Raw genomic sequence first — 142,377 nt, 5'->3', positions numbered from 1 at the left:
ATTGAAAATCATTATTTGTTATTATTTGAAAATTGAAATTACTATTCATGTACTTACCTATTTTCATCTTAATAATTTTTTTAAAAAACATTTAATTATTATGTAATTATGTAAAAAAAATCAATAGTATTACAATAAATTTAATTTATGATATTATTCAGTATGTAGTATTTTGTAATGAATTAAAATTAAAATATTTATTTTATAAATATTAAAGAAAGAGACAAAATATTATTTTATAATAAAATTTAATTTATAGCATAAAAATTTCAACTACGTAGTATAAATCTCATTCAAAAAACTAACTTATTCATAAAATCAATTTATACGATTTCCAAGTAAAAATAATTTTATAATATTTTAAATTAAAAAAAATATTGAGTTGTCACCCATAATGATTGGACTATAATAGTACTGAGCATGGTTTTCTTTCATTAATGATACTTTTAGTTTTTATCATAAAAAATAATTTAATTTATGATATTATTGAGTTAGTATTTTAAAGTATCTTAATACAAATATATTTAATAAATTTATTTTAATAGTTATTATGTATTTATGTAAAGATGATTTTTTGAAGTAAAAAAATATATTGTTTAATCTTTGATATGCAATTGTATTAAATACTTAGAAAAAAATTGTTGTTTATGGTCTTGATTAAGATTGTCTTTTGTGAATAATATTTGAGATCTGTCATAATTGATTTTTTTTTAGTGTATGATATGATTGAATATGAAGTATGCATTTGTGTGAAATACTTGTAGAAAAAACTTATTTAGTAAGTAATTTAAAACTATTTTGTAATAAAAATACATTTTATTGTTATTGCATCATAAAAATTAAAATTAATATAATTGATGATATTATTGAGTGAGTAATTTAAAATTATCTTGTGATAAAAACATATTTAATAAATTCATTTTAATGAAAATATTATATATTTTGTGTAAAAGTGATTTCTAATTAAAAATGATATTATAAGATTTCAAAAAAGTAATAATGTTAATATTTATTGAGTATTTGATGTTCAGTTGTATTAACTATTTGAATACAAAACTTTGTCATCTATAATGGTTTTGAAGATAATTTTATCATGTGGATGATATTTATCATCTCTACCATAGTTAAAATTATTGTAATTCATAGTATGATAAAGTCTTTATGGTTCTTAGTTGTACAAAATATTCAAAAAAAGAAGAGTTTTATCACACATAATATGATTTCTGGTAGAATTTTCTCTCATTAATTAAATTTGTGATTTCTATTTAAAATAATTAAACTAATTAAATTTATGGTATTATTAATAAAAACAATTAAATAAATTAATTTTAAACATAGAGTAAAAATATTATTTTATAATAAATATGTTAACCAATTAGATTTAAATTTATTTTTACTTTAACAATTTCAATCTTATAATATAAATACTAATCACCAAAATATTTATTTATGAGATTACCTAAATTGATTTTATACAATTTTTAAGTAAAACTAGTCTTATATGATTCCAAATTTAAAATAATTTCTAAAAAATTTATGTGAGAAATAATTTTTCTTATATATAAAATTAAATTTCTAGATCAAGACACACATAATTAGCTATTTATATTCTCTAAAATGAAAAGATAGCATTTATGCAATAGATAAAAAATATTTTTTTACAATAATATTGAAAATAAATTAGATTTATTTTCCAATAAATATATATTTAATAAAATGTATTTCAATATATTTATTATGTTATTTATGTAAAATAAATCAACACTATTATATGAATATTAACCAATACAATTATTTGATATTAAATTACTAAAGATAGAGTAAAAAATTAATTTCCAATAAATATATTAACATACAATTCATGCATTTTAAAAAATATTATATAATAAGCATTAGACATATGCTTAGATACTCATTTCTGTCCATTCATAAAGAATGAATTAGGTAGTATTTGTATCAATACTCAATTAAAGCGATTTTTTTTTATCAGAGTGAAGATAAGTTTGAAGTTATTTGTCATGCCTACTTCAAGATTATTTATGTAATAAATAAATAATTTTAAAAAAATAGTTATGTATTTATGTAAAAAATTCAACATGGTTTTATAAATATTAACCAATATAATTATTTTGTATGAAATTATTAAAGATATACTAAAAATATTATTTTTTAGTAAACATAATAGCTAACAATACATGCATTCAAATAAAATATTATACAATAAATACAAGACAAGTAGTTAAATTTTCATCCCATTGTAGTTAATGATACTTGTAGCTCCTAACATAAAAAATTAAATTAATTTAAATTATCATATTATCGTGCATGTAATATTTTGTAATAATAATATATTTGATGAATTAATTTTAATATATTTATTATATAATAATTAAAAAGATGATATTTATATATAAATAATAATTAAAAAAAGTTTAATATATAAAATTATTAAATATAGAGATAAAATATAATTTTGTAATAAATATATTAATTAAATTTATTTAAATTTATTTTTAGTACAACAATATAAATATTAAAATAGGAAAATTTGTTAACAAAATATTAATTTATGAAAATATTTAAATTTATTTTATATGATTTCAAATTAAAAATAAATATTGTTGATTTTTTATATGTAATTATGTTAAATACTTGCAAAAAAGAACATTTTTTTTCATAATGGTTTACCCATAATGGTGTAGAGAATAGTTCTCTCCATGGATGATAATTGTGGTCCCTATCATAAAAAAATAAAATTATAAAAAAATTAATTTATGATATAGTGAGCAAGTAATTTAATTTTTTTTTTAGTAAAAATCATTTTAATAAAATAATTTTAATATATTAACTACATATTTATATAAAAATAATTCATAAAGTAAAAACGATTTTATAGGATTTTAAAGTAATATATATATATATATATATATATATATTGTTGAGTTTTTTTATGCAATTGTGTTAAGAAATAACTTTTGTCATCTACATCTTGAACAAGTTTGACTCTAGAGAATCACATTTTTGGTCTCTAAAGTATTTTAATTCATGATACTATTGATAAAGTATTTTAAATTAATTAACTTTGTTCATCCTATAACAAAGAATCAAACTATTATTTTATAATAAATATATTAACAAAATGTTATTATTTTGGTAAACATATATTATTTAATTAAAAAATGTTAAAGAATAAAATAAAATGTAGAATAGAAAAAAATAACATAAAAAGAAAAAAAGGAAAGAAAAACATTTTAAGAAAATATTAAAATAATAAAATAAAAATAAAAATAGAAAAAGGAAAGAAAAATGCAAAATGAAAAAAATGTTAAAATAAAATAAAAAAACTGAAAAGGAATATAAAAAATAAAGAAAAATGAGTATGATAAATAATAAAGTGGTTATTTTTTATATAGAGTAAATAGATAATAGAATAAAAAATAAAAAAACAAAAAAAAGTGAAAGAAAGTAAAAAAGTAAGAGAGTTACAAAACCTGGATATCACACGGCTCACTAAGTATTGTTGACATTTATGATTAATGAGAAGAAAATAGTGACATTAAAACGTTTGCAAATGAACAATACGGTACAAAATAGAAGTAGCTATAAATGAAGTTAAAATATAATGTATTATAGAGAAAAATAAAAAGACAAATGGGATAAAATTTGAAATACATGATCTCATTTATCCTCTTCATCATAATTGACTTATGTATATAATTATTTACTTAAAAATAAATAAACGGTAGAACATATGAGACATTCCTCTAAAAAAATGAGGCATTACCGAACAATTGGAGACATTTACTTATATTTTTAATGATAAAATTTTTATATGAATTTATTCAACATTGAGTCAAAATTGTAGTTGGCAATAAAATTATTAATTAACTAAATTAAAAATATTTTTAATTAAAAATTTCAATATCACAATATAAATATTTATACTTATAATTTGATTATAAAGAAAAAATTATGTATAAGTAGGTTCTCTTTTACAGATAAATGAATAAAAAAAGCAATAAAACAAATTGACTAAGCTATCCTCATATTTGACAGGTGTAAAAAAAAATTAAAATTGGTAGTTCTGTGAAAAAAAAAACCGATACTAGTAGTTTTGTAATTTTGTTTGTACATTGTTTTATATATGTTTTACAATATAGATATAGATAATAGATTACATGTGGATGTCAAGCTAAAAAATATGTGCGTTTAATTTAAATGCAAACACGTTTAAAATGTAAATACTTATTTGTTGACTAAATCAGATAATATAAATCTAAGGGATTAAATTCGATTGATTGAACATGATTGTAAGTTATTGTAATCTTAATATTCATTTTTTATTTTTACAAATAAGAAAAAAAGCAAGAAATATAAGATACGAATCTTTTGAAATATTCTAAAAGCACAATGTTAGGTTAAAATAAGAAAATCATTATATAATTAAACAATAAAAAGAACAAGTAAATCATTTTATGTTATTCAAAATAAGAAGTCAACTTCTTAAAATAATTTTTAACTTTTGATAAAAAAAAAAGAATCCTGGATTAAAAAAATAGTTAACGAGTAAAAAATGAACAAAGGATGGAACAAACATAATGTTTTATCGTATGTCATATTTTAAACAATATAAAAAATAAAAACCAATATGATTTTATTTTATCATATTTGAATCCATTTCTACTCATTTCGTAAATTCATTTTTTTTATCAGCGTAAATTCATAAAGCTTAGATCATTAGGGTTGACTTATGAAGAGTTTGGATAATATGTATGTGATTATAAATTTAAATTTTAATGTGATTGTTATAAAAAAATATCAAATAAAGCCTAAAGTTTGTAACTTGTATCAATGCGAACATCTTGACCAAAGTCATTGCTCCCCGTTTAAAAAGAATGTATTTTCAACCAAAACAAGAACATCATGGTGAAAAAAGGCTGCAAGATGCGTTAAAAAAATACATTTACAGTGCAAAAGAAAAATATACAGAGAGGTGATATTTTCATAATAAATACTGTAATAAAGGAAATGAAAGAAGTTTATGTAAATTAATAACAAACCAATTAAGATGTCTAGTAGTAAAAATTTTATTTTCTTAGATCTGTTTTAATTTTAAAAAGATTAGAATTCTAAAATATTTGGTTTAACTAAATTAATTATTTTTGTTTTCTATTTTATTTCATAAAAATACTAAAAAGAAAATGTATTTTTAGATTTACTTGAAATTATATTCATCGTGATCGCATTTTCATTTTAGTCAAAATAAGATTCTGATTTTAATTTAAAACGAGATTTTATTATTTTCAATTTTTGATTTATTTAAGAAAATATTTTTACTTGAAATATTTTTAAAAATCTATCAAAAACATTTTTATTATCATTATTTATTTTCAATGAAAATAAAAACAAACAATCAAACTAAACACTCCTAATATATATAATGCATGCGGACTCAGGAATTCAAAATTACTCATTTTATTGTTGAGTTAGGACCACAAGTGAGTGTAGTCCCATGCCTAAAATCTCAGAATAGCCTGAGAAGTGTGTCAAGTACCAATGCACGTGACACATGGTAACTAACCATGGTTTTGGATGGATTTTTGACACAATACTCAATTCAAACTAAATCATCACTATCTGAATTTTCGGCACACCAGGACACGCTCATTTGAAACACATATCATATCATTCATTTCTTCCCCAGGGTAATTTCTTTCTTATCCGTTCAAAAAACAAAGGTAAATTCATTCTCTCTCACAATAATTATTTATTTTTCATTTTTTAACGCCCTATAAATATTAATCAAGCGTCCCCACTGGTACCCCTTGTGCCTACGCAGGGCCACTAAAATCTTATATGATCTTTTATTTTAATGTGCCACCTTACTTATAATTTTTTTTAACGTAATTTATAATTAAATGATAGCTAATTAATTTTAAATTATCGGCGTGTTACAATTAACTTTTTTTAAATACAAAATTCTCTTATCTAAAACTTTTTTTTATTTCTCTATATTAATATTTTATGTCAAATTTTAATTACTTATATTTTTGTCTATGAGTGGTTGTCTCAATCTTCAACATAATGTGGTGATTTTTTTTTATATATTTGCTTTCAATTGATTATTATTAATAAAATGCATAAATTTGACAGTTGAAAATTTTAAAACCTGAAAAATAAAACAATTGGTAAAGTTGATTTCTTTCAATCTTTTGAAAATCTAAACTTTATATTTAACTAATTTATTATTTTTCTACTTAAATTAAAAATTACTCATGCAATGCAACATTTGTTAACATTATTTGAGAAGTTATAACTAAAATCTAATAGGGATTTATTTGTGATTTAAGCATGTACCCAAAGAAATAATATAAAATATATATATTCTAACATCTCACACTTTAGAAGAGCCAACCAACCACCAATAAAAAATAAATTTCATTCACAAATTATATAAACATCATTTTTGGTACAAAATATTTATAATTGTTATTTTTCAAAACAACTCAAGAACATGTTTGAAAAATAGTTTATATAGACAACAAACTAAATATATTTTTAAAGACTCAATATTACAATTGTTAGTCATCAATTACACATGCTAAACCCTTCATAAAATTATAATTAAATTTGATATACGCCTTATCGTGACAAAAATGGCAAACACATTAACCATATATATATATATATATAAACTTTTTTTAAAAAAAAAGGAAGTGATGGCCCCTCACTTGTGAGTAGTGGCATAATCCATCAACATTGAGCACACTAGGTAATTCAATACAAATGTACAACACAATCACGAGAATGGGAAGAGGAACATTACTTTTTGTTTGGTGCCTGGTAATTATCACTGCATTCCATTATGTGGTTGACATAGCTCGCTTATTTATTACGGTTCTTCCGGATCTTGATTTTTGCCACTTCTTCTATGATTTTTTTAATATTGAACGGTGATGCAGTCTTACTTCTTTTTAATTTTTATGCATCCTACCCAACCACTCTTTTCAATTTCATCTTCCCTTCAACCTTTGTTCAATTCATAGAAAGGAAGACGTACTCTTGATATTATCATAATGGTATAGTACCTTAATACTTTGACATATAATGATATATATGCACGATTTTAGAAAAACAAATCTAATTATTTTAGAAATAAGTCTTGTTTTATTTACATTATTTAATAACTTTTTCTAAAATTAATTATTATAATTTAATTTCTGATTAGGTGATATTGATTGTATTATGCTGTCCATACATTTTCAAATAAAGTAATATTTATACACACGCACATATATATATATATATATATATATATATTATATTTAACATTTTTATATCTTAAAAATATATAATACACTAAAATAAATTTAAACAGAAAAAATGGATTTATAAAATTTACTATCTTTAAAATTATTAAGTATTGTAAATGTCACAAGACTATTAATTACTAAAAAAAATATCCTTAAATTTTTCATTCATATAGTAGTAGTAGTTAATAAGATTCTAGTTATATACCCTAAAAAATGATGATTAATATATTTAAGAAATTCAACTATTTATTAAATGTGTCGAACAATATTATTGCTCTTGTGTTGAATGTTAACGAAAGAAGGTGATGTTTGAATCACATATGTATCTCTTTCTTTGTCAACAATTGATAGGTAGGACCTATTTACTTTTTATTAAAGAAAAATACAAATATCTTTATATATGTTGTTTTTTAGAATTTATTCTGTATTATTTATCTACAATTTTAACATTATGAGACAAAATTAATTATTATTATCTTAATTATAAATTTATAAAGAAATTAAAAAAATATGGAATGCTAAAGTAATAAATGAGATAGATAGATAATATATTAAAAGATAATATATAATTCCAATGAAAATGAGAAAATTAATTAATATTAGTAAATTGTATAAATAAAAACATAGAAGAAATAGTTTATATACAAACATTGTAAAAAGTTTAATATTGTCATTTAATCACAAATTTACAATAAATTTGTTAATTTTTTCAATAATTATGTTAAAGGTTATTTATTATGATTCTTAATTAGTTAACAATGTAAATTTTTTTTTTCTTATTCACAAAGCATGAAAATTAAACTTTTATAAAAAAAATAAAAAAATACTCCATGCATTAGTATCCATCTCAGTTTAGTTTTATTTTAAAATTGTCAAATGATGGGACAAATTTTTCCAACACAAAACTTAGGGTAAATTTAGTAGAGTGGAAAAAAATAATAAATATTTAAATTAAAGTAAAATAATAAATATGTGACTCATTAGTTTTTTAAAATTTTATTTCCTTTTATCGTATTTTTTTTCTTTATCAAATCTATCCTTATGATTCATTTGATAGAAATGACAGATGATGAAACAAAAAATTGTGAATTTATAATTTCTCTTTACTTTAACTCAATTTTATTTTTTTAACTTTTATATCTTCTCTTTCTCACTACCAAACATATACTTAATGTTCCTAAGCCTAGATTGAAGTAAGCATTGTTGATCTTGATTGGTGACGTGGCTGAAGCGACGACGGAGAAGTGAATGGTGCCACGTGGAGCAAAATCCTTGATGGATTAAAGTCATGGTAGAGATGGGTTGTGACGTGGTAATGATATTTATTTTCCACCTCCATCTTTACTTTACATTACAACCACTTCTATTTTCTTTTCTTAAACATTACTCTACCTTAACTACCACTACTACTACACACTCTCTCTAACATTACAAATTAATTAATGTTATAACATCAAATCTGACTCTGCAACTATTTGTTTTTGCAGCATCGTTGATTATGATAATTATAAGTCATTAAAACCAAAAAAATCAATATAATATCTAAGAACACCGCATTATTTTAAAAAACTAGTCATGCAAATTTGATTTTTATTAATATCAAAGTTTTGTTACTCAATTTGTCCTTTTTACACGTTTTAATTTATATCTAATTTTCAATTTTTACTATATAACTTATAGTAGCATTTAACATAAAACATTTTTTAAGATAAACATTTAATTTGTTTGAAGAAATATCAGTGATTTCTATAAAGAAAATGCTACTTAATACAACTATTTTATTGTTCACCAATATTTTAATGTATTATTAATTATAACACACATTTAGTTATCTATAAGACGCAAACAGAAAAACATGTTATTAAATTGTACAAAAAAGTTAATGTTAACAAAATTTTAGTTACTGTATGAAATAAGATGCTAAGAATGTTTTTGTTGGTTTGGGGGTCTTTTGCCCCAACCATTCAGCAAAAATAAAGACTATTAGTGCAGGAAACGAAGATTGCTCGTACAATGGCTTTGTTATATTAGGCGTATAAACATTTTTTCCTCGTGTTTTTTCTTTTTTTAGCCACGGGTGTTAGGCATATAATGCTTTTCCTGTTTCAGAAAATTATAATAGCACGACTGATTCTTTAATAGATTATATTAATTAAGATTGGTATTATTATAGTCAGTTTCCATTAAGAGTAAAGTACATACTAAAGAAATAGAAAATGTAGAAATCAAGAAAATAAAAGTATCCATTTAGAGAATACAATAAGAAAAAAAAAGAATTACAGTTTTTTTTTTAACAAGTAAAGAAAGAGTCTAAATAAATAAATAATTTGTATGAAGTATATTTTATTGAAATTAAAATATTACTTAATTATTTTCTTAATATAAAATTAGAAATAGAAAATTATAAAAATATAATAATTATTGTTTCAATTATTTCTTTTTTTATAAAAAAGTTAATTTTTAAGAAATTAAAAAATGAAAAAAAAAACTTTTTCTTCCATTGCATGTCAAGTTCAAAGAGAATTTTTTGGATTGAGTCTCAGAAATATTTTTTTTCTTCCTATTTCGTTTCTTACATAAATAGTAAAAATATAATGATTCTATTTTATTTCCTTCTTTATCTATTTTGTTTCAGCTCATTTCTATTCCAACATGGAAAGTTTTTTTATTTTTTTTATTTTTTAGTGCGTAGAGTATTGTGAATTTGTGATATACAAATGTTTGTTATTTTATTGGAAGAAATGACATGTTGGGATGTACATAGTTGGATTTATACTAGATTTGACTAATTACGTAATTCAAGTTGATAAAAATATTTAAAATTTGGTCAATTTTTCTTATCAATCCCAAATTGAACCAACTTGATAAATAATGAGTTGATTAGTCAAGTTTATTGTTTATAGAAGGTTAAAAATATTTCAAGTTGATAAATGAATATCATACTAGTGTTAGATTTGTAAGGATTTTTTAGTAAAGTATGTCGCCTACACACAACGCCACACATAAATATTAGTATGTATAAACCAAGTATGATATATGGTGTTTAATTTTGCATCGCGGTTTTGAGATGAGCAGTTGAGGACCTCACATTCGTAGCCACAAATAAAACAAAAGGACACAAATAAGCATTGAAAAGCAAAAGGCATAGTATTGCTATTGCATTGCTTGCGTTACTTAGAATTTAAAATGGTTAATTAAATTTTTAGTTTTTTAATTTTTATATATTATAACTTTTAGTTTTAAATTTTTTTGTAACTCTTAATTTTTCATTAATTTTATATCAGGAAATTTAGCTTTTTTTAAATAGTTTTGATCTATTTTTAATTCTTCATTTATTTTATATTTGAGATTAATTTTAAATAATAAAAAAATGAAAAACTAAAAGTAGACAAAAACTTTAAAAATGATTAAAAATGTTGAAAGACACGAGTGGTAGTATGGTATCATATTAATATGAGAGAGTTGTAGAATATAAAAGTCATGTATGTAGTATTTGATCATCATCATCTCAAACTCATTATTAAGTCAAGGGAAGAATAAGGCAATACAACACAACACACTCACTCTACCTCTGATCCCAGACAGAAGAGGGTGGAGTTTTTGTCATACTCCCTCAATTTTTAGCAAGTCAAAACATCAGAAGAATCATTTTCTTTTTTTAATTTTTGAAATTAACGTTCAGGCGAAGATGAAGGGTAAGACTTGCGAGCTTTGTGATCAACAAGCTTCTCTCTATTGTCCCTCCGATTCCGCATTTCTCTGCTCCGACTGCGACGCCGCCGTGCACGCCGCCAACTTTCTCGTAGCTCGTCACCTCCGCCGCCTCCTCTGCTCCAAATGCAACCGTTTCGCCGGATTTCACATCTCCTCCGGCGCTATATCCCGCCACCTCTCGTCCACCTGCAGCTCTTGCTCCCCGGAGAATCCTTCCGCTGACTACTCCGATTCTCTCCCTTCCTCTTCTACCTGCGTCTCCAGTTCCGAGTCTTGCTCCACGAAGCAGATTAAGGCGGAGAAGAAGAGGAGTTGGTCGGGTTCCTACGTGACCGACGACGCATCTCCGGCGGCGAAGAAGCGGCAGAGGAGTGGAGGATCGGAGGAGGTGTTTGAGAAATGGAGCAGAGAGATAGGGTTAGGGTTAGGGTTAGGGGTAAACGGAAATCGCGTGGCGTCGAACGCTCTGAGTGTGTGCCTGGGAAAGTGGAGGTGGCTTCCGTTCAGGGTGGCTGCTGCGACGTCGTTTTGGTTGGGGCTGAGATTTTGTGGGGACAGAGGGCTGGCCTCGTGTCAGAATCTGGCGAGGTTGGAGGCAATATCCGGAGTGCCAGTTAAGCTGATTCTGGCCGCACATGGCGACCTGGCACGTGTCTTCACGCACCGCCGCGAATTGCAGGAAGGATGGGGCGAGTCCTAGCTAGCTCCAATGTGTAATCGTCTCATTAGCCAAACCAAATGCCTGGATTTCAAATTTTACTTTGTTTCCTTTGCTTTTCGCTTCTACCAATCCTTGTTCATTAATGTGTTTACCAATTGGATCAACAAATTCGAATATACATGAAAAGGCCAGCCAGCCATGCAACTCATTCTGCCATCAAGATATTTAAATAATACAAATAAATCTCTTCATATTTAATTAAAATTATTATGATTTTATAAAAATTTTAATAAAGTTCATTGATATTTAATTAATTTTTTTTATAGTATTCCAAAACATATAAATTTTGGTGGAACATACATTTTAATGAATTTTATGAGACCTTTTATTAGAAAATACATATTAAACAATCTCATTTAAATTTTTGAGATTTTCATCAGACTTTTTTTATTTTATTGTAAATTGACATGTTTTTTTTTCTTTTTATTATACATAATTTCTTATCTCTTTATTGAAAATCATAGATGTTGATGATTTTTTATTTTATTTTTATACCAATAATCAACATATCCTATAACATGTTTTTTGTTTGGTGGGATAATTATTATGGAAATAACTACAAATATTTATATTACTGACAAACATATGGTATATAACTATTATATAATTAACATGATTGATGATTGAAGGAGAATAAACCTATTGTATTTTTAAATGTGTTAGAAAAAATTGATTTATTATGTAACATGTTTATGATTTTTTTTTGTATAAGATAAATTTTATTTAAAGTGTTAGGTAGGTAAAATTTATAGATTTTTATCAATAACTTTGATATTTTAAAAAAATTCATGAAATCTTTTAAAATTTTAAAAATTCATGATGTTATTTCAAATCTTATCAATTTATATTTTGTAAATCCATTAAAATTTAAGCTACAAAATCCTAATCATAAATTATTTTAAAAAAAAATCTGAAAAAATCATTATATTCTTACAAAATTTTTATGATAACGAGTTTTACAATTTTAATTTTAGCTGTAATTCCCGTACAGTAGTAAACATAGCTAACAATAAAGGGTATGTTTTATTAATGTGTGGAAAGTTCTTTTGTGGATATAATTATTTCCAATAAACCAAATAAAGAAAAAATAATTATTAATTTGAGGGTGAAATTATTTTTTTGGCTCTTGGAAGTTTTAATTCAAACGTGCACAAACTCACCAAAATATGCGGCCTAAGAAAAATGAACCACAAAATGCGCGACACGAGGTCATGATGTTGCATCTAATCTAAATGTGCTATTCATCAATCATCACTGTCTTGTCTACCCGATTTTTGTTTCATCAGGCTTAAACAAAATTATTCCTTACAAATCATTCATGTTGCTGATGCCTGCACGTCTCTAGTCTCTGGCTAGTAAATAAAAAAGTGGCATTAATGGGTAGGTGCCACTTATTATCGAAAAACCAATATTTGAATTCTGCGAACAAATTTGATCTTTGGTTTTGTTGAGATTATTATTCATTTGGTTCTGAACAGGCACCAACCATAATTGATGTAGTATCACATAGATAGTTAGATACTAACTGGGAGTACCAAATTTTAAAGCCACACGTCTGGTACGTTACTGCTTTTGGTCCCAACTTGGAATTGGAACCCACAAATTCTGCCAAGTAATAATGCACGTCAACAACCTGTGTGAAAAAAAAAAAACAAGCGGTTAAATAAAGAGGTTGAGCTACCACAAAAAGGATGGATGGTGTTCTGTTTCACTCATAATCAAGTATAGATACTATAATAGAGATAGATGTGAGGTCTAAATGTGCTTCTCAAAAGTGTCACATGAGATGGGTCAGGGTCTATGAATAGCAAAGCACTTCCATTGTGGTTGCTGTTTAAAGTTATTGCAAGAATCCTACGAAGAGAAAGAAAGACAGAGAGCGTGATACTTGGGTTTTTGCGTTTTTAGATTCTTTCTGTCCCCAATGGGATTTCATTATGTTTAAACCACATGTTTCATTTACTTTTAATTTTTAAAAAATCATAACATTACTTTTGTTCTCATGGCTCATTCTTAACCATAATTTGATATCCTTCAAATATTCATTAACTAATGGCTATAATCTTTCCGTGTTATTTAAAGCAGTTTTTAGTGGCTCAATTCTTAATCGAGGAGTGGTTTTTAAGAAACTTGAAATATCCTACTATTCTGTAAGTAGTAACAAGGTCCCTTAGTTGTCCAAAATCATTACAAGAGTCAAGAGATATAATGTTAAAATATACAAGACTAACTTTAACTTAAACGCATCCATAATTACTTTATTGTAATTTCCATTAAACCAATCAATCTTTGAAATGGTGTACATCAAGCACGTCTTTACTTTTTTTTTTTGTTTTTGGCTTGAAAGGTCAAAATGTCGAACATAATATCTTTTAAGAAAAATATAAAAAAGTTGCATGTGATATCATATATGATGTGATGTTTTAAAACTATTACCAAGGCACTTAATCATTTTCCATGCAAGTGAATACATTCATAAGCTTATTAACAATAAAATTCACAGTCATTTTTTAAGGAAGAATTAGGCCTTAAATTACAAGTAATGTCATTAAGTATAACTACTACTTAAATTATTTAATTTTATAAATATTTTAAAAATAAAATTTAAATTTGATATCATTAATTACAATTAATTAAATTATTTTTATTGATATTGATAAATTAGTTATTTTTATAAAAAATATTAATCTTTTAGAGAGATAATTCATTTATGGGTGGGGAATTAAATGGACAATAAATGGGGTTGGGATGGGGGGTTGAAGAGGAGGCAGATTAGATTCCCTAAAGTAGGCAACTAGGCATAACTGAAAAAGAAGAAAAATTCTAAATCGTACAAGTTTTAAGTTTCAATTTCTGCTTTATTTTGAGCATGACGTGGACTGATTGAGATTATATGTTGAATTTTGTTAGTTAATTAAACAATTAAGGATATGTGGATATTTTAGCATATTTTTTTTCCTAATCATATCACCTATTATACTTACATTTATCTTTCTTTTACCTCTTTCCCTCTCTTGATATTAGGTTAAGTAGAGTTTGGTGTCCATGCAATTTTTTCCTATTTAAATAGAATAGAAAGATAGTTTGTGATTTATACAATTCACATACTACTCTAGGAGCTTGATTGCTTCAACTGTAAGTATGAAGAGATAAACTACAAATGACCCAGCTTAAATGTTACCTTTAGTAGTAAGTTTTTAGCCAAACCAATCCCAAACTTTTTCATGGGAAAAAGTACCAAAAGGAACAAAATTACATTTGAACAAAAAGACTTGTGCTGTGAGTGTAGAGAAATCGAAACAAACTCAGCTTTGAGCAAACACAATCTCGAATCTTCTGTTCCAAACTCCCAAGGCCTAAATAATATCAATGAGCAATCTCATAAAGCCACTTGGATTCAGTTAGCATGGATAAAAAAGGATCCATTTTCAAATGAAGTGGTTTTAGCCACATCCTATTCTGTCACCACCTTTCAAAGGATTTGCACTGGCTAGTTCTGAATTTCCTCGAGTTCACAATTTCTGCTAGTAGAGTTTTAAGCTTGATGCCAAATGGCCCAGGCTTTACAGCATCAACATTGCTAGATTGTGAGCAGAACTCTTCCTCAGCTTCTGAAGCCTTTGTAGTTTTATTTATTTCTGAGTTTGAACACCACTCTCCTTGGACCAACCCATTAGATGATCGGTTAAGAATCAAATCATCAATTTTCTCCAGAACCACATCACCTTCGCCAAATGGGCGCGCAAATGCGGCTCCAGTTTCCAGCATTGTATCATAGTGTGACATATCAAGCAATTGGGATTCAGATGGATCAGTGTCCCAGAGGATAAGCCACATTGCTGAAGAACATTAGTAGTTTTCTTGGTAAATTGTCCCATCCTCTAACACATTACTCCATAAAGGATCTTGTAAGAATCATCCAGGGTGAACCTAATAAATGAAAGACAAGAGAAACTAATAACTAAAAATGGTGAATTTTATTCTTAAAATTCAATGATCAATTTTGTTTTACTAGGAAACCAAGGCATGAAGTTTGAAATTAAACTGACCTCGAAATAGCTTAAAAGCATATGGGGTATTGATGAGAATCATGAAACTGGCCAAATACAGGCTAAAGGCCCAAGTAAAGAAGAACGAAAGCTATGTCAAGCAAGCCCACAAGAAAAGGAAGGAAGTGGTACTTGAACCTGGTGATAATCTTGGACATTTGAGGACAAATGTTTTCCAAGAAGGAGGGAATGATGAGAATCATGAAACTGGCCAAATACAGGCTAAAGGCCCAAGTAGAGAAGGACGAAAGCCTAAGTGGAGAAGGACAAAGCCCCCGAGTGGAGAAGGATGAAAGCCCAAGTGGAGAAGGATGAAGGCCCAGAGGCAGAGACACTATCAAGACAATTAATTGTTGCTAAAGGCCCAAACTAATTTGAAGGCCCAAGTTAAATATGTTTTTAATTATAATTTATTTTTATTGTAATTTTGGCCCAAACTGTTTAGAAGGCCCATGTTTATTTTTATCTTTTTGTTCAGCTACACTATAAGTATTGGTTTTTGTTTTGAATAAAAAAACTTTTGGCATTTGATAAAATTTGGTGAGAGTTTCTCTCCGGGTTCCTTGTTGAACCAATTATCAGACTTATCAAGGTAATCCTTGTGGCGTCTACCCTGACTTATCTTCCTTCACTGGAAGTGGCGTCTACCCAGACTTATCTTCCTTCACTGGAAGTGGCGTCTACCCTGACTTATCTTCCTTCACCGGAAGTGGCGTCATCCAAATCTTCGTAGCCTGTATCAAGTGATCCGTTCCTAGTCAGATTCACATCATCTGGTATCAGAGCTTCGGCTCTTGATACAGGTTCTATCCTATCCTATCCTATTTTTTTTTTTGTAATTTGTCTAGGTTCGTGTTTTTGTCCTTGTTCTGTTATTTGCGTTCTTGTTTACATCTTGTTTCGTTTTTGTTTGCGTCTTGTGTTCTGTTATTTGCGTTCTTGTTCTTGTCACGTCCTTGTTCTTGTTTCTTGTGTCTTTCACACTGTGTAAAAAAAAAAATTGCAAAAAAAATTTGAAAAAAAAAGTGGGTGTTTGATCTTTGAACACGAAATTGAGGCATTTAGAGGTGTTTTTTTTAAAGAAAATCGTGGAAAAAATCCCCTTATCTAGATTTTCCTCTGAATTCTGAGCGTTTTGATATATAGTGAGCCTCAAACAGACAACCGTAGCAAAAGTTATGAGCATTTGAAGTTTAGTTGTCATATCTGTTATCTTATCTGTTATCCTATCTGTTATCTTATTTGTTATCATATCTGTTATCCAAATTAAATCTAATTTGTTATCCCAAATCTGATCTATTATCCAAATCAAATCAAATCAAAAAAATTTATCCAAATCAGATTTGTTATCCAAATCTAATCTGTTATCCAAATCAAATCCAATCTGCTATCCAAATCAAGTCCAAGTTGTTATCCCAAATCAAATCTGTTACTATGATAATTCTATTGTCTTTCCTTTTATTTTATATTACCTTGTGTGTCTAATTCGGTCTATCCAGGAACTTAAGAGGGAGTGAGTGGTAAAAGGCAAGAGTGAAAACATCACACAAAAGCCTATATTGAGAGCATCAAACACGAGTGAACTACCATTAAAGAGAGAAACACGTGAGTAGAGTGTGGTGAGGTCCTGATTTTTTTTTTTAATTTACTGCAACATTCTTTGTTCCTTAATCATGGCAAGAGCTGGTGACAATGGTGGTGTATATCATCAACTGGACGAATCTCAACGCTTATTTCTGGACGCGTGGACTACACAAATGCAACGTTTGTTGAACCGTAACAAAGAAGAGCCCTACAAACGAATAGCCAAATCTTCCTCGTTTACTCTTAAACCTCTATCCCCTAGAGAAGTGTGTGATGACCAAATCAGAATGAGAGAAAAGAGAGAACAAGAGAAAGAAAATAGTGAGCCACCACAAAGGAATATGAAAAAGAAGAGTGATACACCCGAGGAAAAGAGTGATACACATAAGAGAGAGAGTGATACACATGAGAGAAAATTTAATTATTTTGCAGAGGCGAGTGAAGTGAGGAAAGTGTTACCTGCTCATGAACCACTCAATCTACAGTATTGCAAAGACAGTAAAATTTCTACTGATAATTCTAATGAGTTTACTATTTCTATTTCTCCTAGTGTTCAACCATTATTGCAGGAATTTAAAAATGTCTTTCCTAAGGAGATTCCTCATGGACTACCACCTTCAAGAGGCATAGAACATCAAGTTGATCTCCTCCCCGGAGCTTCATTGCCTAACAGACCAACTTACAAAAGCAATCCCCAAGAGACTCAACGTAAGGATGCACATGCCAAAGTTGAGTATGTGAAAAGATTGTATGACCAAGTGAAGGTGCAAATTGCAAAAAAGAATGAAAACTATGCCAAGCAAGCCAACAAGAAAAGGAAGGAAGTGGTACTTGAACCCGGTGATGATCCTGGACATTTGAGGACAAATGTTTTCCAAGAAGGAGAGAATGATGAGAATCATGAAACTGGCCAAATACAGGCTAAAGGCCCAAGTGGAGAAGGACAAAGGCCTAAGTGGAGAAGGACAAAGCCCCCGAGTGGAGAAGGATGAAGGTCCAAGTGGAGAAGGATGAAGGCTCAAGTGGAGATGGATGAAGGCCCAGAGGCAGAGACACTATCAAGACAATTAATTGTTGCTGAAGGCCCAAACTAATTTGAAGGCCCAAGTTAAATATGTTTTTAGTTATAATTTTTATTTATTGTAGTTTTGGCCCAACCTATTTAGAAGACCCATGTCTATTTTTATCTTTTTGTTCAGATACACTATAAGTATTGGTTTTTATTTTCAATAAAAAAACTTTTGGCATTTTCATAAAATTGGGTGAGAGTTTCTCTCTGGGTTCCTTGTTGACCCAATATCAGACTTATCAAGGTAATCCTTGTGGCGTCTACCCTGACTTATCTTCCTTCACCGGAAGTGGCGTCTACCCAGACTTATCTTCCTTCACCGGAAGTGGCGTCATCCAAATCTTCGTAGCCTGTATCCAAATTTCGGTTCTGTTTCAAGTAAAAAAAAAAGTTGCAGAAATTTTGAAAAAAAAAGAGAAGAAAAGAAAAAAAAAATAGGATAGGATAGGATAGAACCTGTATCAAGAGCCGAAACTCTGATACCAGATGATGTGAATCTGACTAGGAACGGATCACTTGATACAGGCTACGAAGATTTGGATGACGCCACTTCCGGTGAAGGAAGATAAGTCAGGGTAGACGCCACTTCCAGTGAAGGAAGATAAGTCTGGGTAGACGCCACTTCCAGTGAAGGAAGATAAGTCAGGGTAGACGCCACAAGGATTACCTTGATAAGTCTGATAATTGGTTCAACAAGGAACCCGGAGAGAAACTCTCACCAAATTTTATCAAATGCCAAAAGTTTTTTTATTCAAAACAAAAACCAATACTTATAGTGTAGCTGAACAAAAAGATAAAAATAAACATGAGCCTTCTAAATAGTTTGGGCCAAAATTACAATAAAAATAAATTATAATTAAAAACATATTTAACTTGGGCCTTCAAATTAGTTTGGGCCTTTAGCAACAATTAATTGTCTTGATAGTGTCTCTGCCTCTGGGCCTTCATCCTTCTCCACTTGGGCCTTCATCCTTCTCCACTCGGGGGCTTTGTCCTTCTCCACTTAGGCTTTCGTCCTTCTCTACTTGGGCCTTTAGCCTGTATTTGGCCAGTTTCATGATTCTCATCAGGTATCTCGGGACTCCACAGCAAAGAAAAGTGGACTATTCTTTTCGTAGTGTAAACCTTGGTCTACCACAATTTGATTAATGTCTCGTTGCCTGCATCAGGTCATGCACCATTTTATAAACCTCTTTAGACGAATACTGGAGACATTTGAAAAGGCTTGTTCCTTTATTGTATGCTACCAACACGAAGGGTTGGACACATTTTCATTAAGATCATAATGTACGCTTCTTTGGATGATTAACAGTAATAGTATTCTTTATTCGTCCTCCCCAACAAGTGAAAAGATGATGAATGAATTTGGAAAGAAAGAAACCCTGATATCATATATCTCTTTGACAGCCACAATTATTAGTTGGGATTAGATGATTTCTCTGTTGCAGATAGGTAATATAGGGCTCTCCACTCAAACATGACAAATAAAGGTAACTAGTTTATTATTTTAGCAGCTATAGTTATCACTATGATTATTTAATTAAAACTTTATAATATGCATATAGATAAGGAAATAAGCCAGACCTTAATTTGCGGATTACTTACTCGTTGCGAACTGTCTTGTTAGTGTAATGAATAAAGTTGGCATATCTTGGCAAGAATGTGAAAGCATGAAGGATATCTGCACAGAAATAAATAAAAACACGGTTGAATTGTTATCCCATTGAAGGCACATTGATATAGAACTCAGGCTCTAAAATTAGTGATTTAGGCGTTGGTTATCACAATTTCTGAAACACTAATATGTAGGTTTCGAGAAGAAGATCATGAGCAGTTGCATATGTTAAGCCATTGTAGCATCCTTGATATAGTTCAATTTTTCTAGATCTCAACATAACTACACAAACTTGGAAGAGGGCAATTCTAATATTTCTAGCAATCGGCTATTTTTACTTGGTTGGAGTTATTGAATTCAGAGTCATCTAATATATCAAATTGACCTCAATTTGGAACTCAAGTCATGATGCGTACCATTAATAGAAAGAAAACTTCAGAACGCAAGTTTATAGCACATAAAACATTTACATCAAAGACACTTACCATCCTGAGTCATGAGAGGATAATCTGAAGCAGTTAAGGTGATGAACCATTCCCAATCTGGGTTGAGTTTAAGAAGCAAAGCAGCAGCATGCAGAGGAGCAGAAAGAGCAGAAGATCCCATCCTATTGATGGCATAACTTTTCCCAATGACATTCACATTTCCATATTCCTCAAACACCTTAATGGATTTAACGGAGATAGCTAAATCCATCCTTTCAGACTCAGAGGAACGATCATCAAGCTGAAGTAGGTACTGATTTCTTGGATGGTATAAAGCCGTCAGCAGCCTCAACATCTTCTTACTCTTTGCCAAGTATCCAATATGCAAGCACAGGAGGGTACCCTTTTCCTTTTGATATAACATGCTTAGGATTGAGGTGCCGTAACTTAGACATTGTAACGTAAGAAACATTTGGAGTATTCAATCTTGAAACTGTTCCATACAACACCAAACATACAGCTAAAATCAGAAGGCATAGACGATAATCCAATCCCCTACATGGAAATTTGTATGTTCTCATTGAAGTGGATGTAAGAGAGGTTCTTGAAAGATTAAAATTCAGATCAACTTGGTTGCCATGAAGAAGTTCATCTCATATGAAAGCAGTTTCAGCAACAAAATTTGCCTTTGATCTGACTTCGATCTGGGGGACGCATAGATGAAGTCTTCAAATACTAATGAATCCCAACAAATATAAAGATGGCAGATACTAAGGCACATTTGAGAAAAAAAAATCTATAATGATAATATGAGGATCAATAATTCAACTTAAAGGCGATAGGAGTAAGGTAAAAAACCAGTGTAGAAGGTGTGAATGTGATCAAGAATGGAAAAAAGGTGAAGGATGTTGAAACCTGTACCTAACGTTTGAAAACTTGAAATGGAAGGCAACAAAAAGAAGGGTTGCAAGTTTGAAAGCTTTATTATGACCCTTTCTGAAAACAAGAAACATTTGTTCGTTGGAGATGAAAAAATTAGTGAAAATGGTATGTGATGAGAGGGAGTTTACATGTACAATTTTTCCACTAATAAAATGTTAGTCGATCACTCCATCTCATTCAAAGGTAAATGGCTATTTTTTTTTTGGCTGTTATCAATTTATCTATGCCGTTCTTTCGTTATTGTTCTTTGGTTTCACTGAATTAATGCTACTTGTTCGAGCATCATGTTAACCTTCCACAAAAGATTCAAGAAGAAAATGGTGAACTCTACGCTTTGATTGATTCTTAACATTTTATTTGATTTGAAATTATTTCAGACTCAATGCAAGTCCGTGCATTGCAGGGATGGCATGGAAATCACATATAGACAAAATCATATCAACATGACGTTCTTTAATTTGTTGCAATTAAATGATACCACTGTACATGGCCACCAAAACTTTAAGGAATTGGGGTTGTATTTAATTGGAGTTTTAAAGGATTTTAAAAGTTTTTTTTTTTTATATAAAAAATTTATTCAATCGGAATTTTTAAAAGATAAAAAGAATCTTTAATATTTAATCAAGATTATCAAAAAAAATTTAGAGGACAACGAAATCCAATAATATTCAATTGAATTTTTTTTAGCTTAAAAAAGTCATTTAATATTTAAAATGATATAAATTTTGATAAATTATTCTCCTGAGACTTTTGTATTTATCTTGATCCAGACTTTTCTTTTTACTCAATACACGTGAAATTTTTCCTCTCTTCTTTGAAGGTGGTAACGTTGGGAAGAAAAGGCAAGAAACGCAGAAACCTACACAAAGCCTGATTATGTCACCCTTTTACTTTCCATACGATTCCAAAATATAGGTCTCCAACTTTCAGGACCGTATTTCTATTTGATTTGCAAATGCCATATCTCTTTTGTTTTTGTGATAATGCAATAAGAATTGAATGCACTCACTGTTTTCACTCCAGTTAAATGCTTGCTTTCTGTTTGCCATAATTCCTAATACAACGTGTAGTTCCACCTTTTCAGCCTTAACCTTTGCTTGTGTATTGGTTTTTGTGATTATCACGAATATATATATATATATATATATATATATATATATATATATATATATATATATATATATATATATATATATATATTATCATCATCATCTAAATCTTATTATTTATTAGTTATCTTTGTTATTATTCGAGTAACTTTGAATGTTTTTTTTTTATCGGTGAAAATTTTAAGTGTTTTTTAAAAATTAAAATCCTTTAAAATCTTATAAATCCATAAAATTTTCTCAATTTAATGATTCTTATATTATAAATTATTAAAATTCAAACTATAAAATTTTAGATTGTAAAAGTCCTCTAAAAAATCTTATAAGTTGTTATATTCTTATAAAACCTTTTGAATTTCATGATTTTTTTCTTAGTATGTAAATATGATTAGTTAAAACAAAAAAGTTGATAAAGAAAAAGGTTAAAACGAAAAAGTAAATGATAGATAAAAAAAAACAGAAAAGTTTATTTCTATTACAAGATAATACGTTTATCTTTTTCCTAATATTTTTCCCTTATAAATCTTTCATGAGAATAATTAGTCCCTACCACTAATCTATTGTTGATAACCAATATTGGATTAAATTTCTAATCTCATAAAAAAGGTTAAATATTTCCTAAAAAGACTAAATCGTAATAAATATATTTCATACCAATATTGATTATAATTAAATAAAATATAATATTATTTAAGTAACTACTATTTAAATGATTTTTATTTATTATATTATTAGTTTTCGATGATAAGAATATTTCAGCAATATCAGTTTAACTATACATACTTAATCAATAAAATATTTCAACAAATACTGTATATATTATCCTATACTTTTGACTTTCTATCTTTAATTTTTTAATTATTTAAAAATTATAAAATAGAAAAATATCGAGTGATTTGTTACAAATTCAAAAAAAAAAAAAAAACAGTTTTATGGTTTTTTTAATAAAGAAATCTGATCTGGATCTTAAAATTAAGAAATAAACGAAGTTTAGGGATCCATTGGGGAGTGAGAGTTGGCAAAGCAAAAGCCATCGCAATCTCATTCTTCATTCTTCAGCCCACAGAGAGAGTCATCAATCTAAACAAAATTGGGTTCCAAAGGAACAGACGGACAATCAAAGGAATAGGATTTGCAACGATGCATGTACTCTAGTACAGAAATTGTATATATATATTGTTGTCAGTGTCACCAACACCAAACTCTCTCTCTCTCTCTCTCTACGCTAATTAAGGTTCATTGGGCATTGGCGGATTCTATTTCCTTTTCTCAATACCCAATTTGCTTCTTCTTCATGGAAGCACTCTCCTTCATCATCCCCAAAGACTCTTGTTCTCTTCTCCTTCTCACTCCTTCTTCATATTCCTCTTCGTCTGTCAGAACTCCGCCGCCGCCACTTGCTTTCTTCAAAACCACCCAACACTCTCACTCGCCTCACCTTCTCCGTCTTCGCGTTTTTGCCCTCCCTAACCCCGACGCCGATAAACCCACCAACGACTTCGCTTTAGCGTCTCATCCTCAGGTAACTATTTTCTTTTTCCTTCTAAAACCCTATCCACTATTCTATTCTGCTTGCCCATTTTAATCAACTTGTTCCAAAACGAGATCATTATTCAGTTTTTGTTCTTATCTTATGCATCATAATCAACATATTCTGAAGGAAAATTTAAGCCATTCTGAGACTGAGAGTTCCGAAGATGATCAAGATGCTCCACCACAAATGGACATGTCGTGGTCAACGATCACAGCCCCAGCTGGAAGTGGATCCGGTGGTGGCACCAGGGCTGGACTTTTCAGAACACCCATTTCTGGTGGCGTGCAGAGTGCCACCTCAGCTCACGGTTTACCTAGACCGGCTTTAGCAGTACGGAATTTGATGGAGCAGGTAAGCTGCTGGTCTTTGTTTATGGCAAAACTTTGAATTACTTGTTGTATTTTCAACTGTAGAACAGAATCTAGTGCAATTGACTTCTCGGATTCCCTTTATTAATTTTCGGTTGCCTTTTCCTTCTACTATTCAAGGCAAGATTTGCTCATTTGTGCACTGTAATGTCTCGTATGCACCACCGACGAGAAGGATATCCATTTGGTTCTCTGGTTGATTTTGCACCAGACTCAACGGGTCGTAAGTCAACAATTCTTCATTTGTTTGATTAGTTTCTTCCATTCAGTCATGAATATTTGATTTACTTGTGGATTTTAATGCCTAGTTGTTTATCCATGGTTCAAATAGAAGATTAAGTTAGGGGTTCTGCCCCAAGGTCCATATATGTAACAATCATGATAGTAAGCATTTCATGGACTCGGCTAAGTTGATGGGGTAGAGATAATTAAATTGTTGTAAATTGGGCATGCATTACAGATGATTTCAATCTAGTTTTGATCCTTGCTGAGAAAAGAGTGAGAATATGGTAGGAACTGAAAATTAGGATATAAAATAGGAAGACCAAGCACCTTACAAACAGAAGTAGCCCTCTGTTAATACTAAAATATGGAAGAAAACAGGAAGATAACTATGGAGATTGTGCAGCAGAACAGAATACTTCATCAGTTTAGCCCACCCGAGCCTTTCAACCTCACTCAATTCTTACTTTTACACTTTTCCTTCCCCCTCTTTACCCTCATGCCCACAGTTCAGGTACCACCACTCAACATGTGACAGCTATCTGTGTTGTTACAGCCTTTCCACAGTTCAGGTAAAATTTTAAATTAGCTTAAAATGACTGTATTATTTGTCTTGCAAGATAATGAAAAGCTAGCAATTCATACATGAGTAACATCCTTTATATGTTGCCAGTGGACCTTATTTGGCTAAACAAGTATTTAAGGTTGGATTAAAAATTAAAAAAATCAAAACAACCAGTTCATACCCTCAGTTTTCTGAACCAGCTGGTCTATTGTTTTTAATCTGTGCTTCTATTGGACTCTTCCCTGCAGTGGGCATTCTTCCATTTTCTCCAATTCCCCTCCTGCTTCTCCTTTCTTACATATGCAGCTCATCACTTCCATTTAGCCCATCTTTCTTTTTGTAGCATAAACATGTGCTATGAGTTTGTGGGTACTGGGGAATGAGAATGAGATTCATGTTCCTGCTTAGTTGGAATATGAACATGAATTACAGAACATTCCAATCTAATTGATAATTGTTGATACTACATCAACATAAAAAAAATAAAGAATACATAAAAGATTCACAGTCCACCTCAAGATTTGTGTTATAAAGTGCTCCTTGATTGTCTGTCTCATGATGAACAGTGTTAATTGTGGAACACTTTTGGTTTGCTTGTCTGTTTGTAGTGTTTATCTATAAATCATGCCTTATATTCTTCATTTGTAGATCCAATATTTTCATTTTCTCCTCTTGCAATTCACACAAGGAATTTGTTGGCTGACCCAAGATGCACACTGGTTGTCCAGGTTTGCAATTTGACATTTCTCATCTAAGCTTTTAGATTTCTGATTCTTGTTTTTCTCCATCTTAGGTTTTATTGACAGTTATATTTACTAGATACCTGGATGGAGTGGCTTGTCCAATGCAAGGGTAACTCTTTTTGGGGATGTCTATCCACTTCCAGAAGATCAACAGGTTGTTTTGCTGATTAATTTGTTTTTGTGGATCAGCAAATGTGCACTTGTTTGTACCTTTAATTGTTCATATAGGGATACTTCTGAATTAGAGGTTTATTTGTGCATGGCATGATATCTATTTGACTATTTGTACTAACAGGAATGGGCTCATAAGCAGTATATTGCAAAACATCAACAGGGTCCTTCTCAACAGTGGGGCAACTTCTACTATTTTAGGATGCAGAATATAAGGTTGGCTCCTTTCCAGCTATTTATATGTAGTCAAGATTGAAGACTACCTAAAATCACATGATCACTTAGAGTCATGTGACTTGTTAAAAAATCACATGACTTGAGTTTCAATATTGATCATTCATTATAAGATTTAATAGTTTAATATTTGTTCCTTTCATTTTCACATAGAAATGACCCTCTCCTTTGATATATTGCATACACTCTTGAACACACACAAACAGACGCTGCCAAGTTGATTGTAATGAACAAATAATCTTTTGAGCAAACTCTATTGCACATTTTTGGGGCATTTTACCTGGGCCCAGTTTATATAGGTCAATATTAGTCGAAGCACCCAATATCCTAGACTTTGGCAAGACAAATAGTTTTCCTTTTTTGTTGTTGAATTACGAAACAATCATATTTTGGGTATTTGGTAAAGCATCAAGAACATGGCCATGTCTTTTTGTATCCTTTTGAATTTTCCATAAAAAATTCCTTGACAAAAATGTAGTGCTTGTGAACAATAGAATCCATGAAGAATTGGGAAATTAAAATTCATCATATTGTTTGGTTCTATCATTATCAATCTGCATAGCTAATTTAATCAGTTCATTATTGGCAGTGACATATATTTCATTGGAGGCTTTGGTACTGTTGCTTGGGTGGATGTAAAGGAATATGAAACCCTTCAACCTGATAAGATTGCAGTTGATGGTGGTGAACAGTATTTAAAGGTGAATTTTCTGATTTCTTACTCTGGGAGTGAAAGGAAATAATATCTTACTTGCGCGGGCAAAAGTAAACAACATTATTTTAAAAACAATTTTATATGCTCGTAAACTCTCTTCTCCCACTTTGAAGAAGAAATTTATGGGATTGGTTTGGATGGGGCATCCTAATTTTTTTGGCCTAGAAGTTGAAGACGGATGTATAACATGTGGCACATTCAAGGTCTTAATTGGGGTTGTTGGTTTTGTGGGGTTCCTAGAGTTATATATCACGTAATTGCTTTGTTTTTATGTTTGAAACAATAGGAACTCAATGCTATCTTCTCAAAACCCCTAAAGAAACTTCTATCTAGTGAGACTGAGGTAGATGACGCTGCACTCATATCTATAGACAGCAAAGGAACTGATATTAGGGTCCGTCAAGGTGCTCAGGTATGCATTTTTGACAATAGTTAGATTTGGCTTTCTAATACTAATATTTGTAGCTGCTGTCTGTATGATTTAATGTCTTGTATGCAGTTCAACATTCAGAGGATATCATTTGATGAAGGGCAGAGTGTAGAAACATTGGAAGAAGCTAAAGCTGCTCTTCGGAAATTAATACACAAAGGAAAAGTGTACAATTTGCAGAAATAAGATGCTGGATGGGATGCCCTCTTCTCCTTTTGGCTATAGAGTAGACCATATATGGAACCATGCAACTTTCTAATGGGACCTTTTTAGAATGGTTAATTTTATACTTTTTTGCCTGGTTGACATGCACCAGAAAGTGTATTATATTCATGCATTTGAAAGCATATTTTGGTAAGAGTGGGCTTTATTGTGGGCTATACCACCATAGTCAAACTAGAAATAATATATCAGAACTCATGAAATAATAGTATGATTTTTTTCCCTCTAAATTCTTCGTTTGAATTCCCCTTCCATGCGTGGACTGTAAAATGCTTGCCAAGTTTTATTTAAGTTTGCGTGCTATATTAACTGATAGTAAACCATCATCATAGGTTTGTAAATGAAACACCTGTAATTTCTTAAAGGCTAAATAGTTACTTTTGTTTCTGATTGTATAATTTCCTGACAAATGTGTTTTTGAAGGATGAAAATACAAAATTTAATCTCGTAAAAGTGTAAAATGTGCAACAAATATAACCGATCGTTAAATTCTGTCCGTTACTGTTAATAAATATAGATGGACAAATTTTTCAATTGGACATCTCTAATTATTAGCACAGAGACATATTTATCAACATAGGGGCATTGTCATAAGATGTCAATCAACATAGGGGCATTGTCATAAGATGTCAATGTGTCATCGAAAGTGTAAAATGTGTAACAAATATATCTAAACGTTAATAATAGATTATGATTTTTCCTCTTTAAATTCTTTGTTTGAATTTTCCTTCCATGGACTGTAAAATGCTTGCCAAGTTTTATTTAAGTTTGCGTGCTATATTAGCTGATAGTAAACAATCATCATAGGTTTGTAAATGAAACACTCCGCTAATTTCTTAAATGTTACAAACATTTTTTTTAAAAGGTTAGAGTTAGACAAGTAGCTCAAGTTTGGAATTTTTTTATGTTTTTTTTTTCTTCAAAATATCTTTTGAAAATTATTCTTTTTGGTTTTCAGAAAAATAAATTCGAACATGATAAATGCACATGACACATTCTTGATTTCGGATTAAAATTATCTGATTATATTGTGTCACAATTTTTATTTTAGTTAAAGAGTAATATTTTCGCCCCTTGGTTTTTCTGATTGTAATGATTTTGTTCTCTTATTTCACAGTAGAGTTCTTCCGGGTAGAGTCCAGGAGCTGTCTGTTTCTTGATCCGAATTCACTGTGTTCACTATTTACGCAGTTAACCTTCGTTTCTTATATTTGGTGCTGCATGAGAGTAACACAAATTAACGTTGGTTTTAGTACAGAGGAATTATCGTAATAAAAATTAACTTTTTTTTGTACATCTTTCTTAAAACAGTTACTGTTATCTACAATTCATTTTTTAATAAAAAAATATAATTTAGGATTGAAGAAAATCATATATATTTTTTCTTTTCATTTATTTATTTCATATTTCTTTTATACTAAATATAACTCTTAAAGTTTACTCCTTTTTTAGTCACTTTCTTTTTGTTCATATCCTTTTCTTCAATCTACTATCTTTCCCGTTTCTTTTTCAAACCAAATAGAGTATTTAAAAGAAGGAATATACATTATGTGTAACATAGATGGGAAGCACAGTTCCGTTAACTGAACAATGTAGAAGTTAGTTATGCATTCAGATGTAGAGTGAAGACAAAGAAAGTGGACACGTATAGTTGACTGAACGAACCACACTCTGTACAATTATGTTGAAGCAAAAGCCTCCTAATCCTATGTAGCAGTAATAATATGCACGAAGATCTTGTTGTGCCTGTGTCCTGGATCATTACCATTATATTTTAATTTATTATGCACGAAGATCCTTCTGACTCATTCTTTCGTTTTGGTTGTCTTGTCCAGATAGATAACAAACATGAGATGGCATATGATAGCCAAAACATACAGAAACAAAAAGCAAGGCTCATAATTTCACATACACGACAAACCAAATGGGCACCCCACTCACCATCAATCTCTTTCCACATCACCATTTTTACCATTCCCTTCAACTTCAACCCATCACACAAACAACAAAACACATTCATTTATTTATCGTAAATAGTTAAATTTCTTTGTAAAGTATGATGTGATAATAAATTGATTAGATGAAAATTACAAACTTAATTATTATGTGGGTAAAAAGTATGAAAAATTATTATTAAGTTATAATGTTTAAGGATGAATTTAATAATAAGTTATATTTTGAAGAATCAATTTGACATTAAATTATAAAATTTAAAAATTAATTTTTTATTAAATGGAGTAATTTATCATATTTTTTTATATATTTAAAAATTAAATTTAAAATTTTCATCAGACCAATTTATGCGTGTGTCATGATTTTATGGACCAAATTACCTATTTATCTTTCATTTTACCAATCACCCATTACCAATTGTCTCTCTAACACACACTCACCAGCATGTCATTTGCCTGAAACAAACAAACCCTTTCCTTCTCTTCCTCTCTCCCTGCATCCATATAAAATAACATCACTTGGTTGTTCTGTTCCAATCCAAGAAGTATGGAAGAGTCTGAGGGGAGTGGAAGTGGGAATAATCAGAGTTACAGCAGCAGCAGCAGCAGCAGTGGATCAGCAATCAGCAACATGGCTCAAGACTACCTCTTTACTATTCTCCTCCTCCTCCCCATAGATGCAATCCTCTCCCTATCCATGACTTGCAAGAGATTCAGGGCTCTCAGTTCCTCACACACACTATGGAGATCTTTGTGCAAAAGGGACTTTGGTTCCACTTGTGTTGACTCACTACTCAACTCTTCCAATAACAACCAGCATCATCACTTCCCATGGATGAGGCTCTACAAGCAAGTCTCTTTGATGGATTCTGTTTGCTGTCATAAACTATTGGTGTCAGATTTGGATTTCCCTGCAGCCAGAGCTTCTCACTCTCTCAACTTTGTCTCCGACTGTCTTGTCTTGTTTGGTGGCGGCTGTGAGGGAGGTTGGTTACTTTCTCTTTCTTTCCATCTTTCAACAAAATTGGATTCGATTACTGTTCGCAATATGGAGAAAAGGGAGACAACTTCTGTCCTTTCCTCCACTACAAAAGGAATCCAATTCAACACCAACCCATTTTTGTACGGCTTTATTATTATGCCATATCTAACCATTACATCTTCCGCTATTTTAGTTGCTTCGTACTTGTTTAGGTGATTTGCCTTATATTTAAGGTTGACTTGAATTCCTTTTTTTTTTATTCTCCCTCTCCCTTCGCACTGCTTTTTCTGCCTTCCATTTTATGACCGCTTGATGGAGAAATCAATGAAATGGTGTCTCATTCTATAAGTAAATTTTTAGGGAAAGGGAACTATTGACTTAGCAAACACTATTTAATAGGCCACATTCTATTTGTTGCCACTCTGTAGAGCCTCTCCTTGTCATAGGAGAAATAAATAAGAAAGAAAAATGAAATAAGTTTCTTCCTAAACTAAAATCAACTTATGCATAAGCTAAGCTAATTTGTAGAAACCTTTTCATATTAGTTTCTCCCAAAGCTGATTTTTAACTTATACTCAAGATTTTAGCGTATAAAAAAGCTTATTTTGTTCTTGTTCGCTTTTAAAACCCAATTTCTGCTCTGCCAGATAGAAGCCAGAAGAACCCTTTAATGAAGCATTCTACTTGAATACTGTTTATTTTTCCATTTATAGAAAGTTTCTATGCCTCTTGACTAAAGTGTTACCTTGTAATATCTTTGTTCCTTGTTCTTATTGCTGTTTAGGACGACATCTTGATGACACATGGGTGGCATACATTGGCAATGATTTCCGAAGAATGTTGAAATGGCAGACAGTCCATTCAGGCATTCCAAGTGGGAGATTTGGGCATACATGTGTGGAGATGGGTGATTGTCTTGTTCTCTTTGGAGGAATCGACGACCGTGGCAACCGTCAAAACGATACATGGTTGGGGCATGTCATGTTCAGTGAGAACAACGGTGTAACATTTTCATGGAAAATGCTTGCTGTGGGGAATGTTGCACCACCTCCTAGAGGGGCTCATGCTGCATGTTCCATTGATGAAAAGAGGATGATAATCCATGGTGGTATAGGGCTTAATGGCCTCCGTTTGGGGGACACATGGGTCTTGGAGATGTCAGATTCAGATAGTCATTGCTTTGGTACTTGGCATGAGATTGTGTCACACCCTTCACCTCCACCACGTTCAGGACACACATTGACATGCATTGGAAGAAGCAGGACAATACTATTTGGAGGAAGAGGCTTGGGTTACGAGGTGCTTGATGATGTTTGGTTATTGGATACATACCAAGGTTATCAGAAATGGGTTCAAATAGTTTATGATTTACAAAGCATACCAGATGGTGTTTCCCTTCCAAGAGTTGGTCACACAGCTACATTGGTTTTGGGAGGGAGGTTGCTGATTTATGGAGGAGAAAACTCATACAGACACAGGAAAGATGATTTTTGGGTGTTAGATATCAGTGCCATCCCTTACCCTCCTTGCAGCATCACTCAGCAAATCACAGTGAGCTCAAAGAAAGTGTTGACAAGAATGTGGAAACGGTGGAAATCAAGTGGACATGCGGCAAATTCTCGATCGTTTCACCGGGCGTGTGCAGACCGATCAGGGTGTTATCTGTATGTATTTGGTGGAATGGTGGATGGTTTTCTTCAGCCTGCTGAACCTTCTGGACTCAGGTTTGATGGGGAGCTCTTTCTTGTGGAGCTTGTGCTTCAGCTCTAGCCTCTAGCTAGTTAATGCCTCTTTTTTGAGACCATTCATTCTGTTGTATTGTGCACAGTATCTTCCAACTACATACCATTATCTTGTCATAGTGTAGTGCCTTTTGCTGCTGCTATTATTGTGTTAGCTGCTGTAAAATAGCAGCAGCTATATTGGTCAGCCAGTGTCAATATCTTGTATGAACTGCGACTACATAATTAGAAAGCAATAGTATGACTGAAGATTACCAAATCGTTTGCACTGTTTTATTGATGTTTTATTTAATGAGGTAGATTATGTTAAGGTTTTTTTCTTTTATCACTATTGATGCGGAATATCCATCAATTTTACTAACAATTATTATCTGTTAGAAAATTTAACTGAACACCTTTAATAGAGTTTCCTCATCCAATCGGGCCAACAACCGAAAGAATACATTTTTTTTTAATTATCAAATGGAGGTATGTTGTAGGATAATCTAGACATCTGAATTAAAAGTTGTAAATTGTGTTATGATTTTTTTTCATTGAAGACGTAAATTTTAACACGGCTTTAAAGTCATAAGAGATTTTTTTCCACACAAATTTAAAGCTGTAATGTTTCTTTTTCTTTTTTTATTTCCATTGAAGTCATAAATTATTTTTATGACTTAAATTTCTTTTGCATAGTATTTTTTTAAAAAAAAATCGTAAATAATTTTTTATTTTAATTATTTAATGAATTAATATATATTTTCTTTTATAATTTTATTTTATATTGTATATATTTTTTTTATTCTTTTATTTAATAATTTTTTTTATACTAATTTTAAGAATTATTATTTATTTTTTCAGTGTAGTCATTTTTACGATCTTTTCGGTATATTTTTATTTAATGCTAGATGCGGTAAATAATTCATATTTTTATTGCTAAATTATATTTTTATTTGTTCAGTGTGAAGAAACCATAATAAGAAATAATCCTTATTAATATTTTCTTTTGCATTATTTTTTTATTTACAAAATAAATAATAATCTTAACATTAATAAAACATATAAAAATATAAAATATAGAAAATAAAACAATATTAAAAATATGGTAAACGTAAAATAAAAAAATATAGAGAATATTAAATAAAACTAAAAAAATAAATTAATTCATTAAAAATTCTGAAAAAAATTATTTACAACTTTAATTAAAAAAGAAAAAAAATCCATTATGACTTTAAATTATATGGAAAAAATACATGAGAAAAAAAAAATCTCTTACGACTTTAAAGTCGTATTAAAAAAAATGAAATCGTAAAATTTTGTATAACTTCAATGGAATACGACCTTTAATTTAGAAGACGTAAATTACGCACTACCACTTATTCCTTTTGAAATATTAATTTAAATTTTACATAATTTTGAAAAAATAAATGTTCTTTTTTGTCATTTATTTCTCTCACTCATGTATTTTTTATCCACAAAATTTGAATCTAAGACCTTATTTAACATGACGAATGACTTGTTGGAGGTAGATTGTTAATAATTACTTAAATGATAAACTTGTAAAATAAAATTGCAGCTGGCCATTAAATATAGTTTTTTAACGCTACAATCTAAATACTTTAACCGTTAATATTCATAAAATGATGCCGTAGTTTCTTCTCAACACAAATGCACAAAATCATGATCACATAAAACTACTAAAATTTATTATGCATGTAACGCTGAGAAAATTTTGCCAAAATTTTGTTTAGGCCATTAGCTTGGATTTTTTTTTTCGACGGAGATTGGAAAACTAAGATGCTATTTCCCTTTGTTTAGGCCTAAGTTTCTTCTCAACACAAATGCACAAAATCATGATCACATAAAACTACTAAAATTCCCTTTATTATGCATTTTTTTCTATAATAGATTAATTAAATTAATATCAACTTTTTATAATTACAATAATTTATTTTCATAAAACAAGGTTTTAAAATAAATCTCAAAAGTTGAGTTAAATGTCACACCGGATATGTATTAGACACTTTAAATTAAACTCAATATTAATTTAGTAAGTGTCAATGAGATTTAACTCAGTTGATGAGATAAAAGTATATAAATTATTATAAATCTTCTGACTTCGTCTCCAATTTTCACAAATAAAAAAAATATTAATTTACTAAGTATACCTGCTTCAAGAGAAAGAACTCTTCCAACCCATTTGATGATCCAAGTAGAATGAACATATGTCATATTCTTCTCTTTAATAATAAGCCTATAAGAATTACAATTAACATAAACGAAGTTCATCTGTCAATATTTACTTGAATAGATGGATACCTAAAAGCTAAGAATATGTGGGGAAAGAAATACAAAAGCCGATTGGTAAAGAAATACAAGAGTCGGTGACAACTGTTAATGTCGAATTAAATTACAGTCATTCTCAGTGAATTACAACAATGAATATTGTACTGACAAAGAATGTGCAATATTTTGGCCTCTTCACCTCTGCTTCCGGAGAAAGACGCTTCTACAGCAATTGCTCACTCATTCAATTTTAATTTTGTTCTCCACATCTCCCCAATGACCTTTTTTGGTGATGGATCATCAGGTCCCTTGTCTCTCTGTCCTGAAGTGAAATACAACCATCCATTCCAAAATCCAACTAGAGTGGTTTTCACCCGGTATGGTAATTTTCCAATCACTGACCACTTCTGAGAGTTGATAACAAGAAAATTAAACAATCAGTAACAACATAGCATAAAGCTCCTACTTGCAATTAGATCTATATTGCTGCCTTCATAAGGAGATTACTGACGGTACTTTAGTACAGTATGTCAGAATGAATTATACCAATCGGATTATTCCTCGTTTCAGTTACATAATGCACTAAATATGGTGCAGAAAAACGTTTGATTCGACAAATCATAATTAATTACATTAGTTAAATAAAAGGAATTAAACAAAAAAAAGAGCTTTTTTGAAAACAACATTAAAAAGGAATTAAAGCTGCAGAAGAACCATTCGCACCAAATGTGCAAAATGGTGCCGAGAAAGCCTGACACTCCACTGCGAATATGACAGAATAAAAAGGCATCCGAGAACCTCTAACAATAGCAATATGAATTCAGTGGAATCCTACACTTCAAAGCCCATTTTTCTTTCGAATACAAGCCCATTTTTCATCAGATACTTCACAATCTCACTTCAACAACTCAATCTTAAAACTAGGGAAAATCAACAGGTGAAAAACAAGAGTTTACTTTAATAACAAATTACAAAAACATAATGGCAATGGAAGAGAACCCAAGTTTTTGTTGTCAAATCCCAATTCCAGTGGAGGGTAACACAAGGAAATTACTAAAATGGAGCATTTATTTGCTTTGTCATGTATAAAAGAGTAATATGCGTATGAGAATGTAAATGTATATGACGGTTGAATATGAACAAATATGCAGAAATGCAGACTCATTTCCTAAGTGCTTTAAAAAGAAGAAATTGTTACCAAAGTATTCAAGTTAAACTGGACTACTTCTCCGTTTAAAACCATCTTCTTGGTTATAGGGTGCTTCTCTGTTGTGCCTCCAACAATGACAATGGAGTTATTTACAAGCGCCCAAGCAAATTCAATATGTGAGTTTGCTTTTGGCATTGGAGGCAGCGTTTTCCACTTCATATCATCATCCAACATGTAAACATCAGTATAAACCACCTGACATGGGAATGAACAACGAGTCAGAGTGCCAAACCAAGGGTCAGTATCGTGGAAGAACATAATTTATCATCAATAAAATTATGAGGTTAATCATATGTAATATCAATTCAATTTAGAGAAAAGGAAATAAAACACACAAGAAAAAAAATCTTCGGCTCAGAGAATTGATATCAAGTAGAAGGATACCTAAGTTGTCCATAATTTGAGCAAATAAGATAAGAAAAATAACTATTTTATCCTTGGCTTACCTCTTGTCTGCGTGAGCACTTGAAAATAGGTGACCCAGGTTTGGCCATAAAATCTCCTTCTTGACCACCAAGAACATAAAGACGATCATCAACCACAACACAAGCCCTGAACGAAGACATTAATATGTAATAAATTGAAGGTAGCATATACACTTAATAAAATGCATTTCAATAAACCTAGATTATAATGTGTTGGAACCCCAAACCATCAAAAAACTGTATCACTTTTCATTCTTCAACGCAGCAAAGTTTACAGCACTTTGCGGCATACAAGTTAAAACTTATATGAATCATAACAGTAAAGAGCACATATTGAAAAATGATAATGTCAGAAAAGACAAGAAAATAAAATAAGCTTCCATGTGGCCACACTTAAATCATAAAGGGCACAGAATTAGGAGTATAAAATCCAATTGAGAAGTTAAAATGAATGAAGGGTAAAGGAGAAAGCAATGAAGTTTCTCTAATCTCAAAGGCTACCCAAGAGACCCAAATGGTTCAAAATTATCAAGATGTGGCTTTCCTAGAAATGCAAAATAAACAAACAATTAATCAAAGAACATACGGATAACAATAGTGGTAAAACACTGGTTTGAGAAAAAAAATACAATTATTTACAAATTCCAATTAATATTTTTATGGCTCTAACAACACTCAATAGTCAGTAGCACAACAAACATGTTATATCTATAATGTAGTAGTACACCACCAATCATTAGCTCAATCAATCAAATTGGGTATGAATCAGTTCAGAAACCTGTGAGGTCCTCCACGGGGAATGGGTATCTCACTCCTCCACTCATTTTCTAAAGCTTTTCCATCCTTCACAGCAAGACTCCAGTGTTCTAATCCAGGTGTATGTCGATTCTCCTTACTGCCACCCATCACATGAAGTCTACCCCTCCAAAGTTGAGTTGCTGGTGCATATCTGAATATAATAATATTGTCACTTGTCATAACCTTCCCCCAAAACCATGATACAGGGAAGACAAATTACATACATGATTTTCTTAGAGCCAAAAACAGTGAGCATCCAAAAGCAACAAAGGCAGAGAGTGAAGCCAGCATCCAAGAAAGAAGGTGGGAATAAGTGAGTTTGACCAGATCCTTCCCCTTCCCTTTGAATCTGTTGTTTATGTTTAATGCTAACAACTACAGGGCACATCATTTTCTTCTACCCATTGCAATTTCTTTTAACATGATTTATTTTTTATCGGCAAATCAAGTATATATATATCATTAAGAATGGGTACTAGATATACCCATAAAAAGTACAAGGAACATAAATCAGCCAAACCATACATATTGCAGCAATAGGTTAGTGAATCATTTAAAAGCACTAATGCAAATAAATGATGAATAACCCATCGGCTTACAAAATAGGATCCCCCATAGCAATGAAACACAAAGCTACACAATACAACAATCATCATGTAAACTAAGGGAGATCAATATAAAATAGCTTCAGCAGTCCCTGAAGCAACAACATAAAGAAGAAGGAAACAAACCTAGGTACCGGCAAAGGAGGTAGATCCCGCCATTTCCTAGTTTGAGTGTCGAGCACAAAGTTATGAGCAGTAGGACCTCTGCATTGCGGGCCATACTGTCCAGTCACCACATAGATGTATCTTCCATCGGTCACCATTCCCAAATGCGAGTGCGCCATCTCTTTCGGCATGTCGAATCTTCCTCCCCAAGTATTGTCAGTAAAATTATATACATCAACATGAGAATGAACCTGCAATGCAACCAAACAAAAAAAGACAAATTTATATTACATATATTACGAATTGCAATTAATTGAGATTGGAAGCGAAAAAAAGGCGAAGTAGTTAGGTAGTTACGAAATCGATGGTGCCGTAGCCGGCGAAAACAAAGAGGAGATCCCGAATCTGAATAGCGGCTCCGTCAAGGCGAGGGACGGGAGCAGGAGCCATCTTTTGCCACTTGAGCTGCGGCGCATCCAAATCGGCGTAAGCCGCGGCAAGGAATCTTCCAGAAGCAGTGGCATTCTCATATTTCTTCTTATTGTGGTTGGAGGGAACCACAAATGCGGAGGGTTTGGTGGAGGTGGGAAGAGTGGAAGAGGTAGAGGCCCATAGAAAGTCGGCGACGAGAGCGAAGCCCAAAAGCCCCACGCAGATCACTACGAACTTGGCGGAACCCACCTTCACCGACGCCCGAACCATCATCAATCATCGATCAATCAACTCTGCACCACTTTGCTCTGCCATTACATTACTATTCTCTATATTATCCACGCACGCGTCTTCCTTCACCCTAACTTTTCTTCTAATCTAATCTAATTCATAAATAAAGCAAGCAATTTCATGGGTTGTGTTCAATTTTTTTTGTTAAATAGTAATTTTCGATCCTAATCGTAAATAAATTCGTAAAAAAAATTAAATTTTATTTTCTAAAAATAAAAAAATCCTAACAAATTTATTTTGTTATTCTGTTAATGATCCTACACATTTAGATAAAAAATAACCGTATTTTTTTTTATTCCCGGAAATATTCATTTTGTTAATTATACTACAATCAACGGCTAAAGATTGTTTGGCATCGAGTTCAAATATCAGTAGTAATAAAGGCTATATTTGCAAAAAGATACTTTTAAACTTATAATGAGTTAGTATAGGAAAATAAAAAAGAATGAGTTATTTGTAATTTGATAAAAGTACAGAGAGCAGTGTTAGGGTAATTTACTCTAAAAATAAAAATACGACTCTAAGCAGGAAGAAGCAAAACATGGTGTATGTTAGAAAACAAATATTAAATTGAAAATTAATATAGAAATAAATTTTGTGAAATTAATACAATAAAAATGAAGATATATAAGCACGACATAATGAGAAAAATTGAACCATAAAATTAAAATGCACACACAGGCACAACTTGGGTTTCCATTAATTATTATTATTTTCTTAATAAAAAAAGGTCTACTTTATTTAGTGCTACTAATTTAACCAATGTTAACAGAAAAATATAATGTACTAATAGGAATAACTTAAAAATGAAACTAATAATTTAGTCCTTCAAGTCAGATGATACAACATTCTTAAGGTTATGCACAACAGTTGAGTTGTTGCCCTAACCATCTCCATCTTCAGAAGTTCCTTGCATGCTTCCACCACATGCATTATTTGGACTTGCAGTTGAAGTTGAGCCACCACTATGGCCACCTTCAAGAACATTCTCACTATGCATGGGATACGTTCCATTACCTATCCTTGTTATCTGCCCTTGAATGGCGTGCTGGTGTAGTTGTTGTTGTGGATTACCAAATTGCAATTGCATATTTGGAGGGAAAATCCCTTGTTGCTGAACCATTGCTACACCCTGAGGATGTTGCATATAGTATTCTGGTTGCATCCTAGAGGGTGGTGGAATCATCTGTTGCAAGTATTCAAAATGAGGCAATCAAAGCAAGGTTAGGAGCAGCTGATCATAGACTACAAAGGATAAAAAAATGCTAATTTTTTTACCTGTGGAGGCATGATTAGTGTTTGTGAATGCTGCAAATCAGCAATTGTAGCTAAATACATTAAATTCTGTTGAATTTTCTCTTGGTACCTAAGACATCGAAGCATCCACAACCACTTCATTACATAAAACTTGTGGAAGATAATCTCAATAAAACATAAAAACAAGCATATGACAACAATTAGCCTTGCAGAAAGATTTTAAGCTAGAATTGGTAGAGGACAAATAATGTCAAATGTTATTTGTAGAAAATAACTCCTAACTTCAGCACAATATCATGTTTTCATATGAATTGCTTAACAAGCTTAAAATGTCAAACAAAAAAAATTCAAGTTAATTAACACACAAAATAAAGATTAAAATCAAGCAAACAATAAGAATAATAGGATGAATAGTGTCTCTATCAACTAGTAATACTTGAATTACCAAAAATTAAAGAGATTGCATTTAAATACTACCAATTAATTCAAACCAAAAGTCAACACATATAATTACTGATAAAATATAAAATACTATGTAAATACAATTAAGAGGTCACTTACTCGGCACATTTATCAATTTTCCCAAGTTTCATATTTTCCATTATTGCTACAATCAGCTTCTTGTTCTCATCAAGATACTGCAATGTGTCATAACAGGCCATTCAAATTAAAATCTTCATTCTTGAAGTCTATGTAGGTTTATAACATCTTGATTCTTAACGTCACAATCATTACAAGGATAAGAAAAGACATCGAAAAAATTCAATGTAATAATTCAAAATAGGCCTAAAAGATAAAGGACAAATTAATGAACAATTCTGTGAAATACGAGTACATTTTCTTGATGAAAAAGTCTTGCACTAGCATCGGGGTGATCGTAGTAGAACACCAACCAATTGTAACACGTTAGGTCCTAAAGTGAGGGTGTATTTTGTAATGGCATTGGGGTGGGGCTGGTTATACAAATGATATATGTTCTTAAAGAAAAAAGAAAAGAGTAATTATGAAGTACAAATTGAAGAGGCCAAATGGCAATAACATTAAAAAGTGTAGCGTACCCATTGAACCTCATGGGTAGTTATTTTTCTGGGCGCCCGCATATAGGGTGGTGACTGCTGCATTGTTATGTTCACTGAAAGAAAGCACATAAAGCATAAGAATAAATAACGAATAGTCACTTGGATTCTATACGTGAGGAAGAAAGAATACTCTGGTCTTCAACAGTTACCATTATATAATTGATAGTCCATCAACAGATTATACGTGAGGAAGAAAGAATCCTCTCCTCTTCAACAGTTATCTTATATCAATCAATTATCAATTATAATTGATTACATGAGATTATATTGTATTAGTGCAATCAGCACGTATAAATTATAATTTTTTATATTATCCTTTTTTTATTGAATAAATTTTTACATTATCTTTTAACATACCTTTCAATTATTTATATAAGTATATATTATTATATTATAGATATGTATATAATTGTTCTAAAAATATATTAACATGGTTATAATATTAATAATTTATTTTAGGAAATTAAAATTGTGATATTAAATCGTAAGTATTAAAATCATGATACGTTTATTTTGGAGATATTAGAATCCTGGTATTAAATCTTGATATAAGTCTAAATAATATATTTATTTAGAGGAAAATCATGATATTAAAATTGTGTTGCGGTAGATTGATTGAATCTCTCCATCTTTTTTATCACCATGGTATATAGTAAATTGCTCATGATAATAAGTTGCATTTCCTACAATAAAAATTGCTTTGATATTTGCACCTAAATAATTGAAAATTTTAAATATAATTAAAACTTAAATTTTGAGATCATTTATGTTTAATAAATCAAATTTATAAATCAGTGTCTTACATGAATACACAACAATAATCAATAAACTTCTAGAACGTCAACACTTCAAGAAGTTTCGAATTATAATTCGTGTTTGATACCCCCATTTCGCCTAAAATTTCAAAACATTATAAGAAAACTATTTTTGAATAACTTCAATAATACTATAACAACGGCCGGGTTGCATAATCTTCTCGCTAAGCGCATTTCATAATTTCTCCTTCCCGTGCAAATGAATGAAATATTGTTTGTTAAGTGGTGACTTATAATAATGAAAAAGAGGGAAAAATACACATTAAATATCATCTAACTCCAATGAGGCATAATTTTTTTTATCCTTTTTTTAAAGGCAAAATGAATATTATTAAAAAAAAATAAGTTCAGAATTGTTGCAAGCAATGAGACCGCGCCTAAAGGCCATATGTGCCCACATTCACATCAAATTCACGTGCTTACAGTATGTCCCTTACCTTACCAGTGTAAATGTAATTGCCAATTTGTCCAAAACGTATATATTTGTCTCGACACGGTAGAGAGAAATTCAGTGCATGATGAAAAGATTTGCAAACACAAGAAAGATTGTATTCTATTTAGCATGTTAGCATAATCACAATATGCTCGTACAAGTAAGAATTTTTACTGCACCAAACATTAACAAACCCTAGAAGAACATCAAAACAACCAGAACTATACAACAATTTAAAGGAGAAAAATAAGGCGCGCGCACACACAACTTTGCCATCTTAATCTATGATAATTTGTCACTATGATATTCCACCACCACTAATAATGGAGGGGAAAAGAATACTATCTAAGAACACCAATTAGAAGATGCTACAAGCATTCTCATAGCACATACTGTTAAACTGGTATCACATCATTCTTGGATGCATCTTCACATCTTAAAACTATACCCTCAAGACTAGCTGGAAAAATGCATTTGGTCCATTGGCAACCAGTAGTGATTGGATCTGGCGGAGGAACAATCATAAGAACATTCTCATTCCTCTGAACAATTCCCATTACACTTACTGTGCTTCCTTCTTTGATGTACCTGAATACAAATACCAAGTTATATTATCTCTCAAATCAAAGAAATAGCTACGATGCTAAATAAAATCAACAGGTTAAAACATTTGAATCACTCAGTATACAAAATTTAATTCACACTTGTCTAGTTGGGAAACCCCCAAATCAAAGCTGACACTCTATACACCCATCCAAAGACAAACCCAGGTTAGTATATTCAAAAAGATCAAAATGCAGGAAAACAAGAAATAATAAATTTTACCCTTCTTCCAGACGCATGATGCGGTCATCACTTGAAAGATTTCTCTCTCCCAACCACCGGAGAAACTCTGGTGGAAGCTCTTCTTTGGTTGGATTTACATTGATGAGGACTGAGTCATCAACATAAGGGGTCACTCGTGCTCCATGCCCAGTCTTAACCAGTGCCCTTAAACCAGACTGGAAATCCGAGATGTAGAAGTCAACCACGCGTCTCTGTCATGTTACATGCATTCCAGTCAATCAAGTGAAAAACAAGTTACCAATAGCAATACCAGTCCCTAAGCACAGACTCCCCATGGGACTTTCTTGACCACCACCTCCCCCCCCCCCCCCCAAAAAAAAGAAGAAAGAAATAGCGGTCCTAAATGTAGGCTCATGTAGACAATTAAGTTCAGTAAACAATATATAATAATAGAAAAAAATGGTACAGTAACCAATCAAGGGGATACAAATATTAGGTAACCATGTATAACAACATAAATAGGTCAATTTAACCTAGAGTGCCATCAAAGGACTTGAAAATAAATGTCAAAGGGGTGGATCCATCATTCAATCCATCCATGCATAAATTCAGCCAATCCACTGAATCAAGAAAATAGAACTTAATGGATTGGATGGATTGAATCAACAACCATTAATGGGGTGATACATCATATTTTTTAAACCAGATGGATCAAGATATTGGATCAATGATGGTTATTGCAGCCGAGGCTCATTAAAGGGTCTTCTAGAAACAGTTCTCATAAGGAGAAAATTTTTAGAGAAAGAATTTATTTTGACAAGTAAAGAATATATATATTTTAAATGGATGGATTGAATGTCCATCCATGAAAAATTATTTATCGATAGGTTGGATGGTTATCTTTTACAAAGGTTATGGATGGATCAATTTTTTACAATACACTTTTAATGGATCATAAATGGACTAGAATACTAGATGTTTAATTCTAACCCAACAATTTTAATCCAACTCAATTTATCTATACCATCCATTTTACACTCATACTCAATACATTGTAACTGGCTTGAGGGTAGAACACCCATCTGAATACATCCTTTGCTTAGTAAACAAAATCTTGTCCAAGGTAAATTGGAATCATTTACTAAGAAGGAAAATAGCATCATATTAAAAAGAAAAATTTCCCTTCTCCTGAACATGATAGTAAAATTAATTCAAAACAATAAATTCAACTTGAAATTTAATCAGAAGAAGCATGTCCTTCACTGCTACGCTCTTGGGGGCAATAATAGAAGTAAAATTGTACAAAGGATGTCAGAGTAAAGTATTAAATTCCATAATAACTAACCCAGAAAAAATAGTCAGTAACTTACTTCCAGCAGTCTAAGGCCCCAAGTAAGCCGACGGTGTGTAGGATTGGCAGCTTTTGAGTTCCATCCTCGATACTCATATAAACTTGTTGACGTATATACACATCTGGGAACTTTCTGGAAAGATGACTCAAGAGGCACATTACCGCAGGTAACAACCTTCATATACCACAGCAAAACATATTTGATTACAGTCATTTAAGCTTGTATTGTAGTTATAAAAAGGATGCATAGAATGAAAAATCAATCAAGTGCAAATTTCTCATTTGCATAATTGGATTTTTATGGCGAAATTATTTCTCCGGGAAAACACTGCTATTAAGGCACAAGTATAGTAGTGTTACTGATACAACATATGTTTATAGCATGAAAATAAGGAAGATGAAACAAAATGCTCTCATCTAAGTATCATCCAAAGCCCATTCATTGAAAATAGCATTATTTCAAACAGCTATAAAGAATGACTTAAAGGCTTTACATCCACGATCAATTTTTACTCTTATTTTCTTATTTTGCTTTGCTTACAAATGATGTCATGTCTTTGAAAAAAATTAAAACAATGAAATTTCAATATTAAACAGACTCATTCATTTAAACCAAAGAGAAATCATGTTTGTGGAAGCAACTGATACAAATCCGAGCTGTAAACCTAATGCAGGTAAGGTTATTTACTAGACGTATGTAAGTTTTTATAATTGACAAAAAATAGTAGGGTTCACACATCAAGTATGCTTTAAGATTTTCAATCTTTCCTTTATGAAAAAAAAATCGCATTCTTGAAAAGCTCCTGTAAATTAAAAGACAAGCCCCAAATACTTCTAAAGCGGGAGAAGAACAATTTATAATTTATAATAAAAAGCAAAATCAGACTGATGCAAAGACACGTGAATAAGAAAAACATTTGAAATAAGTACAGCATGATTTGATGTAAAGAATATAATCATAAGCCCAAGAAGTGGAGATGAACTTTCCAAGAATAGCCAATAAATTTGGCAAGACAAGCAAAACATACCCCGGAGACCTTCACAAATTGCCCATTTTTTGCAGTTCTAAGCTCAGAGTCTGGATAATGAGCAACGAAGCCCATAATAGATCTTCTTCCCCAATAAGTATTCCAAGTGAAAGATGCAGCAACTAGGCCAAAAAGAACCACAACTACAATAAGGAGAATAGCATTGTGCACTGCTCCAAGAATAAAACCACCAGCAATGAAACCCATCACAAAAAGCAGAATTAATAACCATAACACCGCCTTCGGAAAATTCCTTCTGAAGGAATCATCACCTTGACTAAGAACAGTCACAGCTTGATTGTGAACAGCAGCAGAACCTTGAAGCTTCATTGAACCTGTCGCTTCTAAAGGTCCAGACACTTTCCGAGGAGCCCCTGAAGAATTAAGTGGGCCAGATGATATGGGCCCAGATGTAATGAGACCAGTTGTAGGTAGAACGGGAGCAAGAGGTCCGGAATTTTGACGCCCAACTGGTGTAACTCCACCAGACTGAGGACCAGACGACTTTTTAACAGGTTCCCCATGCTTATTCAGTGGCCCAGAATTCGATTTCTTCATTGAAGTTGAACCAGCCATGCCACCAGAAGTCATTGGACCTGAAGTAGTATAGGCGGCTCGAGCAGCAGCATTAGGCTGGATAGGTCCAGAATGTGAACCAGCTCCTCCAAAAGATCCTGTCCGTGACGGAGCACCTGTTATTGGTCCAGATTTCCTAGATTTAGAGCCATCAACAGGAATATCAAACATTTTCCCCAATTCTCCAGACTTTTTTATGTCTCCACCGGTATATGGCACGGCTGTTGATGTCATTGTTGGAGTTCTTTCTTTGGGCTGCTCCGGCCGCCCTGATACATAGAGGCCATTGCTAAGCTTATGAGATGGGATTCTAGAACCCATCTACCTTCTGTGAAAGAACTCTTGAGAACTCAGACAACAGTAATACCAGAAATTGGTGCTGGACAAGTCAAACTGTCAAAGTGATCCTGAAAGTTGCAAAAAAATGAAATTCCCAAAGGGATTGGAATTATTATTCAATCAAAATTAGCAGTTTGCAATAAATTTCCTTGTCGCCTAGTAAAAAGTAATGGAAAGCTCAATTACGACTGAATAACCAAAACGCACATGTAGTGATGAGAGCATAAGGTTTAGAACAAAGTAGAGCACCTTAGATACTTAGTTGCCATAAATATTATGCGGATTGCCAAGCATGGCCTTGGGAACATAACGTGTCATGTCTAAAATTAACACACTCAAGGGAACACAATGTCATAAAGGTGGCATGGGCAACCAAAGTATACAACTAGCCATTTCCCACATGGAGCAAGCAAATCTTGTACTACATATCACACTTTAACCAGAAATAATTACAAAGATCCAACAAAGTATATGATAGTCAACTTCCTAGTATACTTCAATGCATGCACACAACCCAAATGAAGATAAAGAGCATATCAACTCCCCATTGCCATTACCAGAAGATCAACGAACCTATAGAATGAAGAAACACCCAAAATTCTTAAATAATTACTGACCTATATAAGTGGGCATGTCTACAACTTTTTATGCACACACATTCAATTATACAGTTTTTTTATCTCCTGTCCTCCCATAAACTTCATGCATCTTCCAACCAAAAGTACAGTGATTTTAAATGAATGAATGAGGGAATGCTAACACTAAAATTCTAAGATAAAATTCCCGAAGTGGAACAGTTTTTAGGGCAGAAGAAGGCAAGAGAAATCGTCCGTAGTATGGAGTCTGGAGCAATGAATTGTAGCGCCATTTTGTTTTCTCGAAAAAACCCTACACTAGGAGGAAAGAGTAACAAGCAGGTCAACATTCATAAGAGTCAAGCCCCACTTTTTTCAAACTTGTGCCAATCTGTAATCCAGGAAGCAAGAGACCCTGGATCCATTTTTCCAAATTAAAAAACGGAAATTGCATGAGGTCATGCACAAGAACAAGCTGGCATTTAATTTTTGGTAGATTAAAGAATACCCCAGGATTGAAAAATCAAATCAAATATATTATTGGAAAAAAGGAAGCTTCCACCACTATTTTGGCCACTAATCAAGCATGGAATAAAGTCATAAAAATACAGAAAAAGAAAACTTGCAGGGGAACCATACGATTTCGGGGGGAAAACTCACACACAGCACCGATGTGATACACATTGCGGGAGAAAAGTCAAATGTTACTGCGGAGAGTGATGAGAAAAGGCAACAAGAGATCTAGAGAATGAAATTGGGATCTCAACGCTGGGTAGAAGCAATGTGTGTAATAGTAAAAGTAAAACGTTATTCTGAATTTCAGGGGCATTTTCTCAGCAAACAAAATCAGAATCCAAAATACAGTACAAATGGAAAGAGTTCAGAAGCAAGCAAGCGTTGACGAAAAAGAGGAGCGGTAGAAAACGAAGACGCCGAAATTGCCATTTGGGAGAAAAGAAGGATCTATAAAGAGAAAGAGAGCATACCTACCTACCTGAACTGAAAATCTGGACGCATAATCAAATCAATAATCATCATATTCATATCATGGATACAAAAGCTACCACTCTCACTATCACTCTCAGTGATATAAAGAGAGAAAATAAAAATAGGTTTCTGTTTCTCGCTCGCTCGGAGAATTTAAGGTTGTAATGCGGTGAGTGAAAGGTTCAGACGAGAGCCCCAACAAATTTGTGCCTTGTCTGGTTTACCAAACTGACCAAAATTTTCCATTTAATTCAAATAAAAAAAAAAGGAAATGAATGTTATGTTCATTTATAAATTATAATATTATTAATTATTTACTATTATATTAAGGATTTTTTTTGGTAAATATTATTATAATAATGATGTAGCTGAACAGTGAAGCTATGAGTTTAATGGTTAATATAACGTATAATAATTTTATATCATTATTTAATAAAATATTATAATTTTTAAAATAATTATTATAATATATAATTTAATATTAGACAATAATGTATTTTACATTTTCAATGTATTTTGGATGCAAAATGCAATACGACAGATTGCAAACTCCCTTTCTGTTCTTCAACGTGCACGGGCATGGCCCTACCTTTCCTAAAACTTAAACTACCCTTATTTTTCTTTTCTATCTAATCACGGATTTCTATCTAGCATTTTGTTCTTTTCACAGTACACCAATTTTCTTTTGTATAATACCGGTTACTTTTAGTGGAGATTCACTTTCAATTTTTTTTTCATCTCGAATTTGACATCTTAATTAAAAGGATTGAGTTGTGACTCTAACCAATAACTTATTACTTATGATTATTTAATATATTATACATTAGCTTGAATTAGTTAGATACACTCAAAAATATATTTTATACATGAAAAAATAAAAATGGAAACAAATGAAATGAAACACTTATCGTTCCTTTTTCAAATCAAAACTAGAAAGAATAATATTTTGTTATTAATAAATCAATTATTTATTTGCAATTATAAACGTTTTCATCCTATTTCAATATATACTCAAATCTCCAGTTGCTCTGATTTCAAGTCTCCATCCTATTTCTATATTTATAATAACTTATTACTATGTATAATATTACGCCTACAATCTTATCTCATCAAAATCAATTCCATTCCAACCTGTATTCGCACATTGAAATTGTTTTTAAGTTGTCATGCCAATGTCTCCTGGTGGCGACAGCCTTTATTTAATTGTATGTTAAAGTATAATTTTTTTCCTTTTATTTTTTAAAATTTGTATTTTTAATCTTTTCATTTTTCAATTAAGACAATTTTGTCTTCCACTTTAAAAAAATCGATAATTTTAATTTTTGTCATCAATTTTAAACGTTGATCTATGTAATTTGTAAGGTAAAATTATAAATTTGATCTCATAATTCAATTTTAGTCCCCTATCGTTTAACTTAGCAATTTAGTCCTTTTTTTTTTAATCCTGTTATTTCAATCTTTAACGTCTAAAATTGGGCATTGACCATGAATTGTTTACCTTAACTGGATGTTGACGTTAATTAGATACACAAAATTAACATAAAAAAAAAGCATGATATGTGACAGTCAACGTCCAATAAAAACAAAACATGTGACTAGTCAACGTCCAATTTCGGGGTTAGGAAATGGGAACTAAAATAAGAGGATGGTAAAAAATTAAGAGACTAAATTTATGAATTAAACTATAGAAAATCAAAATTAAATTCTGAGATAAACAGGAAAACCAAATTTACAATTTTGTCCATTTGTAAATATTGATCAGCAATTATTTTTTTATTATGCACATGACATTTTTTTTTTAAATTATTTAATTGTTAAAAAATTAAAAAAAAATACACAATCAACAATTCTAAAATTAACTAAGGGGACTAAAATTATAAATTTTTTAAAAGTGAAAAACAAGTGTTTTAATTAAAAAATAGGAGAACTAAAATTGTGAATTTTTTAAAAGTAAAAGAAAAAATTTCTTAATTAAAAATAAAAAACTTAAGTCACATATTTAGAAAAGATAGAAGGAATAAAATTTTCTGCACAAAGATTTTTTTTTCTTCAAAATTGTTTCGAGAATCATTCTATCCAAAGGTTTTCAATTTTATTTCATACACTGTTTTTTTTTAATATATAAATCATACTAGAAAACCAATTTTCAGAAAAACAAACACACTTTATTTTAAGAAGGATCCACTTGAGCGTATCTACTATGGGCAATTACAATGAATTGCTGAACTAAGTGGCCAAGTAACTCTTGTCTTGATTGGTGGTGAAGGAACTCGAGGCCGATAATTTCACACATGCCCAATTTATTTTTGGTCCAACACATATGTCCATTAACATGTAGTCAAGTTGGTTCACTTGGACCTAAATACCATTACAAAGCAACTAAGATACAATATTATCTGGGGTGTTTTTTCTTCTTTTTTTTTTCTGCACCGAACGATTATTCCGAATGCAAAATGAAAAGTGCAGGAAGTAATTGCCTATTCCGGGGGGACAAAGTATGATCTTGGCAGAAGACAATGTTGTCTCACAAGAATAAAGAACATAATTAAGTGCATATTTAGTATACGTTAAATTCTTCAGAATCAACACAAGTTTATCAAATATAAGTTTGATAATAGGAAGCTATCAAGGTTCAATCAATCCAAAGATCCTTGACAATGGATTGGAATACCGATTGACAAGAGCCAACACAAGAAGAAACAAAAAAGATTTTACAATTAGTCATTGTAGTTGCCTAATCCAAGAATTATCACATCCTTGCAATTTAAAGATAGATAGTCTGAATTCTTCAAGACTATCAAGTTTGTTTCCGTATTCATGTTTTTGTCAATGCAATTTTAGATAAAGTTTTACATATTTAATTTTATGTTGAAAAAATAATTCTTGATTCAAAATTGTTTCGGGATCGAAACTTAAAGTAGTTTCTACATTGGATAAAAAAAATTATACTATTAAACTTATTTTCAAAATAAAAATCTCTAAACATAAGCTACATAATTTCAAAATCAATCTTAATCAATTATTTTTTTTAAATATCTTCACTAATAGTCATCGAAACCCGTTTCCATCCCCTTTCCCCCCGAAAAAAAAAAGTATGATAAATCTGTCATATACTTAGCCAGTATTAGATCTCATGAACTTTCTTATATTCAGCAGCTTATGGAATTCAGTTTGGGTGACTTCCCTTTTAGATACTTGGGTGTTCCCCTTTTATCATCTAGATTAAATGTATGTCACTATGCTCCCTTACTTTCCAAGATTACTGGCCTGATTCAGGTAAGTTAGAGTTGATCAGAACAGTTATTCAAGGAATTGTGAATTTCTAGATGGGGATTTTTCCTTTGCCTCAATTTATTCTGGACCGGATCAACGCTTCGTGCTGTAATTTTTTGTGGGGCAAAGCAGATATTGGCAAAAACAAGCCCTTGGTTGCTTGGTCGGTAGTTTGTTCTCCGAAAAAAGAAGGGGGTTTAGGCCTTTTTAATCTCAAGGACTGGAACATTGTACTTCTTTCCCATGTCATGTGGGACTTTCATTTAAAGAAAGATTATCTATGGGTTCGGTGGGTTCACCATTACTATTTCAGAGGGAGCGATGTGTGAAATTACAATACTTCTTCATCAGATTCAGTTTTGATAAAGAAAATCATTCAAATAAGGGACTTTATTATCTCCAAAGAGCTAAGTACGGAAGAGACCAAAAAGAGAATTCAATCTTGGAGCACCAATTAACAATTGCTTATTGAGAAAGTCTATGAATACATTAGAGGTGTTAAGCCTACTATTAGTTGGTGTTCTATTATATGGAACCTAACAATCCCCCTAAGATGTCTTTCATTATGTGGCTTGCTAAAAAGAACCGACTGCTTACTCTTGACAAAACTACTTTTTTGAACAAGGGTTCCCTCTGCCCTTTATGTTCAAATGAGGCTGAGTCAAATGCTCATTTGTTCTTTTTCTTGCATGAAATCTCTCTAAGTTTGGACTCACATTCGTGATTTGGCTCCTTTCCGCAGGCGTTTCACTTCTTTGCAACACATTACTGACTCTTTAATTAGAGGCAGATCCACATCAGGTGTTCAAGAAAAAATTTGTTGTCTGACTATAGCAATTACAGTCTACTGCATCTGGCAGTCTAGGAATAAGCTGATTTTTGAAGATTATCAATTTTCTGTAATAGAGGTTATTAGCAAGATTAAGTTTCTTATGTATAGACAAGCAAGATATGCCCTATTTATTGTTGTATCATTTTGGGTTTAATATAATTTATATTTTTCCAAAAAAAAAAATAGTATTGTACAATTGCTAAGTAGTAACATAAGCCGTTACCAATAGTCTGATTGTTCGTTTTTACTATGCCCCTTCCTTCTTCCCTTTGCTTTTTTAAATCATAAAACCTCTCGTGTTTATAAATCTTTTTTATTTCCCTTTCAAAGAGATAAGTAAAAACGCGTCAATTGTTTATGGATTCAACTGTGTACGTCAACACAATAGTTTTGAAGCGATATAATAGAAGGAAATGAAATTTCGACTTTATTATAAACTAAATTAAACTTACACTCAGGAAACTATATCACTCGTTAGTGGCTAAGTGTTTGTGTTTGGAAATCCGTTTCAGCATGATTGGACGGATGTTTTACACATTCCAAACCAATAAATAAAAGGAAGGGGAAAGTTGAATTCGCATTACGTTGGATGAAATGAAAAATCAAAACACATCCTAAGTCTACATAACTCTTACAAGCTGGTACCCTGGTGCATGTTGGTGCTGAAGTAAAAAATCACAAACCCTCTTAATAGGATTATTCGCTGTGTTTCACGCAACCCTCCCCTCAAATAAGCACTTTTTTTTTTTTTTTGGAAAGAATGGCAAAGGAATATGACTATGTGTACGTGGTGCCATTGGCTGTTTGGCAATACATGTGGTGCGATATCGTGGGGCACAAGGGTTGTTATGCTTGGTGGTTGGTGAATGTTAGTGAGTTAAAACAAATATGAACTCATAATGGAAAGATGTTAGTTATAAATAATTTATAATATTCTTTAATTATCAAAATCTTCAATATTTAAAACAAATTATGTTAGTTATCAATAATTTATAATATTTTTTAATTAATTTTTTTAATAATAATAAAAAATTCTTTTAAAATAAACATTAAAATTACAACACTCCACACATCACACACCACACACAAACACACACTAGGGTTGAAGACTTAAGCTTCATACAATTCTCAACTCTTTTAGCCATTGGGAATGCAAAGGGCATGGGTCTGGCTTGCCTTGAGCCGTAGCCTTCTCAGAGAGAGAATAAAACCAACCATTTCTCCATTTGAACTGCAAGTATAACCAAGATAAGCACTTATATATCAGAGATATCTAGTGAATCCAATATTGATTCCACTAAATTGTATCATTTACCTCCTTAACTGCCGTGGGAAAGTGGGCTACGGCTCGGGAATATGCACACAAGCGCTCTTCCATGGCCTCTTCAAATGTTAACCCCTTTTCACTTGATGCTGCCGATGCCAGTTCTGTTATAAGGCTGGACAACTGAAAGTGCAAACATCAGTCAGTTCTCATTGCAGTGTTATTTTTTTTAGTGTTAAATACATTATCAATATTAGCTCAAGATGTTTGTCAAAAAATCTCTACGTTTTCTTCCTTCTCTTATTATGGCCCAAATTTGCACGGCAAACATAGTTTGTCTAGAATTTGTAGCTCGTAGGTTTCATTCAAGGCAACAAATCAAGTTCAAAGTCAGGTCACCCATTTTGGACAGAGCTCCTTTAGTCCAGGATCAACCCTTCAAGCATACCACATCTAACAAAAAAATAAATTGAACTTTGAAGATATTTCATGCTAACTTGATTTCACCCAAGACTCAGCCATAGCCATTTACCTACTCATTGAGGAAGGCCACTGAGTAGACACCTCTTCAAGATCCAAAAGAAGAAATCATATATATACATATGAGAGAGAGGATACGGATGCAATCACCAACCATCCTATTAACTACCCAATTTTAATCAAATCATGTACAAGTAATATTGTTTTCCAATCAAACAAAATATCATTGATTAAGACCATGTTTGGATAAGTTTGTCCATAAACACTTATAAGAGAAGAGAATGAAAAGAAAAAATGAAATAATTTTCTCCCATAAGTTAAAATCAACTTTTTGAAGAAGCCAAACAATTTTGTTTTTTTTACTCAGCAAATTATTTGTATTATATATGAAGGGCACAAAGGGTGCCCCAACCTATATACAAGATGGGACCAATCACCCAATACAAAAAATCCAACCATCCCCTGCAGGTTACAGAATATTAATATGCTAATTTTAACTTCTCCAAAAGCTCATTTTACTAATGCACAAGTTAAATTTAGCTTACAGAATAAACTTCTATGCTTGTTATCTTATTCTCCTATATAAATATTTATAGAGAAGCTGATCCAAACAGAATTGCATATTAACTTCGAGAATATGTCAATAGCAAAGCTTACTTCAGTGCGGAATTCCTTGTCCACGACACCTACTGAAACCCCTCCATGACGTGCTCCAACAAGCATAACGGAACAAATCCATATAAGCTTCTCCAACATCTGCTTTTGAAACACCTCCTTGTCAAGAACCTGGCTTTTAAACATACATAACCAAGTTAACCGCAGGGATTTCAATTTGAAGATTTACGTAAATCCAGGGGATAACTAGTATGTATGACAGTAAAAAGAAGAAACCTTGCAAGAGAGGCCTCCAGCATTTAATCTAGCAGCTACAATAGAAGCCCACTTGCCATATGCAGCAGTGAGTCCTTCAGGATTGATATCAGTCCTACCATCAATAGGGGTTTCTCCAATTTTGGACACAGCAAAATAAGCCAACACCTGGTTTGCATCTTCCAAACCTTTGCTCTCAAGCCACGGCTCCAGCATTCCGTTCTGGAAGAACACCAAATCTAAGGCACGACCAATAACAACTCCTTAATACAGACAGCATTGTCCAACCAAACCCAATGGAGGAAAAAAACTACTTACCACCCCATCTAGAAGAAGGTGTAGATTGAAGCACAGATTCAAGATCATCGTTCCTCGTGCACACAAAAATGGGGCCCTCGAAATTGAGTGGTACGGACTCTCCTCGGCGAACGAGGAGGTCTTGGCCGGTGCCCATGTCCTGCAAGGCCCTGCCCACTCTTCCGCCGCCGACAATGACGGCGGGAGCCACCTTGGTAGCAGGGGCGGCGATGGTGGTAGCCATGGCGGAGGCTTTGAATCTGAAGGCTGAGGTTGTGGGCGAAATGGAGAAAGATAGCAGCGAAGTGGCCATGAAGGAGTGAGTAATCAGTGTTCAGTGTTCAGTGGCGGCGAACAACATCAACATGGTTCTTTTTGCTAGCGTGTTTGTTTGGGCAGACACAATTGTTGAGCTGAGTTTGTCGATATTCCCAGCCACTCGTTACTGGGGAAGCTTCTATCCACCACAACATTTCTCTTCATGCCCACACGACTTGTCGTTTCCACTGATCGTGATTTCTATTCTAGTTACTCTCGTGTTTCAATTTTAATCGTCTAATTTCGATAACCAATCAAACGTGAAATTAGTGTTTACGATTTTTGCTGTTTTATATTTATTTTTTATTCGCCTCGTGGTTTTCTTTTACTTTTTTCCTTTTCCCATTATTTTGTTTTCGCTTCATCATTTTGCATATTCATCCTGTCTTATCTTCCATGTCTCATTTTCCCATCAATATTTTTCATTTCAATTTACTTTTATATAATAAGCTTATATCAATATATTTTTTCTAATACAAACATTTTTTATTTTCAAATTTTGCTAATTCTTATTCTTATTATTCTTTATCTTTTCATTAGCAATTAAAAGTTTAACTTATTAATCAATTTTCATTTTTGTAATGGTTTATTTGATTGTGAAGAGAGGAATAGAGAAGATAAAAATAATAAAGAGATAATTTAAAAAAATAGAGTGGAAATAAACTTTAATGTTGATTTGCTTAATTTAAAAGAAATAAACCTATAAAATTACTCTTGCACCCTTGCAAGCAAGCATTGTCAATCACAAAAAATTTCTTTCTCCAAGCTGAAGAGTTACACACATTGTTCTTACTAAAATTCGGAACATAGCACATAAGGTGAACATAGTTAAGTGGGGTCCCAACTTCACATGTCAGCTTGGAGAAATACCTTTGACAGGAGGAGTGACCTGCAAAACAAAGGATCCCGATGCTTAAGTAAGAATGTGTGTAGGGAGAGTAAAAAATATATGTTGTAATGGTGCTTATATGAGCAAGAGAGAGGCACATGCTTGTTTTGTCGTGTGCTAAGTGTGTGAACAGGTCATGTAAATGGGTTCGATGGAACCTATATTTATAGTAGTTCAAACGTGATTGTTGGTTCTTGTTTGTAGGAGCTGTTATAATCTTGTAGATCATTTCCAACCAGTTATAGATAATAGTCAAAAGCTTAGAAATAATGTTAGAGATAATCATTTGAATTATAGATAAAGGTAGAAGATAATCATACCTTATAGATAATGTGGTGCGTTATAAATAATTTAATATCGACCAATAAATAAGATATTCAAATTCATTTGAATATTAGTTATATTAGAGATAATCGGTCTGTTGAAAAGCCTGGTTGTTAAGAGTCAGGTGTTTGCGCTCTTGTCACGTAAGATTTATGGATCATGTACACACATTAAATAAAATTGTGATTGTTTATGTAGATATGAGGAGTTAAATCATGTAAAACAAATTAAATAAATTGTTGTAGACGTAAGGATGAAAATCCAAACTACACTAGACACATATTTACGTAATATTTTCTATTTTTTATGGTGTTGTTTAATTGTGTGATTTCTCATCTTGAAGAAGTTGATGGTAAATTTGTATGGGATCTCTAATGTTCATGAAACAAATAGGAAAACTTACCAAGCACCCATTACAAGCATCGGTGACAATCAAGAGTTTAATATTCAAAATTTAATTTTAATCGAGGAAGAAATAGTTAGAAAATAATTTCAATTTTTATTTTAAATCTATAGAATATTATTTTATCATCTTTAGGGCACTGTTTGAATTTAAATGTATTATTTGTAAATTAAAAATTTATTTTTTCATTTAAGATAAAGAGATGAGTAGAAACGTCCAACTTAATGATGAGTATCAAGAGTGAGAAGGAAAGATTTAACAAGTTGACCTAAAAAAATTATAATGAGATTATAGATATAAGAATGAGAACTTAAATCATGTTAAACAAAATTGGAATACACAACACACGTGATCCAACAACATTAAACAAAAAAATGAATTTGTGTTATCCTTTCTATTAATGTGGTCTTGCCATTAATTGTGTGATTTTTCATATTTTTGTGTGAAGAAGTGTGTATTTTATTCTTTACACATGTCTAACTTGAGCCTCTCTGATGAACCACTCTCCCAACTACGACACCTCCTGGCGCCTGGTCTCTAGATACATTTATCCTCTACTATATTGATCAAGTATTTGGATTTTGGACGTTAGAGACTCTGACAACCAAGATCAGTGACGTTGTTGAAGCTTCCACAATACATCCATCTACTGATAGATCCCTGTCAAAATTATACGTTGAATATTTTTAATGAATTGAAGTGTAATATTCTGGTAGCAACGTTTCAATTTATCATTTGTTTATCGGGGGCTGGAGGGTTCGTTCTACTTGTCCTTATTCGGAGCTGATTCAGAATACTGGCTGTACGTGAATTGAAGCAACAAGCATATGCCAATATATCTCCTCAACTTTTAACCTACGTACGCAACTTGTCGTTCCTATTGATCGTGATTAATTTTAGAGGTGAAATTTAAGCGAAAAAAAAAACTCACCATACTTATTAATTTCTTTCTATTTTATCTTTTTTCACGGCTCTTCATGGCTTCATCTTATCACTTCTCGTTGTCTCCACTCTAACGCTATTATTTTTCCTTGTTATTTTCGGTTATTTCTTCGTATTTTATATTACTTTTTGACACTAGTATTAGGAATATACTTTTGATTTAATTTACTTATTATTTTTCTCATCTTAACAAATATTTGCCAAATACTTTTGGTCACTTTCAACTGAAATTTCCATGTACTTTATTATTATTATTATTATTATTATATATATATATATATATATATATATATATATATATATATATATATATTTGTTTTAACCTGTGAAAGTGAATGGCTTGAAAATAGTCTCGCATTGAGCATTCTGTGTGCGTGCCTGCGTTTTCTTTTTCTTTCAAGAGGTGCAGAAATGTTTTCTGGCAGGATTCTTTTGTTTTCACAAAAAGACGTGAGCCATTAGATGTGAAAAAAGTACGAGAAAAAAATATTGAAAAGGGTAAGCGGATGGCTAATAAAATTTGAGCTTAAATCGAATTTGTAAGATGTTATATTTGTCTGACACAATATATATATAAAGAGTCCAAATCTAAAATGATTTTTTGCTCTCTTGGATGAGAGGAAAGAAAATGAAAGTTTTGATTTTTTTTTTTTTGTAATAATAGCTCTGGCCCTTTCCTCAACTGAGAGTTTCTGTAATAGTAAAAATCATAACTCCGTGAAACTCTCACATTGCTCCAGAAGGGATCAAATTTTATTCTACATCAGCTGACTCCTTTGCCAACACACTGCTGACTTATCCTGCAGCCTTATGTTCTTAATTTTTTCTTAATTATATGATTAAGTGTTTTTCTCGAATTAGATAGAATTATTAAGAATAATATTTTTTTATAATATTTAATGTAACTGTATACTTAAAATTTTAACTCAAAATAACAGATAAAATTGAAACAATTTATGTTAATTGATTTGAATGTTGAATCTCGTGTTGTCATTTATTCAACCAACTCCTTAAGATTTGGTAAAAAACAAAAACAACTTCTTAAATGTTAAGATTAATGGTTTTATGATTCATAATTACAAGACAAACGTTTATAGACAAAATTTGAAGATTAATGTTAAAGTAAAATGAAACTATGCTAGCTTTTCATTAAAAAAAATTGTTGGTCTTTTTTGTTTTGTGTATAATCCCTTAAACACATTAATTATCTAGTTAAAAGACAGTAATTTGTCACTTGAATAAGGATTAATGCTGTTATGATTGATAATTACAAAGACAAACATGTATAGTTAAAAATGAAAATTAATGTTAAAGTGACATGAAAGTGTGTTAGCTTTTGTGCGCCTGTGTGTAAATTAATGTTAAAGTGACAGAAAACTATGTTGGTTTTGTTTTGGGTTTGATTCCTTAAACACATGAATTATTTCGTTACAGATTTGCATAAAAAAAGACAAAATGTGTTTGTAATACAATTTTGTGTGACCAAAATTAAAAAATAATTGGTGATCATGCATATGATTAATTAAAAAAAAATTGTGTGTACGTGTGAATAATACAATCATATAAGCATAGAGAAATAGTTAAAGTTAAAAGTTAAACAATAATTAATCATATAAACATTTATCTTTAAAACTTAACAAATTAAAATATAATTCAATAATTTATATTCTTAACATTTATCTTTTAAAAAAATATTATTCTTATTTCTTATAATAAACTAAATTTTGTGACATCTACCCACGCTCGTGGAGACATACATAATAAAACTAAATTGTTAAAATGAGGCAGTACGTTGTACTTGTATGTCATGCATCTTGTTCTATCACAAATAAAATGATCCAATCCCTTTTCCCCCCCTTGTATGTTACTTTTAAAGAATCTTCCACTCGATCTCTAAATTGTTTACTCTTACCCCCCTAATTTCTTTATCATCTTTTTTGGTTGAAAAATAATAACCTATTGGCCAGAAGAAGTACGTCCTCCAATTCTAAACATCAAGTTCGAAATGAAAAATTGGTGCACCAAACGAGCCCAAGTCACCAAAAATGATATCATCATTTTCAATGTAGATGCCTGAATCTTGATTATTTTCAAAAATTGTTTGAATGTCTTCAGGGAATGTGCGACGAGAAGGATTTGACTCTGACTCTGAAGATCGTGCTACGCCCTCTTCTGTGATCTCGTCACTAGCCGAACCTAGCTCGAGTTCAGCATTAGAGTTTACATTTTGGTTGCTAGGAGTATTTTGATGATTTTCTTCTGTTTTAGGACGTGGCCAATTGATATAACGGCTCAGGTCAAAGTTTGTAACGGCGTTAAGTCCTCTGTATTCTATTGCTGCCATGTCATATGCTGCGGCTGCTTCTTCTTGTGTAGCTGCAATACAACATAATAACATATGGACATACACTTGTAAGCAAATGCAAAGGACACTTAATTTAATTGTATTGTATTCATATGTCGGTCTAGGATTTCTCTTTTTCTTCTTCCGATTTGGTTTATATTAAAAAGACTAGAAAAGAATGATATCATTATTAAATAGCTTAATTTAGCAGTTGGAGTTTGGTGATCTATATCGCAACCAATGTGATTTGATTGCATATGTTGACCTTTATATTTGTCCTACTATTTTGATCCGCGGGACCATGTTGAAACCAAGTAGGTACTTTCTTGTTAGAACTGGAAAGAATGGTCAAATACATTTTCAAAATTTCAGGTATGGGTACATCCTCTCTTGATTAATTAAACATCGCTACACCTATATTAGCTAGTTTGATTCGTTTATCTTCAACCAATACAAAAACATACAATTTAATTTGTTCATTATTTTAGAGTGCTGACATAGACCCATATCACATGCATGTCTTATGATTCGTAGCAAATATAACAAAGTACTGTATAAATGATGATTGTGAAATGCTATATATGAAGCATGTAAATGCATTCAAATGCTAAGGTAAGGCCATATGCTTCTGTCTAAGGAGAATTGGACATCAAATGGATAGAAAACGACCATTTTGATTAGGATTTTAAAAAACATTTCGTCCCCTGAACTATATAATTGACAAACTATATGTATAGACGCACACTTTAAAATCACGTATTCAATTTTTTTATTTAAAATAACGAACAATATTCTTATTTTGAGGCATCTTGGGATTTGAATAACAATAATGTAATGCGGGAAAATTACTTTTGAAAACTGTTAATAATATATTTTTTGCACACATTTTTTCTATTACCATATAAATTTTATGTGAGTCACACTAAATAATCTAAATTTATTCTTTATTTAACGAAATTCACATAAAATTTCAATAAGAAATAACATCCATCTATGCATGCGCCTTCTTTACATTAGATCATAGTCAATGAGATTACCGTAAGTTCCAAGGTATAGATATTTGTTGCCAAAGACCCTTCCAATTCGAGCTTCCCATCTTCCGTTATGGTGGTGTCTAAACATTTAAAACTAAAATTCAGAGCATTTTCCACCAATCTACTAACTATTTACACAGAAATATATGGAGAGGAAATGCAAATTTCTATGGGATTGAACTGTAGAGTTAGAGACATTGAGTAACTTGTAGTATATTGTAGTATGCAGAAACATGATAACTGATAAGATTCGATTTAGTAAAACTTATTAAATAAATATTATTACTACTATAATTTCATCCAATTTGTTGTTTGATTATTTTTTTTTTGAAAGAATTATCAGTTTGATCATAGTTACCTCAAATTTCATCAGAACTGTTTAGAATATGCATATTCAATGAATGTGCATCATTAATGACCGAACTTATGGATTTCATGGGTTTGAAAGAACCTACACAGGTAAGGGCTGACTAAAGTTCTTTCCCTAAAATATTGCTGAAGCAATTATAAACATACTTTTTTTTATCATTCAGAAAGATATAATTATATAAACATACATACATTTATTTTATTTTTCTTTTTTATCACATTTTATTATATTTATCCTTTTTACTCTCTACTTTTTTATTTATTTCTATTTCTCTTCTCTCTATCCGAATCCGTCCATTTGGATACATTTTCAGTTTTTTTTTTCAATATTGCTCCGCAGAATATTGGATTCTGCTGACAAACTACAACCTAAAATTTCATTTATTGTAAGCCACAAAATAAATTAAAATATTTTATATTATTTAAACTATTCTCTAGTCTATACCCCCCAAAAAAACCACTAATTTCTCTTTTCAGCTCTCTTATTAAATTGACTTGTTATTAAATCAACTACTACTTTAATTTCTTTTTAATTTACCACAATTTTATGTTCTAAAAACATTTCGTACACTCGTGTGTGTATATATATATTCGTGCACGCCCCACTTTCTGAATTCAACAAAGATATCAATGGTTTATTTTGTTGACCATGATGATCTACCGTAAAACAGATTGAAAAATTGCAAAACCTAGCATTTTGCAGTGAACAGAGCAGGGTTCAAGTACCTTGCTACGCCTCTGTATTTTGAAACTCCTCGAGAGAACCCACTGCTTTTTCTGCGATTTATTCATGAAAATTGAATATCATAAGAAACGGCTTCAATAGCTCCATATTATGCATTATGTATGAAAACTAAATGTATTTAATAACTAAAAATAAATGAACCTTCGCAAGGATCCAATATATTCTTCTTTTGACTGGCCTTCCATCTCCTTGAGCTTCTCCTCATAATTTGATAACTAGAACCAAAAACATATATATAATGAAGTGATATAGATCAAATCTGATTTATGAATAAACACATTTTAGCAAAAATATAATAATTTGAATTGAAGACGGGAGAAATTACTGGAAAATTGAGAATGGTATCTTGGCCCCAGTACTTCAATGCTGCCAAGTCATAGGCACGTGCTGCGGCTTCTTCATCATCATATGCCCCTAACAAACCCAAGTTTAATGCAATCATTAAATCGTCCTCCATCCTATCCAACTAGCACGTATTTTCAAATTCTCAACGCCAAAATAATGAAGGTTTATGTAATTATGCAAACTAATTAACACTCAAATCATACCTAGATATACTGCATCCAGTTGTTTTCCATTGCCATTGTCAACCAACCCAAGATAATTAATATGACAATAAATCATATAAAGCGAAGGAAATCAGAAAATTAAACTAAAGATTATAGAGAGCAAAATAATGAAAACCTTGTCTTCCTTTCTTGCTCTGTGATTCATTCCAGCAATTCTTATCCCACAAATGAGCCTCGTATCGACCAGTCCATCGATGCCTAAAACAACCACATGCATAGAAACATTAACATGGGAAAGAAAAACAGAGAAAAAGAAAGAAGGAACATATATATATATATGAGATCCAGAGATTTAATTATTAATTAACCTTGTGACACCCCTATAGATTGAGCTTCGTTGAGGAGGTGAGTCTCTTGGGACGCTTTTGCGTGTGCGCTTCCTAGTGGTGTTGTTGTTATTGTTGTTTTTGAGGCTTTTCTGTGATTTCTTCGCCATGAAAATTAAAAACGAGAGAGGACCACTGCACTGCACACGCATACAGTTCAAGAGTGAAGGCCCGGAGAGTTATATAAATACGACCAAGTCATCCAATAAGAAGGGCATTAATTAATATATAGAAATAGTGGAGGAGAATGAAAAAGTAGGTCTATTCCTTTATTTCTCTATAACAATATTTTAAATTTTCCTTTTTTCTGTTGATGTTGTATAGCAGTTGGCAGTTGAGTAGACACTCCAGAAGAGGGAAAAGAGTAATGATCTCTTATAGTAAACACTTCGTTAATATATATATTTTTTCACATCATATCATTTAGGCTATGCTTCAATAAATTTTTCATAAGTATTTAGAGAGAAAATTAAAATAAACTTTTTTCATGACCTAAAATTAATTTATACATAAATTAATATGTGAGCCCTTTTTTTTTAGTTTCATCTTATACATAAAACTAATTTTAGTTTGTGATTTTCTTTTTATATATTTTTATCTTATAAATATTTATAGGTAAAATTAAGTAAATACAATGCTATTATGTTTATATTTCTCTCTTCTCTTTTTTGTAATTGGGATCACATGAACCCTGACCAGTCAGTCCAGCTAACGGAATCAGTAGTATCACCATAATAAAAGTGTACAAATGCATTCCCTTATTTTTTAAAAATTCATAAATAAAATTTTATTTTGATTTAAAATTACAAAGTAAAATCTTATATTTTTTTATTTTATTCCCTCTATTTTTATATATCATAACTGACTAATTTCAGTTATTATAATTTGCGCATTTAACTCAAAGTCATGATACACCACTGAACGGTAATCAGCAAACAAGAATGGAAATCAATAACAACAGGTGTATATAGAGAAAAGGCCAGAAGTTGATGGAATAAAAATGATAAATTTTAAAATCAGTGGTAATTACTAATCACAACCACAACCTTCATCTGCCAAACAAAAACAATAGTGAATATATACTAAACTCCTTGGCAACATGAACATGGATGTAGTTGAGAACAATGACAGTGAAAGCACCCGTTCTGATGGAATAAATGGGCCCATATTTTTCAGCTAACTGTGTGAAGAAGGTTTTGTGAGGTCTTCGATCTCCTTAAATTACGTACAGCAGTATTTTGTAACTTTGTTTTTTTTCTTACTAGTTATCAAATAGATGAGAGATATATACATAACTCATTTTTGGACGGAAAAACGGCGAGAAAATATGCTACTTGTGGCCGTCTCCAAACGAGTCCATTATGTTTTTGTCTCGACTATTTCTACTTTCATGCTTGTAATCATTTTGTTACTTATGTAGACGATAGCTTTTGCAGCCCTGAAATTAATCATAGCTTGATCCATGTTTTTATTGTTGGTATTTTCTCCATTTTGGTCGGTATGTACACTTATTCCTTGTCATTTCCCCCCTAAAAATAAATTCAATTTTTCTCTCTCAAAAAAAAATATTGATATGCCGTGTTAGTAGTGAGTACTTAGGACTATGATAAATCTAAACTATTGGGCTTTACTTTATACATTTTTTGTTACACCCTAGCTAAAATCTTTAAGCCTGTGAACTCGAGTTGGACGTTAATTTTTGGTTTAGGAATTCATACCTAATTAGCATGATAATTAAAAAGCCCCTTAGTTCTAAACGACGATGATGATTTGGTTTTAAATTATCAAACAAAATATTTCATTTTATTTATTTGATTCTTACTATTCATATTTAGATTGAATTTATTTATGAATACATCTGAAGATATATATATATATATATATATATTTATGTCTCCCCTATCTCTTATATATCAACATATATAATACTATTGTATTAATTTTTTTTACTTATTAATATTAACAGTATAAAATAAGAAGGAAAAATAATAATATTTCAATAATAGAAAATACTTTTCTGAAGAGAGTAGTAAAATCTTATTGTTACTATTATAAAGGAAAGGTGAACGGTTTTTAAAAACTAAAAGAGATTTAGGTGCCATTTAAGAAAAGCTTCAGAAAAGGTAAATGTAGTTTTCCCTTGTTATTATCTGATTGAATAACAACACTAAAAATATCTAAGAACTGTGCAGGTAAGTTTTGTTCTTATTATTATTATCTGGTACATGATTAGGTATTCAAATTGAAGCATAAGGAGATTATAGCAGATTAATATAATAAAAGCCGGGCGATATCTCATTCTTATTTTATTAATACTGAATTTGTTTGATGAGTTGTTGATGCTTCAGTTTAACGCTGGCTCAAGAGGTGTGTAACAAACATATATATAGCCAGCAAATTATTAAATATTTATTTTATAATTTATAAAAAAATATATTATTTATATTAATTTTATTTTTATAAAATAAAATATTTGTTTTAGTATCTATTCTATTAAGTAGAACTATCATTTATTTATCTTATTATCAGATGATCTTAAAGTGAAACCTAAGAATGTGAGTTTAAGTCTAACTCAACTACAAAAGCGTGTTCAAGGAATGAGGGTTGCCCCTCACTTATATATCCTAATTTGATTTTATTTGTAGTTGATGTGAGACTTAGATTTTTCTCCCAACACATCCTCCTATGTTGCACATTTCTTGGGCTTGGGACGTGAACAATTGAGTGATCTTTTTTTATTAATCTTAAATATGTGACTTAGGTTTTTTCCAATACATCCCCTCACGTCTATCATTTATTGAACTTTTTGGTGCCTGAATAACAAATGATGGGTGACCCTTTGAATTAATCTTGAATATGTTTTGATACCATCTTAGAATTTTTGAATATGAATTTAGGTCTAATTCAATCCCAAAAACTAACTAGCTCCATTTTCAGTCATGACTCTTGCAATTGTTATTTATTATAGTCTCAAAAAATATGTCTATTAATTAATTAATTCTTATTTAAGGAGTGACTCACTTGCTTCAGTGTGGAGCTCTTCACATGTTCGTTAAACTGCCTTGAAATATTTTTCACCATGGCTTCTCTGTCGGGGGACGGTGTCGTTTCTGAATTTTTGGAGGCAAAAAAACAAGAAACTTCATAGGAACCACAAAGATAGAGAATATACTCAAATAATCTCAAAGTAACTAGAATGTTGTTGTAAGTTGTAACCAACCTGTGCGTTGGCTCCAAGAATGTTTGAAATAATATGCTATTTGACCATTTTGTGAAATTCATTGTAGTTGCACGCACGCAGCAACCATGCATTTATCAAAAGTCAAAGTCTTGAGGGCAATCGATACCTGCTTGTTTGACAGGGATGAAAATCATGTAACCATATCCTGAAATAATAATGAAAAGCTTAAATTAAGATCAAATCAATTACAAATAAAGTGAGGGGGGGATCAAATATGTTTTTTACTTCTGGTTAAATAAGTAGATTATGGTTTGTTTCCTATAAAAGTTAATTAAGAACAACAGGTGTATATGGCAGAAGTTGGTTGTAGAAAAATGATAAATTTTATAATTAGTGGTAATGACAACCACAACCTTTATACATAATTGTATTGATTGATGGGTTTGATTGCGTTTCCAAATATTTTCAAACACTATTTACACATATGATAAAATAATTGTCTAAGAGTGTGCTTGTTTAGGTTAGGTCACTATTTGACTATCTAACTATCAATTTTAGTATTTCATCCCAATTGTGTAAGTATTCAGCTATCTCATTTGGCTTTTGCAGATGATATTATGCTTCTATCTAGAAGAGATATCCCTTCTGTGTCAACTATGTTTGCCAAGCTTCAGCACTTCTGTAGGGTTTCAGGGCTTTCCATCAGCTCTGATAAATCTGTCATATACTCAACCGGTATTAGGCCTCATGAGCTTTCTCATATTCAACAGCTTACTGGATTTAGCTTGGGTGACTTCCCTTTTAGATACTTGGGTGTTCCCCTTTTATCATCTAGATTAAATGTATGTCATTATGCTCTCTTGCTTTCCAAGATTACTGGCCTAATTCAGGGATGGAGCAAGAAGTCTTTATCTTATGCAGGTAAGTTAGAGCTGATCAGAGCAGTTATTCAAGGAATTGTGAATTTCTGGATGGAGATTTTTTCATTGCCGCAATCTGTTATGGACTGGATCAACGCTTCGTGCCGTAATTTTCTGTGGGGCAAAGCGGATATTGGCAAAAACAAGCCCTTGGTTGCTTGGTCAGTAGTTTGTTCTCCGAAAAAAGAAGGGGGTTTAGGTCTTCTTAATCTCAAGGACTGGAATCTTGCGCTTCTTTCCCGTATCCTGTGGGACTTTCATTGTAAGAAAGATTCTCTATGGGTTCGGTGGGTTCACCATTACTATTTCAGAGGGAGCGATGTGTGGAATTACAATACTTCTTCGTCAGATTCAGTTTTGATAAAGAAAATCATTCAAATAAGAGACTTTATTATCTCCAAAGAGCTAAGTACGGAAGAGGTCAAAAAGATGATTCAATCTTGGAGCACCAATGAACAATTGCTTGTTGGCAAAGTCTATGAATATATTAGAGGTGTCAAGCCTACTGTTAGTTGGTGTTCTGTTATATGGAACCCAGCAATCCCCCCTAAGATGTCTTTCATTCTGTGGCTTGCTAAAATGAATCGGTTGCTTACTCTTTACAAAGTTGCTTTTTTGAACAAGGGTTCCCTCTGCCCTTTATGTTCAAATGAGCCTGAGTCAAATGCTCATTTGTTCTTTTCTTGCAGGAAATCTTTCCAAGTTTGGGTTCACATTCGTGATTTGGCTCCTTTCCGCAGGTGTTTCACTTCTTTACAACGCATTACTGACTCTTTAATTAGGAGCAGATCCACATCAGGTGTTCAAGGAAAATTACGTTATCTGGCTATAACAATTACAGTCTACTGCATCTGGCTGTCTAGGAACAAGCTGATTTTTGAAGATTATCAATTTTCTGTAATAGAGATTATTAGCAAAATTAAGTTTCTTATATATTGACAAGCGCACGTGTTGCATTTGTTTTAGCATCTTGATATAGGTCTTCTTGTATTAGGGAGACTTTTGATTTTCTTTAACTGCGGGTATGCCCCGTTTATTATTGTATCATTTTAGGTTTAATATAATTTACATTTTTCCAAAAAAAAAAAACTATCAATTTTAGTTAACTTTATCTTCAACTTTATCTTCTTTGTTCCAATTTTTGCTCTTATTTTTTAAGCACATTTAGTTAAACTTATCATTCCGTCGAAAATAACTTTGAATTTATTTATTTTATCATTCGACAACAAATCTCTAATAGCCTTATCGTATGGACTGCCAAGATTCGACTAACAAAAAATATTTTACAATCAGATGTATATGCCAGAAGTTGATTGTAGAAAAATGATAAATTTTATAATTAGTGGTAATGACAACCACAACCTTTATCTGCCAAAAAGGTAGGAAAGAGCAGTGGATGTGGGTTTGTGGTTTAGTGAATTCTAATCTCCTTGGCAACATGGATAGAGTTGACAACAATGAAAGTGATAGCACCAGTTATACTTCTGATGGAATAAATGGGCCCATATTTCTCAGCTAACCGTGTGAAGGTTTTGTAAGGTTTCTTCTCCTTCAATTGCATTTTGCCTTGTTGAATTATTTTTTCTTCAATTTCTTTTGGGATTCAAGGGGAGTGTACTTTGAAAGATAAAATGTAATAATAGTTATTAAGTAAAAAATTAAAGGTTGAGATTAAAATTAATTTTGTATTTTGTTACTTATGTATTTAGTTTTATTATGATTTGTAGTATTATTTTCTAATAAAAGATTAATTATAAAATATAAATGTAATATATTTTCTAAACGAGACTTTCTCACTTTGGGAGAGCCAAGTCCTTTTTTTGTTAGGTGTTTACCATCCTTGTACGTATGGTATGGCTTTTGCACACACAAAATACACATGTCCATCCATCCTCCATGCCGGTCTTATCATAGGAGCATAATAGACATCTCGTCCTTCATAGTCCCTGTAATAGACAAGTTATTTCATAATTCTTCTCTGCATTTTATTCCCGCTGGGGTATCTTTATATATAATTGGGTTCAAGCTGCTACAACCCGTAACTAACTTGTTGCAGTAGTTCAAATGCCGTTGCAACTACCTAATAGTTTGTAACTAACTAATAGCATTCGAAGAGTCTTTCTCCTTCTATCTGATGCTATCAAATATACTATAACTATTTTATCTCTTGTATTCAACTATCTATAAGTGTACACATGTATATATTTTACTCCTCCAAAGGTTGGCTACCAACTACAAAGGCTAAGACTATAACAACCCAACAAACAGGGATCCTAAGCTTCATTTTACTTTTGTAAAGTGTCAAAGTCCTTTGTTTTACAAATTTTTCTTTCAGTCCGACACGTGAAATATAGTAGTCTATCTTAACTACGTCCATCGTGACATGTAATCGCTCCAAATTTTGGTATGTACAACTTCATTTTTTCTATTTCAATTTTTATTTCAAAAAATAAGAACTTCTTTTTTTTGGTACATATGAGTGGAAACAGATAATCAAAGTAAGGAGTTTTTTTTTTTTTTTTTTTAGCCAGACGAAAAGGAGTTCTTGATATAATTAATAGCTTTAACTAAAAATTTATGTTGAAGTATTTTCTAAGCCAAAAAGGTTAAGTTTTTTAAGTAGAAAATTATGCATTGACATTGTAATTTGATATTTTTCTTAAAAAATAACATTAATAAAATAATCTAAACTTGTTATGGTGGCACATATATTGTAGAATTTGGGACAGATAAAATTTTTATCTTAAGTGATGAAACTTTACCAAATAAATCCATGGTTAAATTTTAATCTTTTTTTTCCTTTTTAGTTTGATTACTTATCTTTTAAAAAAATAATAATTTAATCTTTTTTTATTTATAAAACAATTCAAAATAAACATTTCATTCCATAAGGTTAAAAATAACACCACTAATAATTTCATGATATTGACAGTACCACAAAATAGTACTTAAAAAACATACATAGTTTTACATGTGAAATTAACATTGCTATATATAATACTAAATTTTTTAATTTATATTTAATATACATATAAGTTTATATAAAATTTACACATATAAGGATAATATTAGAATTGTTAAAAATATATTGGATACAGAAGAAAAGAAAGGTGCAGAAGGCCCAAAGATTTTCCACACAGCCCAACACTTTAGACAGTTGCCAAGATTTCAGTTCACGTACCAATATTGAAGATCCAATTCAATTGCATACTTCAACGAATATAAGTCCCATTTCCACCTTTTCCTTGTAGTTCATAACTGATCTTACCCTAACAAATTTCTAGTTCCTTGATCCAGAAAAAAAAAAAAGAAGAAGAAGAAGAAGAAGAAGGAATTTTAACATACTTTAAACAATAAAAGTGCAGTACCAAAACTGAAACTGAGATGCAAGGATAGGCTAAAGAAAAGAAATCACAATTTTAAAGAACACGAAAACTGAATCAAAAACCAAATTAATCACAAATCAAGTTACCGCATGATGAATTGATGACAACTTCATTCCCACAAGATTTAAACTGAGTCAATAACAATGTGAATAAAGAAATAATCATGTGTTTTTAGAAAAAAGAGGATGTTCCAACCTTTTCTTTTTAGAATATGGAAGTTTTTTTATTTATTTATTGTGAGTTTGAGAAAATAATCATGGATTAAAAAAAATTGGTCTACCAATATTAATGATTACACGTAATTATCCTGTTATTATTGACTGCTGATGGCAAAGTATTTTATTAATTAAGGTTGCAATTTGATTAAAAGAACTAAAAGTGGTAATATTATTTTTTTGAATAAGTTTGACATGTGAAAATTTAAATTAAAAAAAATAGTGAGCGATAAATTGATAAAAAGCATGAGAAGAGCGTGAAGGAAGAAAAGAGAATTTGAAAAGGAAAAGGCGCGGCTAGATCTGGAAGTGTCCGTTGCGTTTGATCCTTAACCCTAATCTCTACAAGTTTGATCTGAGAGAGAAGAGAAATGGACAAGTAGGAGAAGGGACATACGGGAAAGTGTACAAGGCTCTGAAGAAGACGCGTCTGGAGATGGACGAGGATTGGCAAAGAATGTGCCTTCCTTAGGACCTGATGGTCTCGACCTTCTCACGGTTAGTATTTGTATTTTATCTCTTAAATGCTTTATGCTTCTGAATTCATAACCCTTCTCATAAAATACATAGAACAAAATTCAGTCATGATTTTATTGCATTTAAATTGGAGGATCAGACTCCAGAATGAGTTATAGGTGTTCTTTTACTTCGTTTTCATTTCAATGCTACTTTTCCCCGGAATAATCAGAAAACAGGATGATAGTCACTCAATGATGCATTGAAGCATATCTTAGGCTGTGGAGTAATCTTAATAAAGCATTTATCTGAAATTTTGATGCAAATTTTGGGTTATGTATATGTACCTTAATACTTAAAATACGATAATACCATCTCTATTTTGGGTTTTTTGGCGTGCACGAAGAAAGTCACTAGAGGTATATGTGAATGAAATGGATGACATGGTTTCTAGTCCTATAAAATTGGATAGGAGTTCATGAAAAATATTAGAGAAAATTATTACAGCAACAAAGATTTCATAATAAATGATATCATTGAAAAATTAGTTATAGATTGACCCCCAATAACATCTGAACATGTTTGTAGCGTATCTCACTTAGCTGGAGTTTGTTATATACCCCCATCTACTTGAATTTGTTTTTAGATTGAGCAGAATTGCATCGTATCATATATGTAGCTTATCTCACTTGGTTGGAGTTATGTACCATATTCCTGATTTAGTTTTTAGATTGAACCGAATTCCATCGTATCATTATGTAGCTTATCTCACTTGATTGGAGTTTGTTATATGATAATATATACCATATACTTCAAATAACTAGCCTATGCTGCTTCACTTTCCCCGTTTTCAACAATTTTATTTCACCCACAGAAAATGCTCAAGTTTAATCCTTCTGAGAGAATATCTGCCAAGGCAGCACTTGATCATCCCTACTTTGACAGTCTTGACAAGTCTCAATTTTAGTTGTGCCTCTTAGTCAAAAGTAAAGTGTCTGTCAAGCAGTACTATATAGAAGTCGAAGAAAATTATTCATGGCATGGAGTTTAAAGATATGTCAAATTGAGCTTGTGTAATATTTCGTCATCATCTTGGTGATATGAACAGTTCACTCTTTAGAACAGTTCATGGTTGCCATGGTCTTTGTAGGCTAGTTAATGATTGCGGAGTAAAAACAAACAGGAAAACAGGGAGATATTAACAAATATTTCATTGTTAGAAGACAGTTTTATTGTTTTCAGAGTACCATCTTATCTTCTGTTTGTGCAAGGATAAACCATTAATTTCTTTTTTAAAGTATTACTCTCTTTTAAATGGTTCCTAAAGTTAAAATAAAAATACTTCATTTTAGTATTACAAATCATGTTAATTAGTTCTTCAAATATTTAAAAATACTTCATTTTTTTAGAATTATTAAAATATATCAAATTAAGAACTAAATTAATAAATGTTGAATAATTCAGAGATTACTTGGTATAGTTTCATTACTTTTGAAATTATTTAGAAGAGGATAATATTTAGAAGAGGATAGTTTATTCATTTATTCTAATTGATAGTGTTATTGTCCTATTAAGTTGTTGCCGATTTCCACCACGAAAGCCAAAATTAAAGGTTAGGTAGTAAACATCAACACCAATATTTTATGGACTAATTGCCCTATTTTCAGATGTCATTTTCGATCCTCACTTGAATAATTGATTTGCAACGATTAAATTCTTATTAAAATATCATGTATTTTAGTCTTCTTATATACAAATCAATAACGAAAGTTCTACTTTCATCCGACTTTTTAAATTCTTATGTATTTTAGTCTTTTTATATACAAAACAACATAGAATATGTGCAGGGAAAATGTTAAAAATTAATTTTTTAAAATTAGGAATGAAAATGACAAGTTTATAATTTTAAAGAGAAGATGCACAATTTGTGATTTCGTGTATACTAGTGAGATATTATATGCTATTTTATGCGATTTAACAACTTTAATGTAAGTTTTATAGAGAATGTAATTACTTTTAATTTGAAATAATTTAATTTTACGAAGTACTTTAAAGATAATATATATATAACGATAATTGATAGTACAATATCAGAATATTTATGGTATTGTTCATGTTTACGGTGGACAAAATCTTGTGTTAAGATTCATACTTATATATGAGTAGTAATTTTAATATTTATATTTAATAATTTCATAATTACTTATATATTAGGATTTAGACTTAAAATTGTACATATTTAATTAAATATAATTTTAATGTATTTTTCTATCTAATATTAAAAAATATTTATTATATTTATAATATTAATAAGTAGAATAACACCGAATTGGATTAATTAGCAGAGTTGTTGTAGGCTTTTAGCTTAACCAATGATCTTAGTCTCAAGTTTTAGTCAATATAAAATTACGACAAGTATTCAAAGAGAGAGAATAAATTGTTTTTTGATAATTTTTTTAAAAAAATAATGTTATTTATAAATTAAAAGTTAAAAAAAATTATTCTCTATAACGTATGTGGAAAAAAGTTGTTTTTTATTGTGTTGTCTCCGATATCATTTGGTTATAAGAGTTTTTTCAAGTTAAGCAATATTGCTGAACAAAATTTAAGGTTGTATCTTATACAAGCAACATTACCTAACCAATTTTAAACAGCAGAAAATATTTTACCATTTGAGAAGAAAGTAGCAAAAACACTTAAGTCTGAAGTGGAGTCATGGAGGGTAGGACCAACCAAAAAAGTTCTTAAACAACTCAAAATCCAATATTGAAAGATATTGTGTTGGTTTGCGGGATCTGTCGTCCGTCGGTAAAGAAGATGCATTGTCAAAACAAAAAAAACTTATTATAAGTTGAATAATAATTATTTTTGTTATAAAATGGTATGATATACATACAACAATTTACAAACATTATTTGTTGTGTTTATGTCTCTGAATGATCCTATCATTTATTTCATTTTAAATAGTTTAGTTAAAAAACAAAATTCTGTTTACCAAAGGCGAGTTTAGAGTCATACCCATTTGGTGAAGAATACAGAGCTGGTGACAGCTTACAAGTATCCATCTGGTCCGGGTTTAATTGTGATGCTAGTTGTAGCTGGCATAACATTTTAAGTAAAAACAAGGTTGTTTCTTTAGGAAATTCCAATGAATCTAATGACCACTGGGGGACAATCCTTCACAAAGCCGCAGACGGACAGAACATTGTAATCTGCCATGTTGAATATTGTTGATGAGCTGAACGTATACGTATAGCTTCCTTTCCTCTGATAGAGTGCAGCATTACAACATCTTTTATACCAAGGGAATGAATCCATTTACATTTCAAACCTTCCTTGGTTTCATAAATTAAAAGTTTAAAATACAATGATATATCAAGGTAAAAACATAAATGTCAAATGATGATACTCTTGTTGCTAGTAATTCTTTATATGGCAAATGTAGTTATGTATATATATGTGGTCCAAATAGAAAAATGAAAAAGAAGAACTGGAAGGTTTTGCATCCTCCTTAATGGCATTGGCATCTATTATACTATGAAATTTCCCTGTTCAAGCGAAACTGCATGGCTCCTCAGCAAATCCCACTTTGGACTGTTTGGTGTCATATATTACCCTTTGGTTCCTTTGCTGATAATTCCCAATAATAGCAGTGTCATATGCATCAGAAAGACTTGCAAGTGCCAAGCAAACTTGCGAAGCATCCTCTTTCACAACGTAGAATGTGCCAGTTGCATCCACGTTTAGCTGAGCATTGCCCTCAAAACGCAAACTTATGGTAGGTATGCTCACTTCATCATACCCAGTGAGATTGAAACAAGTGTCCAAAATTGAAAACCCTGGTGCTGAAGGGAAACCCGTGAACTTTTTCAAGAACTCTGCCTTCAAAGCCTTGTACACAGATGAGGGCAGTCTTGTGATCACAGTGCCAGAATCAATCAAAATCCCACCATTGCCAAAGCTTAATGGGGCCTTCAAAGCCACACCACCAACATCTATGCCAGTGAGATTGAGAATATAGAAGTTGGAAAGCTGTGGATTTGAAAGCATTCTGGTGTAAGTGATGGGATTAGCGTTCTTGAAAACTGAAGACTCATTACCCATAACTAATGACCCAGAAGAACCAGCTTCTGTTGTTGGTAAGCAGTATGAGAAAACTCCTCCAAATGTGGCATTAGTTTGAGATACCAATGAGAGGTAACTTCTTCCCAACCCCATAAGGCCAGAGACTCCTCCAAATAGACCTTTGTTGTTCCTACCACAACCAAATACAAAATCACTCACTGAAACACCTCCAAAACTAAGTGCTTCAACACCTAGCTCACCATTAGTGTAAGATCCATCACCATAGTTAACCACATAGTTACAAGTTGATGGATTACTACTTCCACAGGCTCCTGTGTTTCCTGTGGCAAATTGAAGAGATTGGCAGGTTGATGAATTGCATGAAACTGATTGATAGGAAGAGGAGGTAGAAGGTTTGAATATTGGTCCTTGTTGATTATAACATGACATGCAAGGCTCACATTGGACCCATGTCAAGTCGCTTCCAGTGTCAATTATCACAGTCATATTCTTGCTACCCAATCCCATTGTCACTATGTAGTTTAAGGTTTGCAAGTTTATACCAGAAGATAATGGAATTTGGGTTTGTGAAGCTTCTACATTATGGGTGGAGGCTACTCTTCGAATCCTGTTTTGCATTGAACGAACGCGAAGATCATCTAATATAAGCTGCTTCTGAAGCCTTCTGTTCCAATCAATTTTCTTCTCTGAGCAATGTCCTCTGTCCTTCATTTCCAGTACAATAGCACCTTTCTCCTTTCCTGAGAATTCATATTAAAAGGGATTTCATTTCTGAACTAATAAAACCATAGAGGCTTAAACTTTTAATTTGAAGCACACTATTAATACAAGGCATAATATACTATAATCCAAAGTGATGTTAAAGCAAGACATGCTTTGTCAAAGGCAGTAATCTCTTGTTTAAGACTTTGACAAAGAGAGAGAGAGAGAGACCAAATAATGAGGTTTTTCTTTTACTTAGATTCTAACAGTAAAAAGGAAGAGTGGTTTTCATTAGATCCAAAGAGAAACATGACATAAATTAAAGCTCAGAAAAACAAAAGCTATTGAAGTTCAGCATTCCCGCTAATTAAACTCACTTGATTCCGGGAGGAGGCAAGCCTGGTTACCAAGTTGGTGTTTGTTCTGCAACGTTTGCACGTTGAATATCTTCTTCTCTTGAAAAGAACGCATCACTCCGTTTGCATTGATGAGGAGGCAGAGAGAAAGAAAGGACAGAAAGAATGGCAACAATATTGGCGGTGCCATAGGCATTGATGGTAAGGAAAGATAAATTTGGAAAAAATTAAAGGAAGGAAGCTAGCAAGGGAAAGAGAGAGAGAGTGAGTGGAGTAGGAGTAGGAGTGTTGAAGTCGAAGGGCAAATGGAGGAGATTCTGAATTGTGAGTGGTGTATTTTGGCATGAGAACAAAAGAGGAAGTGGTGGCATTTAGACCCCACTTGTGCATGAGGAATTATTGGTGTTTCACGTGCACATACTCACAAGTCTTCTGTTTGGTGGGTCGAGTCGAGGGAGGGACTTTGGATTTTCAATCATCTTATTGGCTTCTTAAGCCATTTTAGATAAGACCCACTTCCCTTCAATTCAAGGTACTACATAACATGATGAGAGCCAGAATCCACACAACCAATACACCAAATTTTTGTAAAATCTCTTATTTAATTTCATTAAAATCTAATAAACTACATACATTGATTTTAATTTATGAGAAAAAAAATCAATTCATTTTATTTCCTGTAAATATTACTGGAAAAAAAATCATCCAATTAACCTTAGTGTGTCCTGAGCCTCCTGGCAATGTCTCTTACTGATATGTATTTGTTGAATCTGGAAGACATGACATGTTCCGATGTGTACTAGCTGGCTTTATTCTTTTTCTATGAGAAAACAGAAAACGTACAGCGTAATCAGTTTTGAGAAAACGATACGTGAAACAGTTCCACTTCAAACCAATCAATTTAGTGGCATTTCTTCTGGACTTTTATACTAAAAATTTATGTGTTATATTTGTTCTTCCGAGACATAGGCACTTGTGACTCTAAACGGAGTTTATTTTCTAGATTTGTGCATTCCAACAAAAACAATTTACTAATGTTGGTAGCTTTATTATAGTATATTTCTCTAGCATGATTGTCTTTTCCTATAAAATATCCCGCGGCATTTTTTGTATCAAACTCAGAAATATATATTGCACACAGGACATATCCGTAGGTCATGGAGCATGCCATGTCTTTTAGATTCAGCAAACACGATTTCGGAAAAAAAAAATAATGTAAATTCCTAGCTAAAGTGTTGCAGTGTCAGAAAAGTAGCACACCTAGGATCTCTAATTGATGAGTTATTGCATAACTAGTTAGTTGTTTAGTCATGATTATCAGTGTGTTTTATTTTTTTGACTGATTTAGATCAATACCATATTTAGTAGTGGTGAAAATTATTAGCATAACTTAGTTTGATTATTTTAGTTTGATCATGTTTGTCTAATTGAGTTCTATCAATGGTTATACAGATGGAATTTTCGGATGGCCGACCTTATGTTTCAACTATTTTTTTGTTTTTTCCCGTCACAATTTTTCAGGAATTTATTTTCTGAATCTGATTTATTTTTCTTCCACGTTCAACCCTAATTTTTGCAACGTTCATTAACAAACTCACGCCCTTATCCTCAAGCCCACATTCTGATAACGAATTGGTCGAGCTCTGTAATGGACAGACTCTATAAATAGGATGAGGTGCTCTCAATTTTGTATCACAAAGTCTACTTCTCTAATCATAAAAAATATATCATCTATTCAGAGTAAGTAAGGGTCTGGAAAAACAAAGTTGTCTTTAGGTTCGTGCTTGCGTCGTGAATATGACATTTAAATTGATTTACATGTTTAGATTAGTATGTGTATAAATTTACATTTGGTATTTGAGCACTACATGCCTCTGTCTTGCTTCTGTTTTGGAACTATATGTGAGTAAAGCTGTTCTATTTGGTATGGCTGGAGTCATGAATCCATTTATTGGCTGGAGGCCGGAGATGTTGGCGTCGTTGTCATTCCAGTCTGAGAAAGCAGCGACGTCAGAGGCATCCACAACGAACTTTAGAGTGAAAAGCACGATGTTGTAGGAGGAGAGAGAAACAAAAGGGTGAAAGAAGAAGATGAACAATATACAGAACCTCTCTCTCTATATATATATAACATAATATAACAAAGGCTCATCTGTAGGAAAAAGGATACGTGCTACTGGAACCTTTGTGTGTGTGTGTATATATATATATATATATAATATAATATAATATAATAAGACCATCTTTCATCCATAGTAAAAAGCATATTAATTTATTATTTTTCTATGTACTTAATCAACATGATTAAAATGTGAGTTGTTAAGTGCCTTTTAGTGTGTTTGAATTATTTATTTATTAAGATTAATTTTATGTTTATTTTGGTATTTAAGCATGCAATATTAAGCTAAATAATTTATGCACATTAAATTTAATGGTTAAGAGCTTATATGTTTTAAATCTTGGATAATCATATGCATATATTATTTATTTACTTTTGAAGTTTTGTGTGTATGATTTTATGATTTTATACATGCGAAATTATCTTGAATATTTTTATGCAATGTTATTCAATTTATTTACACTACTTAGAATATTATGTAAATATTTAGCTCTTATTAAGAATTAATGTTAAGTGATTAATATGATTTAATTAATTAAAGAATAGTCACAACATCTTTAATTGATTAGGTTTATATATTAAGTATAAAAAAAATCACTTTTAAAAACATTGGTTGTGATTAATCATATTTAATGTGATAAAATATACCCACAAGAATTTTGTTATGTTTGTATGATTAATTAGGATAAAATATCATGTTATATTTCTTAATTTACCCACAGGAATTGAGAAAAGAAAATATAATTTGATAGTTTTATCATAAGTATGAATCTAATTAAGTAGGACTTTGGTCCACAAGCAAGTTGTATGTCATTAGGTTCATGAACTAATACATATTTTACATTGGTAAAACATGACAATTTATTGAGTCTCAAATTATGAATAATGAGAATGTATTCTTGAACTTTGTAGTTAATCAATCTACAAATATTTCTAATATTAAGTGTGACATTCCTGAATTGAAAGGGGACAATTATAAGGTTTGGAGGGAGAGAATTCTCCTTCATTTAGGCTGGATGGATATTGACTATGCTATTAGGAAAGATGAGCCGCCAGGCATTACTGAAACTAGCGTAGTTGATCTTTATGAAAAGTGGGAGAGATCTAATTGTTTGTCCGTAATGTTCATAAAGACTAATATTTTTGCTAGTATCCGTAGTTCCGTCGATCAGCATGAAAAGGTCAAGGATCTTTTGAAGGCCATTGATGATCAGTTTATTACATCTGATAAGGCCCTTGCCAGCACCCTTATAATGCAGTTCTCATCCTTAAAGCTCTAAGGGATAAGGGGTGTATGTGATCACATCATGCGCATGAGGGATATAGTGGCTCAACTAAATAAAAGCCTTGGAGGTTACCATGTCTGATTCTTTTCTAGTACATTATATTTTGTGTACTCTGCCCTTGCAATATGCTTCCTTCAAAATCTCTTATAACACAAATAAAGACAAATGGTCAATTAATGAGTTGATAACCATGTGTGTTCTAGAAGAAGAAAGGTTAATTATGGAAGAGGGCGAAAGGGTGAACTTAACTGTTCATGGAAAAAAGAAAGGGCATCAACCCAAAAACAAGGGCAAGATTCCTGCTCAGCCAGTCATAAAGAAAGAGTCCAAGTGTTTCTTTTGCAAGAAGAAAGGTCACATGAAGAAAGACTGCTTAAAGTTTAAGAGCTGGATGGACAAGAAAGGTACTTCATTTGCTTTTGTTTGTTATGAATCTAATATGGTTAGTATTAATCATAACACATGGTGGATTGTTCTGGTTCTATAATCCATGTTTCTAATACCTTGCAGGGTATGGAAAACCTAAGGATGCTTGTGGGAAGTGAGCAACACATCTATTCAGGAGGCAAGATGAGCTCACATGTGGAGTTCATTGGGACGTGCAATTTGGTTTTAAGCAACGATTTCATTTTACATTCAGAAAAGACTTTTTATGTTCCAAGTTTTTTTAAGAATTTGATTTCTGTATCGAGACTTACGCCATTGGGTTTTTCTTTTAATTTTTCAGATTCTGGTTTTACTTTAATTATTAAATCTAGAATTATTGGTTTTGGTGTATTACTCGATGGTCTTTACTATATTGAATTGCAAAATGATGTTGCTTATAATTCTATGCATGTTACCGCCAGGGTTAAACGATGTGTTGTGAATGATGAATCCTCTATGTTGTGGCACTGTAGATTAGGACACATCTCTATCGAGAGAATTAAGAGATTGGTAAATGAAGGAGTACTTAGTACTTTAGATTTTGTTAATTTTGAGACTTGTGTGAATTGCATTAAGGGTAAGCAAACTAACAAGTCTAAAAAGGGTGCAAAGAGGAGCTTAAACCTATTAGAAATCATACATGCATATATTTGTTGTCCAGATATGGATGCAAGTAGTCCAAAATACTTTATCACCTTTATAGGTGATTATTAACGATATATGTATCTCTACTTACTTCGTACTAAGGATGAAGCTTTGGATGCCTTTAAAATTTTTAAGGTTGAAGTTGAAAAGCAATGTGGAAAGCAAATTAAGATCGTGAGATCTGATCGAGGTGGAGAGTACTATGGTAGATACACAGAGAATAGACAAGCACCTGGTTTGTTTGCGAAGTTTCTTCAGAAACATGGGATTGTTGCCCAGTACACTATGCTTGGTTCTCCGGATCAGAATGGTGTGGCAGAAAGAAGAAACCGAACTTTAATGGACATGATAAGAAGTATGAGAAGTAATAGAAAACTTCCTCAATTCTTGTGGATTGAAGCATTAAAGACGACTGTGTATATATTAAACCGAGTTCCAACCAAGGTTGTCTTAAAGACACCTTTCGAGTTATTCAAAGGTTGGAAACCGAGTTTGCGACATATATGCATTTGGGGATGTCCATCTGAAGTGAGAGTTTATAACCCACAAGAGAAGAAACTAGACCCAAGGACTATTAGTGGGTATTTCATTGGATATGCTGAAAAGTCCAAAGTATAGATTTTACCGTCCATCACATGGCACTAGGATTGTGGAATCAAGAAACACAAAATTTCTTGAGAATGACTTGATTAGTGGAAGTGATCAATTTTAGGACATTGCTTTTGAAAAGGATCACTATGAAACTCAACCCTCTAGCTCAAGACAGATTGATTGTCATTCACACCCCTAAAGTACAAACAGGTTTTAGACAACCAATGATTGAAAATCTATAAATTATTGGAAACAATCATACAGATCAAGTTATTGATGAGGAATATCAAGATAATGTTGAACAACCTATTGAACAACCGGTTGAGCAACAAGTTCCTTAAGAAAGTGATGAGGTAACATTAAGAAGATCTACTAGAGTCAAATGGTCAGCAATTCCTAATGATTATGTAGTGTATCTGCAAGAATCAGAGTACAACATTGGAGCTGCAAATGATCTTGAAGCGTTTTCACAGGCCATGAGTTCTAAAGAATCAAACTTGTGGCACAATGCCATGAAAGATGAGATGGATTCTATGGCATTTAACCAAGTATGGGATCTCGTATAGTTGCCTAGTAGTGTAAAAGCCATTGAATGTAGATGAGTTTTTAAAACCAAGAAAGACTCATAAGGCAACATTGAAAGATATAAGGCAAGACTTGTTGCCAAAGGGTTCACTCAAAGAGAAGGAATTAATTACACATAGACTTTTTCTCCTGTATCTAAGAAAGATTCTTTCCGAGTAATTATGGCATTAGTAGCTCATTTTGACTTTAAGTTACATCAAATGGATGTGAAAATGGAATTCCTTAATGGTCATTTAGAGGAAGAGGTTTACATGAAACAACCTAAAGGATTCTCCTCTACTAAAGGTGAGCACTTAGTTTGCAAGCTTAATAAATCAACCTATGGCTTGAAGCAAGCCTCCCGCCAATGGTATCTGAAGTTTCATGATGTTATCACTTCATTTGGCTTTGAAGAGAATATCATGGATCAATGTATATACCAAAAGATTAGTGCGAGTAAGATTTGCTTGCTTGTGTTATACGTGGATGACATTTTGCTTGCAACTAATGATAAGGGTTTTCTATATGAGGTGAAACAATTTCTCTCAAAGAACTTTGATACAAAGGATATGAGAAAGACATCTTATGTCATTGGCATTAAGATCCATAAGGAAAGATTTCGAGGCATTTTTGGTTTGTCTCAAGAGATTTATATTAACAAAGTTTTAGAGAGATTTAACATGAAAGATTGTTCACCAAGTATAGCTCCCATTGTGAAGGGTGAAAAATTTGCTTTGAGTCAGTGCCTGAAAAATGATTTTGAGCGGGAACACATGAAGAATACTCGGTATGCTTCAGCTATTGGAAGCCTTATTTATGCTCAAATTTGCACTAGACCTGACATTACATATGTTGTTGGAGTTTTGGGAAGATATCAGAGTAATCCAGGTATTGACCACTGGAAAGATGCAAAGAAAGTGATGAGATATCTTCAAGGGACAAAGGATTACATGCTCATCTACAGACGAACTGATTGTTTGGAAGTGATCTGGTTATATTTTTATGTTAGCCGGTGGAGCTGTATCTTGGAGAAGTTCCAAGCAAACCTTAACTACTACTTCCATTATGGAGGCTGAGTTCGTTTCCTGTTTTGAGGCTACCTCGCATGATGTATGGTTGAAAAGTTTCATGTCTGGCCTTAGAGTTGTGGACTCTATTTCTAGGCCATTAAAGTTGTACTGTGACAACTCAGCTGTAGTGTTTATGGCTAAAAATAACAAAAGTGGAAGACGAAGTAAGCACATCGACATCAAGTACTTAGCCATAAGAGAACATGTTAAAGAGAAGAAAGTGGTCATTGAACACATCAGCACTGAGTTGATGATTGCTGATCCTTTAACTAAAGGCATGCCACCAAAGAATTTTAAGGATCATGTAGTACGAATGAGACTTGGTTCCATGATGTAATTTCATTGTACGTACATTTGTTATTTTAAATGAAACTCTTATTCAGTTAGATATTTTCTCATATGGTTTTCTGCACATATTTATTTATTTTGAGAAAAATCATTCGGTTTAGATCTAGAATAAACATATGGTTTATTCATTAAGTTGAGAGCTAGTGTTAAGAGACTTGATATATTGTGATACATGGAAGATATTACTCATTATCAGAGGACCTATCGCCATGACTCATATATTATGTTTCTTGTTACGATTGATGTTGAGTTAAATGGACCAAGTGGGAGAATGATGGAATTTTTGGATGACCCACGTTTTGTTTCAACTGTTTTTTTGTTTTTTCCCATTGCAATTTTTCGAGAATTTGTTTTTAGAATCTGGTTCATTTTCCTTCCACGTTCAACCCTTATCTCTACAACGTTCAATAACAAACTTACGTCCCTGTCCTTAAGCCCATGTTCTGATAACGAATTGGTTGAGCTCTGTGATGGGCAGACTCTATAAATAGGATGAGGTGCTCTCAGTTTTGTATCACCAAGCCTACTTCTCTATTCATAAAAAATACATCATCTATTTAGTGTAAATAAGGGTCTGGAAAAACAAAGTTGTCTTCGGGTTCGTGCTTGCGCCGCTTCGCGTTCGATCTGCAATGGTTGGAGGTACGTTTGTGTTTTTTTTTTTGCTTCCGCTGTTTGATCTGAATATGACATTTAAATTGATTTACATGTTTAAATCAGTATGTGTATAAATTTACACATAAATGTAACAACATCTCCGAAAATTGCAATCTAAAGTCGTTGTCATGGGAGGGGATAAGACTATTGAATTCCTTTTAAGTCTAGAGTAGTGGCCATCAATATCTGGTATGCATGTAATTTTGTTAATATCTTTTGATTTATTCGTGCTTGCCTAATTTATCCAATTTTGTAAATGGTCACTAAGACACAACTTATATAATATCATATGTAAATGGTGTCATTCAAAAGATATAATTCAGTTCTCAACACACACTATAATGTATGGGTACCTAATCTGATTGAAAACTTGAACATATCCTTAAATCCTTTAACATATTGAAGCATAATCGTCCCTTGGGAATACTTGCCAAATACTTGGGCAATTGTTCAACCAAATAATACCCAAGTATCTTTACCTTCAGCATAATACATACTAGCACTCACGAATTAGAGTATTCGACTAACCAACATTGGTAAAGATATGTGTTTTAACTGGTATTGTTGAATACTTGAACACACATCTCTACCAGTATCCTAAGGAAATCTACCCTTAAAGTATTTAGGTAATTGGCTTAGCTGAATACCCAAATACTTCTTACACTCTACGTAATAACTAGAAGTATTTAAGTACTTGAATACTTGAAAGACAGTACATCATAGTTAAGACTATAAGATGTAATTATCTTAAAAAAAGATTGTTAAGACTGTTAAGAGAATCCTTAATGATAATTATCAAGATATTACCTAATATGGTAATAACGTACAGGGACCCATAGGTCCAAAAACTCATTAAGGTATCCATAAACAATGATGAGAATATTGATGTAAGACACAATCCATTGTATTACATACTCATTGATTATTCTCGTCTAAATCTGGGACTCAAGCATCGAAGTACCTTTGTCAGGTGTCCCTACGAAGACACTTGGTTCGATTCTCACAAAATACATTCTTAGTGAACAAGGAAAAATTTGAAGTGTTATTATTGATTAAGTCTTGACCAAAGATGTCTCATGATTCTTTCTATTCTTATTGATAAAAAAAAATATAATATCATATCTAAAATAAATCCAATCGAAAATTTCTGTCATGGAAGGGATGAGGGAGACCGTTGAATTGTAAGATACTTATGTTTTAACTGTAATGAAAATGACACACATAAAACTGTTTTTTTATGAGTGGTAAATGTTAAGAAGTAAAATACGTTTGCAGGGCTATACTGAATAAGTCTTGTGGCCTAAGGATTGTGATTGGGTAATGGAAGGGGCACTTCGTTGCCGTTATAGCGCATCGTTGATGGAGTTCATGGTGTTTATAGGGATATATATACCACTTGCAGCCAGAAAATAGTTGTTGTTTGCGTTGAAATTTGGTTTCTACATAACCTTTTTAAAGAGTGATGGCAGTACCCATTAGTGCCTATTTAGGGAAGAACTGGTGGATTATTCTTATGATGGATCTATCAGATATGTATATTTATTTGGATCTTGGTTTTCTAGGTCCAATGTCATTTTGAGATAGGTAATATTAATGGCGGCTAATTCTTTAATCCAACTTGCTAAGCATTGAGGCAGTGGGATTTTGGCTAAGATGATTCTTCAGACTTTATTATTCATCTCTTATCTTTCTTCACCAATAAAATATTTTTTTATACATTTTTAAATAAATAATAGAACTAATAACTTGATCATACTTTTTTTTTTCTCTACAAATATCTTTTCCGGAAGTAATCCTATTCAAAATACTGCCACACACTAAATATTGACAAATTAATTTCAACAAAGATCTAAATCTTAATTATACAAGTAATAGTATCTTGAAAGCAAGTATAAATAACAAAGTCAAACAAGTAATTAATCTAACATAACTTTATACGATAAATATATATTTTAATGTATTTTTGTAAATCCCTAAAAAGAGTTATTTTTTAAAAAAATTAATAAACTTCTTTAATAAATGACGGTATAAAAACTGTTTATCCATGCATTTGCACTTAACTTTGTCAATTGTCCAGTGTCTTGTCTTTTTATTTGACATGATGCATGTATACTGTGTTTTTTTATTTCTTTTTTATCTATTTAAATATATCTCAAAAATATTTTTCCTTGTCATATAATTTCCGAATTTTAATTGATTTTTAATATGAAATAAATCAAAGAGAAATATCTTTTTTGTGTATACTAAAAATATTAAATGAAGATTAATCATCATTCTTAACCACGAGTATTTGATATCAATGTCATCGTTAAAGGAAAAAAATAATAGAATTCTTCTCTGTTTAAGGTTATCCACTTCTTTGATTAAAGAAAAAGCATATGCAAGTAGGGAACTGTATTCCTATAAGACATACTTTGGACTTTTCAATCACCATCGACTTAAGATAAAACATAAAAGTACCATATTTTGGACTTGGAAGACTTTCCAGACGTGACCCATCGGAAGCTTATAAATCAATATCTGTTTTTTTTTTTTTTTGTATGCTAATGCTTATACTGATACAGTGATACTAATTAATTTCTCAGTTACAAAACTGCAAACGTGGTTCATCCTAAGTTCCATAGCCTCATATTTTTAAATTCAATGATCAAATGGAATCATGTGCACTTGCGCAGTTATAGTACAACTATGACTAGACACATAGCCGAACATCGTATTATTCTTACCATATTATACATGTGTTCATTAGAAACTGATAAAAATATCCCTGTGACTGTTCGTTTGGATTATTTAACAACTACTTGTCAAACGATGATAAGAAAATTGCCAACTTGCTGGGGCGTATTCTCAAACTCTGAATTAAACCACCAAAATTGGCTCTAGTTATTTTCATAATAATATACTTAATATATTTCCAGATTACATTTATACACATGTCCAATTGTTTATTTTAGAAGAGGAATGTTAGGGATATTCCATGTCTTTCTTTTTTGGATATTCTATAAGTGTTTGGTTAGAATTTATCAAAAGTCATTAATTTTGATAGATTTTATTTTTTATTTAATATAAATAACAAGAGAGAAATATTAATTGAAAAATAAAACCTATCAAAATTAATAATTTTTAATAAATTTTAACCAATTAAAAAAAATATTCAAAAGAATGTGGGAGATAATATCATTAGTCCTCCTTGTTTTGGAATTTATGAAAGTATCTAATAATAATTTAGATATACCACAGAATGACACAAATTCACAATCTTAATGATTCAATTAAAGTGAGTGATTGGTTGTTAGGAGATCTTTAAATAGTTGTTGAATCAAAAGTTACAAATTTTTATTTCTCATAAAATATATATAAAAATATTTGTCTGATTCAATCTAATATTAAACTAAATATGTCATAAATTGTGAAATTAAGATTTGAATCTTTTATTAAAATAAATACTTATTTTTGTATCTAACAATATGTTGAAATTTTAAGTCTATGCTTTATCACCACATCTTGTACCAAAACAAGTACACTATTCATTAGATATTTATTTTAGTATGCATGGGAACTATTAACGGTGCTTATGCAAAGTTGCAAACTTCACGGCAGGACAACAGTACTAATTTTATTTTACAGACTACAAAGTATTTTCGATAAGTAAACTCAAAATTACCGATAGGCTGCACCATTCTTTTATCAATGAATTCATACGTTCGGTAATCTTTTTTCAGTTTCTTAGATACTTAAAAATGGAAAATAAGAAACGAGACTCATTTTACCAAATAACAAGGGAAGAAAAAGAGATAAAAGCTAAAAGGCAAGGAATAGGTGTTTTAAATGTTTGGAGTTGCACTTATAACCGTGCATGGCAATTTGAAACACGTTGCTAGGTAAAAATATCAAAAAGGGTCACTTTTACATTTTATTTACCAAATAGGGGCTGTTTTGCAATTATTTATCAGGGGGGTCTGTTTTTTTATTATAAAGCGCCCCCCAGGAAGGCGCTTCCATGGAGCACGCGACACGTGGCACAGCGCGGCGCACGAGGTAGCAGCAGGGTAGCGCCCCTGACGCGGGCGCGTCTGGTAGCGCCCTGCCGCTAGGCGCGACTGGTAGTGCCCAGCGCGTGGGCGCGACTGGTAGTGCCCCTGACGTGGGCACGACCCAGGTGCCTATGCATTTTTTAAATATATTTTAATAAATTAAGCTGATTAACGATTAAATAATTTAAAAAAATATTTGACATGTACATAATAAATAAATAGTTATCACTTAAGGTTTATAGAATACTTATGTCAACATTTAAAATTGATCACAAAAATTAAAATTGTTGATTTTTTAAAAGTAAAAAATAAAATATCTCCATTAAAAAATAATGGGACTAAAAGTACAAATATAAGATAATAGAGGAACAAAAATTGTATTTTAACAAAATTAAACATTTAAATTAAAAAAAAAATACACGCCTCCCTTCCCAGTTCCGTTGAGTCTGGGAGAAAATGTATTTTTTTAGTGGGTCTAAATCTAATTTCTTTTTTTTTTAATGTTAAGAGACGTTTAAACTCGACCAACGTACTGAATCAATGTTTTACTTATCAATTCAATGAGTCATCTGTTATATGTTATAAAGTTTCAAAAGATCATAACTTTTTTTTTTTTTGAAGAAACAAAAGATCATAACATTTCATATTTTATAAAGTTATAAAATTCATATTATACCATAGAAAACTTAATTAAATGACAATTTAATTAAGTTTCGTCGTAAATTAGAAAACTTAATTAAATGACAAATATTTTTTTAAATTATTTAATCGTTAATCAGCTTAATTTATTAAAATATATTTAAAAAATACATAGGCGTTTGGGTCGTGCCCGCGTCAGGGGCACTACCAGTCGCGCCCACGCGCTGGGCACTACCAGTCGCGCCCAGCGGCAGGGCGCTACCAGACGCGCCCAGCGGCAGGGCGCTACCAGACGCGCCCGCGTCAGGGGCGCTACCCTGCTGCTGCCTCGTGCGCCGCGCTGTGCCACGTGTCGCGTGCTCGCTGGAAGCGCCTTCCTGGGGGGCGCTTTGTAATAAAAAAACAGACCCCCCAGGTAAATAATTGCAAAACAACCCCTATTTGATAAATAAAATGTAAAAGTGACCCTTTTTGGTGTTTTTTGCCCACGTTGCTACCATAGGATAAAATGTTAGACATTTTGACTTTATAGAAATAATGAGAGTCACAAATATTCCAATATCTGTCCAAATATTTTATGGTTGTAATTATATACTATCATCGAACTCTGCAGAGTGAGTGAATGGCTACCTAGAGTTATCAGCAGACAACTTTTGGATGCTGCAGGTTACTTGTTGTGATTCAATCTTATGAAAATAAAGGTGATGTCCCTGCATACTAAACATGACACATTATGAATGATCTGTCTCTGACATTTATTTTAGGAGGCACAAAATTGTCTGTGGTAACATCATTACAGAATGGGGTTGCAGATGGAACTTCATCACTGTGCCAAACACAATCACACATTCACACCGACTCAACATTGAGTATATGTGAAAGTGGAGAAAATTGATTGGCCTGTGAGATCCAGAAACTAGAAAATGACTAGTACATATTCAAGAAGTGTCTTCTGCACAGCTCATCTGTTTATGACTAGTACATTTTGCTTTTAGGTGTAAAGCACAAAAGAATACAATAAGAAATTTAAAAGATGGATGAAAGGTCTAAACATTTATCATTGACTGAATCATACTTCATCTTCCTTAAGGATTTTTAACTTTATACATTTAGCTCTTGATATTATACATTTAATTTTGCTTAACATTCTTACTTGATTTATAATTAAGGTAAATTGAAGACTTTGGTCGGAAAGGTGCTTATGGCAAACCTTGTGTGTTAATAAAATGGAGTAATATGTAATGATTAATAGACCAAAGAAATGCAAATGTTGCAGCGTTCCGTAAGTCAAACGTTGAAATGGGGTACCTTCTAAAACATGAAAAAGGACACGCCCACTTGTAATTTGTGTAATTTAATTCGCTTGCAAACGGATTAATATATGTTAATTGTCTTTTGTTTTATAAGTATTGGGTAAAACTAAAACAAAGATAAGAGAGACGCATGATATTACCAATAATATGATAAAAAAATTAAAATTAATATTACAATAAAAAAATTAAAATAATATCAATTTTAATTTTTTTATCTGCAATATAACAAACAATATATTTTTAATATATTCATCGGGAAAAAAAAAATCCGTATTAGAACTAGGAATTTCAATATAACAATGTTGTTCTTCAAGTGGCGCATGTGAAGTCAGCTACGAATTCTCAAACTTTAGCTAACCTCTTTAGACAACTTGCACCACTTGGATTTGTTGACTTAATTTTATGGATGTCTAGTTTATATGTCATTTTTCTTTTAGTTTAAGCAAAAGTTCATGATAAATCTTATTATTAGAAGGGGTCAGATAAAGATAATGAAAAAAAAGAGTTAAATATGTTGTAAGAAATTAAATTCGCACACTTATAATTTTATATCTCGAAGTTTAATAATTGACTCGAGAGGAATATGTCTATTTTGATTTGATATTCAATAACTTTGACCATTTTCCATTTCCCTTTCATCAGTTGTGATGGCAGTCCTGGTCATTCTAACAAATGTAACCCCCTCCACTACCTTCATAATATCTCTTTTATTTTTTATCATTCAAAATTTGCAGCACGTTCACCCTTGTCTCTTTCTATTATCATATAATTTTTTTAGATGACGAAAACGAAATACATTTTTCAATTCTTACTACACTTTTTTTTCTTTTCAAAATAAGTAAAAGTTAAACAAAAAAAAAAGAAACAACAAGAATTTGATAAAATTAGTTGGAACTTTAAAGCTAGACAATAGCTGAAAAGTTAAAAAAAATTATCTTATTATATCATAAATGTTTAGTAAAATTTGTTGAATTAATTAAAAATGTAAAATTTTATCTTAAATAGAAAAGAATAAAAAAAATAATAACTATTTAAGGATAAAACAGAATAAATAAAACAAATAAAAGAATTATTTTAAAAAATACTAGTGTAATTTTTAAATAATCAAGTAAATTTTTTAATTAATAAAAAATAAAAAAAATAATTAAAATGTAAAAAAAATACCTAAAAATTGCTTTAAAAAGAATTGGGTATTCCCACATAACTTTTTTTGCGAGTCACTTAACCCAACTTTTTATAATTTAAAATAAAACAAATTGCAGTGGTTTGCAAAAGCAGATGAGGATGGTTTGGAGGCTGAAGTTTATCCATTAGGATAAAGGAAACGCATAATAAATAATAAATAATAAAAGTTACATTATCCAGAAAAGCATATATGGTAGGACCCACCTCAGGAGCTTACGTGTTCAACCCTCCCACCAGATCCATCCACCTGTCCATCCCACTCCACCACGCAACTTCAACGAAGAAGGTTCATGAACCGGGTCCCACATTTTATCCATTCACATCACGTGATGCCACGTGCCTCCCATAGGGCACCCAACTACGCCGTTTCACACCGCGAATCAAAATCCTAAATATGCCCACACTAGGCGACAAAAAAATCACCTTATGTGGAGGGCATATCTGTCATTCGGGTCTCGACTTGACCCAGCTGTCCTGTTTTAAATACGGCGTCGTTTCCTACGCGGCACGTGACAGTCGGCCACTGAAGAAAGACAAGAGAAGAAACATTGGTTTTCCTAAGCGCCCGCCATTGCCAAAGAGGATAGTGCGAAACAAGAAGAACAAAATTTCCCATTTCTCGTTCTGAAAATCGGAGTTAAACACTATTATTATATTTGTGATTTGTGATATCTTCTATCTGATTCAGCATCATGGTTCAGCTAATGAGGTCTGATACGGATAATCACTGTTTGAAAAAGGTGAAGTTGGAGGTTCAAGATGAAATCCCCCCTCTTCACACCCACAAGCGACCCAAATTGGAATCTCCACCCAAGGTTTCATTTTTCTGCTAAAGAGTGAAATTTTGATATGTTTCTCGGAAGCCCATCATCAATTTCTTCTTTGGGTAGTTTGTTTTTGTTTTCTCTAACTATCTCCCACTTGTTTTTATTTTTTCTTTTTGAAGCAGTGTGGTTCAAGCGATGAATCCCTTTCAATCCCACCAGCTTCGTATAACCCCTTGGATGAGCCAAGCCCTTTGGGTTTGCGTCTCAGGAAGAGTCCTTCCCTTTTGGATTTGATTCAGATGAGGCTCTCCCAACAAGAGGAATCCAAAAAGAAAGATCAAAAGGCTTCTTCTTCTGCTTCTTCTGCTGCTGCTGCTGCTGCTGCTGCGGATTCTAAACTCAAGGCCTCCAATTTTCCTGGAACCATTTTGAAAATTGGGACTTGGGAGGTATTCTCGTAGTTTTGAAGAATAACATACAGACAAACATGATGTATTGATGTGCTATTGTGATTGATGTGCATATGGTAATTTTTTGCAGTATAAGTCTAGATATGAAGGAGACTTGGTGGCAAAGTGTTACTTTGCAAAGCATAAGCTGGTGTGGGAAGTCCTTGATGGTTGTCTTAAGAATAAGATTGAAATCCCATGGTCTGATATCATGGCTATCAAGGCTAACTACCCTGAGGATGGACCAGGCACGCTCGAAGTAGTGGTAAGTGGTAACAACCAACCATACACCATCCCCTTTCTTTTTCTTTTAATTGTTCATTATTAGATTATTAGATTAGATTTGAGTATTTGACATCACAATTATCTTTGGCACTAAAGTTGGTGTTGCCGTTATTTGTTGTATAGCTGGCCAGAAGACCCTTGTTTTTTAGGGAGATCAATCCACAACCAAGGAAACATACTTTGTGGCAGGCAACATCAGACTTTACTGGTGGACAAGCCAGCATAAACAGGTAGGTACTATTATATTAGGGCTCTGGTCTTGTTTTTGGTGGTTTTTTACAATGACTCTTTTGTGATGCAACTCTGTATATTGTTATAGGCGACATTTTCTGCAGTGTCCACAAGGATTGCTAGGCAAGCATTTTGAGAAGCTCATTCAGTGTGATCCACGTCTCAACTATCTAAGCCAGCATCCGGATTTGGTGTTGGATTCTCCATATTTTGAACCTGGAACAACTTCAGTTCACGACCACATTGAATCTAGTGATGGTTTTGATAGAAAGAGCGAAGAGCGATCTGGTATTTTTGGATTGCAGGATGTGGAGTCTGGATCTGCAGTTCAATCATCTTCCTCTAAAAGTGAACATAACCTTGGTAAAGCTGTTGAAAATGTTAACCAAGAAATTACCTCACCTAGCTCAGGTAATTGCTGCTCATTTTTTAATATCATCTGAAAATTTGAATTCAGTATGATGGTAAATGGACCTGTCTGTTTATCCTATCCATCCAACTTACAGCATTTATCTTGATATTCGTCTATCAACAGGGTAAAAGTAAAACTCAACTTTTTTCTGGCTACGTTTATCTCAAATATTACTTACAAACAAGAAAGCCGTATAGTTAAAAAATGCTGAGTCATTGGTGAAGTTGCATGGTATGTGATCCGATATTCTTGCGTATGTAATGTCAAAGGATTATGGCAAAATGTCTTTGACGTTTTAACTCAACCCACAATCCGGATTGGGGAGGGAAATTTAATTCCCTCTCACGTGTTCCTTTGGCAGTGAATTGATATTAAATAAGAAGTTTTAAATTGATTCTCGATATTCTCTTTTAAAAATTGTTACCACTGCACTATTATATAACAACCAAATCATTTCGTTGTAGCAATTATTTTGTAGTGTATTCTTTTAAATAAAGAATATGATACTAAAATGTGGATCATATTATAATCATTCTACATGCCTTGTGTCATCATCATCCAAATATTGTACTAATGTCGTGTTCATCGTGTGCAGTGATGAACATCCATGCAATGGAAGATTTCAGAAGTAGAGGAGCTGAAACATTGAAGTTTCTCAGTAATTTGGATCAGATCAAATTGCCTGGACTTCACCCATCAATGTCCATGGACGATTTGGTAAGCCACATTGGACATTGCATTTCAGAACAGATGGGATCCGACAATCCGAGTTTGGCTGGTGACAGCCAGTATAGTAGATCTATTCTGGAAGAATTTTCTCAGTACTTGTTCAATGACTCTCAACATGCAACTACCTCTGATGAACAGCGTGTGATGTCAAGGGTGAACTCACTTTACTGCCTTCTGCAGAAGGATCCTTCTTCAGCAGAAGACATAAACACAATGACAAAAAATGGCAATAGTCTGAGAGATGCAAATGCTTTGTCAAGGGTGAACTCACTATACTCCCTTCTGCAGCATGCAGAAGACACAATGACCAGAAATGGCAATGGTCTGAGAGATGCAGATGTGATGTCAAGGGTGAACTCGCTATACTGTCTTCTGCAGAAGGATCCTTCTACAGCAGAAGACACAGACACAATGACCAGAAATGGCAATGGTCTTGATGCAGATGAGGGTGGAAAAGTTGGTGTCAGTAACTCTAACACCACTGAATTGTCAGCATGCAAAATTAAAGTGCCTGATTTGGAAGTTCAACCGGATGATGCTTCTGGCTGCAAGCAGGGGGTTAGTGGTATGTCCAGGAAGGAATCAGCTGGCGATTTGCTTCTTAATCTTCCAAGGATCGCATCTCTGCCTCAGTTTTTGTTTAACATGTCCGAGGATTCTGTTAATAAAGTTAGATAGTAACCATCTTTCAATTAAAACTTGCAAGAAACACAAAAGCTACTATATTATATAGTCTTCAACAGTGAATATTGTATATCTGCAGTTCCAATTGCGTGGGATTCAGAAATTTACATTGATGATGAATCCCGACAGACATGACGGGACACTTTATATTTTCAGCTGAACAAAAAAATAAGTGGGAGTATAAATAAAATCTATGTAACGCGTGACAAAATCCGTTGTTGGCTTCTTTATTATAAATATAAAGTCTTGATAAGTGAGTTATAGCATAAAATGGTAACAGGCCCGCATGAAAATAATCTCGACTGTGATCTTTATTTAACTGAGCCACTGAATCAACTTGGAAAGTATCTAAAATTAAAATACTATTTTATAGGTTAAAAGACTTACAAGATATAAACTAACAACCACATGGTCACCAGAAGATTTACAAGTTTTGTTTTGTTTTGTTTTGATATAAACGAATAGTTTGCTCATTGCGGTTTGATCTATTTCCCCCCAAATATTAATATATGCACTCTATTTTTATAACTGCAGAGACATCCGACATGCGCAGCCAACTAGACATGACGAACAAAACCTACAAAAAGAATTTAATACACACAAGCAAACACACACACACACACACGGTATAATAATAAACTTTAAGGTTCATCTGGGCCTTCATCTCCCATTTGTTCTGCTTCTTGTAACATGTTCATAAGCATGTTCACTTGTTCTTGCAGCATTGCATTTTCTCTTTCCACTCGAGCGCGTTTGCTTTTTTCATCCACAAGCTGGAGTTGCAAGTGCTCTAGACACCGTGAATCCTCCTCCAGCTGTTCATTCAGCCCATCAATTTCCCTGTCCTGCAAGCAACAATAACAGCAACAACAAAATGAGCAAGTGGCTCAGTATAATTTTGTCTTAGTTTGGAAGTGAAGGTGTTGAGGAAACTTGTAAGTTGTAACCTTTCTGTTCATTTCTTGGATGGCAATCCTTCTCATGCTTTCAACAACATCGACATTAACGAGTTTTCTCTTCTTGCCAATCAGCCAGCCCTTCGGATAGTTTGCAGACTCAAAGTCAGGAGGAGGAAGTAAAGACTCGGCCGAGGGTCGTCGGCCATTAATATTCATTATAGGTTCTAAAGGTTCAAACAGAGCCTTTCGGCGCTCAGAAATCGGAGTCGTGTTCTGCACCTCCTCACTAGAAGGTGGAGGAGTATCTTCCTGCTTGCTGGGTGGTTTATTAGCAGTATCTTCTGATACCTCTAAATTCCTCCCGCTAGCTGTGGGGAACAAGTTACCATTTTTGTTTTTGGCAGCTCATTTAGACAGTAAATTTGCACAACAAAGGAAAAATAAAATGGAAAACCTTTTTTGCTCTAAGTTGTTTGCAAAGTAGTCATATCCATTGTACTCAACAAATGCATCCAATGATTACTACATGACGGATATAGTTAATGAGTAAACACCGCAAATTATGAGCTAGTTTAAGACCATCACAATTTCAATTAATCTTTACATGACGCGTAATAGAGTGTTATTAGTTCTTTCTTGTAAATTAAAAAACTTGAATACATATTACATAGAGATTAATTGTAACCAGAGACCTGTAATAGTCTGAAACTTCCTAATAATTGCTCATTTATCATAGTTGCCAAGATGAAAACTGTTGTTAGTGAGATATAATATCGATTTTGATCATCCTTCAAAAAAAAAAATATCGATTCTAAATAGAAGAATCACGTTCTAACATTTCTTAAATAATGTATAAGCCAGCATAAACAAGGTAACTAACAAGGAGTTACACCGAGTTAAATAGCATTTATGAGATCAAAATTATAATGTTATACCCTCCCTAGTATTCTATATCCTTTTGAAGACAAGTTTCCCCAAGAGAGTATTCATAAAACTGAATTCATGGGAAGGGTTAGTTAAACATAGCCGGCTGCTTGAAGCCTAATTTCATAGGTTTCATTATACACCAAACTATACCAATACACAACATGCCATACGGCTGGCATAATGGCATATATAGATAAACCTATTCTTTAGATGGACAAACTGACTTCATTTTCAGTCAAGGTTAGGTCATCCGTGCTATTGGATTGCCTTTAATATAATTGAACACGGTTACTAAAAGGAAGATGCCTATTTAGTGTATTTGGTTGGGTGAAAGAGAGTCAAGGTTACCACAAATCTTTATCACTTATGGATTTTCATGCATTTTTGGTGGGTTTTTCTTTTCTCCACAGTCCAACCAATCATACACTTCAATGCTAATGCACACATTAAAAAAAGAAACACAAAAGGTAATATTGAAATGTTTAGATGTCCCATCTGTAACAAGAGGGACATCAAGTTGAAATTCACATATGCAAGGAAACCAAAATTAAGGTCATACACTCATACCGAAGAGGGTTGGTTGAAGGGTGAGCTGTCCAACAGTGTAGCCGATGATATGATGATGACTACACTATCTCAACAGCCACATGCGTTTTTTTTTCTCTCTTTTTTTTTTCCTATCCTTCACAAAATGCAACAAATCTTCAACAGCTAGCTATATCACCACAAATAAAACTTTTACCAAGATGCATAGAATTGTCGTGTTGCTTTTATTATTATTATTAGGTAAAAGTAATAGAGTTAGCTCATAATTATGAGCTACTAATTAGCTAACAAAATACATCATATTTTCTTCCAATTTTTTTTATAATAAATTTGGATCCCAATCATCATAAGATACTGATAACGAGACAGAGCCAAAGTTCGGCAAGCCATTGATAACAAATTGTCAAATGCTATGCAGGCAGTGGTTAAGAAAATAAAAGAAAAAAATATTAAATGTGTAAAAATACGATTTTCTGTAATTTTAAATGCATTAGAAACTTATATCTTTTTTTTTTTTTTACAAGAGAAACTTTTATCTTTTAAATGCTTTATTTGTTAGCAAGATCCTAACAAAATAAACCAACGTAATATAAAAGTCACACCCAACCGTTAAAACCTGTGTGTTTACGCTTCCTCTATCTGAAACAGTAACAAATTTGCAGGAATTACAGAAAAGAAGTTAAATTGAAAAAGGAATTAGCCTTAGTCTCAGACTCTGAGTTCCAAATCTTGTAAATACAGAGATAATTTTTATTTTTATTTTTGAAAGAATTAAGAATTGGCAGAGGGCATGTTATAATATTGAAAATTCCATGCAAAAATGAACAAAAACATTGAATTTGAAATCCAAATGGCACAGAAGAGAAAGTAAAGTGCAGTTGCGAAAATTGTTTGGAACAGAATGTAATAGATAAAGTAGAGAGAGAAAATAGAGGAACGTAGGTGAAGTTAAGACTTAATATATACCTGATCTCCTTCGTGATTTCCAGAAAATCCTAGGGGTGGAGACAGGAGAGAAGCCATTCAAAGCATCATCTATGGGCATCTTCATATCACCACTAGCACGTGTTTCCATTCAAATTCAGAACTTCAACACACATACATCAGCACCCCCAAGGAACACAACATAATAAAAGAAACAGAGAAAGAGAGATGTTTGCTGAGAGGAGGTGTGGGCTACGGTTATTGTTTTTTTTGGAGGTGCTCTTTGCCTTTCTCCTTCATCTTCCCACCATCTAAAGCTCTCGTATGGGACCATCACGATGAACATGACATTTTTCAACGGTCCAGATTTCTTGTTTCGGTGGAATTTTTTTGTGTCCTCTGTGTGTGGACCATTTCTACTTCCTTCCTTTCCTTGTCTTTTTTTTGTTTATTTATTTTTAAGAAAAATTGCGTGTTTAGAAATATAACCCTTGGAGGAGCGACGATATAATTGAGAAAAATAAATATTTTTTATGAGCAAGTTAATGAAGGAAATAAAAGATTCATTTTTTAATTCCACGTGTCTGGTGGCATATGCTTTCGGAAGATCCAAAGTTTCATGTGGATTAAAACTATGAATTGTTTTCCTCTAAAAAAAACACACTGGATTGTTTAATGAATTCTGATTAACGAGAGACTAAAATAGCACATGTGCTAAATAATATAATAAAAAAAGGAAGAAAATTCAATTAAAAATGAAATGAAAGAGAAAATAAATATATATTTATGATTTTATTATTTAATTTATTAATGGTGTCAACTAAAGTTTGGGATCTTTGCCCATGACATGAGCTGAGGTCCATGCTGCATACAGGAATCTTCAACAGGATTAGGATTTGCACTGCAGACCCTAAAAACCAAATCAGGATTTTGTTACCTAGCATGTCTTACAAATTGCAATATCTGGCAATGGCATGGTTGGTTTATCTTGGTTCTTGGAAAAAGTGACCAACACTGGTTGCGGGTTGCGGCTGTTTATTGAAGCACCGGTTTCTTAAGTAAAATTGCATATAACTCTGCCTTTTCATTCACAGTGAAAGTATATAATTAAAGTCAAAAGATAATATCAATTTTGAGAATTCAATTTTTATCATTACAGTTAAAGTTTAGATGAGTTAAATGTAAAGTGAAAAATTATATTTTATTGGATGAACATTAATTAAATGGATATATTCAAAGTTATTTTTTGCTTTAACTTCCAAGAGAACTTATTTATTATAATTGATAGAGAATTAGTGGAGAGAGTGTGTGAGAAGAGAGACTATAAACCAAAATTACTTTGTTGAGAGAAAAATATTTTTGTGTGAAAGTGTTATTATTTCTTTTGACCATTGAGTGAGGTACTCAAGTATATAGAGTGATATTTGAGGTGGATTACAATCTTGCAATCATCATTGTGATAATGAAATAGGTTTGAGACGATTTTGTGAATGTGGATAAGAAATACTGAATCACGTTAAATTTTTGTATTTGTTATTATTTTTTGTATGGTGTAATCTTTTGCATGTGTTCTCTATGTCATCTCCTTTGTGAGTGTGAGTAATTTTGTTTGTAAGATGGTTGATTTCCAAACAAAAAGAAGATAAGAAATTTAATAAAGTAATAGTTTCTTAAATTTATAATGTTATATTTAAATTTATTTAAACTATTATGTTTGTTATAAATACTGGATGTACATTATGTTTTTATAATTAGTTTATTTTGTTAAAACTAAATATAGCACTATATTATTTTGTTGTGTTTTATAAGTAAGATACAAAATAATATTACTAACGAATGATTAATTTATAGGATACATGTCCAACTTCCTTAGACAAAACTTAATTTTGAAGTTTTAACCCTTATGTATTGTATAAAATAAAATAAAAACACCAATAGAAAAGATAATTTACCATATTAGAAATGTTCATGGCTCAAACAAGAACAAGATTGTTTTTTATGTAGTGGAAAAGAAAATAAATAATTGCTGAATGAATGAAAATCATAAAATTTTGGATCTTTTTATTGTTTGGAAACATATATGAGTCTCATTCAAAATGTTTTTCTTTTAAATTGGAAAAAAATAATAGAAGTTTTTTTTTATGTAAAGACAAAAATATCTATTATTTATATTACATTGCATTCCTTATTGGGGAAATGTATGTTATTTTACATACATCATTTTTCTTTCCTTTTACTTTTACTTAATCACACTAAAAAGATCCAAAAAAATTCAAAGTAGTGTTTTTATTTAACTAAAAAGCATAATAGATCTAGACACGAGTATGTAGGTCATAAGGTAGACTCTAGATTTTTTTATCAGCAGACTCTAGATATTAGAATTGTTACCTACATATGTATAAAGTTAAGAGACTGATAACTTTTAAAAATGTGATATGACTGCGACAACCATAATTCACTGCTTAAGTACCAATTCTAACTGTGTGCGACTAAATTGCAGGAAAAAGGAAAATTAACTGATATGTAAAATTATTGACTTAATACTAATTATCATTAAAATTTGAAGTAAAATATTCAATATCGTTACAAATTAATAATTTGAAAATATAATTTTAAAAAAGAAAAAAATAATTATAGACTGATAATATAAAAAAAATTATGCAGTCATCCAACCACAACTATATAAAAAGATTTTACATAAATCCATATGCATTAAATTCTTTCATAATGCAAATATATAATCAATGACGGAGCTTGAATAAAAACTTTGAGGGCTTATAAAAAATTTAGATTTAATTATATTTTTTATTCTTAATTTTTTAATTTTTGATGAATTTTATTTTTAATTTTTTAATTTAACATATTTTACCCTCAACTTTTAAAAAAATTACTAATTTTATCCCAACGATTTTTTCATTAATAAGTACAAAAATTAGAGAATTTTCTTAAAAAAAATTGGGGATAAAAAATAAGATTAAACTAAAATTTTAATGGTTAAATTAAATATGTAATGTCATATTATATATCTAAATTTTATATTGCAATATAAACACAAATGATAAACAAATAACATTGAAGTAAATGATTAGAAATTACCTTATGCAGTATTTGGATAAGGGATTTTAAAATTTTAAAGCATTTAAAATGTATGTGAATTAAATATTTTACATTACAAATGTATGTGTGTTATATAATGTAGAGTATAAATTATATAATTAAAAACTTTTTAGCACTTTAAGTATATGTTATATAATGTATATTTGTAAACTTCCAAAAAGTTTGAGGAGGCCATGGTCATCCCCGGTCATAAGCAAGCTCCGCCATTGTATACAATACTCCATTATTCTTTGGATATAAGTGCCTTCCACGCTGGAAAATATTTTTTTGTATTACAATTTATTATACGATTAATTTTTGAAGATTCTGTCAAAAAAAAAACTTGTGTAGATTCTTGTCAAAATAAATAAAAAGTGATGTAAATTATATTGATAGTTTACATGTGTAAAGAAACCATCCACTATCTAGAACTTAATATCATGATCGAGATACAATGGATGGTGGAAACAACATTAATTATGATTTGACGATTTCATTCTCTTCATATTCTTATTTCAATTATCATTATTTTTTTATGCTAAAAAAATTATCATTAATTGTTATGTTTAATTTGAATTTGTCAAAAAAAAAGTGATAGGAAGTAGGAACACATCCTGATTCTCTAAAACACTTTTTCAAATAAACTGTAATTTTTAATTAGTTCAAATTCACTAAAAATTATAAATCAAGAAAGAGTTTTATTAATTTGACAAATATAATATGTGTTTCTAGTATTTTTCTTTTGACAAATATAATATTTTTTTAGATGAACGAGTCTGGGTCTTTCTGTATTTGATTGGGCTCGTCTATGTTAAGCATTGGGCCTTCCCTATTTTCACCAGGTTTTTTATGCAATTATACGTTCAAAAAGACGATGTGCTCTGTTCATCAAAAAGTGAAGCTGCTAAGCGTCTTGAATTTTGACGCTGCTAAACGTCTAATTTTCGTTTTCTTTTTTTTTATTCCTTTTTAAGAAAAAATTCACTTTCAGTTACTTAAATAAACAAGAGAAAGGAAAAAGAAACATAACACAAAGATTTATCCTATTGTTCATCCGACAATACAAGGTTATTTCCAGTGATATTCTTGTATAACCAAGCACTAGTCGTTCAATACTTGAAACATGCAAATGTTGCTGCTGTCTCTTGTACTATCATAATTTATGCAATCAACCCTCCACTTTGGCATTTCAGTAATTGTGAAATTTGTTCTATATTTTAAAGTTAAACAAATGAAGAATAACTCTAGAGAGAGAGAAAAAAAAAGAAGAAAATTTTCTTATTCATGCTAGCTTGTAGACTTGTAGCTGATAAAATTGGGTTATGGTCCAGCTGAAGTTGACACCAAAACCTAAGGAATCAAAGACCATGATTTATGAATCTTGATAGCTAGGGCTTCGGAAGAAGCTGATGTTAATCCAATCCCACTCTCAGAACTACTCTTCAGCAATAATATTTCCCCCACTTTTATCTAAATTCATTGCACAAACAATGATGAACCTTTCCAATATCTCAAATTGTTCTATTAATGCTAAGAGTTCCATTTTGTGAAATATTATTCAGCTAAAACGTCTGTACTTGATTAACGAACACTCACTTACATAATTCATTCTTTCGGAAATAGATTTAACCATTCACTTACTTGAGTTATTTCCCCATTTTGTGAAAGGAAATAAAAAATAAAGCTTATTGTTTTGGATTCATATCTTTAAAAAGTAGAACAAAAAATTGTGAAGAAACACAGAATGTGATGTTTACTTGAACCTGTAGGGAATTATTTTTACACAAGTGTTGTGAAATCACACGAACTCAGCTAAAAACGTTACCAACAGACCAGCCAAACCCACTCACTTAGGTACAAGTATAACTGTAGAAAGCATTGCATTACATAAACAAGGACAAGTTGAGAGGAGGGAAATCAAAAAAGACTTGTTCACCTTCTTCTTCACCCCTCTTTTTTGAGAGAAGGGGTCAAAAAAAGTCGAGACAAGACTAAAGAGTGGAAGAGGGTGTTGAGTGTTGCGTTGTGTTGTTGTTGTTGTGTTCATTGAAACTTCAGCAACGAGTGAAAACAAACAAGAGAGTTCTGGAGAAGACAAGACCCTCCCTTCGTGTTTCCACTTTCTTCTTTTACTAATTTTACTGGCTAAGACAAGCATTTTTTTTTTTAAATACCTTTTAGTATATCTGGATTAATATTTTAAAAGTATTGACAATTGTTTTTTTTAATATAAAAATGCAATTATTTTTTAATAAAAATAAAATAAAATATGTAAAAGATACCTTTTTAAGTAATTATTATAAAAGTTGATTACTTGTGACTATATAATAATTTATATAAATTTTTGAAAATAGATTTTAAAAATTGAATAATTTATGTTGTATGATAATATAAAATAATGTGTCTTTTAATTATTTTAAAAATAATAAAGTCTTATACAAATTAAGATGAACAAAAAATAATCTTTTCAAAATTTTAAGAATAATATTTTTTTTTGAAAAACAAAAAAAAAATACTCAATTTAGAAGATTAAAAATATATTTAAATTTATAATTAATAATTAACTGCATATGATAAATAGAGATATCATTAGTTATTTTTTCAATTTCATTTAAATTTCAATACTATTTTAGTATTTTACTGATTAATTACTATTTTAGTATTTTTCTTTCTTATAATGATAATATTTTCTCGATCATTTCTACAAATGACACCAAATGTTTAACACCAATCCATAAAGAGAGGAATAGACGAATGGAAACTCCTCTTGTTGGCACGAGTTAAATTTTGGTGATATACTTATAATCACTCTAACGATTAAGTAAGTACTTTTACGATGAGGTTAAAAGTATAGAAGTTAGATAGTATATTTAACTATTTAAGATCTCTAGGGTCTATTTATATTATTTTTATATTTTAAATTTTTTTATCAATAATTTTCATTAATCGCTGATATGTATATGTATTTGGTACAAAGAAGAGAAGAGAAAGAAGCAATTCGGTATAAATTGACCTGGACAAATCTGCACTTTACCAAGGAAGTCCGTTCAATTTCAACAATTGCATGAAGATCAATCTTCAATTTATTGATGATTAATTTCTATAATTTATCACTTTGTAATCAAATTTTTTTTATCCACAAAATTTAAACTTAAAATCTTATTTAAAGAATCTAAATTTAATTCTACTTTAACATAAAGGACATGTTGATGACTAGTAAGATATTTGAGATCAGAGAAAATAGACCATACAATACAAAATAGCCTTGTTGTGAACACTGAAACTGAAACAGTGGTAGATCCAATTATCCAAACACGTTGTCATTTGCTTTATTCCTCACTGGCCACAGCAAGAGATGCCCCGTGCATGTTGCGTGGTGTCTCCTCTCAGCATAAGCTGTGTATATCATACAAAAAATCCTGCTTCAGTGTTGAGACTGGGACGAGTGGTTTCCCTTAAACCTCGGTTTTTCCATTTGGCAGTGCTAAGGATGCTTCTTTTTTTATAACCTAAGGTATTGTGGATCAAGAACACGAGACTAATAATTATTCAAAATACTTATATTTATTGAAGAAAAAATGTGATTATATATCATATAAAGATTGATTAAAATCACACAGGATAATTTCTCCTAAATGAGAACGCGGTCTTTTCATCTTCCTCTAATGACAATGGCTTGATCAGCATCCGGAGCTATGTTTGATATTTAGCCACGTTTTAGCATTGTCAAATCATGCATTATGCATATACATAATACATGGTTATGTTAATTTGTACTGTGTCACAGAGATTGCTTTTTACTTTATCACACATTATTTATTATACTTGTTCTCTTGTCAAATCGTTGTTTCGACTTTATTGTTTAGCATTTTTGCCTAAAACAAGAACCACCCTTCTAGAATAAATTGTCCTAACCCCACGAGACAAATTACGGCTTTAACATACCCTTAAAATAAAAGAAACATACTCGTACTATAGGTATGCTAAATGTGTGTAAGGGCCTGCTCCATATACACACTTTATCCATGCTTGAGCATAAAACTTGAGTATATTTGAAAATCCGTTACAAAATTACATTTGATTATTCAAAACATAATTTTATCAACTGATCAGGATTCTGTGTTCATTTTATTTTTATATTTATGTGTTAGATTTACATTAAAACTCATATGGTAATATTTTTAACGGAAAATCAAACATGTATTTTTTAGTGTCTCGGTAGACGGGCATGGCCAGGAGAGACTCTACTTATTCTTATTCTGTGTACAGAAAATAGTTCTCCCCATGCTTCTCAGTTATCAATATTTACAAGTATTTACCTTTTCAGAGAATCTTATGCTGAACATGATTTGACACTAAACGTGAACACTTATCTTTTAACAAATATTTAAACCTTGACACTACGCTGTCTCAGTTCTCAATTCTCACCTTTGCTTAATGAAATAAATTAATAAAACCTATAAATACCTTAACCCTACCCTAGACCAGATAACTCAAAAACCTGATACCCCTACTTGTGCTAGGCTTTGGACATTGTTCAACGAAAATCCAGTACACCCAACAATTTACAAAGAATCAGCCCTCGCTTTTGCTTTTCCAAGTCCCAACCCCTAAGATGAAGGTAAGATTCCTTGCTTTGTTCCTACTCATTTCAGGCATTCAAGCCATATCAACCTCAGAAGGTAAAGGCCTAATCCAGAGCAATGGACAAGCACAAGAACTTCTTGGTACGAGACTTGTTCATCTAAATTGTTTTCTATATTTGTTGGCACCCTTTTTTTTCACTGTCACTTTTATATTAATGTTATTCAGTGGTGTATAATAGGGAAGTTATATGGAAGCATAGAAGAGTCAATAAGGTTGAACGACAAAGTTGAGGAAACTAAAGACGGGTACAAAGAAGAAATACTTAATACTACAAGAAAAGCACAAGGTGGAGGAAGTTCAGGAGGCACAGGAAGTAGAGGAAAGACAGGAGCTGGTGGCACTGCTGATGTTAATCGCCGGCCACGTCAAAGTTCTGCACCATCAGAGCCTCTCTTTTGGGTCTCAATATTTAATCCATTTGTAAGCTTGGCTTTAGTCATATTGTTTCCCTTCCACTTGGTTTGATGTAATCCATGGTTACCATATGTTTCTCTTGTTTAATCATTAATGCCTCTAAATAGTGGCAACTTATTTTTCAATATATATTTTGAGTGCCTCCGTTACGTTACTATGAACGTCTTTGCTTGTAGATCAGTTTGTGTGTCCTCCTTTTGAATACTCATATGTTGTCATCCATCATATCAATGAATGAATGTTTGAACCGTTGCCTGTTAGTTGGGAGGGGGTGGCGTAAAGCATTCAAGTGTAAGTTGATGCGAATATGAAAAGGTTGAACTTGTGGGGTTGAAATTCTTGACTACACCTTTGGCTAGTATTGATAACTGATAATACAGAAGCAGAAATGGAACTAATTCTATATTTTTTTTTTTCAGGAATTGTAAACTATTTAGTGAATTCATCAATGTTAATTGTTAAATCATACTATTATGAATTTCATAAGCTGAATTAAGAGTCAAGATTAAGACGTCAATAAAATAGTTTTATGAAACCAAAAATAAAAACTGCTCTGTTTATCATTTTTTTAATTAAATTGAAAATGACAATACTTACTCTCGAGCCCTTTCACCTATAATCTACCAATTTATTTCAAGTTTGAAACTAATAATCTACTAAATGAAATTGCAGAACTCCTGCATGAATAATGATGAGTTTTGCTCTCATACTGCTATTTACCCTGTCAGTCGATCATGCACAACGGTTTACAACAGAAAATAATATATGAAACGACTAATACATAACAATAAGATCATTTGTTTTGAAACAGCAAATATAGAGGAGGGGAAGGGGAAACTTTTTTTTCCAGCAACATATTGCTTAAGGAACAAGGCATTACAAGTGATAGAATGAATAAAATTTTATGTACATCCTTCTAACTTACATTGGGTTTAATTGGCAACACATATTAGGTTTAGCAATATTCTGTTGAAATGAAACCAACCAGCTCATATTCCGTTGAAATGAAAAACAAACCATCAACTTAACGGATAATCATGCTAAGGAAGAACATCACTGTATTCCATATTCTTGCAACCACTAAATGAATTTGCGCCACTTTTAATTGTCTTCTAATCTAGAGGTATACGTCATCTTCAAAATTGTGAAAATAAAAAGGGAAAATACCTACAACTAGTAAAAATTATCAAAAACAGATACCATGTTGCAAGTTTGCAAATTGTATGTGCTGACTTTTACGAATGGGTTACTCAGAAAACGTAAAGTGAAATACGCATCTGATGCAGAGCAAGGTAGAAAGTAGAAACCCAAATTGCGCATTGCACACTCTGCTTCCCTTCTACGCAATCGTATGTCCAAATGGAGATCCTTCACTTACCCGCAAACTTCTTTCTCTCTCCTTCCTCTTTTCGTTTATGTTAAATTGAAATTTCCACACAAAGTTATTGTCAAGGCGAATTCTAGGTAGGGATGACAATTTCAATTTCTTATTTCAAAGCAAATTTGATCCTTCTATAGTCTTTTTTTATACCTAAAACTTAAATTTTCAAATTCTTATTTCTTTTACTCAAAATCTCCACAAATAAAATCAAACAAATTATTGCACACCTTCTCCTAAATGTTACTACCCATGGTTCAAAGTGTCCAACTTGAGAGTTGGCCGGTTTTTAAAATAACCTCAAGTGAAATCTTTGGACAAGGAGAAAGGAAGGATTTCCTCTACTGGATTACTAGTGCAAGTAGCAAGGACAACCTATATCTTAGTACAAAACCAGTTTTTACAATTACCTTTCAAATTTCCTCCAATTAGAAGAATTGTAAAAATACACCTCTCAGTTATGGCATTATATTTAGGAACAGAAACTTGTAATATCAAATCAACTGTTGTTAAAGTTCGTTTACGTTTACAGATTATAAAAATTTACAACACTTAATGTAGTCCATATAAAACTGAAAGGAGTCCCATTAACAGTTGCATACCGTTTGTCAAAAGCATCGAGAGATAACAAAGGTACGAGGGGAAAGAAAACCCCACCTAGAAACATTGTGGCGTTCCATATGGCTTGAAGGCAATGATTCTTCAAATGTCATACAAGAAATCCTTAAACAGCTTCATATGGTCAGGCTGAAGAGCTATGGCCACAGATAGGCTCCCATCATTGGTTGAGCTTGGAATTATGAAAGATAGCCCCTCGTATGCAATTCCACCAGGTCCCATGAATATTGGCCTTCCCCAACCAAAGTCAGCATCATGGATTGGAAGCCTAGTCCAGCTAGTGATACCAAGGTTTGGACACTTGAAAGTATGAGCCCCACGAACCAGCGCTTTTAGATCGGGTTGCAGTTCTAGATAGTCAAGAGCCGATCTCAAATAATCGTTGTCCATTCGTAACAATGCATTGTGGATTCTGCTTGCAGCATACCATGTTGGTTTTGACATCAGATCACCTGCCACAGCTATAGGTGTGGTTGTGAAAATCACATTGCCAAAGTAACCGGGTGGGGTAGGAGGCTGCAACCTTGACCTTCCATCAGTTGCAATGTACAATTTGGTTTCTTGATCATCAGGAAGTGCTCTTGCTTTGCTTACACTTCGCCACACGTGACCCGCCAACATCTCATAAGAACTATAGCTGATTGTGTTGCCATCTTCTTTGGATTTGGCTTTCAGTGTGTTGAGCTGGTCACGCGTGAGTCTGAAAATAGAGACAGCTGCTGATGCATTAGTAGCTTGTTGAGTCTTCATGGCTGGTGGGGGCTTGTATTCAATGTGATCAAAAACGGGTCGAGGTGGATCACGGGCACGAAGTATTGTACGATCAATGAATGGTGGAATGGAAACATCCAAGCCACGAGCCACATCTGACCATGTATTGATGAAGTGCAGACCAGAGGCTCCATCTGCTACATGATGTTGCATACCAACTCCCAGGGAAACCCCTCCACATTTGAAATGTGTTACCTAAAAATAGTACCCCAAAAAATGATTAAAATTAAAGTTAAAAAAAAAAAAAAGGAAAGGTAGTACTTTCCTCATTCAAAACTATTTTGACAACCACAATTTAATACTGCATTTAAATTTTAACATCAGCAATATACATGCAATGCGCACTGCTTTCACTATCAAGGGATTGGTCATAGGTTCAGTACTGATTTTCCTCTCCAGTGACATAAACGAACACCTCCAGCTAAAACCCAAATCTTACGTTGCTTTGTTGGAGGTTTGGACTTTGGAGCCAATTTTTGTAGGGTGGTTGCATTTTTATAATCTTTTAGGCACAGCGATTGTGTGATTTTGGTTTTTCATTTCTAATTGTGTATCGTTATCAGTTCTTTCATCTAAAAGCAATTAATTCCCATTAACCGTTGGCTGCAGTCCTGGAAGGTGGTAGCAAACTAGGAATTGACTCCAAAAAAGAAATATACATGAAAATATTAGGTTGCTGTGATATAAGTCTTTTAATTTTTTGAAATAAATAGTTTGTTAAATATTAAATTTTTATTATAATATTTTATCAAAATTATTTTTAAAATAAAATATCATTATTATTAAATTCGTACTTCACATTACTATTTTAATATTATATAAAATAAATATATAAACGATTCTAGCTTTTAAGAGATTATTTTAACAAAAAAAAATAATTACTATAATAATGATTTTTCAATAGCCTAATTAGACAAAAAAATAAGTATTAATTTAAAGTCCATTTAAATATTTGTTATTAATTTCTCTTTTTTTCTGATTTTTTTCCATGCCAACAATAATATTTAATAAATATCCCATATTATACAAATATTTAAGTATATATATGTAATATAAAAATATAAATGAAAAGTATTTTTAAAATTATTTTGAATGTAACAGAAGAATAAACAAAAAAATATAATCAATGAAATTGATGAAAATATTTCTTTTATAATAATAATAATAATTCTATTTAAGTCTGACCTTTTACATTTTACATTTAGATATATTACCTGCCCGTTTATACGTAGGCTTGAGTTTTTTATTCTTATAAGAGTCTGTCAGCTCTCATTTAAATGTCTGTATCATATTAAAAAGTGTAAAAAAATATTTTTTTTAAAATAAAATAAAAAATTATCATTAAACAATAATAAGATAATTTTAAACATTACATGTGACAAAATTTTTCTATAAATATTACATGTAACATACTACCAAAGTTTTTTAAATCTCACCTAAAGCAAAGAATCTTTATTCATGCTACCCATTTATATTACATCAACTAAAATGATTCAAATTGTTAAACTACTAAAATAATTTTATAATTTAAATAAAATAATTATAATATTATATATCATTGGTAATATTTTTACTATAACATGTTATTATTAAAAGGGTCAGACAATAGATTTTTCTTGAAACATGTAATATCATCTATTTATTTAAATAAACTTTTTAAAAAATCTAAACTTAACATATTTATTAAATGAGTTGGATGAAATTAGGCCTTAGTTGAATCAGAGGCCTCTAAAGGGCTATTCCACCTACTTCCATCCCTATTTGCAATGTACAATGAGACTCTCAAAATCACGTTTTTAATGAAGAAATCTGGAAGCCAGTTTTTTTATTAAAAAAAATGGATCTGGAAGCCAGTTGTGATGCTATAAATGTGGAAGATTAATTGCTTCTGTTTCACCACAGTGCAAAACCTAACACACTATAGATGTATCGTGCCACCAACCCCAGAAGTCAAAAATATTTTATACTAGTAATAATAGAGGAAGGATATCTTCTAGATTACTAACTTCTAGTGACGTCACTGAGTACATTAATTAAAACAAAACAAATTTAGTAAAGTCAATTTACATTCTCATTTAATGTTAGCTTTTTTATCACCTTATGGGGCATATTAGATAATTAATTTGATGGACTATATGAATTTTTTTTTCTTATTCAGAGCACTTAAATTTAAGATCTTTTAAAAAAAAATTAAGTTTAATACAACTCAGATTACAAAAAAAGTTTACCAAGATCAACAAATACATGTTTGAATTAAAATTTATAAATATATGTTTGAATCATAAGGATGTTGATAATTCAAGTTTGGTAACAAATGAGTTTAGTATAATATATGTTTGAATATTTTTTATTCAAGAATATGTTGATAAAATAAAATTCGTTTGTTAAAAGTATTTTTATTTGATGTTGTTATTGGATAAATGCTTCCAACGGAAAATGAGTTTTCAAGAGCAAACTTCCATGCTACTTCCGCGCCAAACTCTGTTTAAAATGAAACGCTGGCAAGAAAATAACTTTTGGAGACAACCAAACACAAATCATAATACTTTTGATGCTCCAAAAAAGCATGTTTGAAGCCACAAAACTGAAATCCAAACATAGTATAACTTGTTGGTTAATGTAAGTTAATTTTGATTTAAATTTGGCCACTAGAGAGAAAAAATTAAACAAACAAGTAATTACCTAACATAGAAAGCGAAAGGAGCAAGTAAGTGAGAGAAGAAATGATACGCATAACGCACGCACCTGTAACACCAACAGGGGATAGGATGCTATTCCTTGTGAATAATCCACGGCGGGGATAAGCTGGCGGAGCTCAAGGGTGGGAGCGAAATCGCCGAAATCGTCGATGACGGCGCCAGTGTCGGCCTCCACGAAAAGCACCCCCTGACCGTCGCAGTCAATCTCGACGCGACCGTCGTCATCTCGCCGGAGCCGCCCAGCCATTGGGTAGAAGGGCACCAGCACCTTGGTCAGTGCCTCCTTCATAACCTTGCCGTCGAAAAAGTTGGTGGCGCCATTGGACCTATAGAAATAGACGCTGGGCGTGTGGAAATTGGGGACCACCAGGTCCACGTTGGAGTTCCACACCACCCGCCGCGCCACCTCCTCCGCCGGCCGCACCATGGTCGATTCCTTCACGTTGATCATCATCTCTCTTATCAACTGCTCACACTAGTATCAATCATAAAAAATCAAAATAAGTCAAATTTTATGTTATGGTGCAGATCGATCTTCTGTAACGCTTTTTATTTGGTACTGTTTCCAATTACAAGTGAGGTCTCATCTTAATAATCTGTATACATAAATAATAATTATCATTCAAGGCATGTCAGTTTTATTAAATAAAGAAAGAAAAAGCTTTATATTGGAGAATGGAATGGAATAAATTAAAATATTCTTTTGGGACAAAGAATAAATTAAAATATAATAGGATGGAATGAATTATAATAAAGTAATTTTTTTTAAATATGTTATAATAGAATTAAAAAAAAATAAGTCTATCCTTTAAACAAAAGGATGAAGTAAAATAAATTATATTTTCTTAACTCTCATATTATACTTATTTTAAATGTATTATTTCTAAGAGAGAAAATATTTGATAAATGTTTAATTTGTTATTTAACACTTTGACAAAAAAAAGTATGATAAAGCTTATAATACCACAGAAAAAGAGAGATTAAAAAAATGAGTTACTGAAAAAGTAATTTACATATCATAATTTTTTTTATTATACATGTACTGGCAACTTTAAAAAAAAAGTTGAATTAAATATTATATCTGTGCCAAACTTTTGTTTTGATTCTCGTATTTAAAAAATTTATATTAGTAATTTTTTTAATATTCTAGTCTTTATTGTTGGTTTATTGTGGTGTAAAACTGTCACATAATAAACAAAATTTAAAGTACAAAGATGAAAATAAAAAGTTGGGGGAGATATAAGAGCAATGACTAATTAAACCAATAATATATGTCACTAATTCATTTACTCACCACAAGACAAACTAGTGGAATTACACACACATTACAGTATATGGAAACATAACAAGTCAAAGATGGAGAGGTAGTTTTCATGCACGGAACGAAAAACATATATTTGAAAATGAAACGACTAAAACGCTAACAATGAAGGTTTGAAATGCATGATAAGCATTGGAAGAAACATTGAAATGAGTAGAGGAAAGAGGAAGATTGATTACCTGAGAAGGAGTTATTTGTGTAGAAAGAGAGAAGTTGTGATGTTAGTGAGTTGTGTGGGTGTGAGAGCGAACGTGGTGGAGTTGCGCTGCTTTTGAATTCGTGGGTGTGAGTCACTCACCAACCCCGCCAACTACGTTCACCAATTAAAACACGCCACCTCATTAAGACAAGTCATTGACCGTTTTGTCTACGACTTTAGATGCCCAAAGCTTCAATCAATACTACACCACACACATATGCTATTTCCCATCTCAAAGTTGGTGAGATGGGGACCTGCCCTTTATAATTACATTCTTTTATTCTATTAACTATTTTTAATCACATATACATAGTAAAGCTTCGGAAAAACATTCATTTTCCATCCTTTTTCACATATATTTCACGATTCAAATTATATTTTATATTTTAAAGACAATCCACCAACCTGCATTTACATTCTTTTTTTTTAGTTGGGCCAGTCTATTTACATTACATTCTACAGCATACAACATTCTAAAGCAAGTTTGATGTATAATTATAATGATTCCGGAATTTAAAGTTTTTTTTACGAAATTATTATTTTTATTTTTATGTTTACATATGTTCTTAAGGAAAAAAAATTTAGCCTCTTTTCATTCATTGTGTTTCATAATTTCATAATTTATGATGATTTTTAACCACAATTTTTTTAAAAAATAAACTCTATAATGATTTTAAACTGTCAAAATAGTAACTATTTTTTATATATTTTTGAAATTTTAAAGAAAAATAATAATAACATGGATGTGAAATTATTGTGATTTTTTTACATATTTTTGTAATTTTAAATTATTACAAATTATTTTTAAAAAATTAAAATATAAAATAATAATACTTCTGATATAAAAACTGTAACAAATTGTGTTTTTTTTAACAAAAAAAATGAAAGAGATTAAAAGTAACTTTTTAAATTAAGGGAGTAATAAAAAAATAATTTTGAATGACTAAAAAAAACAATAACTCAAATTTAAAGAAAAATTATTTATAATCAATTGTAATTAAATAAGTAGAACGACAATAATATAAAAAATGTTTCACTAAATAAGATAAATTACATTATTATATGACATCATTTGACTCATTAAAAGATCAAATTTTCAGATATATTATTTAACATAAAAAAAACATTTAAAAAGTATAATAATGAGGTCAAAAGTATCTAAAATAATTCAATAGTTTAAAAAATTATAAAATATAATAATAAGTATTTGTGATTTATTTTTTTGTAATTATCAGTTAATCATTGAATAATTACTAATATACGTGTGTATAATTATTTTGAAAGATATTTTGTTTTATTGATTAAATAAGTAATGTTAATTTACTGGAAAGAAATTAGCATCCGACTTGAAAAAAATAAAAAAAAAAATTGTAATATTTACTAGAGTTTGATTTAATTTTACAATAGCATGTTGTTTAGTAAATATGAAAGAGTATTAAATAAAAAATGAAAGCCGGTGCCCGGTGGCATTCACTCACCAACTCTTATCCTCCCCTCTAGGCGTTTGGTGGGTCCCAGGAAGTATGTGCGGATAATCATCAACTGGTTTTGTTTGTGAGTGGGTCCTCTAAGTAAAGTGAAATATCTCAATGTTAGTTGCGCGCGCATTACACGTGTCGGTCTTCACTGTTCACTAACATCATCAAGTCGCTACCAATGACGCCTCGGCCTCACAACCAAACCATTTCAGCCTACGCACTTATGTCATATTCGTACTCATTTTCAAGGATTCATTTGATGAGATTTAATTCCTGCTTTTATTATGCAAGACTTTACCCTCATTAGATTGAGCCTTCCCAATTATAGGTTTAGAAAATTATTCATTCTTTACCTAAATTTTGCTTCTTTTTGTTTTCAACCCTCCAATTCATCTGAATTTTAAGAAAATTTAACAATTTTTTTTTAAAGATCAAATTTAAATAATTTAATTTTAATTTCAATACATTACTTAATTATTTTGATCTATGTTTCCATGATTTCCTTTATATTATTTTGTTTTCCTTAATTTTAATAAAATTATGGTCGACTATAGATGTCAGATAATATCTTGGGTGTCAATCTCATTGGAATCTCTAATATTATTGCAACGCTTACCGTCTATTTTTTCAAAATGTGATATAGTTACATTTTTTCAAAAAATTGTAAATTCTTAATATGTATATGCACTGATTCACACACTTTAAAATTTAAAATTTATTGTGTTTATTATTATTTTTAAATAGTTCACAAATCATAATTTTAAATTATATTCATTTTAAATATATATTTATTAGATATTCACTTTTTTTTATCATTCATACCTCTTTTTTTGGCAACCACAGTAATCAAGACATTAGGTATTCCTACAAACTTACTTCAAATTATATTCCTTTGAGTTGATTGTGAGAATAATTTTTTATGTGAATCTTAGTCACATTTTAAAACTTTTCAACTATCCTAAAAAAATATATTATGTGTAAATCAAATCCGCGTCTTTCTAAAAAATTTAACATATATTCATAAGTTTCATAAAATAATAGTAAAGTGAATTTGATTGCAACTACTTATTAAAATAGCCCTGAACCAAAGAGGTCATGTCATATCTAATCCTAATGGAATATTTATATATTATATCAATTCCTTATTAAATAAGAAATCCAAAATTATATGATAATTATGTACAGAATTTAAATAGAAAATTTGCATTATATATTAATATGTTTATATGTATATATTGATTATTATATATAAAGTAATTCAATTATTACTTTTTATTCTTAATTATTATGGGAAATAAATTATTTTAAATTTGTCTACGTATCTAAAAAATTATTTTTTTAATTATTATTGTTCATAAAACACATGTTGATTGTTGAGTAACCAGGTTAAAACATGAATAGGATTATATATGTAATATTTCATTTCTTAATGTTTATCCTCAATTATTAATATAAAAAATTATTGTTAATTATTTTAAATTTAACTAAATATTTATAAAATCGTTAATCTTAATTATTATTGTTCATGAAATGCATTTAAACTAGTAATTAATTTTTAAAAATAAAATAGTATCTATATTTTTTTCACAGAAGTATCTATATCTTTTAAAAGTCCATAATTAAATAAAAAATAATTTATGCAGAATTATATATATATATATATATATATATATATTAAAATTTATTATGTTTATTATTTTTTCAATATTAGTTTGAAAATATAATTTAAAATATAAATATATAAATATATTTTAATTTAAGATTATATTTGTAACATTTTACTGGTCAAATTTACTTAATCTTGTCTCTCTACCTACCCATTTGTCTTTATATATAGAATACTTCTTTAGAAAACTTAGAATATACTGGTTTTGTCTACACTAACTCCTTTTAGATGGTTGATAAAAAAAAAAAAATGAGAGACTCTTTGAATGATTCTTCACGAAGGAATACTATTTGGAGGAAAAAGAAACAAAAATTAAACTTTCTAGAATGGGAGGACGCTACATTTAAATAGAAGAAAAAAATGTTAAGTACATATTTTTGCAAGATTTTGATTATTCTGTATGCGCATGTATAACACAAAATTTCAATGGTTTAATTAAGCCATTCTTAAGTGAGACTTGGGGGAATGGAAAAACACCGTAAAATGATTTAAATATAAGAAAACATACAATTCAAATTCAGATGATTTACTATAATTACCAGGGAACTCTCTTATTGCTGAGTTGCATGGCTTAGTTAGCCGGGGAGCTATTGCTCAAATGCGAGTGCATGTGATTGTCGCGTCCACGTTCTGAATGCTTGAAACGTAAATGAATTAACGTGCGTGCATGCGAATAAGAGTCTTTTATTTTTATTGGAGCTCAACAAAGTAACACTCTTACAGATACTACTCTTGCGAGATGAGGAGCATCGTCTTCTGATTGTGATCAGACTTGGAACTTCCTGATGCTGTTCGTTCATTTCTTCTTGAATATGCTTATTTATAAGTACTTACTGGTACAGAGGCCAGAAGGTTGCTTCCTCCACATGTTCGGGCAAACAACATCTAGAAGCTACCTTTTGTCTTGTAAGCAACCATGCCTAAGATAATATAGTAGAATTTAGCTTACAAAGCAAAGTGGTCTTACTAAAAAAAAGTCAATTACTTCTAGAAGAAGAAAATAGAAAAAAAAAATGAGATGAGTAATTAATTATTTATTAGTTAATTTGTAGATATTCTTTTCTCTTTTAGAGAATCTATATGAGTCAGTTTTCATAAATTAGTTTATGAAAAATTCATCTTATTGTATTTTCTTATTTTCTTCTCTTAAAAGTACTTCTAAAAGAAGCTTACCCAAATAAACCTTGAGATGCTTTAAGTTCCTTTTAAGTTTTAGCTCAGCTCTTGGGATAGAGGGGCTGTACTTAGCAAAAATGGTGGGACGTGTAATAGCAAGTGCCTAGGCATCAAAAGAAAAGGACCACAACGTGTGTATGCGGCCTATCCCTTGGGGACATGCTAGGTGCACCCAACAATTAAGTGAATGGACAAAATTGCCTTTGCGTAAAAAATATTTCTTCTTCCAAAAGAAGGTTCTTTCGAAAAGCTTTCGGAAGAAGGTTCTTCCGAAAGAGCAATTTGTGTTTTATCGGAAGAACCTTATTTCGGAAGAACAATTTGTGTTCTACCAGAAGAACTTTCTTCCGGAAAGCTTCCGGAAGAACAATTTGTGTTACCGAAAGAACCTTCTTTCGGAGAAGCTACCGGAAGAACAATTTGTGTTACCGGAAGAACCTTCTTCCGGAAAGCTTTTCGGAAGAAGGTTCTTCTGGTAGAACAATTTGTTTATCTGGAAGAACCTTCTTCCGGTAGAACAATTTATTCTACTGGAAGAACCTTCTTTCGGAGAAGCTATCGGAAGAACCTTCTTCCGGAAGAACAATTTGTGTTACCGGAAGAACTTTCTTCCGAAAAGCTTTCTGAAAGAAGGAATTATTGTTTTGACACAAGGGCAATTTTGCCCATTCACCTAATTGCTGGGTGCACCAACAATTATCCATTCAACTAATTGCTGGGTGCGCCTAGCATGTCCCTAGCCCCTTTCTGTTTTTTTTTCTTCTCCAGCTCACTTTTGTCTACTCGTGAAGCCCAACCCCCCCCCCCCCAAGCCTCTGTTTAGTAGTGAGAAATTGAGAGGACGAAAAGAGAAAAATGATCTGATTTAAATAATTTTAAAATTCGTGATGAGGTACTTTGTATTATTTTTCATCTATTTTTACTCATCTATCTTATTTTTTGTCCATCATATTCCTCTATTCTTTACCAAACAAAGGTGTTGTGCATTGTCGATCTTTATAAACTCCTGTAAACTATCTCTTCTTTTTTTATATTTTTTTTCCAATTCTTTCAATTGTAAAAAATGAGTGTAGATAATATATATGCGTGAAGTGTTTATTGCTTTAATATATGGGGTCGCAAGGGTGTAGAGAACTCTAATAAGTTAGATGAAAGAACATAGTTTGAATAGTAGTTGGGGGAAATCTTCGATCCTATCCAATCCTATCAATTTTGAACCCAGACCCCATGACATAAAAATTACGTTAATGAGTAGGTTAAGATAAACTTATAAGATCATTATATCATGTTGGCCCAACAAATTTATCTTGGTGAGTTATTTTATACTATACTGTCTTAATTGTCTTGGTCATCAGACAGACTCTACAAAAGTATTGGGCTAACAATGTATGGACGTAAGAATGAAAATGGAAAGTAAATAGCATCTGGTTGGAGTGGTTCTAAAAGGTGAAGAGAATATATACAGTGACACATGGGATGGAATGTTTAAGAAGAAAAAGGATGAAGTGATTAAAATATTGATAGTAATATAATATAACCTAAACTAGGTGTTAATCACATGGTTATCCTTAGAAAAGTAACTCAGTAGGGATAGAATAAGCCAATAAGGCTTGATTTTATTTTAAAAAAATGATTAAAATATTATTTCTCTTTGACATTTTTACTCATTATGAGATAAATTGACAGTGAGATGAGTTAACTGGGTTTAGGGGCCTCACCTTTTATGCAAATTAGCATAGGGAGATTAAAATTAAGTTTAATGGACTAATTTGAGTGAACAAATAGATTTTAAAAGACAGAACTCATAAGGTTAATGAATTTTTAAGCCAACTTGCACTAATCTTTTTAAAACCGCCCATGGGATGTAAGAAATTAGATGTTTGATTAGTTTATTGGTTCCCATCCTAATGTACAAATAAATTTAAAGTAAAGAACAACCTCATAATAATGCATTCTTATCCTTTAAATTTGTTTTTGGGCAGTATTGAATGGAAAAAGAAGCTTCCTCGGGATGAGGATAAAGGGGCTTGCCGGAAAATATAAAAAAGAAAGAAAGAGGTGGTAACACGAAAGGCGCGTGGCAGCCGCTGGTTTAACCGAAAAGAAAGCAACTTTGTCCTACATCAGAGGCAACGGAAAAGAGGATCCTTTCTGCTTCTTCTCTTCTCTTCCACACAAAGACATCGTTTCATTGCTCTCTCTCTTGTGCGGACACAAGTAAGTACTGTTCCGTCAAACCCTTCCTTATTCATCAATTTCGCCTTTCCCTATTTCTTCTCTCGCTTCTGCTGATTATGATTATGGTTATTATTATTAGTATCATTTCAATTGTTTCATGATTTCTTCGATTTTCGATTCTTTCTTGGATGCATTGGAGTATTGATTTCAACTTTGATGAATAGCTTTCTCACTTTTCATTCCAACACATCCTGATGCATCTTACATTGCATTCCTTTTTCTAGGTTGAATCATTTCATATTACGTTGCAAATATGGTTAGATTTGATTTTTGGAATGAGTTATTCGTAATTGAAGTGCGCCTTTCTTTCACAGATGTGATGTGATGATGATGCATAGTAGTATTCTTGCGATTCAATGCTGGTTTTTTTTTTTTTGTGTGATTGTAGTTTTTGATGGGGATATACCTCAGCACTCCCAAAACAGAGAAGGCCTCTGAAGATGGTGAGAACGACAAGCTTCGCTTCGGTTTGTCTTCCATGCAGGGCTGGCGTGCTACCATGGAAGATGCTGTAACTACCTTCTTCTTTTGGTTCATCGTATTTCATTTGCTACCATTTGTTTTGTATGCAGCCACCAACAAGTGTCATGTTCACTGTTCTTTTGTATGATATATGTCATTTGATGCTTTGGTTGTACACAAGGGAAGCTATTGTAAGAGAGTAGGGTCAACTGTCAAGTGTGAGTTTATTGCCAGTGCTATTTGACAACTAAGTGTATGGAAAATTCCAAGCTAGATTGACTGGGTGGCATATTGACATATTAGTGAGGAAGTTGTAAAATGAGTAGTTTCTTATTTTCAAAGTAGCTTAAAGATTACTAGGTTTCATTGTTAATAATCTGCTATAATGAAGAGAGCAAAAGTATCACTTATTTGTGGGCACTTCAATTAAAGTAATTTCTGTCAGCTATTGATTTGAATGTGCAAATGTAACTCTGTTTTTCAAATTTGCTGAGGAATATATTTTCCCTCCTCTAGTATTGTTTTACCCATGAGAAATTGGTTCTCTTTGGAAGTGAATTGCGTATATTTGATGTCAATGCTTGGTGTACCTTGATGCTTTTGTTCTTAAATCTTCAGTAGCACATTATTATATTACAATATATTCAATGGTGTATACAAGTTTTAATTCTTTGACATTACTTGCCAGCATGCAGCTCATCCATGTTTGGACGAGTCCACGTCATACTTTGGTGTTTATGATGGCCATGGAGGTCCGTATCAGCTCTTTATGTTTTCAATAATATTTATCTAATGTGTCCCATACTCATTTTCAAAAGCAGTGAGGAAATGATTTCTTACTGATTCATTTATCATTGAAGTTAATTGTGATCTGTATCTTACCATTGGAATTGTCCTTGTAATTATTAGGAAAATCATTTCATTTACTCAGAAAGCTGAGTGCAGTGAGAAAGTGGTTTCAAATGTTTGATATTGCTTGAAGCTTAGTGTTTTCATTTTGAAATTTCCTTTGGAACCCACCTTGGCATGGGTGGCTTTTACCTGCAGACATAGTGTTTTCTTTTTGGGTCATTGGCCGGGTTTTCATTTCTTTTTTGACCTTATTTGATTTCTGTTTTCCCTTGACCAAATGTCACTTAAATGAATAAAAACATTTATATGAATTACAATTCTTTCTAACTTGTCATAGGACATAAAATACTGCATAAGTTTTCTTGTTCCCTTTTCAAATATTTGCCTCGTAATAACCTTGCTTCCATCATGTAATATGTGGTGCTGATAAAAAAAAAATCATGTAATATGTGGTTCACAAGTTTAATATTTTTTCATTATTGACAAACAAAACCCTTGTAGCTTAAACATTTTTGGCATATTATCTAGTTAGATTCATCTGATATCAGATTTGAGTTTGAATGGGAATGCTTTTCCAGTCTACTTCACATCCTTTTATGGTGCGTGTGCACTTTATCTATATTAGACTATTAGCCATTCCAGACTCTGAGTAATATTGATCATAGCTCACTTGAGGACTTTGAGAAGTTTATAAATCTTAAAATATTGCAAAATTAAGGTAATGGCCTAATGGGCTAAAATCTAGTTTTATAATTCTCAATATGGTCTCACTGATTTGCAGGCAAAGCAGTTTCAAAATTCTGTGCCAAGTATCTACACCTGCAGGTGCTTAAGAGTGAAGCTTACTTAGCTGGAGATTTAGGCACATCTTTACAGAAATCTTTTCTCAGGTAATTTTGTTTGTTTTTCTTGAGTTTTCATAATTTTACTGGATGTCAATAAAAGTCAGGGGATGGGATTAGGGTAGATATCCTTCATCTGTAAAAGCTAATTTGGCTTAGGCTCAACCCTGTGGTACATGTTCAACTTTTGCACCAAATGATTTACCTTATTTTTCTACTTTATGTGCCCCAGGGGAGATTTGGCATCATGGTCTCTGCAAGATATAAATATAGCTGGAAACCAAGATTTGGACACTTATTAATAATTTTAAAACATTTTTCTTCTCCTCTCTAAGTTCCTTGTTTCTTGTGAGTTGTTGACGTTTTAAAACTTCTCCTATCATCTCTTTGTTTTTTGGTAGCCTTTATGCTTGTTAAAAGATTAGAAATGTTACCAACTGAACTAAAAGTCATATTCAGAATAGTTATTATTTTTACTGATATTTCTTTCCCTTCACGGTTAAAATCATTTGCACATTTGGGGCTGTTAGGAGTCTCACATTGAGTAGAATCACAAGTCTCTCCCGCCCAATGGTCTAGTCTTTTGGATTGGGCTCTACTCATGTGCATAAGTCCCAACAATTAGTCCATTAGGTGGGAGAGCCTTATGGCTTAACTACCACATTGAACTTCTTATTCTACTTGATCCGGGACTCCTAACAGGGGCTTTATTGATCTGTAAGTTTCATGCCCATAAATGGAAATGGAAATACGGAGTTTAGAAAGAACTACTTCTGTCAAAATTATGTCCCATTTTTTTTATATATATTTTCCTTCATATTGAGGCAGAATGGATGAGATGATGCGTGGACAAAGAGGGTGGAGAGAATTAGCAATCTTGGGGGATAAAATAGAAAAGTTGTCTGGTATGCTAGAGGGCTTTATATGGTCTCCCAGGAGTAGTGAAGCCAATGACCGTGTTGATGATTGGGCTTTTGAGGAGGTAACAATTAAAGGAACATTTTATTTTACTTGCACCACCACTGCTTTCTTCTGTAACTTATTCCATTGTTCTAAATGCATGTTAGAAAGGTTTCAATGTATGGAATTTAAGCTTGTAGTAAATATATTGGAAGTTCTTAAATTTAAGCTTAGCATTTTTACTTTTTGATTAATTTCTTATCAAATGTAAATCTAATATTAAAAAAAGTCCATTTTAACATAATTTAACTGTTATGGCTAGTATATGTATTAGTATTGATGAGTTATTTGCACAACTTTCTTTGCTTAAACTGCTTACTAACTAAACAGCATTTGTCAATTATGAATTACCACTTTCTTAAACCTTATGGTAATACTTTGATTGTGTATGTTAGAACTTCAATATTTCAGCTTTCTTTCATGTTTTTTGCAATTTGTCTGCCTCATACTTACTGTGCCTGTTCACTATGATAGACTTATGTATGAATTGGCACAAACCTTAGAAGTCCATTCTTGTAATGTAGTCATTTGACAATGACAGAGAGTCCTTTCTGATTAAGTGTGTCACACTTTATTAAACAAATAAGGGAGGTGGGTGTTTATTTAAAAACTAGAGGGGGTGAGTGTTATTTGAGAAGACCTTTGGGAAGTGAGTGTAGTGTAATTTCCCCTAATAAATTCTGTTTGTCGATGAAAAAACTACAAATTAAGATTCAATGTGGGGCATACAACTTTTGAATCCTACTGTAAACTTCTATTCTGAATTGAGAATGTTATGCTGTAAATTAGGGGCCCCATTCTGATTTTACTGGACCAAACTCTGGAAGCACAGCTTGTGTGGCTGTCGTCCGAGGAAACAAACTTGTTGTTGCTAATGCTGGAGATTCTAGATGTGTCTTATCAAGGAAAGGCCAGGTATTCTCACCTTCTCTTGCTGTTTTTTTTATTTATTTAAAGATAGTAAAAAAATAAAATAAAATCAAATCAAATGCAACGACCATTTCCCCCCACTTTAGGAGAGTTTTTTTTTAATAGGTAAGATCCATAAAAAATTTCATGTCTTCCTATTTTTCTTTTCGAACAAATCTCTATTTCCTTCCTCTCTATTTACTCTTAAACAAACATAGGGTAAGATGTATTAGGGAGTAATGACATATTTTGATGCTTTAACACTTGGTTATTGTATTGATATCCCAAAGTAATTTTGACATTTACATGCATCCTTCCAGATTTTAAGCCACTACTATCCCTGTCATCACCCTCAATGTTTATTGATGCCTTTGGTGCTTGGGACAGGTATTGTTCGACTATATTCATACTCAGTTATTTAATGAATTTTTATTTGCAGGCACACAATTTGTCCAAGGACCACAAACCTGAACTTGAGGCTGAGAAAGACAGGATTCTAAAAGCTGGTGGTTTCATCCAAGTTGGACGGGTCAATGGAAGTTTAAACTTGGCTAGAGCAATTGGTAGTACAAATTCTTTTTTGTCATAAATTTTTAATGTAAAGCAAAATTGTGAGGGTTTATTGTTCTCCTGAATTTTTTATAGTTGCTGTCATGAGATTTTTTTTTATTTCCCTCACCAGTTCTTAGTTTTTGTAATATAATTTTCTTTCTATTCCAGGAGATATGGAATTCAAGCAGAATAAGTATTTGCCTGCCGAAAAGCAGATTGTAACTGCTGATCCGGACATAACTTCAGTAAGTATTGCCCTATGCATTATTTTATTTTATAAAGTTAATATTTATGGAATGCCTTTCTTTTTGGGCCTATTTGTTTTTTGTTAACTTACAAATCTTGGAAAAAATATAATATGGATTCCTTATACATCTTTTGGCCATCACTTTAATAGGAAAACATATCAAAATAAAGAGGAAAGAAATATTAAGGATAGAAACAAAGGAGAAAGAGTAGAAAAATTATGTTGTTTGGATGGATAGAAATAAGAAGAAAAGAAGTGAAGAAAATTTTCTCTTGCTTGTTTGGATGGGTAGAAAAAAGGGTGAAAATAAATAAATATTTAAAAATATTTTTATACTAATTAAAAATGTAATTTATTAGTACATTGTTTTTCTTAGAATAAAAATATTTTATTATTTCAATTTTATATTATAAAATAAATTTAAAAAATAAAACAAAAAAATTAAAGAGAGATTATTTTCCTTCCATTTTATTCCAATTTGATAGAAAAGTTTTTTCTGGTGGGTTTCATGGATATAACTTCCCTCCTTATTTCTCCTCTCAAACAAATGATAGAAATTTAATATTTCTATCCTATTTCTTTCCACTTTGTTTACACCCAAACAAGTTAAAGTGAAATGTTACTTTGTAGTGTTTTCTATTATTTTGCTCCAATTTAAATATATATGTATTCTGTGTAACAGGTTGAGCTTTGTGATGATGACGAGTTTCTTGTAATAGCTTGTGATGGAATATGGTAGGTTACATAAATTTTCTCTAGAAACCCATTGCTATTACCAAATTGTGTTTTTGTAATTCTCACTATAAGTATTCCTTTTTTTTTTTGTAATTCTCACTATAATTTTGTTTTTGAAAGGCAAAAACAATTTATTCAGTAAAAAAACACGGTTTGAGCACAGGTTGTGTCATTTTATTCTCATTATAATTAATCTACTTTTATATAACCTCTTGTGTGTAGGGATTGTATGTCTAGCCAACAGCTTGTAGACTTCATACATCAACAGTTAAAAACAGTAAGTCTTGTATGGTTACCTTTTATTTACTGATAAAAAAATTTGAATACGGCATTCACATTGTTATAATTGCAAAACTCGTATCATTTATAAAATAATCATGAATATGCAGGAGAATAAACTTTCTGCGGTTTGTGAGAGAGTATTTGATAGGTGCTTGGCACCAACAGCTGGTGGTGAGGGATGTGATAACATGACCATGATTTTGATTCAGTTCAAAAAACCTTCCAGCAGCCCAGATGCATCATCTGTCATGAACCAGCCTCAATCGTCTGCTCTATCATCTGAAGCTGATAGAAGTTCGGAGACAGTAGAATCGAAGTGAGAGAATTTCGAACCTGACTTGATGACTAATAGTCATCAATTTCTTAGTGCATGTTGAAGCATTGGTGAGCTGAGGTTCTTGCCTTCTTGGGTACTATTTTATATCCAAATTTCAGGATGTTAATTCTCAATAGGGGGATTGTAAATTGGTGACAAACTAATTCATGGGGCTAGTATTGGCTTTTGTACATAAGTGTGGGTGTTCAGAATATGAAGGAAAAAAAAAGGTTCAACAAGCATACTGATGTACACTGAATGACTAAAATCACCTTTGTGAAACTTACCCAATGCCAATGAGTGCCGACCGGAAGAATGTGTAGAAAGAACATGTCTGGATACTGGAGTTATATCCATGATCCATCAGTAGCAGTTCCTTAAGGATTTAGTGCGATGCACGGATTTGCAGAGGCATTTTTTGTTTCTGCACCCCCTTTATCCTTTATGGGTTGATGCATCCGTGATGCTCTATTGTTATTTTTCTCGTTTTGGAAATTACAAATCCTCGTTTACTTATTTCCTGGGTTCTATTTACCTTAAATCATATGCAAATTTAAATTACTGGTTCGAACAAACAAACATTTTAGAAATGGCGAGGGTCTTTTTACCTGATAGACGTGAAAATAACTATGGAATTAGTTTATATATTAGCAGAAAAGTCGTTTTTAAGAGTGAAATACAATATGTATTCTACTTTTCATGCAATCATGTATTCTTTATTTCACGACAGTTTTTTTCTTTTCCATTTTACATTTCTTAAATAAATGTTCTAATTTCTCCTATCAAGCACCATTATGAGAAATGAACTGTTTATCATATATAATATAACAGATGATTAATGTCTTGTTATATTAATCATTTGATTTTTTCATTAATAACTATAATTATTTATTTTAACTCAGCCATTTTAGAGGGGACAAATCTTGTCTAATCATATATTTTTTTTCGGTTTAAAGATCACGAGATTCTTTCAATTTACTTCACTGTATAAGAAATTAATTTAACTTAATTTGTTATTGATTCAAAAAAAACTTTACCCACGAACAGAATTGAACACGATTTTTCTGTTAAATAGATTAAATATTTTTTTTATATGTAAATGCAATGAGATTTTAGACAAATATATCAATCCTATGTTTTAATCATGTATGATAATATGATATAATTATTTTTTTAAATAATTACTTTAAAATTTAAGTTTCTGAACAATTCATAATTTTAATTTTTTTTATAACAATAGTTTATGAGAATTAACTAAAAAATATAGGTACAAGGATGTAATATTAACAGATAAGAACAACCAGAAGTAGACACAAACAACATGGACCATCCGATCTTTTGAGCAGAAGTCCGATTTGGATGCTATCAGTCTATCATGGTCGCATGTGCGCCACGTGTCTGTACAATAGGACTCTTTATCCACTTTCAGCGAGGTAATGTTCTTTTCCGATCCGTTCCTTTACATATTTATCACGTTTTTGGATAATTTAAATAGTTATTTGACCATAATTAAATCATCAATTTTATAATAATTGTATTTAAAATAATTTTAATTAATTAATAATCTAAATTTTTTATACCTGATATGTAAAAACTAAACTCTTTAAATAATATTTATAAAAAACAATATTTATCTCATTAAGAAAATAGAGATTCAAACTTGGCATTTATCAATTTTGAAATTAGTAAATAATAATTGTACTAAAAATTTAAAAGTATTTTATACTAATATTTAAATACAAACTATTGTATATAATATGTTTATTAATTGTTATAGTAATTCTTTTTTATTGATTTACGGTATAAAAAGTTTTATATGATAATACATACCGAGTAAACTTTGGGTAATTATATTTGAACACTTTAATGCTGTAAATACCTAATAATTTTTCTCTCTTTTTTATTTTATCGCATTGTATCGTTTATTATATTATTATATACATTTTTGTTTCTTTTGTCTCTATATGCCTTCTAAATCGTGGGCCTCCTTGTAACATTATTTCTAAACTTCAAAGTTATGTTTTATTTCATCCACTTATCACGGATCCTTTATTTATTTAATTTAATTTATACAATAAATCTGAATTCTTATCTTAAACTAATAATTTTAGGGCTTTTTTTTTAACGAGAATGTTAATAAAATATTTTCTTAAATTGAAAGCATTTTGTAAGAGTTATTATTTTCATTAAGTCATTTATCTTATCCTAGTTTCATATATTAATTATTAGTATTTTTAAATATAATTCTTAATTTTTATTTCAAAATTTATTTTATTTTATAACTAGCTCGAAATATTTTGGACGTTTCATTATGTCTCCCACTAGTCAATGTTACTTTATTTTGTCTCCTCCTTCTTCGGCCCTACTTCCCCCAAATTCATACTTTAGGCCTTTTGGGCCCAATTTAACCCAAAGATTTTTGTCCCACTAAAAAGTTGCGATTTAAAAAATAAGTAGAAATTGCTTTGCTAGTTATTGGGATGCATTAATTCAATTATTCCACTAGGCACTATAAAAACAGTATAATTGATAATTCACACTTTTATCTTTATCAAAACAATTGATCTTCTTAATTACCTATTATTACAATATATATAGATAGAGACAAAATAGAGATAAAAGATGAACCATCAAACATGATGAAGTGCAGAATGAACCTAACAATATAACAAACTCCAAGTCCGAATATAAATAATAAAAAAATATTGAAGAAAATACTACAAATACATTTTATATAATATTTATTGATATATAAAATATTTTACATATGTATATGCATGTGAAAATTAAGAATAATTTTATCTTTTTAATATTTGAAAAACAAGGTATAAGATTTTATGGCGAATTCCTAAATTCAGTTCAAGATTTTTTTTTTTTTTATCTTCATCTATATTCTTGGTGAAAAGGTTCCTGACTTTGAAATACTAAACAAATAATCTATGTAAGGATTTTAAAATATAAAAGAACTGCCATCCCTATTTACGAAAATGAAAGTGATGTGGAACAGAACCAAAACAGGAAAAATGACATACTAAAATTTGTTCCAACAAGAATTTAAGAGAAGTTGAAGGGCTCAGGAATCAAATTCTAAAAGAGGTGAAAGGATATCCACTCGCATATGCCTTAAAGATGGACTAATAAATTTATTGAAATGATAAATGTTATAGTTTTTTTATAGTTTTAATAATTTTTCTGACAATCTGAATCACACTTTTTTTAAGTATATTTTTTGTTAAAAAAGTATATTATTTTAAATAACTAAAATTTATTGAAAATTTCTGAATTAGATGGGTTTCATTCTTATTGAATAAACTTCTATTCCCAATTTTATAATTTAAAAAAAGTAGTTTGTGTTGATAATATAAAGAGTTTTAAAATTATTATTAAACTGTACAAAGTTATGTATAGTAAATTTATTAATTTTTAATAGTGATTTATGATTAATTAAAAGTATATTTTTTTTTAAAAAAAATGGCATACATGAAATCAAATTCTGTAATAAATAATAATATTTTAAACAGAGTTGTTGAGGCACCCCTATGCCTAAAATTGGGAACAGCCTTGAATTGAGACCAATTAAAAGAAGGAAAAAACCAGATAAGATAAGTTCAAGAAGAAAGAAGAATGAATCTGTGTCTGTCTCAGCGGTTATTGTCCCCCTCTCATTTTCTGTCTCTTTCCACGAAATGCGTAGATCCACGTCACCCACCTTGACTCAAATGGATAAGAACACTTCCATTCCACCTCAGATTCTCTCCTTTTTACCATTCATTATTTTTCCTATTTAAATCTCTTCCATTCCAACTTTAGAGTCTACTTCATTTGCGTATGCTTTCCTTTGATCTATTCTATTCTTCAATATCTTAGGGTTCCGACAGATTCCCCATCAATTCAACCACTTGCCGTGTTAGTTGATCCATTCTTATAAAAAGATCAAAGACTCATTATTTATAGCCAAAGGCCTTCTGGGTCGTCGTGAATCTATCTTGTGTTTGAGAGATTAAGACAAAACTTTTTGCTTTGCAAATGGCTGCTGCAACTGCTGCAACTGCTTCTTGGATGCGATTCAAAGGCGGCAAGGAAAGGAAGCTAACCAAGATGAATAAATCCAGGATTAATTGCTCTTATTCTTCTTCTTCTTCTGTGATAGATCCTTACAAGACCTTAAGAATAAAACGAGGTGCCTCTGAATCTGAGGTTAGGAAGGCTTTCAGACAGCTCGCTCTGCAGGTTTCAATCCCAAGTCCCAACCCTTGTATTGATATTTTATCCCAATTGGTATTTAGGAATAATATTAATTAATTAGTTGGTTTTCTATTGTGTTTGCTTCAGTACCATCCAGATGTGTGCAGAGGGAGCAATTGTGGGGTGCAGTTTCACGAAATCAACGAGGCTTATGATGTGCGTTATATATAATATACCCTTTTTCTCTAAATTTCAGTTGCATGAATTATTTTCTTTTTTGAACTTTATTTAAACCCTGCCTAATTGGCTAATTGTGATTTGAATGTTGTTTATTGGAGCACAGGTTGTGATGTCCAAATTGAGAGGAGAATCAAATGAGGCAGAATCGTATGAGGCTTATTATGATGCTGGAGGCATCGATGAGCCACTGAGGGGAATGAACGATCCAGATTGGGACATGTGGGAGGAGTGGATGGGATGGGAAGGAGCAGGAATCCGTGACTACTCGTCTCATATTAATCCATACATTTGAGAAATTTGTTAATAATTATATTACTAGCCTTTTCAATCATGATTGTGCATCATGTCCCCACCCAAGGTGGTTGCTTTGGTGTTCTTTGTATATACTCCAAGTGAGGCCTCTCTGCATAATTCAAGCTGAGGAAATCACTCTTTAATCCTTAAAGACGAATCATAAAGCTTCCATGACATGAGTTCCATCTGATGATATTATTATTAATAATAATAATAATGTTTGAACATTAAAATAATTAGAAATGTATTGCATATAATTGATGCTATCTTTTACTTTTTTTTATTTTTATATTAGACACGCATTTCAACATATATTTACTATATACTTAAATAATTAAGGGGGCCCAACTAAAATTTAATTAAAAAAAAAAGGTTTCCCCAACGAAAAGGACAAATGGCTGGCATGAACAGTGTGCAGTGTGCTCTATCTCTTTCCAGTCTCCACATAATCTATGATGACTATCCAAATTGAAAGAAAGGGAGTGGTAGAGAGAGGAGGTTGGTATCAGGTCATTGCCAGTGACACGTCACGCCCTAAATTTATTATTTCACCTTTCCTAATTGTGAAGCAATCCCTTCAAGACATTATTATTTTCTTTTAATTTTTTTGTATTTGTTTTATAGGTTAGGAATCTTTCATAGTAAGTAAATCTTTAAAAACATAGTGCTGTCGGCCTAATTTATTTACCACCAAAGTCCGAAAATGAAAGATGAAAGGCTTTATTATTGAGTGTTGATTCTTGATAGCTTTATATTCCAAAATCCGATGCATCTATTTGATATTTTTTTAATTTAATTTTTTACCTTGTTATACTATATTATACATTTTATGAATAATTTATCTTCCATCTTTTATCTATTTTTCTTTGGTGTCTACGTTTTGTTTTCTGAGTGTCAACAAATCATTTTTCTTTTTGCTCTATCTTTATGAATATAATTTGAATACACTAAATGAAAAGTTTTTTAATTGTATGATGTAATGACATGTTATCATGGTAAATTTATTAATTTTATAATAATTTCTTTAAAAATTATATTGAGACAATTTTTTTTATATTACCTATGGATGAACATTAAACTTTTTTTCGCATCCTGTTAACAACATAAACAAATGAAATAATATTATTAATCTTCGAATACTCAAATTGATTTAATTGGTATTTTTAGTGAGATTCTTACGATGATGAGGGACAGGGAAAAATAGTCGACGTTATAGTAATCTTAATTATTTTTTTGTTTGTATAAACTTTTATATGAATACTTATAAAAGAAGAAAAAAAAGAAAGTAAATAAAAGAATTAAGTTTTGTTTTTTTATACTAAGAATTAAGTTTTTTATAAGTTAAACTTAACATATAAATCTCAGCTTTTGAAAAAATATTAGATGAGAGATTTTTTTTTTTGAGAGGAAGATGAGAGAAATTTTATAAAAATTAAAATGAATACATTAATTTTAACTTATGAGAAAATTTAGATTTACTACTTTTTTTTCAGTAAATGCTTTTGGAAAAATTAATTCAAATCCAAATTGTTTACCCATGTGACCAAGGAAAAAAATTGTTAGAATTAAACACAATATTAAAAAATTTACAACACTTACATTTTATTCAACCAATGAGATAGACTCCTTAGTTTAAGCGGTACTTAACCCAAATTTTCAACATACTTATGCTAAGCATAAATGAATAATATAGGTTCGATGGTTTTTGTAATGCTCTTGGTATAGAGAGTAGAGAATGTTGATGACTTGACGAGCTAGCAAACCTTATGTAAATTGGTGAATGATTATTGATTGGGGTATTACTATGTAAATCAATAAGTGAAAGGAATTTAATTTAATTGGTTGAATAAATGTGTTTGAATTATTGTAAACTTTTAATATTGTCTTTGATCCTCACCGATAAAAAAAAAAAAATCAATGGATGTGTTTACATTTAGATGATTATTAAATGACATTTATATTCTACACTCTTACTACGAAACATTTTTTATTAACCCAACGTTCTAATTAATTAAGTTAATAGTCTAATTATGTAATAAAATAATTAATATCATTATATGTAACATTAAAATTTTTAATGTATAATTAACATACACGTGTAAATTTATATAATAAATTTTATGACAATTAATTTTGTTCTAATATATTTAATACACCAAAATTAATTGTCACAAAATTTATTAAGTAAATTTACATGTTCATTAAAAATTTTAATGTTATATTCAATAATCCTAAAAGTCACATGTTAAAATTTTACATGGATAATTAATTTTAAATTAATTTATAAAATATATTTTAAAAAAATTGTATGAATCATAAGGTTACCAATACATATGGATCCATAAATTTACCAAGGATAATTTTGAAAAAAAATGGAAAAAGCACTGATTACACAATCAATTGTCTGGACACGATACCAAAGGGCTCAACCATTGACGCCCCCAAATTTGTTCCTTTGACAAAAAAAATACCCCTGGCATTGGATACTCCAACAAGTTCCCGATGTGTATTATTCAAACAGTTAATGGATAAAAAATTTACAACTTATAAATACTTCAATTCACAGCATTTGCAATATATATATATTTTATCCAGACATGGAACCAGCTAATGATTTTCAACAAGCACGACATAAAGAGTATGTATGTTACTACAAACATTGCAATGAAATTATTACCAATGCATATGTAAACGGGATACATTCTGCATGTGTGCATATAATGAGAAGTCTCCCTATCCAGTTACTGTGCTTCAAACAGGAAAATCATACCTAACCAATTTTATTATATAAGGAAATTTTCTTATACATCATTAGTTCTTTTTTGTTTCCCAAATAAAAGACTAATTTAACAGTATGCGAATATGGAAAAAGGAAGATGGATCTCCATCCCATCGAATAAAACTAGAGAGAAAAGGACATCCAACAAACATATTTGAAGCCTTTTAATTAAGTGTTACTGGAAAAAGTATGCTCTTCAACAGAATGTTGATGAAGATCATTTGGCAGAAGCAGAACTGGATGAGAGTCTTTGGCTCCTGGCTTTATCAGCTTTTTCCAAGTAATCTTGATGAGACTGGTGTTTGGTCCCTGCAAGGTAACAAGAAGGTCAATAGATTAAGTATTTAAATGTGCACAATGAAATGGAGATATATAAGAAAAATCTAAATATAAAACCCTCTTGAATGATCTACATCTGATAATCAAAAGAAACCAATCCAAAAGAAAACATCTTTGAAGGTACCGCAGTTATTTAAGAAGTCTAATTTTGTATCTGAATTTCAAACAATAAAAACAAAAAATAAATAACAGCATGGGTGAAATGCATTTTGGTCAGGATAGTTTAGTTTTATGACCATCCAATAGAATGCAGATAAATGAAATATATCTGTGACATTTTTTTGATCTTTGACCAAGGTATGTATCCTGGCATACATTGATGTGAAATTAATCCCTCAGAGACTAAGACAATGGTTCGATTAGAGGACACTTCTAACAATTGTCTTTCCCAGAATTTGAACTTTTGTTCTCCCCCTGGGAGTGCAAGTTGCTTACCACTACATTCAATTCTTGTTCAATAGACATTATTGGCAACCAAAAAATGCGTGGGAGAGAAAGGGAGAAGAGCTAATGACATGAAATACAATATTTTCGTTTAGGCAATTCCCTCCACTTTAATATTTTATCTATCTTCTCTTTCCTGAGAGCAGGTCTTAGACTTTCTAACACAGAGGAAGAGGAAGAAAGAGGTTGAGCAATCACATGAAAACCTCAACTTAAAAACTGCTGAAAGTCAGCAGGTATGAGGAGTCAAACTGGCATTGACAGAATTTTATTCACTCATGAATCCTAGACAGGGTGCTAACAATATCCCTAAAGCATAAATTTAGTTTACTCCGTTAAGTGTTGCCAGAAGCCCATTCTTGAACAAAGTCTAATTAATTTCACCAAGTTTTAAGTCTAACTTAATAGCAGAAGGGTACATCTAATCTTAGAACACGAACAAGGACATATGCAACCACTTTGGTAAAGCAAAAGATCTGAGACACACAGCAAAGATGTCCGTACCCTTTCAATCAGCATAAGAAGATCAAATGCAAGCCACTAACTTCATGAGGTTTAACTTAATTAAACATATTTTGCCTTTTCCCTTTTTCAATTTCGAATCATCAATTGAAGATTTAATTATCCCTAATCAGACTAGGAAACTTTATCCAACAATCTCACCAATCCGACCATTTGCCGTTTGGAACAAGGAGAAAAGATTTGAACATTGCAAATGATATCTAAGAAGGTTTTAATATTATACAAGTTCAAATCCTAAGAAAATCAATAGCACACAGATGCGAGCTTTACACATAACAGTGGTGACAGAAGCAACCCATTGATAATGTCAAGGCAAAGTTCAAAACTTTGTCACCAATCTCAAATTTAAATTGAAGGGGAAATCATAATATTTGTCCTGAAGAAAAGGCATTTTCAATTAAGCAATGATATGATAATAAAAAGGAAGGCGAAGCTACCTCTGCTCATAAAGTACCATGGGATGGTAAAGACAGCGGTGATGAGAGTTAAACCAACGAAGACATGTTTCTTGTCACCGCTATAGAGGTAGTGATTCAACCTTGACCTGAATCCCCCTCCAACGTTGCTGTTGCTGTTGCTGTTCATTTTCGCTTCTTCTCTTCTTCCCTCTTGGCCTCCGCTAAATAAACCAACCCAGCCCTAAGTCTTTCTCTTTAATAAGTCAAATTATTTAGGCTTAATTATCAATTTTTTCTCAAAATTATTTTTAAATTTTTGAAATTAAAATAATTTGAGAATCAAATTGATTTATTTTAAAAACTTTATAATCAAATTAAACATTTTAATAGTTTTATGAATAAATTAAAATTTTTAAAAATTTAAAAATCAAATTTAATCATTTAAAATAATTTGGAAACCAAATCAGTCCTTAAGACAATTATTTATGAAAATAGACCTTTTTCTTTATTGTTTTTTTTAAGTAGCTTTCTGCCTTTTTCTTTATTTTTAACACTATTTGAATAGGCTAAAAAATATTTTAATAAACATTATCAAAATAAAATAAAATAACGTATGGGAAGTTCATAAAATAATTTTATAACTTTAAATAATTTCTTTTAAATGCTTTCTTTTTTAACTCAATTGAGTTTTATGGTAAATAAAAATAAACGATAGTAAAAAGAATTTGTAGAATGATATTGGTTGTGTGTGGTTATTCGTTAAAAAAATTGATAACGTGTTATAAAGGGGGAAATGTGAAAAAAAATTACACTAAGTTAAACATTTTCTAAGTTCTGTTTTACTGGACAATCAAACACACATAAAATCCTTTTATTATTGTTTGAGTGTTTTAATATCTTCGACTTTTTAAAAGAAAAATTGTTTGAGTGTTTAACTTGAAACAGTTGCAGTAAGAAAAAAAAGCTTTAAACAGTTAAGAAACAAAAATTCAAATTTTTATTTAGAAGATTTAATTCAAATGAAATAACAACAATTAAAAGTTTATGATTTTTTGTATGAGTAATTAACTCTTAAAACAAGTTCAATCAATTCAATTATATTTTTTTTTTGCGGTTGAGGATGGGTTAAGTTGGCTTTATTTTTTTTATTGGTAACTTTTCTTGTATTTATTAATTGTAATTCACCAAAACTCTTTATTTTTTAATTTTTCATGTATATAGACCAAAATATGTGTTAAACCAACTATATGTTAGTCAATAATAATATCGTTAGAAATAACTTCTTTTGTTTTTTTAGGAAACAAATAACTTATTAAGAACTCATATATATATATATATATATATATATATATATATATATATATATATTTTGTTTTTGTATTATACGTGGCTAAAAAGCCCAAAAGAAGATTAAAGAGAAAAAAAAAATCTTGGGGTGGTAACCTCCATTATATTAGAGTTTAGCAAATGACCTACAAACGCATGAACTCCAACTTCATGTCACAAGCAAAATTGGCTAAGGCACCAGCACATCTATTGCCTTCTCTATAAGTATGAACAATCATGAGATTACTTCTTTGCATTAGAGAAGACCAACCTAAGACTAGTAGCACAACCGGCTCCAGAACCAGTGAGAGACTTCACAACAGCCTACAAATTGGATTGAATAATTTAACGGATATTGTCCCTTCTCCTTGACCAGCTTCATCCCCTAAAAAATCCCCCATAATTCAGCCACAAAAGCTAAAGCATTCCCAAGCTTTTTGGCTAAATCACCTAACCATCTCCCCATGTGATCTCTAACAATACCACCACAACCTGTCATTTGATTGGATCCCTACATGGAACCATCTGAATTGAGACAAAAGGCTCCTATCGAAGGAGGATGTCATCTTACCTTAATCCGAGTTCTCTGCTTATTGGTTAGAGTTGATAGTCTCATAGGATTGTCCACATAATCCTTCCATTGCTGAATCAAGAAATATCATGGTTTAGGAAGGCGTACAAAATTCTAGTCATGAACATGCTTGTTTCTCCATAGCCGTAAAAAATAGCAAGTAGTTGTTCATAATTCTGCCCAAGGATTCAAATCATCCCTACTTGCTTCAGTATAAAGGTTCAGCTGCAACCAATCTTGAAAATTCATTCCAAAGAAATTACTCATGTGATTTATATGAACTAAATGCATCCAAGTCCAAATCGCCAAGGAATAGTCTCTCAACACATGAGCCATAATCTCCTCCATAGTATGACAATGATGACAAAAACGATAGTCCGAGCCCCCACTTGCTTGTCCTACTATTAGTGCAAAGTCTTTGATGAGTTGCTTGCCTAAGGAAAACACACATCCTCCAAGGAATTTGGAGCTTCTACATTTTCTTACAACTCCCCCTATCTCTCATAGCATGAAAATTATCTATCCTTTTATAAGCACTAGAGACAGAAAATCTTCCCAACTTTTTCCCCTGGCCACATTCACCTATCCGGCCCAACTTCATTATAAGGAGGCATAATAGACAAAATAAACTCATTCAATATATTTAAAGACTAAAATGACAATAAATTGTTAAACTTAAGAACTAAACTAACAATATATGAATTTTTTTATAATTTTATTATTTTTAGAGATTAAATTAATGACACCTCGTACTTTAAGAGATGAAATTAGTCATTTATTTAAAAATATTTTATTCTTTTTTTCATAGATTTATAAATTAACGAGAAAATATGGCTAAAGTTGTTAGTAAATATATTCTAAATGTTGGCAAGTAAACACGAGGTTGCGTGCTCGTCGTGGGACTTACCCCAAAGATTGTCATGAATTTATTAATTAATGCACCTTGCGGAAAATAGTTTTAAAATATTCAGATGAAACCGTAACCCATTTATGATATATTAAAACAATTAGAGGGAATCATAAAAAGTTAAAGCATATTAAATAGGTATAGGAATCAAGACTGATAAAAGCAACTCAACAAACCAGCAATTGACCTCCTCCTTCTTTCCTTCTCTTTCATTAATAGTGTTATTTAGAGCATTTGTTTTGTGTGGGAAGACATTAGAATCAGTGTTGTGTTTTTGTAGGTCCAATTGTCTATGCATATGGCTTACATCCCGTTCTTCCTTCTCACATGTGAAGTACCCTTGGTCGTTGAGCAATATAAATAATTTATTAGATGATGTGTTAGGAGAAATATTCATTCGTCTGCCATTTAGATCCACTAATACATGCAAGTGCGTGTGCAAGCGCTGGTTGGGATTGATTTCAAGTCATTTTCCAACACAATTTGTATCTCGCCAACACTCACTCTTCCAAACATACTTAACCTTCCTTTCACCGTACCAACTTATGCTCAGTTTCTTCTCTCCAGATTCGGACATGAATAGCCTTACACAAAAGGCTCTCTTACTTCCAGACATGCTTATAAGAGGAAACGTTTGTGGCTGTTCTAAAGGTTTATTTTTGTATTGCATTCACAGATACAATATGGGTCAAGGCTACTTTGTGTATGATCCCCTTACTAAGGAATGTACTCACATACCTTCATTTCTTGAAGCGGATCAGGAAAAACGTTTATGCGTTGTTGGCTTTCTTTCCCAAAGTTTGAATTCTACTCGTTGCTTCTGGGTGGTGATCATGAATTCCTTTATATTAAGATTGAATAGTTTTAAAATAGAGGTTTTTTTGCTCAAAGGCAAGGATCTGGAGACAAATAATTGTGTATCATGCAAGAGGATTTGTTTTTGCTCCCATTGGATGCCCAGTTTTGCATTTAGAGGGAATCTGTATTTCATGGGGAGTATAGGTATTTTTGTGTTCAACCCCATTTCCTTGTTTTGTAAATTCATTAATTATCTTGAGGGTGTTGATGCTATGAATACAATGAGCTTTGGATATTTGGGTGCTTTGGTGGAACTTTGAGGATTGCTGACATTGGCAATAATGATTTGAGGGTGTGGGAACTAATCTTGTCAAGAACATGGGATTTGATATTGGAGTACAAGTGTATGGTGAAGTCCCACATCGGATAAAAGTGAAAGATTGAGCACCATATAAGTGAGGAGTAAACTCATAAACTTGAGTCTTAAGGTTTTAGGTTAAAGTGTGGTGTCAAACTTCCTTAAGTGGTGATGTTTTGATAATTTCTTATAAAATGCTTGCTTATAAAGATGTTTTACCTTACTCGTTATATGTTTGGCAAACCTCAATTATCTTATTATACCTTTCCATCTCTAACTAGATTTTAAAAAATCTTTGTAAAATATTTTTAATTATGATAGAATCGATTTTCTCTCTTGAAAAACTCTTTTCTATGGTACAAATGTGAAAAACTAGTTGGTAGAATTTAGATCAAAATTATAGAGAAAAAAAAACTTCTATTATAAAAAGATGTTTTCAAATGATTCCTAAGACTTTCGAGATGTATGGACACTCCTACCAAAATTTAAATATTCTCTCAAATCACAAGATAAATTCTCCTTATCAATTCTTTTGTTTATTTATAGATAATAGATAAGATGTCTTGTTTCTCTAATTTTCTCAACCTCTAATTAACTAACTTACTTATTAACTCTTTAATTATTCTATGTATTAACTATATATGTAACTATTAGGGGTGGGTAGACAGACCGGTTTGGCTTATTTAAGGTGTGACCCACAAAACTCGCGTTTTAGACATGTTAGATAAGCATGGTCTGTGAGATAAATGAATTTTACTTTTTCTTTTATGTCTCATGCTCTATCATTCAAGGTCGTCATTTATTAATTTATAGACCTAGTTTTAAAACATTTGAAGGAAAATGTAACCCGCTTATGATATATTAAAAAAATTCAAACAATCAGAGAAAAGCATAAAAAAGTTGAAGCATATTAAAAGGGTTGAGGAATCAGATTATGAAACGGACCAACCCAATGAAACCTACAATTGACTTTGTCAAAAAAATTCCTTCTCCCTACGCGTGGTTTTGTGGAAAAAACAAACATTATAATCTATCAGTATATTCACCATGTAGCCATTACTGTGTTTTGTTATTTTTGTATTGTATGCACATGGCTCATGTCTCTCATTCTCCTAACCATCTGTGAAGTACTCTTCTTCTTCTTCTTCTTCTTCTTCTTCTTCTTCTTCTTCTTCGATGGGCAGTATAAATAATTTATCCAATGATGTGTTGGGAGAAATATTCATTCGATTACCATTTAGATTCACTGCAAAATGCAAGTGTGTGCAAGCGTTGGCTGAGACTAATTTCAAGTCCTTCTTTCCCAACAAAATTTGTGTCTCGCCAGCACTCTCTTTCACCCCGCCAACTTATGCTCGGTTTCTTCCCTTCAGATTTGGACTTTAACGGTTTATTTTTGCTGTTGACTTTCTTTCCCAAACTTATGATTTCAAAGAAGAAGAACCTTTATAAGAAGAACCTATCACTTTAAAGTGGAAGTTTTCTCTTCAGAGACAAATATTAATGAATTGTGTGGATGGTTTTGCTTTTGCTCCTCATTGGATGCTTAGTTTCGCATTTGGAGGGTACCTGTGTTTCATGGGATGGACGAGTATTTTTGTGTTCGATCCCATTTTCATGATTTTTGTAGTACCATTGATTACCCTGAAGATGCTGATGCCATGAATACAATGAGCTTTGGATACCTTGGGTGCTCTGGTGAGACTTTGAGGATTGCTGATATTGACAATAATGATTTGAGAGTGTGCGAACTGGTGTTCCCTGGTACATGGCATTTGGTGCATATGATCAATCTCATGGAACATCTTAACAACATCTTGTTAGAGTTAGTTATGATAGTTATTTCTGTTGTAACCACTCTCGTGCTTGTACATATATAAGCCCTCACGTGCATTTAATAAGTGAAGTTGCAGTTTTGATCATCAAGAGCCAAGCGTAGCTTTCACTGCACCACCTGATATTTTTCTTCTCAGAAACATGAGTTTCACGTTTTTCTTCCAGCTTAGTTCAATATTTGCTTCCAACATGGTATCAGAGCTCTTCTAAACGAGGAGCTCTGCTGCGCACTCTTTTCTTCTTTCCTTTCTCCCAAACACTAAACCTTCACCATGAACGAAACAGTACTCAATAGCACTGAGAGCTATCTGTATCTCCATCCAAGTGAGAACCCAGCTACAGCTCTCGTCTCACCTGTCCTGGACTCGACCAATTACCATTCCTGGAGCCGATCCATGATCACGGCATTAAGTGCCAAAAACAAGCTGGAGTTCGTCGACGGAAGCGCGCCGAAACCACTCAAAACAGACAGAATGTATGCAGCTTGGCGACGATGCAATAATATGGTAGTGTCGTGGTTAGTTCATTCCGTTGCAACCTCCATAAGGCAGAGCATCCTTTGGATGGACAAAGCGGAAGAGATATGGCGAGACTTGAAGTCAAGATACTCGCAAGGAGATCTTCTAAGGATTTCCGATCTTCAACAAGAGGCTTCGACACTGAAACAAGGAGCACTCTCCGTGACGGAATATTTCACTCGCCTTCGTGTTATTTGGGACGAAATTGAAAATTTCAGACCGGACCCGGTCTGCACCTGCAACATTAGATGTACCTGCTCCACCTTCACCGTCATTGCATAAAGGAAAACAGAAGATCGAGCTATGCAGTTTCTACGCGGCTTGAATGAGCAATATGCTAACGTTCGATCCCATGTGCTCCTCATGGACCCCATACTTGCTATATCAAGAATCTTCTCCTATGTGGCACAACAAGAACGGCAACTAATAGGTAACTCAACCCCTGATCTCAACTTAGAACCTAAAGACATTTCTATTAACGCTGCAAGAATTATATGTGACTACTGTGGACGTACTGGTCACACGGAAAATGTGTGCTACAAGAAACACGGCGTGCCCCTTAATCGTGAAGGAAGAAGCAAGAATACAGGTGGGAGAAAGACGTGCACCCACTGTGGTAAAACCGGCCACACCGTCGACGTCTGCTATCAAAAGCATGGTTATCCGCCGGGATACAAGCCATACAATGGAAGAAACGTGAATAATGTAGTAGCTACAGATGGAAAACCTGAAGATGATCACATGCAACATCGTGAATCCCAGGAACTCGTACGATTCTCACCGGAGCAGTACAAGGCCCTACTTGCTTTAATCCAACGGCCGACCGCCGGAAACTCAGCAACTGATCAACCCAAACAGGTTGCTTCCATCTCGTCGTGCACTATTGATAAAACATCAAGTCCAGGTAAGGCTCTACCT

General features: G+C 31.6%; 16 protein-coding genes, 1 long non-coding RNA gene and 1 pseudogene across 25 annotated transcripts; 8 read left to right on the top strand and 10 right to left on the bottom strand.

Moving 5' to 3' along the window:
• Positions 1-10,792: 10,792 nt before the first annotated feature.
• Positions 10,793-11,908, top strand: LOC114423210 (B-box zinc finger protein 32-like). The gene has a single exon (XM_028389874.1). It carries the CDS (start codon positions 11,002-11,004, stop codon positions 11,725-11,727), a length of 726 nt encoding a protein of 241 aa, XP_028245675.1. The 5' UTR covers positions 10,793-11,001; the 3' UTR covers positions 11,728-11,908.
• A 3,015-nt stretch (positions 11,909-14,923) lies between these two features.
• LOC114424499 lies at positions 14,924-21,726 on the bottom strand (annotated as a pseudogene).
• A 1,811-nt stretch (positions 21,727-23,537) lies between these two features.
• On the top strand, positions 23,538-27,972 carry LOC114422519. Its single transcript, XM_028388913.1, has 9 exons — positions 23,538-24,060; positions 24,199-24,423; positions 24,561-24,663; positions 25,876-25,955; positions 26,047-26,124; positions 26,266-26,357; positions 26,965-27,076; positions 27,377-27,502; positions 27,590-27,972. The coding sequence occupies exons 1-9, from the start codon at positions 23,683-23,685 to the stop codon at positions 27,704-27,706; spliced, it is 1,311 nt and encodes a 436-aa protein (XP_028244714.1). The 5' UTR covers positions 23,538-23,682; the 3' UTR covers positions 27,707-27,972.
• Positions 27,973-30,108: 2,136 nt separating this feature from the next.
• On the top strand, positions 30,109-32,679 carry LOC114422518 (F-box/kelch-repeat protein At1g51550-like). Its single transcript, XM_028388911.1, has 2 exons — positions 30,109-30,680; positions 31,461-32,679. The coding sequence occupies exons 1-2, from the start codon at positions 30,242-30,244 to the stop codon at positions 32,444-32,446; spliced, it is 1,425 nt and encodes a 474-aa protein (XP_028244712.1). The 5' UTR covers positions 30,109-30,241; the 3' UTR covers positions 32,447-32,679.
• Positions 32,680-34,601: 1,922 nt separating this feature from the next.
• On the bottom strand, positions 34,602-38,644 carry LOC114422517 (kelch repeat-containing protein At3g27220). The gene is made up of 6 exons (XM_028388910.1): positions 38,184-38,644; positions 37,848-38,077; positions 37,097-37,267; positions 36,340-36,445; positions 35,882-36,088; positions 34,602-35,090 (listed from the first exon to the last, which is right to left on the bottom strand). The coding sequence occupies exons 1-6, from the start codon at positions 38,529-38,531 to the stop codon at positions 34,920-34,922; spliced, it is 1,233 nt and encodes a 410-aa protein (XP_028244711.1). The 5' UTR covers positions 38,532-38,644; the 3' UTR covers positions 34,602-34,919.
• Positions 38,645-39,432: 788 nt separating this feature from the next.
• LOC114423973 (GRF1-interacting factor 3-like) lies at positions 39,433-41,037 on the bottom strand. The gene is made up of 5 exons (XM_028390865.1): positions 41,016-41,037; positions 40,865-40,938; positions 40,368-40,444; positions 39,828-39,915; positions 39,433-39,735 (listed from the first exon to the last, which is right to left on the bottom strand). Exons 1-5 carry the CDS (start codon positions 41,035-41,037, stop codon positions 39,433-39,435), a joined length of 564 nt encoding a protein of 187 aa, XP_028246666.1.
• A 1,189-nt stretch (positions 41,038-42,226) lies between these two features.
• On the bottom strand, positions 42,227-48,001 carry LOC114422515 (uncharacterized membrane protein At1g16860-like). Of its 5 annotated transcripts, XM_028388909.1 has the most exons (6): positions 47,779-48,001; positions 45,571-46,281; positions 45,299-45,420; positions 44,290-44,445; positions 42,959-43,170; positions 42,227-42,721 (listed from the first exon to the last, which is right to left on the bottom strand). In XM_028388909.1, exons 2-6 carry the CDS (start codon positions 46,193-46,195, stop codon positions 42,529-42,531), a joined length of 1,308 nt encoding a protein of 435 aa, XP_028244710.1. In that variant the 5' UTR covers positions 46,196-46,281; positions 47,779-48,001; the 3' UTR covers positions 42,227-42,528. The 5 variants fall into 5 exon arrangements, with proteins under 5 accessions (XP_028244710.1, XP_028244707.1, XP_028244706.1 ...); XM_028388906.1 differs by having other exon boundaries at positions 45,299-46,281; positions 47,775-48,001; XM_028388905.1 differs by having other exon boundaries at positions 45,299-46,281.
• Positions 48,002-52,866: 4,865 nt separating this feature from the next.
• On the bottom strand, positions 52,867-55,322 carry LOC114422513. Its single transcript, XM_028388904.1, has 5 exons — positions 54,813-55,322; positions 54,516-54,733; positions 54,282-54,410; positions 53,196-53,327; positions 52,867-53,111 (listed from the first exon to the last, which is right to left on the bottom strand). The coding sequence occupies exons 1-5, from the start codon at positions 55,102-55,104 to the stop codon at positions 52,998-53,000; spliced, it is 885 nt and encodes a 294-aa protein (XP_028244705.1). The 5' UTR covers positions 55,105-55,322; the 3' UTR covers positions 52,867-52,997.
• A 4,091-nt stretch (positions 55,323-59,413) lies between these two features.
• Positions 59,414-63,238, bottom strand: LOC114423127 (AP2-like ethylene-responsive transcription factor At1g16060). Of its 2 annotated transcripts, XM_028389752.1 has the most exons (8): positions 63,037-63,235; positions 62,844-62,926; positions 62,708-62,716; positions 62,485-62,573; positions 62,301-62,374; positions 62,141-62,191; positions 61,049-61,125; positions 59,414-60,043 (listed from the first exon to the last, which is right to left on the bottom strand). In XM_028389752.1, exons 1-8 carry the CDS (start codon positions 63,204-63,206, stop codon positions 59,655-59,657), a joined length of 942 nt encoding a protein of 313 aa, XP_028245553.1. In that variant the 5' UTR covers positions 63,207-63,235; the 3' UTR covers positions 59,414-59,654. The 2 variants fall into 2 exon arrangements, with proteins under 2 accessions (XP_028245553.1, XP_028245554.1); XM_028389753.1 differs by lacking the exon at positions 62,708-62,716 and having other exon boundaries at positions 63,037-63,238.
• Positions 63,239-71,007: 7,769 nt separating this feature from the next.
• LOC114422600 lies at positions 71,008-72,509 on the top strand. Its single transcript, XR_003668702.1, has 2 exons — positions 71,008-71,254; positions 72,087-72,509. It is a non-coding gene; the product is annotated as an uncharacterized LOC114422600 (long non-coding RNA).
• Positions 72,510-74,587: 2,078 nt separating this feature from the next.
• Positions 74,588-76,725, bottom strand: LOC114422599 (aspartyl protease family protein At5g10770-like). Its single transcript, XM_028389043.1, has 2 exons — positions 76,378-76,725; positions 74,588-76,038 (listed from the first exon to the last, which is right to left on the bottom strand). The coding sequence occupies exons 1-2, from the start codon at positions 76,550-76,552 to the stop codon at positions 74,765-74,767; spliced, it is 1,449 nt and encodes a 482-aa protein (XP_028244844.1). The 5' UTR covers positions 76,553-76,725; the 3' UTR covers positions 74,588-74,764.
• A 15,015-nt stretch (positions 76,726-91,740) lies between these two features.
• Positions 91,741-95,001, top strand: LOC114422511. 2 transcript variants are annotated; one of them, XM_028388901.1, is made up of 6 exons: positions 91,741-92,048; positions 92,180-92,449; positions 92,541-92,714; positions 92,858-92,964; positions 93,054-93,376; positions 93,973-95,001. In XM_028388901.1, the coding sequence occupies exons 1-6, from the start codon at positions 91,926-91,928 to the stop codon at positions 94,782-94,784; spliced, it is 1,809 nt and encodes a 602-aa protein (XP_028244702.1). In that variant the 5' UTR covers positions 91,741-91,925; the 3' UTR covers positions 94,785-95,001. The 2 variants fall into 2 exon arrangements, with proteins under 2 accessions (XP_028244702.1, XP_028244703.1); XM_028388902.1 differs by having other exon boundaries at positions 91,742-92,048; positions 92,183-92,449.
• A 123-nt stretch (positions 95,002-95,124) lies between these two features.
• LOC114422512 (protein HEADING DATE REPRESSOR 1-like) lies at positions 95,125-98,445 on the bottom strand. The gene is made up of 3 exons (XM_028388903.1): positions 98,129-98,445; positions 95,738-96,057; positions 95,125-95,635 (listed from the first exon to the last, which is right to left on the bottom strand). Exons 1-3 carry the CDS (start codon positions 98,235-98,237, stop codon positions 95,432-95,434), a joined length of 633 nt encoding a protein of 210 aa, XP_028244704.1. The 5' UTR covers positions 98,238-98,445; the 3' UTR covers positions 95,125-95,431.
• A 7,181-nt stretch (positions 98,446-105,626) lies between these two features.
• Positions 105,627-106,503, top strand: LOC114424282. Of its 2 annotated transcripts, none has more exons than XM_028391118.1 (2): positions 105,627-105,909; positions 106,008-106,503. In XM_028391118.1, the coding sequence occupies exons 1-2, from the start codon at positions 105,798-105,800 to the stop codon at positions 106,292-106,294; spliced, it is 399 nt and encodes a 132-aa protein (XP_028246919.1). In that variant the 5' UTR covers positions 105,627-105,797; the 3' UTR covers positions 106,295-106,503. The 2 variants fall into 2 exon arrangements, with proteins under 2 accessions (XP_028246919.1, XP_028246920.1); XM_028391119.1 differs by having other exon boundaries at positions 105,828-105,909; positions 105,995-106,503.
• Positions 106,504-108,049: 1,546 nt separating this feature from the next.
• On the bottom strand, positions 108,050-113,353 carry LOC114422510 (shikimate O-hydroxycinnamoyltransferase-like). Of its 2 annotated transcripts, none has more exons than XM_028388899.1 (3): positions 113,210-113,353; positions 111,756-112,184; positions 108,050-109,205 (listed from the first exon to the last, which is right to left on the bottom strand). In XM_028388899.1, the coding sequence occupies exons 2-3, from the start codon at positions 112,161-112,163 to the stop codon at positions 108,324-108,326; spliced, it is 1,290 nt and encodes a 429-aa protein (XP_028244700.1). In that variant the 5' UTR covers positions 112,164-112,184; positions 113,210-113,353; the 3' UTR covers positions 108,050-108,323. The 2 variants fall into 2 exon arrangements, with proteins under 2 accessions (XP_028244700.1, XP_028244699.1); XM_028388898.1 differs by lacking the exon at positions 113,210-113,353 and adding an exon at positions 113,004-113,189.
• A 6,156-nt stretch (positions 113,354-119,509) lies between these two features.
• Positions 119,510-126,460, top strand: LOC114422509 (probable protein phosphatase 2C 60). The gene is made up of 11 exons (XM_028388897.1): positions 119,510-119,766; positions 120,176-120,298; positions 120,938-121,001; positions 121,883-121,991; positions 122,772-122,925; positions 123,693-123,818; positions 124,252-124,375; positions 124,533-124,609; positions 125,294-125,346; positions 125,569-125,623; positions 125,736-126,460. The coding sequence occupies exons 2-11, from the start codon at positions 120,182-120,184 to the stop codon at positions 125,946-125,948; spliced, it is 1,092 nt and encodes a 363-aa protein (XP_028244698.1). The 5' UTR covers positions 119,510-119,766; positions 120,176-120,181; the 3' UTR covers positions 125,949-126,460.
• A 3,125-nt stretch (positions 126,461-129,585) lies between these two features.
• LOC114422508 (chaperone protein dnaJ 8, chloroplastic-like) lies at positions 129,586-130,899 on the top strand. The gene is made up of 3 exons (XM_028388896.1): positions 129,586-130,174; positions 130,277-130,345; positions 130,473-130,899. Exons 1-3 carry the CDS (start codon positions 129,971-129,973, stop codon positions 130,659-130,661), a joined length of 462 nt encoding a protein of 153 aa, XP_028244697.1. The 5' UTR covers positions 129,586-129,970; the 3' UTR covers positions 130,662-130,899.
• A 2,511-nt stretch (positions 130,900-133,410) lies between these two features.
• On the bottom strand, positions 133,411-135,381 carry LOC114423123. Its single transcript, XM_028389747.1, has 2 exons — positions 135,185-135,381; positions 133,411-133,751 (listed from the first exon to the last, which is right to left on the bottom strand). The coding sequence occupies exons 1-2, from the start codon at positions 135,330-135,332 to the stop codon at positions 133,660-133,662; spliced, it is 240 nt and encodes a 79-aa protein (XP_028245548.1). The 5' UTR covers positions 135,333-135,381; the 3' UTR covers positions 133,411-133,659.
• Positions 135,382-142,377: the final 6,996 nt, after the last annotated feature.

The sequence above is a fragment of the Glycine soja genome, chromosome 8 (genome assembly GCF_004193775.1).
Source record: "Glycine soja cultivar W05 chromosome 8, ASM419377v2, whole genome shotgun sequence".
NCBI classification, from domain to species: domain Eukaryota; kingdom Viridiplantae; phylum Streptophyta; class Magnoliopsida; order Fabales; family Fabaceae; genus Glycine; species Glycine soja.
The sequence above is the reverse complement of the archived record's forward strand: the minus strand, read 5'-3'. Positions and strand labels throughout refer to the sequence as shown.

Coding starts and splice junctions, on each gene's coding strand:
- LOC114422513 (XM_028388904.1), bottom strand. CDS start 55,104: ATGGCCACTTCGCTGCTATCTTTCTCCATTTCGCCCACAACCTCAGCC. Junction 54,411..54,515: donor CTGGAGGCCTCTCTTGCAAG/GTTTCTTCTTTT, acceptor TTTAAAAGCCAG/GTTCTTGACAAGGAGGTGTT. Junction 53,112..53,195: donor TTCCCACGGCAGTTAAGGAG/GTAAATGATACA, acceptor TTATACTTGCAG/TTCAAATGGAGAAATGGTTG.
- LOC114422517 (XM_028388910.1), bottom strand. CDS start 38,531: ATGATGGTTCGGGCGTCGGTGAAGGTGGGTTCCGCCAAGTTCGTAGTG. Junction 38,078..38,183: donor GCTACGGCACCATCGATTTC/GTAACTACCTAA, acceptor GTTGCATTGCAG/GTTCATTCTCATGTTGATGT. Junction 36,446..37,096: donor CCCCGTGGAGGACCTCACAG/GTTTCTGAACTG, acceptor GTCTTCGTTCAG/GGCTTGTGTTGTGGTTGATG.
- LOC114422509 (XM_028388897.1), top strand. CDS start 120,182: ATGGGGATATACCTCAGCACTCCCAAAACAGAGAAGGCCTCTGAAGAT. Junction 121,002..121,882: donor TGTTTATGATGGCCATGGAG/GTCCGTATCAGC, acceptor ACTGATTTGCAG/GCAAAGCAGTTTCAAAATTC. Junction 124,610..125,293: donor CTGATCCGGACATAACTTCA/GTAAGTATTGCC, acceptor TCTGTGTAACAG/GTTGAGCTTTGTGATGATGA.
- LOC114422508 (XM_028388896.1), top strand. CDS start 129,971: ATGGCTGCTGCAACTGCTGCAACTGCTTCTTGGATGCGATTCAAAGGC. Junction 130,175..130,276: donor TCAGACAGCTCGCTCTGCAG/GTTTCAATCCCA, acceptor TGTTTGCTTCAG/TACCATCCAGATGTGTGCAG. Junction 130,346..130,472: donor AAATCAACGAGGCTTATGAT/GTGCGTTATATA, acceptor ATTGGAGCACAG/GTTGTGATGTCCAAATTGAG.
- LOC114423210 (XM_028389874.1), top strand. CDS start 11,002: ATGAAGGGTAAGACTTGCGAGCTTTGTGATCAACAAGCTTCTCTCTAT.
- LOC114422518 (XM_028388911.1), top strand. CDS start 30,242: ATGGAAGAGTCTGAGGGGAGTGGAAGTGGGAATAATCAGAGTTACAGC. Junction 30,681..31,460: donor TGGTGGCGGCTGTGAGGGAG/GTTGGTTACTTT, acceptor ATTGCTGTTTAG/GACGACATCTTGATGACACA.
- LOC114423123 (XM_028389747.1), bottom strand. CDS start 135,332: ATGAACAGCAACAGCAACAGCAACGTTGGAGGGGGATTCAGGTCAAGG. Junction 133,752..135,184: donor ATGGTACTTTATGAGCAGAG/GTAGCTTCGCCT, acceptor GTTACCTTGCAG/GGACCAAACACCAGTCTCAT.
- LOC114424282 (XM_028391118.1), top strand. CDS start 105,798: ATGAAGGTAAGATTCCTTGCTTTGTTCCTACTCATTTCAGGCATTCAA. Junction 105,910..106,007: donor ACAAGCACAAGAACTTCTTG/GTACGAGACTTG, acceptor GGTGTATAATAG/GGAAGTTATATGGAAGCATA.
- LOC114422519 (XM_028388913.1), top strand. CDS start 23,683: ATGTACTCTAGTACAGAAATTGTATATATATATTGTTGTCAGTGTCAC. Junction 24,424..24,560: donor TACGGAATTTGATGGAGCAG/GTAAGCTGCTGG, acceptor CTACTATTCAAG/GCAAGATTTGCTCATTTGTG. Junction 26,125..26,265: donor CACTTCCAGAAGATCAACAG/GTTGTTTTGCTG, acceptor TTGTACTAACAG/GAATGGGCTCATAAGCAGTA.
- LOC114423973 (XM_028390865.1), bottom strand. CDS start 41,037: ATGGTAACTGTTGAAGACCAGA. Junction 40,939..41,015: donor GGTAACTGTTGAAGACCAGA/GTATTCTTTCTT, acceptor GCTTTCTTTCAG/TGAACATAACAATGCAGCAG. Junction 39,916..40,367: donor AAAATTGATAAATGTGCCGA/GTAAGTGACCTC, acceptor TCGATGTCTTAG/GTACCAAGAGAAAATTCAAC.
- LOC114422599 (XM_028389043.1), bottom strand. CDS start 76,552: ATGCCTATGGCACCGCCAATATTGTTGCCATTCTTTCTGTCCTTTCTT. Junction 76,039..76,377: donor TTGCCTCCTCCCGGAATCAA/GTGAGTTTAATT, acceptor ATGAATTCTCAG/GAAAGGAGAAAGGTGCTATT.
- LOC114422515 (XM_028388906.1), bottom strand. CDS start 46,195: ATGGGTTCTAGAATCCCATCTCATAAGCTTAGCAATGGCCTCTATGTA. Junction 44,446..45,298: donor AATTTGTGAAGGTCTCCGGG/GTATGTTTTGCT, acceptor TGGTATATGAAG/GTTGTTACCTGCGGTAATGT. Junction 42,722..42,958: donor ATCATGCGTCTGGAAGAAGG/GTAAAATTTATT, acceptor ATTTGTATTCAG/GTACATCAAAGAAGGAAGCA.
- LOC114422512 (XM_028388903.1), bottom strand. CDS start 98,237: ATGGAAACACGTGCTAGTGGTGATATGAAGATGCCCATAGATGATGCT. Junction 96,058..98,128: donor GAAATCACGAAGGAGATCAG/GTATATATTAAG, acceptor TGTTCCCCACAG/CTAGCGGGAGGAATTTAGAG. Junction 95,636..95,737: donor TCCAAGAAATGAACAGAAAG/GTTACAACTTAC, acceptor TGTTGCTTGCAG/GACAGGGAAATTGATGGGCT.
- LOC114422510 (XM_028388898.1), bottom strand. CDS start 113,102: ATGTTTTTCGTTCCGTGCATGAAAACTACCTCTCCATCTTTGACTTGT. Junction 112,185..113,003: donor TTCCACTAGTTTGTCTTGTG/GTGAGTAAATGA, acceptor GATTGATACTAG/TGTGAGCAGTTGATAAGAGA. Junction 109,206..111,755: donor ATCCCCTGTTGGTGTTACAG/GTGCGTGCGTTA, acceptor TACTATTTTTAG/GTAACACATTTCAAATGTGG.
- LOC114423127 (XM_028389752.1), bottom strand. CDS start 63,206: ATGCGTGTGCAGTGCAGTGGTCCTCTCTCGTTTTTAATTTTCATGGCG. Junction 62,927..63,036: donor ATCTATAGGGGTGTCACAAG/GTTAATTAATAA, acceptor TGGTTGTTTTAG/GCATCGATGGACTGGTCGAT. Junction 62,375..62,484: donor ATACCATTCTCAATTTTCCA/GTAATTTCTCCC, acceptor TTTTGGTTCTAG/TTATCAAATTATGAGGAGAA.
- LOC114422511 (XM_028388901.1), top strand. CDS start 91,926: ATGGTTCAGCTAATGAGGTCTGATACGGATAATCACTGTTTGAAAAAG. Junction 92,450..92,540: donor TGAAAATTGGGACTTGGGAG/GTATTCTCGTAG, acceptor AATTTTTTGCAG/TATAAGTCTAGATATGAAGG. Junction 93,377..93,972: donor AATTACCTCACCTAGCTCAG/GTAATTGCTGCT, acceptor CATCGTGTGCAG/TGATGAACATCCATGCAATG.